General features: G+C 37.0%; 4 protein-coding genes and 3 long non-coding RNA genes across 7 annotated transcripts; all 7 read right to left on the bottom strand.

The window, feature by feature from the left end:
* Positions 1-7,132: 7,132 nt before the first annotated feature.
* On the bottom strand, positions 7,133-8,032 carry LOC141632056 (uncharacterized). Its single transcript, XR_012537749.1, has 2 exons — positions 7,787-8,032; positions 7,133-7,371 (listed from the first exon to the last, which is right to left on the bottom strand). It is a non-coding gene; the product is annotated as an uncharacterized LOC141632056 (long non-coding RNA).
* Positions 8,033-29,229: 21,197 nt separating this feature from the next.
* On the bottom strand, positions 29,230-73,173 carry LOC141641830 (uncharacterized). Its single transcript, XM_074450476.1, has 2 exons — positions 73,164-73,173; positions 29,230-29,876 (listed from the first exon to the last, which is right to left on the bottom strand). Exons 1-2 carry the CDS (start codon positions 73,171-73,173, stop codon positions 29,230-29,232), a joined length of 657 nt encoding a protein of 218 aa, XP_074306577.1.
* A 776-nt stretch (positions 73,174-73,949) lies between these two features.
* Positions 73,950-74,645, bottom strand: LOC141641829 (secreted RxLR effector protein 161-like). The gene has a single exon (XM_074450475.1). The coding sequence runs from the start codon at positions 74,643-74,645 to the stop codon at positions 73,950-73,952; it is 696 nt and encodes a 231-aa protein (XP_074306576.1).
* Positions 74,646-76,840: 2,195 nt separating this feature from the next.
* Positions 76,841-79,569, bottom strand: LOC141632051 (uncharacterized). The gene is made up of 3 exons (XM_074444640.1): positions 79,393-79,569; positions 77,254-78,068; positions 76,841-77,146 (listed from the first exon to the last, which is right to left on the bottom strand). Exons 2-3 carry the CDS (start codon positions 77,849-77,851, stop codon positions 77,112-77,114), a joined length of 633 nt encoding a protein of 210 aa, XP_074300741.1. The 5' UTR covers positions 77,852-78,068; positions 79,393-79,569; the 3' UTR covers positions 76,841-77,111.
* Positions 79,570-88,964: 9,395 nt separating this feature from the next.
* On the bottom strand, positions 88,965-89,728 carry LOC141632046 (uncharacterized). The gene is made up of 2 exons (XR_012537748.1): positions 89,595-89,728; positions 88,965-89,203 (listed from the first exon to the last, which is right to left on the bottom strand). It is a non-coding gene; the product is annotated as an uncharacterized LOC141632046 (long non-coding RNA).
* A 31,008-nt stretch (positions 89,729-120,736) lies between these two features.
* Positions 120,737-121,494, bottom strand: LOC141632041 (uncharacterized). Its single transcript, XR_012537747.1, has 2 exons — positions 121,359-121,494; positions 120,737-120,972 (listed from the first exon to the last, which is right to left on the bottom strand). It is a non-coding gene; the product is annotated as an uncharacterized LOC141632041 (long non-coding RNA).
* Positions 121,495-132,418: 10,924 nt separating this feature from the next.
* Positions 132,419-133,538, bottom strand: LOC141632037 (uncharacterized). The gene is made up of 2 exons (XM_074444629.1): positions 132,889-133,538; positions 132,419-132,744 (listed from the first exon to the last, which is right to left on the bottom strand). The coding sequence occupies exons 1-2, from the start codon at positions 133,493-133,495 to the stop codon at positions 132,590-132,592; spliced, it is 762 nt and encodes a 253-aa protein (XP_074300730.1). The 5' UTR covers positions 133,496-133,538; the 3' UTR covers positions 132,419-132,589.
* Positions 133,539-144,179: the final 10,641 nt, after the last annotated feature.

Raw genomic sequence — 144,179 nt, 5'->3', positions numbered from 1 at the left:
CTTAATTTATGACTGGCCCATTAGATCGAGAGATAGGGACAGTTGTTAGATCACCAATTAAAATGACTAAACTATGCTGAGATCGAAAGATAGGTTAAGTTTAGACCGTTAGTCACTTTTCAGGACGAAAGTTAGTATTAGTGATATTAGGGACCTATAGCGAGATCGAAAGATGCTATTTGTTAAGAGTGGACCGAGAGGACCTCTTTATTTCCCGCCTCATGTGTTTGATTTAGACCTGTTTAGTATGCTGCCGCTGAAACTATAACGAACCGACCATCCTAGTACCTCTCTTTATACTTGATTTCATCCGTTTGCTTAATTTACTTTATTTTATTGCTCATTAGTTGTAGACCAAATCCAATCAAACCCCCACCTTTTTGTTACCTTAGACCGAATTTAAACAACTAGAAATTACGTCTGCCTCTCTGTGGTTCGACCCGACTGCCGCTAGCTATAGTTGTAGTTGGAGATTATAAATTTATTTTTGACACCTCACGACGGGTATCACTTATTGACCTTGGCTAATGTTAGGGGACCTTGGGAATGTGCATGTTTTCGGGGTGACCGGGTGTTAGGCTAGGGATACCGATCTTGGAACCCAAGAGGGAGGTTGGTCGTGAGTGCTAGTGTCCTATTTCGAACCCGAGAGGGGAGTTCTAGGCGAATTAGAGCCAACTCAACCTTAAGCACCTACCCAACGACTAGCCTAGGGAATCTTGACGGAGAATTACGGATTGTTGGGGGAAAATCGAGTCCTAGGCTTTTTATTCTATTGAATTACATCTTTAGTTTCTCACTTGCTTAATTTTCATAATTAGTCTATTTGCACTTTAATTCAATTAGTGTAATTCTCTAGTTAAAAATACAACTCTTTTGTTATCGACTTAGCTAAGCCTGAGAATTAGAACGATTAGTAATCTCCCTAGCTCCTCGTGGATTCGACCCTCAATTTGTACGACGACAAACCGTGCACTTGCGATATTAAGATTTGAACCATCAAGTTTTTGGCGGTGTTGTCGGGGAGCAAAGGCTAGATATTAATCGTTTTTGTTCTTGTTTAGACTAAGTCTCTTGTGCTACTGATCCTTTTCTTAAGTGTGTAGGCTTTTGCATGAGTAGGAGAAATCGAAGAAGTCAACCTATTCATCCGATTGACCACGAGATTGAAGCTACCGCAAGAAGACTCAATTCACTCACGAAGAAGGGGTTCATAGAAACTCCAATTTTCGAAGAACCTTTAGTAGTGAAAGGTGTTCTAGAAGAACCGGGTAATCTTGAGTTCTTTGAGAATCCTTTTGGAATTCCCGAAGAAGCAACAATGGCCGCGGTTCCTATGAGGGAAAATTTGGCTCCAAAGAAGGTGGTAAACCCAAGCATTGTCAAGCCACCTATACAAGCAAATAATTTTGATATGAAGGCTACTTTATTGCAACTAGTCCAAGGAAACCGATTTGGAGGGGGAGCTACCGAAAACCCCAATGAACACCTTAATGATTTCTCTAATAGTTGTGATATGTATAAGGTAAATGGAGTGTTGTAGATACCTCATTTCTGCACCTCTCGCAAACCACCCGGTGATGATTAGGCCGCATGTTTGGTACGCGGAACGATTTGTGACAATTCGTAAGATTATCGTCAAGTGATTGCTCAAATATTAATGTCTACCTCTTAGTTGTCATCTACGTGCCGATACGGTCGTTTTGGCAGTAATTAGAGTACATTTGGAGTCCGGGCCTAAAACCGTCTCCATTTTCTGATAACCGTTAAATCCCGAGTCAGAATGTTCCGGATATTTCTATTCCATATTTCACAATTTTTATCTTTTGGTAAACAATTTCCCGTAATATTCACATAAGATATTAAGGAAAACCAAATTATTTCCGTCCTACCATAACTTAAACACGGAAATCTTTCTTCCGCAGGAGGAAACCACTTGGGAACAGACGCAGCAGGTGCTGCGCTTCTTCCACGAGACCCAGTGACTGCTGCGCCTCTTCCCAGGTCCTTTTCTGCGTATTTTTCGTATCTTTTTCATATCTTTCCGAGATTCACTTCCAAAGAGTCTCCGAAACCCTAATTCCTTCACGTGATTAGTATAAATAGGAGCCTTTGCTCCTCATATTTCTCACGCGAGTGTCCGCCCTTCTCTTCTCCCTTTGCATTCTAGACCTTTGTTCTTACTTTCTGGCGTCTACGTGCTTGAACATTCGACCACGTAAGCTCGGATCCTTCTGAGTACCAGCCTCGTTTGCATGACCGACCAATTTGACCAACTCCACAATCAATCAACTTAATTAATCTAATCGTTTTCCTCTTACGAGGGCACTTTCTTTGCATTCGCGTCGAGCATCACTAATCGATATCTTAGTCCTTCTCGTTTCGTCAACATGTAAGTCTGAGGGTGTATAATATCTCTTTTATTTTTTGTATTTTAATTATTGTATCACAATTGTAAGATTTATGTCGAAAATATCATTAAAACCGATTTCTAAAACCGTGCTTTAAAACCTCTTTTTATGGATTTCCAGAAGACTGACAGTCGAGAAAGGACGCAGCAACTGCTGCGCCTCTTCGAAGGAGCGCAGTTCCTGCTGCGCCTCTTCCTGAGGCTGCCGCAGTTCCTGCTTCCTTTCTTCTTCCTTCGTCCTCTGTAATTCGTCGTGTTTATTTGTTTTCGTTAATTCTTTGATATAATCACATACTAATCTCACATGTATATCATTTATCATTCATTCACATGTTTAATTCATCATTGTTCCGACTTGAATCCCAAGTAATTCATATTTGCGGGTTTTCGTCATTAAATTCAATCCGGGTTGTAGAAATTCGATTTGTTCATATTGAGTTTCTGGAACTCGATCTTTGATATATTTTTCATCTGTTTATTGTCGTATTCATCATCATATATTCATTAATTCATCATGTTTAGCCTAATTAGCTTGTTTAATTCGTTAATTAGTCGTTCATCCATGTAATTAATTTGTTTAATTCCGTCTCATCCATGTTTTATTGTTTTATGACCCCTTAATCACATGTAAATAACCTGTTAATCACTTTCATCCGAGTAAATATCATAATCAATCCTTAAATTAACCGACGAGTATTAACAACATGCAATTCCGGCTTCACAGCCAGAGTTCAGGTCAGGAACGGACGCAGCGTCTGCTGCGCCTATTCCAAAGGACGCAGCTCTGCTACGCCTGTTCCGGGTTGAATTCTGTCCCTGAACTCCGTTTTTGCCTTGACTTAGTTTAATTAGCTTACGTATAATTAACTATTAATCGTATTATCGCCTTCTGCTTTGTTCGTTAATTCATTCTTTTATTCGTTTTCTCAAATTATCCGTTTTAAAGGTATTTTCGACATAAATCGCCTATTCCGTTGTAATTTTTGTAATTTTCATTATTGTAATTTTCTTTCATTGTATTTATCATATTTCTTGTATCATTTGTATGTTTTCACATGTAATTGAACATTAAATTCCTACTTCGACCCAATTGTATGCTAAATTACGTGTCAACCGACTTAGTTAATTTCTCACATGTTAGGATTAAAACTTGGATGTTGCATTGCATGCATATAGCCGACGATATATCGAGTACGAATAACTTCCCTAATCATTAGTAGAGGCCGCTATCGAGGCGGGCGGGATTAGGTGTTCGATCAAAAGAGCTTCATAATACGTACCCTCACCCCTTACTCCAGATCTCCGTGAGCACCCGTGTTCATTGGCATCCACGAGAGTCATTCTAGACATAGAATGCTAAGGGTAACGATTGCTTAGTGTTCATGTCACTACTTTGTGTCTTGACATGACACGAGGTATGCGAACGGTTCCAATTTCCCATAAAAATTGGTGGCGACTCCATACAAAAATGCAAACGCTTGTTTCTCTTCTCTCCCAAGCGCCCCCGTGGGCCCCCGCTGTCCACAAGTGTCGGAGGATGCAATCCGCCTTAGACTCTTTCCTTATTCCTTGAAGGGGAGTGCTAAGGAATGGTTGAAGAGTTGTGAGCCCGATTCACTAAGAACTTGAGACGATGTCTCCAAGGCCTTCTTGAACAAGTACTTTCCACCACAAAGGACGGCACGAACCAAGAGTGAGCTTCAAGGCTTCACTCAACATGATGACGAGACCCTCTATGAGGCATGAGAAAGATTTAAAGGACTCCAAAGGTTACTCGATTGAGTAAGTTGGCGACTCGATCGAGTAAGGGGCACTCGATCGAGTAAGTCACTTACTCGATCGAGTAAGTGTGTTTTACGGGTTTGTTTAGCCGGGTTTTTTTAATAATGCGAGATTAATATAAAAGCTTCCGTCATTATTTCCTAAACACTTTTATCATTCTAAAACTTTTCAAGAGGAGATTTAAAGTTACGTTGTTCGCATCTCTCACGTTATTAGAAAATCCCAAGGCTAGGATCGTCGGTTCGTCTCGTTCTTTACGCCGTTGTGATCGTTGTGTCGAGGCTAAGCTTTTAATATAATTTTTATAATTCTTTGTTAAGTTTGGTTAAACCCTAGTTGAGTAGATTTGGGGGATTTGGGAGTATTATGATGTGTTGGTATTAATTGTATGTGTACATGATATGGGAGGAGGATTCGTAGAGGAGAAGTTCTGATTAGCTGCTAGACGGTCTCGTGTGATTGCTATTCCAGGTAGGGTTTTCCTACTCAGTATTGATTACATGGTTGTGTTGGTAATTAACTGTTGTTGTTGTGTATCGTATTGGCATTGGATTCTGATTTGGTGATTGTTGGTAATCTAATGTGATTATCGTATAACTGTTTGTGGTTTGCGAGGTGCGTCCTCGGCTGAGTGGAGTTACTTGCGGGAGTGGCTTCACGCCCTTAATTCGCCTTATGTGGAACCCGCCATAGAAGGGATGTGCACATTAAGGAACATGGGTTTATCGCTCGGATGAAATGAGCGGGGCTTAAGTGAGAACGGTTGCGGTCCCCCACTGGCGGTGTGGAATACTTGTTGCGATGAGTATTCTGGCAGGACTATACACTTTAGTGTGTAGTCAGGTGTGTGGTGATGTGACGGAGTTGGTGGATTGGGTTGACTTGTATTGTTGTTTCATTGCAGCTGTTTGTTTTGTGTAATCAGTACTGACCCCGTTTAATTGTTTTAAAAACTATGGTGATCCATTCGTGGATGATGAGCAGTTATTGAGCATGTATGAGTTGATGCGCATGGGATAGCTGGGTTGAGTCATCACGAGCTGTCTTAGAAGTCTTCTGCTATGTCGAACATTCCTTTATTTTGTTTAGTCGGTTTGACAGTTTTGAGAACATTTGTATTTCACTTTATCAGTTTCGGATTTGGTTTGTATCGCTTTAAACTTTATTATTAAAGTACATTTCTTTATGGTCTATTTGATTATCATTGCCTCAGGTAACCGAGATGGTAGCACTTTCATGCCTTAAGTGGTCTTGGAAAGGCACTTGGGTTATGAGGGTGTTACATCTTTTCCTTTCAAAATAACAAAGACTAAAGCCGCGAGGTATAGCTACGATTTCACCTAAAAAATTGAAAAATAAAATTAATGATGTGGAGTCATTGGTCCCAAACAGTTTGAAATAATAAACCTATTTTGCCAAAAAATTTCTAACATTTTGGTGCAAAACAAAAACTAGTTTTTTTATTATTTTATTTTAATAAGTTTTTTAAATGGGATGAAATTGAGATTTAGTACCGTCATGGCGTAAGGTAGGGGTGTGCAAAATCCGGTCTCGACTGAAAAAATGAACCGGTCTGGATCAGAATCTACCGCGCCGGGCCAGAATTTTTAGTTATTCCGGTCTGGTCTCCGATCCAACATTTTAAGATCCTGGTCCGGTCCAGCCCAAGTCCGGTAAATTCCGATCTTGGCCGGAATTATTAGTTAGTTACTTATTTTTTTTCTTAAAATTACATTTTAATCTAGTCCAAAGACCGGTATTTTTGGACCCAAATTTTAAAAAGTGGACTTGTAATGGAGTATTTTTGTAATCCGGTCAGTTACAAGCATTAAATGGTCCCAAAATTTAATCACAATCGCGCAAAAAAAGGAGGCTGTTCTTTTCAAGAAATGAGATGGATCATTGCTCGATTATCGTTATCTATTTATTAATGAATGGATTTTTAAATTTTTAGGAATTTGTGCATATCTTTTTTTTCTTGTTTAAAGCACCATGTACTAGCAATAGCAATAGAAGTTCTTCTTTTGCCATGTCATATTAGCAATTTTAATGTTTAAGAACTTTTGTTTATAATAGATCAAATTTATATAAAGTTCTTTAATTGAAAATAGATCATATGTAATTAGCCTTTCACAATTTCAAAGTCATATTTGCTGGTCCCCAAATTTCAATATGCAACAAACTAAGTTCTTATTTTAGAACTTGATTCTGTATTTTAAGAACAACTTTTAGTTGCAATAGAGGAACTTTATAATTTGGGGTTCTAATTTATTAGAATAGAATATCCGTAAATATTCTCTTACACATATTTGTTATGATATTAATAAGAAACAGTATTTTGCTCTAAGTACCCAATTTCCTTTTGGTAGCACAGATCGCATCTTGGAATTATCGAACGGTTCTAAATTTATGGGTAAAAATAAAGGAAAAATGGGTTGTAGTGGAAAAAATATTATTTAAACGGCTTAAGAGAGAAAATGGCCTCTCTATTTGTTAAACGATCCAAATCCCATGTACATGTGCACATGAAATTATTTATGGCGAAGTTAAGTGTCCTGCCACTCATCAATTTTCATTTCTCCAAATGTTCAGGTATCACCAAATTTGATTTTTTTTTTTTTCTAAAATGACGTTGAATACTACCCAATTTAACGAAATGGAGTAACTTTAATTTGAAACAAATTATCGTAAATAGGGTTCACAAAGGCTTGATTATTGCGATCCTATGGGGTCGATTGGCAACCCAACGATTCGGGATTAAGTCGTTGGGTATGGTATAAAAACTGGGGGTGAAAACAATTAGATTAAAATATATACAAAAATTGGTAAGTGTGTTGATCCGTCCTAATAAAATGCTTGCTATAAAATACAAACAAGGACTATATATGAGCCGAACAAAATAATTAAATGAAAAAGAGAAGACATATAAACATATACACGTAAGTTCACAAGTGCCTTTAGATTTTATTGAAGATATTGATGATGTCGAATTACATTAGACAACATAGTTCGACTTAAAAGCATAAAAAAGGAACAAACTGAAAAAGATAAGTAAAACACAGGAAACTGAAGTAACCATAGGTAGCATCAACAAACATTGGAATTATCTAAAGGCCAAAGACGACGAAAGTGTAAGCATGCTACACGGGGGCGGAAGCGTCATCAGCGTTACCCGACTCCTGCACACCAACCTTTACATTAGTATTTGATTGAGATTATAATCATCGATCACTTAAATTAAATTTCAAGTAATCTTATACTCCCTCCGGCTTGCTGTTTTCTTCTCATTTCATTATAATACTCCTCACATATAATAGAGAAACGGGAAGAAAATTAAAAGCCAGGGGGAGTATATGCTTGTCCAATGGACGTATGTTAAAATATCAATTAATAAGACTTGGAGAATTAGTGTGGAAAAACCAATATTTTTATACTTGTACCTAACAAGGTGGCCATACTCTATTGCCAACGACATATTGGGGATCACAATTATTTTTCTTACTAAATAAATATAGAACTAAAACGGGGAGAATAATTTTGGGATAAGTTAGAGCGAAAAAAGGCAATAAAAGTGAAATAAAGAAAATATTTTACCTGACAAGGAGGAATTGGCATGCCCGGTAGGTAATAGATTGGGTTGAATGAGTCGAGTGTTGAAATAACAGCCATTTTCAGAGAGAATGTATGTAATTGAACTTGTATTTTTATTATCTTTGCTGGTTTTGTGTATTGCTATGCTTCACTTCTTTCTCTCTATTTATACAAGGTTTGGCGTGTTGATTCCATCAACAATTTAAAAGTTAACGTCCACCAAAAAATGAAAAATTAATAGACTAATTATTGTAGCCTGTAGCCCCTAGCCTGTAGTGGGATTTGTTAGAGATTCTGCTTCGAGGACGGTAATTAATACCGAGTCAGATACAAAATGAAAAATTAATAGACTAATTACTCTGTACTAAAGCGACTATATTGACCATGTTACTGTTTTTTTTTTTTTAGTTTAAAATATAATTAAAATGATTGATATATTGATCACCATCTTAAATGTTTTATTTTAAATTTTAAATGTTTCTATTCATCTATTGTAAACAAATTTCTGTTTTATTCAAAAGGAAAATGCTTGTATTTTTACCCTTCAAATATTTTTATGGTCATGTTGTATATCACTTATATAAAGCGTGATTTAATCCCATCATATTCTTATTTTTATGGCTGTATCATTCAATCATCGCATTAACACTATTAATTAATGACATAAAATCAATAATTGGATGAATTAATAAGAACAATCATATTTTGAACATAAATTAAATTTAGTGTTTTAGGTAAATAAAAGAGCCTCCTAGATCATGGGTGATGTGGTGGGGCCTATTTAAATAAAATAAAATAAATTGAACTTTCAACCACAGGCTGACATGTCAGCTCTGTGGTTGTTCGTTTAATAGATAGGATTTTTGGGTACATTATTTATTTATCTATTTTTATATCTCAATATATCTATATTAGTTTTAAACCCGTGCAAAATTGTACGGGTATGTATTTGGGTCAGTATTAATGTTTTTAGATGTATATTTATTTTTGCATTTTTATTGTACTTATCTGGTTAGTCTAAATCTACGATCTACATAATTTATATTTAAATTTGTTACAAACACGTGTTGACATACACTGGTTTATAAGGAAATAACGTAATCTACTATTGTAAATAAAAATTGCATACATAAAAATTTTTACATCCGGATAAAAGAAATATAATCTAATATAATCAATTTTAACATATGTATGTAATTCATTTGCGTTTTATGTTTGATCCAGTATATAAATGTTATTCCTTTTTGAAATTATGTAATTTTATTATTATGTAATTTTGTTTTAAAAATTATGTAATTCAATTTCATTTACTCGCATTTATAATTCATTCTGCGTATATGTTATTAATTTTATTTACACGGAATGTATAAAATTATTTCATAATATTAATTCATAGAATTTTTTCATAATATTATTTCATAGAATTTGTTGTAAGACAGAATTTATCGCATGTTTGAAAAGACGGAAATCTGAAGAAAATAAATACATTGCACACTCACGGGTCCCACCATAACATAAATTTCCAAAAAAAAACCTGCATTAATGACGTGGCGCGCTGAGTATTGAGTATTGTCTTTTGTATTAATATAAATAAGATTCTCTAATAGCTTATTTCACATGCATTGGTTTTTGTGTAAAAAAATAGATAATAATTCACCGAAATGGAGAGACTATTACTTACTTATTATAAAAGTTAGGCTCGAATCCGTTTTATTATAATTATAGGGTGGTTTGCATAATTGCATGAGCGGGACTTAGTGACCACACGTAGTAATAACAAAATCAATGTAGGGGACACTAATCTATCGTAAAATAAGAATAATTAATAAACAAATTAGTTTAGATCCCACATAATTAATGCGCGTTTTATAAACTGTAGACCTGACAAAACGGGTTATCGGGTTGCGTTTGGGTTGGGCTAATTCGGGTGGGGGTAACTTCGGGTCTCTTTTGGTCTTATTTGTGGATAAAATGTTGCCATTTTTTAAGAAAATGTAACCAATTAATTCACAAAATGTTATGACTAGAGGTGTCATTTTTTACCCTGAAAATGATGTGAACAATAATGGTAACATGTTATCAAAAAATAACATTTTATTGTAAAATGATGACATGTTACCCGTCTTATTTCAGACCAAAAACAATGATTTTAAGAAAAACGGACCGAAAAAATAAAAAGAATGAATGCGACTCGGTTGGGGTGTATCTCGTGGTTTAATAATTGAATGCTTGTATAGTTGTATACTCAATTACTCATCCATAAGGAGTCACTGCCAGTTTGAACATGGCGTCAAGTTTCATGCAAATATTAAATATTTGAACTAAGACGATTTTACCCTAATACTAAAAATAAATATTACTATTCCTTCTGTTTAGTGAATTGTTATCTATTTTTATTTTTAGGGCATCATTTATTTGTTATCTATTTTTATTTTAGACAAGTATTTTTTATATTAAATATTTAGACTTAGACAATTTTACCCTAGTTTATTTCTTATGCATTCGTCTTTGTGTAAAAAAAAATAGATAATAATTCACCGAAATAGAGGAAGTATATTACTTATTATAAAAGTTAGGCTCGAATCCGTTTTATAATTATAGGGTGGTTTGCATAATTGCGTGAGTGGGTCTCACTGACCACATGTAGTAATAACAAAGTAGAGGACACTAATCTATCGTAAAATAAGAATAATTAATAAACAAACTAGTTTAGATCGAGAAAAAACGCATTTATAGAGTTATTATTAATATAAACCTAGTGCAATATATGCACGGTATTTATAGAGTTTTATTTTTTAGTGTATTATTTATATAATTTAAATTGACAATTTACTTATTTTTCATGTTTCTCCTTAATGTATTTTGATTAGAGAAATAAATAAAAATTTAAATCGTAAGAAGTAATAAACTGAGTATTTTTTTTTGTTTTTTTTTTTCGAGAAATTAATGAGGTTAATTGTATACGATGTAGATACAATTTAAAATGCTAAATACATAATGTCTCGAACACCGTCTTGGCACAATGCATTGGAAAAAGCAACATTTATCTTATATACATGTGAGATAATATTTGATCCTTCTTATAGTTAAAATAGCTAATAATACAGTCGCAAACAAGACTAACTGCTCTCTATATATCCATCTAGTCTTACCGAGTAACAAAATTTGTGCTTATCTCTAATAAATTTTATTTGAATAAGAGAGGAAAAAAAATAAAAAAATAAAAAGAATGATTGCGACTCGGTTGGGGTGTATCTCGTGGTTTAATAATTGAATGCTTGTATAGCTGTATACTCAACTATAAGGAGTCAACATGGCGTCGAGTTTCATGCAAATCAATATTAAATATTTGAACTAAGACGATTTTACCTTAATAATAAAATAAATATTACTACTCCCTTTATTCGGTGAATTGTTATCTACTTTTATTTTTGGGTACATTATTTATTTATCTATTTTTATATCTCTATATATCTATATTCTAATAGCTTATTTCACATGCATTGGTTTTTGTGTAAAAAAATAGATAATAATTCACCGAAATGGAGAGACTATTACTTATTCATTATAAAAGTTAGGCTCGAATCCGTTTTATTATAATTATAGGGTGGTTTGCATAATTGCATGAGTGGGACTTAGTGACCACACGTAGTAATAACAAAATCAATGTAGGGGACACTAATCTATCGTAAAATAAGAATAATTAATAAACAAATTAGTTTAGATTCCACACAATTAATGCACATTTTATAAACTGTAGACTTGGCAAAACGGGTTATCGGGTTACGTTTGGGTTGGGCTAATTCGGGTGGGGTCACTTCGGGTCTCTCATTGATTTCGGGTCAGGACGGGTCATTTCGAGTTTCAGGTTTGTTTCGGGTTTGTTGGTCGGACCATTTTGGGTCAAGCGAGTCGATTTGTTTCGGGTAACAAAATTATATATATTTGAACTAAGACAATTTTACCGATATATAATTGTCAATTTAAATTATATATTCATCTAGTCTTACCGAGTAACAAAATTTGTGCTTATCTCGAATAAATTTTATTTGAATTAGAGAGGAAAGAAAACAAAAAAAATAAAAAGAATGATTGAGACTCGGTTGGGGTGTATCTCGTGGTTTAATAATTGAATGCTTGTATAGTTGTATACTCAATTACTCATCCATAAGGAGTCACCTGCAGTTTGAACATGGCGTCAAGTTTCATGCAAATATTAAATATTTGAACTAAGACGATTTTACCCTAATACTAAAAATAAATATTACTATTCCTTCTGTTTAGTGAATTGTTATCTATTTTTATTTTTAGGGCATCATTTATTTGTTATCTATTTTTATTTTAGACAAGTATTTTTTATATTAAATATTTAAACTTAGACAATTTTACCCTAGCTTATTTCTTATGCATTCGTCTTTGTGTAAAAAGAATACACAATAATTCACCGAAATAGAGGGAGTATATTACTTATTATAAAAGTTAGACGCGAATCCGTTTTATAATAATAGGGTGGTTTTCATAATTGCGTGAGTGGGTCTCACTGACCACATGTAGTAATAACAAAGTAGACGACACTAATCTATCGTAAAATAAGAATAATTACTAAACAAACTAGTTTAGATCGCGTAATAAATGCGCGGTATTTATAGAGTTATTATTAATATAAACCTAGTGCACTATATGCACGGTATTTATAGAGTTTTATTTTTTAGTGTATTATTTATATAATTTAAATTGACAATTCACTTATTTTTCATGTTTCTCCTTAATGTATTTTGATTAGAGAAATAAATAAAAATTTAAATCGTAAGAAGTAATAAAATGAGTATTTTTTTTTGAATTTTTTTGTTTCTTTTCCGAGAAATTAACGAGGTTAATTTACAAATATTTACTAATAACAATATACGGAGTATTTTTTAGCTGCAAATTTTTATCATAAAAAGTTAATGAATTTTAACAAATATTTACTTATACCATATTTTTTAGTCACAACTTCTTATCATAAAAAGTTAATAAATGTTATAAATATTTAAATACAAAAGATTATATCCATTTATAACTTATCATGTCCACACCTATAGTATATGCTAAAAATACCAAGCATTATTCTAGAAAATATATTTTAGGCGGGAAAAGTTGTAGTTTCGCCTATTCATTTAGTAAATAGGAGATTCTCATTTGTGACGAGCATATCCGTCGCGACCTTGTGACAAGTATATCCGTCGCGAACTTGCGACGGGTCAAGTACTATCCATGTGGGATAGATAAGATAAAAGTAGAGTGCCTAAGGAATAGAAAACTGTTTTATCTATCCATAATACTTGATCCATCGCAAGCTTGTGACGAATATGTCCGTCAGAAGGGAGAGTTGTTGTAATTAATATTATTTATCACAATTATGTTTGAATCCCTTTTTTAAGATTTACTATAAAATTTAGGAGCTATATTTGACATATTTTAAATTTAAGACAAACAGAATCTGTCTTAAATAAGAATCCTCCTTATACTAAAAGAATAAGGATTGTGAAATGTGTTCCCTCTAAAAGCACAACCTTTATCAAATTTAATTTTGTTATTAAACTCAAATATATATATATATATATATATATATATATATATATATATATATATATAGTAATAAGATCATCTAAGTCCACCTCTTACATTTGAGTCCATAAGTCTCATTGTGAGCCTTTGGATCTTGGAAATGGAGGGCTTAGATGAGAACAAAAAAATTAAGGTTAATGCTCTAATTTGTCCATCTTCCTCTAATTTTCTCATTAACTACATTAATCCTCCTCATCTTTCATTCACCAACTCATTATCACATCTCCTCATTCTCTCTCTATATCTCACTTCTCCATATTCTCTAAAAAAAACCAAGAAAAAAAACCCAAAAAACCAAACAAATAAAAAACCCAAAAAATCCAAATAAATCATTTACTCATCTTTTCCTCATTCACCATCCACCTACCACCACCAACCGGAAACCACCACAGTCGCCAACCGCCACCGCCGCCGCCACCACCACCGCCGCCGCCGCCACCGCCCGACGTCATTTTTTTTTTTTAAACTTGATGTTTGGGTGTTCTTTTTATTTTTTTTGTTGTTTTTTTTCTCCTTATATCGTCTTGCTATATAATATTGTTTTAAATTTGTGAGTTTTTTTTTAATTTTAATCTTAGATCTACTAAAATAGATAAATTTTGATTGACCCGTTTTTTTTCTTCCATTTTTCCGTCTTGTTTTTTTTTTCAATTTTGATGTTTTGGTCTTTTTTTTTCCGGTTATTGACATTCTTACAAATTATAGTGTGATTTTAGTACTAAATCTATTAGTTATGAAATCTCATTCTTTACTTTTTTCTTGTTGATATCACTTTGTTAATATCCGTCTTGTTATATATATTTGCCAAATTTCGTAATTAAAATTTTGTCTTGGTATTGTGTGATTTAGGATCTATTAAACTTACTTGTTCGGTTAAAATTACACTTTTTTGGTTAAAATTACACTTTTGTCCGTTAAAATTACACTTTTTTCCGTTAAAATTACACTTTTTTCGGTTTAAATCACAGTTGTTTTCCTGTTAAAATTACATCTTTTAACGTTAAAATTACACTTTTTTCTGTTAAAATTACACTTTTTAATGTTAAAATTACACTTTTTTTCGTTAAAATTACACTTTTTTTCCGGTTAAAATTACACTTTTTCCCGTTAAAATTACACTTTTTTTCGTTAAAATTACACTTTTTTTCCGGTTAAAATTACACTTTTTCCCGTTAAAATTACACTTTTTTCTGTTAAAATTACACTTGTCTTCATTAAATTTACATTTATCTCAATTATTAAAGTTAAACTTATCTCTACTAAGGTTACCCTCTCAATGACTAAAGTACGCTTTTGGACTAAAGCTAGAACAATTTGGACTAAAGTTACACAAATTACACAATTTTGGACTAAAGTTAGAACAATTTGGACTAAAATTACACAATTTGGACTAAAGATACACAAATTTGGACTATAGTTATACAATTTGGATTAAAATTATACTTTTATGGACTAAAATTACACTTCCGTGGACTAAAATGACACTTTTGTAGACTAAAGTTATATATTTTTGGATTAAAGTTACACATTTGTAGACTAAAATTACACTTTTTTGGACTAAAATTACACTTTTGTGGACTAAAATTACACTCATAAAATGATAAAAGATACACACACTATCAATTTACCAAGTTACACTTTAGTGGACAATGATTGAAATTGCACAATCTCAATGACTCAAAATAAATGAATTGTGTAACTTTAGTTCAAATTGTGTAATTTTACTCTAAATTTAGTCGTAAATAGTGTATTATTAGTTCAAAATAATTCGTAAATAATGTATTTTTAGTCCAAATTTAGTCGTAAATAGTGTATTTTTAGTCCAAATTGTCCAAATAGTCCCAAATTAGTTAGTCCAAATTGTCCAAACAGTCCAAATTAGTTAGTCCAAGTTGTCCAAATTAGTCGAAATTAGTTAGTCTAAATTAATGTGACTTTAGTCCAAAAGTATAACTTTAGTCATTGTGAGGATAACCTTTAACAGGAAAAAGTGTAATTTTAACGAAAAAAAGTGTAGTTTTAACAGAAAAAAAGTGTAATTTTAACGAAAAAAAGGGTAATTTTAACGAAAAAAAGGGTAATTTTAACGAAAAAAAGCGTAATTTTAACTGGAAAAAGTGTAATTTTAACGAAAAAAAGTGTAATTTTAACAGAAAAAAGTGTAATTTTAACAGAAAAAAAGTGTAATTTTAACGAAAAAAAAAGTAATTTTAACGAAAAAAACTATAATTTTAACAAAAAAGTGTAATTTTAACGAAAAAAAGTGTAATTTCAACAGAAAAAACTGTAATTTTAGCAGGAAAAAGTGTAATTGTAACAAAAGTGTAATTTTAATAGGAAAAAGTTTAATTATAACAGCAATAAGTGTAATTTTAACCAAAAAAAATGTAATTTTAACAGAAATAAGTGTAATTGTAACAGAAATAAATGTAATTTTAACAAAAAAAGTGTAATTTTAATATACTAACAAGACGGATATTAACAATGCGTGATTTATAAAATATAAAACAAGACAATATAATAATAAGACGAGATTTTAAATAACAAATCTGAAAAAATATAGTCGGTATAACCTAGCAAAAAAATCAACAATACTAGATATAAAAAATAAAAACCAACAAATCTGAAAAAATAAAACCAAATAGACATACAAAATAAAAAATTGGTAATTCAAAGGGAAAATACACAACAAGGATATCAAAAAACCGAAATCAAAATATGAAACCGACAAAAAAAAATAGAAATTAAAAAATGCACAAAAAAAACGAATATGAAATTCCAAAAAATGCGGAAAAAATAAACCGAGATCTGAAATTCAAAAAAATGCGGACAAAAAATGCGGACAAAAAAATGCACAAAATAACGAATATGAAATTCAAAAAAATGCACAAAATCAACCGAGATCTGAAATTCAAACCCATCTGAAATTCAATAATAAAACCATCTTTTTCGTTACACAAACCCATCTTTTTTGTTACACAAACCGAAATTCAATCTGAAAAAAAAACAAAAGGAGTGGTGGTGGTGAAACCGAGATCTGGCGGACGAAAGGAGGGACGGAGGGAGGAAGGACGAAAGGAGTGGTGGTGAAGAATGGCGGACGAAAGGAGTGGTGGTGGTGAATAGCGGCAAGATGTGGTTGTTCGTTGCAGTGGCGGTGGCAGGTGAGAACGGTTGTTGCAGATCTGGAGTTTGGTCGTGGGTTGGTTGTGGTTGTGGGTCGGTTGTGTCGACAAGGGGGGTGGTTGTGTAGGAGGTTGTTGAGTGCGGTGGTGGGAGTAATGAGGGGAGATGGTGGTGGCGGCAGATCTGAAAAATGAGAACGGAGATGGGTCGTGCGCCAGGTGACGGTGGTTGTCGTAGTGTATATGGTCGGAGTGGTGTGTCGGATGGTATATTAGTGCGGTGCTGGGAAAGGTGGCGGTGGTCGGGTGCGGGGTGGTTGTTTGAGGGTACGGGAGGGAGGGAGGGAAGGAGGGAGATGAATTTGTTTTTCAAATTTTTGTTTTGGTTTTTTTGGTTTTGGGTTTTTTTTGTGGTTTGGTGATGAGAGGAAGAGAGAAAAAGGAGAGATTGTGAGATTTAGAGAGAGGGAAGGAGTTTGTGATAATGAAGGATGAATGGATTAGTGGGTAACTTAATTGCAATGAGGAGCTAATTAGACTAGATTGATTTGTGACCATCCATTGATATGTAATCTCATCCCTTCATTCCCTTCATCCAAGAGCTCTTATAAGGACTTAGGGACTCAAAAGATATGAAGGACTTAGGAGAACTTTATATATATATATATATATATATATATATATATATATATATATATATATATATATATATATATATAGAGAGAAAGGATCATGTAAGTCCACCTTTTTTGGTTGAGTCCTTGAGTCCTCATCCATGCCATTGGATCAAACAAATGAAGGGCCAAGATTAAAACAAAATGAATGGACTAGATATAAAAGGAACACAAACCCTAATCACTTCTCACTCTTTCATTCATCTCCCACCGCCACTCTCTCTCTTCATATGAACAAAAAAAAAAAAAATTGTCTCCTCGACTCCACCGTCCGTCACACCTCGCAGCCGCCACTCCCATTCCTCTTCTCCCTCCTTCACGGCACCACCAGCAGCGACCTCTTCTTTCTCCTTATCTCTCCTTCACGGCACCGCCACTCCTCTTCTCCCTCCTTCACGGACCACCACAGACGACACCCACCTTCTCTTTTCTATCACCACCGACAACAACCACAACAGTCTCGTTTTTTTTTTTTAATTTTTTTTCAGATCTGAAGAAGTTTGTTATTGGTGGTGGTTGGTGATGCGCTGGTTCCGGTGGCGGTGGGTAATGGTGTGGTCGCCGCCTATTCACTCCTTCCTGTCCTTTTTTTTTTTTTTTTTTCGATGTAGGTGGTGTCATAGTTGTGTGCTGGTGGTGTCTCTTGTGGTGTAGGTGGTTGTTGTTGGTTGTTGATGGGTGACTTTGGTGTCTTTTTGTTTGTTTTTTTTCTGTTTTTTTTTATGGTGGTGCCGTGGTGGAGAATGGGTGGGGGATGGTGTTTGTGGTGCGTGATGCGTGGTGGTGTATAGCCGTCTCCCTTTCTTCCTTTTTTTTTTTCTTTTTTTTCAGATCTGAGGGTGGTGTTGGTGGTCATGGTTGTATTAGCTTCTTGTCGGACTAAAGTTACACACTTAGCGGACCAAAGTTACACACTTGGCGAACTAAAGTTACAAGCTATCGAACTAAATTTACAGCCTTATCATACTAAAGTTACAGTTGTATCGGACTACAATTACACTCGTATCGGACTAAAGTTACACTCTACTTTTACAATAGAAAAGTATATTAATTCAAATATTTACATTAAACTACTATACGACTAAAGTTACAACTTCAACGACTAAAGTTACGACTTCAAAGACTAAAGTTACACTCGAAAAAGTACATAAATTCAAATTTATACATAAAAACCATCACATGACTAAAGTTACATTTTTCACGGCTAAAATTACACCTCAAATGACTAAAATTACACTCATAAAAGTATATAAACTCAAAGTTTTACGTACAAACCACCATATTACAAAAGTTATAACTCTGACGACTAAAATTACACTCCCAATGACTAAAGTTACATTCGTAAGACACTAAAGTTACATAGATTTTTGTTAAAATTACATAAATTTTAATTTACAAATTCAAACTTGTGTATACAAGTTGGCCTTAAAAGATAAGATACACTTACAAATCATTAAATGGCTAAAGTTACACTCATAAATCAGTAAAGTTACACTCAAAAATGATTGGCTAAGAATGGGACTTAGGGACTCAACCAAATTTGTGGACTTACACAACCTCGACTCTATATATATATATATATATATATATATATATATATATATATATATATATATATATATATATATATATAGATTTAGGATCCGGTGCATACGATCACTCGGTGCAAAAAGTGAGAACGTTCTTCAATTATAACTTTATAAAAGTATACTCCGTGAAACACAATACTAAGGCAACAATTTATTCTTTTAACCAAATACACACCTGTCATTCCCAATTATCACTCACCCTCGACTCCCTGAGTCCATGACCACCCAACCACCACTCATCATTGGCGACCACCAAATTACGCCGACAACACATGAAATCACCACCAACAACAACAACACTTCAACCCACGACCACCACCACCCCTAAGTCGACATCGGCATCAACAACCGAAGCCGCCATTTTTTATTCAGGCTATGTCGACGTCTTAATGGGAGAACTCGTTGGCGATTTGTTGGCGATTTCTGGTTGAGTTTGGGTTTTTTTGCGGTGGGTTGTGTCGCACACCATCACCAGTATTATTTGATGTTTGTAAATTGTAACCACTATTTAAATGTATGTTTCCATTGAATCATTGATATACAAAATTAGCTAGTAGGTACATTAAAAATGGTGTAAGATGCGCTGTACTCCGGCAAGGTGGCCCGTGCTCAGGCGAGATGGCCGGGTTGGGTGACAATGATGAGGTGGGAGGTTGAACCATTTGTGTCATGATTCTAACACTAAGGTAATTTTGCGAGCTTTGTTTAATTTGGAAGTTTTTTCTCCGGCATCGGCCCTGGTTGCCGGCTATGCACCCGTGGCGTCTGGTAAAACTGATCGACGACAACTAATATACACTAATTTTTGATGTACCTAACGACTAATGTTGTGTATCTAGCCATTAATTTAATGTACATTATCATAGATACAAGTTGCCGGTTACCGCCGCCGGCCCACCATGACACTGACAGTACAACATTCTGTACCTGCACATAAAATATATGGAATACTAAACAATGTGGTTCTAAAGTCTAAACTATGGAATTACTGAATACATTTAAGAGATGTTATTACCAATTATGAACAGGCAGGCTTTCCAACTTCCTGTTTTCCTTTTCAGGACAGGCTTCCCATTGACATCAACAGACCCATCTCGAGTATATAATTCACTGTCCTTAATCTTAAATCATGAACAAAATATTTATATTAGTATGTAATCAAGAGCAATGCAGATTGCAGACACTGCAAACTAGTATAAAATCTTAGTTTAGGTCATTGCAGCACTATAGTTTGTTGCAGCCTAACATTGTAAGTTGCAGCCAATATCTCCTCAAAATACGGCAAACCTTTATAAAACAGCTGTGTTTTGGTGTCGCGATTTTGATTTAATACCCTGATGCATCCCATTATCAAGACCACGAAATCCATAATTGATCTCCACCAAAGAAATGAATTCATACATGATCAAATTACAATTACAGTCCCCGGCACAATTACCTCACCTCCTCCCCTTCGTTGATTTCCAGGCTGTTTCAATGCATCTACACTAGTTTATTTTGTATCTACTCACAATTTTAATGTATCTAACATAGATACACAAAATTAATTTCTAGGTACATAAAATTTGGTTTGAGATACATTAATATAGCAATCAGACACATTAATTTCGTGTAGTGTAAATTGATTTTGTAGCCCAAAGTGATGATGGTTGGAAGGAGAAAGCAAAGGTGGTGTCGAAGACGATATGTTCGTCCAGTGGTGCGCGAGGTGATTGAAGGTGATTCGAACTCAGCGTCGGGACGTGAGAGAGTGAGAATGAACAAATATAGTTGTGCGGCGTCGCGGATGCTCGCCGGTGGTTCTGAGGCGTTGCTGGTGATTATCGTCAACGGCGCTGATAGGCGATGCGTGATGGTAGATGGGGATACAGACCGGGGGTGTGTTGAGTGGAGACTAGACGGGAAACCTAGTAAGGGAGGGGGTGTGGTAGTTGTCGTCGGCGACTTTCCGTCAGTCGTTTACCAAATTGATTAGGGTACATACGGTCAGGGATAGTCGCTGGAGTTGCGTCAAGCCGTCAACACCGGCAATTTTATCTGGTTGTTCATCGGTGTTGCTGGTCATCGTCAGCGGCGACGGTAGGTGATGATTAATGACGGATTGATGGGGGCGATTAAGGGTGGTTACGGATTATGGGGTTATGGTGAAAATGCGGTGGAGGCTGTCAGTATGGGTGTCAGTAGCGGCTGTTATGGTGGGTGTTAGTGGAGGCTACCGGAGTTGCTTTGTGATAGGTGAAGTAGCAGATGGTGATGGTGTTAGTATATGGCTGACTTACCGTTAACAATGGTGAACTAACGAAGGAAGTAGGGGGAAGGAGCTTATGGTTTGCTGGTTTTAATTGAAAATTGGATTTAATTGAAACAATCTCAGCCGCAAAATTACTCTAATCTAAGGGGTGAGGGTTGTTCTCACCGTTTGCACCGAATGTTCGTTCTCACCTGATCCCACCTCTATATATATATATATATATATATATATATATATATATATATATATATATATATATACACACATAGTGAAAAGATCATGTAAGTCCACCTCTTACATGTGAGTCCATAAGTCTCATTGTGAGCCTTTGGATCTTGGAAATGGAGGGCTAAGATGAGAACAAAAAAATTAAGGTTAATGCTCTAATTTGTCCATCTTCCTCTAATTTTCTCATTAACTACATTAATCCTCCTCATCTTTCATTCACCAATTCATTATCACATCTCCTCATTCTCTCTCTATATCTCACTTCTCCATATTCTCTAAAAAAAAACCAAGAAAAAAAAACTCAAAAAACCAAACAAATAAAAAACCCAAAAAATCCAAATAAATCATTTACTCATCTTTTCCTCATTCACCATCCACCTACCACCACCAACCGGAAATCACCACAGTCGCCAACCGCCACCGCCGCCGCCACCGCCATCGCCCCGACGTCAATTTTTTTTTTCTTTTTTGATGTTTGGGTGTTCTTTTTATTTTTTTTGTATTTTTTTTATCCTTATATCTTCTTGCTATATAATATTGTTTTAAATTTGTGAGTTTTTTTTAATTTTAATCTTAGATCTACTAAAATAGATCAACTTTCATTGACCCGTTTTTTTTTTCATTTCCGTTTTTTTTTTTTTTTTTTCAATTTTGATGTTTTGGTATTTTTTTTTTCCGGTTTTTGACATTCTTTACAAATTATAGTGTGATTTTAGTACTAAATCAATTACTTATGAAATCTCATTTTTTACTTTTTTTCTTGTTGATATCACTTTGTTAATATCCATCTTGTTATATATATTTGCCAAATTTCGTATTTAAAATTTTGTCTTCGTATTGTGTGATTTAGGATCTATTAAACTTACTTGTTCGGTTAAAATTACACTTTTTCGGTTAAAATTACACTTTTGTCCGTTAAAATTACACTTTTTTCCGTTAAAATTACACTTTTTCGGTTTAAATCACAGTTTTTTTTCCTGTTAAAATTACATTTTTTAACGTTAAAATTACACTTTTTTCTGTTAAAATTACACTTTTTAACGTTAAAATTACACATTTTTTCGTTAAAATTATACTTCTTTTCCGGTTAAAATTACACTTTTTCCCGTTAAAATTACACTTGTCTTCATTAAAGTTACATTTATCTCTATTATTAAAGTTACACTTATCTCTACTAAGGTTACCTTCTCAATGACTAAAGTACGCTTTTCGACTAAAGCTAGAACAATTTGGACTGAAGTTACACAAATTTGGACTAAAATTACACAATTTGGACTAACTAATGGAGTTATTTGTAAATTGTAACTTACACAATTTGGACTAAAGATACACAAATTTGGACTATAGTTATACATTTGTGGATTAAAGTTACACATTTTTGGACTAAAATTACACATTTTTGGACTAAAATTACACTTTTATGGACTAAAATTACACTCATAAAACGATAAAAGATATACACTATCAATGTACTAAAGTTACACTTTAGTGGACAATGATTGAAATTGCACAATCTCAATGACTCAAAACAAATGAATTGGGTAACTTTAGTCCAAATTGTGTATTTTTACTCTAAATTTAGTCGTAAATAGTGTTATATTAGTTCAAACAAATTCAAATTTATTCGTAAATAGTGTATTTTCAGTCCAAAATTGTATTTTTAGTCCCAATTTAGTCGTAAATAGTGTATTTTTAGTCCAAATTGTCCAAATAGTCCAAATTGTTTAAATTAGTTAGTCCAAGTTGTCCAAATTAGTTAGTCCAAATTGTCCAAATAGTCCAAATTAGTTAGTCCAAATTAATGTAACTTTAGTCCAAGAGTATAACTTTAGTCATTGTGAGGATAACCTTTAACAGGAAAAAGTGTAATTTTAACGAAAAAAAGTGTAATTGTAATAGGAAAAAGTGTAATTTTAACGAAAAAAAGTGTAGTTTTAACGAAAAAAAGTGTAGTTTTAACGAAAAAAAGGGTAATTTTAACTGGAAAAAGTGTAATTTTAACTGGGAAAAGTGTAATTTTAACGGAAAAAAGTGTAATTTTAACAGAAAAAGAGTGTAATTTTAACGAAAAAAAAGTGTGATTTTAACGAAAAAAACTGTAATTTTAACAAAAAAGTGTAATTTTAACGAAAAAAAGTGTAATTTTAACAAAAAAGCTGTAATTTTAGCAGGGAAAAGTGTAATTTTAACAAAAAAAGTGTAATTTTAATAGGAAAAAGTGTAATTATAACAGCAATAAGTGTAATTTTAACCAAAAAAAAGTGTAATTGTAACAGAAATAAGTGTAATTGTAACAGAAATAAGTGTAATTTTAACCAAAAAAAGTGCAACTGTAACTTTAATAGGAAAAAGTGTAATTTTAGCGGACAAAAGTATAATTGTAACATAAATAAATGTAATTTTAACAAAAAAAGTGTAATTTTAATATACTAACAAGACGGATATTAACAAGGCGTGATTTGTAAAATATAAAACAAGACAATATAATAATAAGACGAGATTTTAAATAACAAATCTGAAAAAAAATAGTCCGTATAACCTAGCAAAAAAATCAACAATACTAGATCTAAAATAATAAATTGAAAAACCGAAAAAAATAGATGAGATTATAAAAAACCGAAAAAAATACTGAAATTATTATAACATTACACGACTAATAATTATCAACAATACTCAAAACAACCAAATAAAAAATCTAAATATAACATAAAAAAAAAAGCACAAATCGATTTTTTTTGTTTTAAAACAGCAAATGGCGGAAAAGGCGTTGGTTGTATGCAATGAGATTTAGATTTAGGAAAACAAAATAAATGAAAACGAAATAGTGGGTGTGGCGGCTGTGGTTGATACAAATCTCAGATAACGAATCTCAGAAAACGAAAACGAAATCTCAGAAAAACGAAATAAATGAAAACGAAATCTCAGAAAAACGAGATCTAAACGGAAAAGGCGTTGATTGATTGTGGTTGCGGGTCATGGTGGATGAGGGCTGGGTTGTGGTTGTGTGTGGGTATGGCGGCAGTAGTGGGTGTGGCGGGTGTGGTCGTGGGTGGTTGTGGTGGAGTACGGCTGTGGTCGTCGGTGGCTGTGGCGGCAGTAGAGGAGGTCGGGTGTTGGTGGGCTCTGGTTCTCGTCGGGTTAGGCGGGTGTTGGTGGATCGTGGGGTGGTATTGGTGTCGAGTGGGGCTGGCTGTGGCGGTGGCGTGTGGGCGGTTGTCGGGAGGATTATGAGGGTTTTTTTTAATTTTTTTTTTTATTTCTCAGATTTGTTTTGATTTTGGTTTTGTTTTTTTTTTTGATTTTTTTTTTAGGTTTGTTGATGAGAGGAAGAGAGGATGAGAGATGTGGTTTTGATTTTGGAATGAATGAAAGAGAGATGAGTGAGTGGATGATAAGAATAAGATTAGAATGAGGAGGAGATTAGGAATGATTAAGGAGGAAGATTAGCTAGATGCATTTCTAGCCCTCCATTGAGATGCAATCTCCTCCCTCCATCCCCTATTCCCCTTCATCCAAAGGCCCATATGAAGACTTAGGGACTCAAAAGATATAAAGAATTTAGGAGAACTTTGATCTCTCTCTCTCTCTCTCTCTATATATATATATATATATATATATATATATATATATATATATATATATACATATATATATATATATATACACCCTTACAAGAATAAAGTTACACACTATATAATTGAAGTTACAACATTCATCAACAATCATCAATCTAAATGAATCAATCTAAATCTCACATCTTCATCGTCAATCTATACATATCAACATCTTCATCATCAATCAATATCGCCAACCGACTTATCATCATCATCATCTTCATCATCATCATCATCATCATCATCATCATCATCATCATCATCATCTCCATCTTCATAAAAAAACTACAATTAATAATTAAAAAATTTAGATATAATTCATAAAAAAAAACAATCATACAAATCACTATATTTAAAATTATCAAGCCATTTTAATACCTAAGCAACGATTTTAACAAAATCCAACAAAAATTAATAAGAAACAAACACAAACCATTATATTCCAAGCAACCGATCAATCTATAACACCAAAGACATATCAACATCTTCATCATCAATCAATATCGCCAACGACTTATCATCATCATCATCATCATCGTCATCATCATCGTCATCATCATCTCCATCTTCATAAAAAAATTGCAATTAATAACTAAAATGTAGATATAATTAATCAAAAAAATAATCATACAAATCACTATATTTAACATTATCAAACCATTTTAAATACCTAACAACGATTTCAACAAAATCCAACAAAAATTAATAAGAAACAAACACAAACCATTATATTTCGAGCACAATCGATCAATACCGAATATTTTGAAAATTCAATGGTATATAAAAATATCACCATTATGTCGGGCCCGAAAAAATAATAAATTTAGGCTTTTATTTCGCCCTAATCGGAGTCCGAATGAAGATTTACGGAGCTTTTTAAGAAGTGGCTTTCATTTTATGCGGAAATAAAATTTTTGATTTGTTTTGAAAATGAAATAAAAATGAGAGGTAAATGAAATTATAAGAGAAATAATTAATTAGTGTATGGGAAATTGGTGTAAAAGAGACAAACAATTAATTATGCATAGGTAGTGTAAATTGTTTCTCTTTTATCTTTTAATCTCAACCATCCATTTTTTAAGATTCAATGGCTTAGATGAGGACTCATGGACTCAACCTAAAATGTTGGACTTATAGGATCCTATTTCTATATATATATATATATATATATATATATATATATATATATATATATATATATATATATATATAGATTTAGGATCCTATGAGAACCCTCTTCCCATGAGAACCATGAGAACTACTATCCACCGTTAAATCAAATAATCTAACGTCCCATATCTGACGCGCGTCATTGTTTTATGTAATGGCCATATTTCTCTTTTTACTGCTTTTAGCTCTTCCCCCTTTCTTTTCTATTCATCTTCTCAGATTTCTACAAATCACTTAATTTCCATGTTTGCACTATCATTTTATGAATTACCTTTTTGGCTTCTCTCCCTTTTTATCATTAAGGTACGAATCAATCAATTTATTGTTGATTTCTTTTTTATTTGCGATTCTTTGTCTTCTCCTCAAACTTTTACTAATTTTATATGTAATTCTTATGTTTCTCATATGATTTTCTACTGGTTTTGTAAATTTACCATGTTTATATCCTTCTTTTCTTAATGTAATTAGATCTGCCATGTGATTTTATAATTTTCGTTCTCAATTTTTTTTCAAAATTTCATAGGTTTTTGTGATGTCTAATCGTCTTTATTAATTTTTTTCAATTATGATCTAGTTTTATAGTTATCATCATTTGTTGATCTATAGGCATAACTTTTTGAGTTGTTTATCTTAAAAACTTAGTTAAAGAACAAGGTGTCAGAGTATTTGTTGTTGGCAGTTTTTCAGTTTCTATGTCAATACTTGAAACCATATCACTTTTATGTACATTTTCTAGCACTTGCATGTGCATTTTGTCGCCCCTATTTGTTGATTTTCAGTATCATTGTTACTTTTACTGATTTAACATGTTATCTCTTTTTCAATTTATTGATTAATATGTAAAATACTTATTTTAGTTTTTGAATGTTGTTTTGATCTTGATTTTAAAATTTATATTCAAGTTTCAATTGTCTTATGTTGATCGGGTTGTTCACCAAAGAGAGTGATTAAACGAGACTGTTTTCTCATGAATTGAGGGTAGCGATAGTCTAACTCGAGAGGGTGAAATATTAAGGTACAACAAATGCAGATCGACCTAATACCTAATCAATTTGTCCAATATATGTTAAGGTACGTAACTTACAAACATAATTTTGTACGTAGTTTAAATATTATTTTGTCCTCATGATATGTATGTTCTGAACTTATGGTACATGTATCTTGAACCTATGTTTGCGAAGCTTAATTTTGTTGTCAATCTCATCTACCTTATTCATGTATAGGAATTTTTCACGATCTTGCCTTTATAACCAAAGCAACTCCATGACATATGTGGGCCTTAGAATCCTTGATACAATGTCGTCCAACCATCCAAAAGAAGCTCCAGGCATGAAGAAGTTCCAAATTGCACAACGCTCGGCTCAACCTACATAATTCAACTCTTAGTCTGAAATCCAAATATATGTTGCATATTGTTTGTAATACCCACATCTTCGTTTTCGATATTTGTATACATAGCCTAGTTTCGGCTTCTTGTTATTCATGTACAATAGAAAATACTCCTCAGTTTATTGGGTAGAATATCACATGTAAGTGTAGACAATGTAGGTATATATGCACTACCTTCATACTTTGATTACACCCTCGATTCAAAAGAGTACATACAATTCAGTAATAACTTATAATTTGAATCCTGTACATTTAAGTATGAAGGATAATTGAGTAAAGTTTAAAGGCAAAGAGCAAGACGTCTCTATAACATAAATCCTCTTATGAACCTATGGTACACGTGTTCTGAACTTATGACATATGAGTTCTGAACCTATGGAACATGTTTAATGAACCTATGGTACATGTTTTCTGAACCTATGGTACATATATGCAGAGCTTATAATTCGTGTTTTATGACTTATATGCTATGAACCTTTGGTATTACCGCATATAACCCTAAGTACCTATCATAAAAATATCCCTTAGCCATTAGTCAAAATTACATGAGAAAGTAAGTCATACGACATTAAACAAGCCTAGATCCGTTCAATTAGTTTTAAGGTACCATACAATATAGTTGCACGTACATTACTAATTACTTATTCAAGCAAACCTTGTCATGGGTAGTAGTCTCGTAGAGCATGAAACACCAAAACATACAATCCGTCAAAAATAATTATGAACCTATGGTAAATATTTTTTGAACCTATGATGCTTATATTATGAACCTTATAGTAAGTCTCTCTTGTGACGGGTCAAGTATCACCCACATAATAGATAAGACAAAAATTAAAGTGCCTAGGGAGTCACAAAAGATTTGTCTTTATCTTTCTATGTTGGTTTTATTTGACCCGTCACAAGCTTGTGATAGCTTGTAATGGATATCGACCGTCACAAATGAGAATTTATATGAACCTTAAGTACATATAGGAGATTATTCAGTACCAATCCTTACAACAACGCCTAATAATTTGTCACAACCACTTGAGAATATAAATCATACAAATATTAAACAGCCATATGTACATTAAATAACAAAATGAGGTAAAAGACCAAACATATCTGGTACTTTTCAAATTATTTGTCTTCACAAACCCAGAATACGAATTGTAAAATGTGAAACACCTAGACTACATTTTGAAACATGCGGCTTTAAATTAATTTGCATAATTCGATTAAAAAATTTCAATTAAATGGAAATTTCTAGATGAGTAAGGTTTGTATTTTTATTTACCTCTTGCATAATTGAATTTCTTGATTTCCTTGCAATTAATTTGATGAACTTCGTTGTGACGATTAATAATCCATCTCTACAATTTTTTCTTTTTGGAAATCGTAACTTTTTTTTCCATCTGATGAATATGATTGAAGAAAAGGGTTGGGGAAGGGATTATGTTAGAAGGGAGGGTATTTCAAGGAGGAATGACGCGCGTCAATCTGGTCCATTGATCTTCTTCATCCAACGGTAGATAAGGGTTCTCATGGTTCTCATGGGAAGGAGGTTCTCATGGGATCTCAACCCTATATATATATATATATATATATATATATATATATATATATATATATATATATATATATATATATATATATATATATATATATATATATTTTGGTGTAATGTGAGTATATTATATATCAAAAACTAAGAAAATAGTTACAAGAGGGGCGGGATCGAATCCCATTACAAGCAATCGAGATCACTCCCATAATTTGCGACCAACCACAACCTGGTTGATCAGCAACATTTCCACACTTCATTTAACTCTCATCTTTACATCTTCCTCTATTCGTGCTTTGCCACAAACTCGTGGCCTCATCAAAACATCATTAACTCTAGCATTATTCCTTTGGTACCATATAGAATATGTAACCGCATTGAACATGGCTACCCTTACCTTCCATTGAATACTATCTTTCTGGGTTGCAATCAGATCAGTCACCGTAGGGAAGCCACCACCATACCATTTTGCTAAGCAAGATTGAACTTTGACAGTATACACACATGTAGTAAACATATGCTCCACTGTTTTAGGCTGTAACTGACAGAGCATGCAAAGATCATCAGAACAGTATCCAAATCTCACTAGTTTACTCTTCACATTCATGCCCTCTTGCATTCTAAGCCATGTGGTTATAGAATGCTTAGGAATGTTCCAATTACTCCAAACAATTGCAGGCCAGTCAAGATGAATGTGATCAGGGGAGAGCCAGTCATATCCACTCCTGATAGAATACCCTTTAGGACTCACAGTCCAGCTGCCATTAGCATAACCAGTCTTGAGTTTGTCTTTTACTTTGCAAATATTCTTCCACACCCAGGTAGCATCAGTAGGAGGAGTATAGCAATGCCAGTCATGGTCCTTGATATATACATCACTAACCCATTTGATCCAAAGCCTATCTGCTTTACAATAAATCCAATCAACCAGTTTGCCTACAGTGTATATATATATATATATATATATATTCCGTAATTATTGATTGAAATAAAATAAATTTGATATAAACCCATAAATTATATTTGTAATACTACGGTTTTATGAGTGTCTGGGTACTCTATCAAGTGGGCCTTACTCTGTCGAGTAAGGGTGTGTTGCGTTTTAAAAATAGTTTCTGACCTGTTGGGTACTTGATCGAGTAACCTTGATACTCGATCGAGTAAGGGGGCACTCGATCGAGTACCTCAGCTACTCGATCGAGTAGCCGGTTTACGGGGGAATGATTTGTCGAGTTTTGTTAATAATGCGATTTAGTATATAATTACTCCCGTCACTTTCTTTAAACACTTTTACAAACCTAATTGCTTTCAAAAGAGAAAACAAACTACGTTCTTCGCATCAATCGCATTATTGGCAAATCCCGGAGCTTGGAAGGTCGGATTTCACCTTTCTTTATACTGTTGTAATCCTTGCGTCGAGGGTAAGATCTACATACTGTTTTTATAGTAATTCGTTAAAGTTAGTTAAACCCTAATTTGGGGATTTGGGGGTTTTGTTGTGTTTCTTGATTGGTAGTAATTGTATGATTGTATGTTAGGAGGAGGATTCGTAGAAGAAGCCTTTTGATATCACCGTTGAGACCGACCGTCGATCATTGTGTTGCTTTCCGGTAGGGTTTCCTACTCGGTATTAGTCCCATAATGTGTTGTTGGTGTTTTGTGGTTGTTGAATATTATCATACTCGTACTGTGACGATTGTTGGATTTGGTTGTTGATAGTAGTTGTGATTGATTGTATCTGTCTGTGTTCTTCGGGGCGCGTCCCTGGCTGAGTGGAGTCACTTGCGGGAGTGACTTCACGCCCATGTTCGCCTTCATGGAACCCGCCACAAAAGGGATGTGCACATTAAGGAATTTGGGTTTATCGCTCGACGGAGATGAGCGGGGATTTGGTGGGTACTGCTGCGGTCCCCCACTGGCGGCGTGGAGTGACCTGTTGCGATGGGCACTCTGGTAGGGCTACACACTTTAGTCTGTAGTCAGTATTGTGGAGTTGGGAATGGAGTTCGGAGAAATTTGTGATGATTGAGCTGTTTGTTTACTGTGTTGTTGGTTTATGTAAATTGTGTGATTAGTACTGACCCCGTTTATTGTTTTAAAAACTGTGGTGATCCATTCGAGGATGGTGAGCAGTTGTTGAGCAGGTATGAGTCGAGTTACATGAGATAGCTGGGATGTGCCACTGTCTGATGATAGAGTCTTCCGCTGTAGCATGATTAATTTATTAAACATTTCACTTAGCTGAGTAGACAGTTGGTTTTGAGAACATGTAACCGTATTTTGGTTTTTGGTTTTGGATTGTATTCTATTCACTAAAGCTATACTATTTAAATATTGTTTCGTTATTGTCTTATGATTATCTTTGCCTCGGGCAACCGAGATGGTAGCATCTTAATACCTGAGTGGTCCTGGTAAGGCACTTGGAGTATGGGGGTGTTACAAAATGGTATCAGAGCGACGATCCTGAAACCTGTAACCAATGAATCTAATGAATATAGGGAGTCAATTAAAATGAATCCGGGGTAAAGGTTGTAGGAGCTAATGCAAAGACTTGGGAGACGTCCTAAAGTCGCGAACTCGCCCAACAATTTTGAACCGGTCACATGGGGGGGGGGGGGGTATATGCCAAGGTCGTATGTGATGTTTGCTAATTTGTATGCAATGTGACGATACATGTTGTGAATTGTTGGATGTTGGGAGTAGAAGATTGAAATTGTGAATGAAAGGTTGGTGAAGTATATGAAAATGTTGTTTGAATAAGAAGCATGTTGGATGTTTATTATGTGGCATTTGATAACATGAAATAGTTGTTTAGTTGATCATATGAAGAGTTGTGTAGAATTGCTTGCTTAGCTACCACTAGTAGAAAAAACTCCTATCACGACGGTGTTATCGTGGCGGTTTTAATAGAAACGACGTAAAAGGTAATAAAGAAACTATTTGTGACGGTTTTAATTAAGAACCGACGTGGTACTTGAAATTTTTGTGGCGGTTTTATTTAAAAACCGCCATTGTAGAGATTTTATGGCGGTTTTGTTCGAACCGACATTATGAAAATGAACATTGGCGGTTTTTTCATGGCGGTTTTTTTCGAACCGACACTATCTCCTTTTTCATAAACCGATGCCATATCCTTTTATTATTAATTAAAAAAAAAAGTAGTAAAACCTTTCAACTCCCTTCACTTGCAGAATCTCGCCTTCACACCACGCTGAACTCTTTCGCTCCTCAGTCTCACGCTCGCTGAACTCACCACCACCACGACGCAACCACCAGTACACCGCCGTCAACACCCGTACGCCGGCGTCAACTCCTTGTCACGAGGTTAGTCAGATGTTCCTTTACTTCATCGAATTAGGGTTTTAGGGTGAATCGATTTTGCCAATTAATCACCATGTTATTTCATCCTTTTGTTTTCAGTTATCCTTTCATCCTTTTTTTTAAAAAATTTCAATGTCTATTTTACTGATCTATGTGTGGCCATAGCGAAGAACAGTTGTCTTCTCCTTTAGATACACACGAGTTTATTTCCTTTGATGCATAAGATGGTCATGGTCAATTATGTTGTTTATTTCGTTATCAATTTATGGTTTCACTTTCAGTATTTATATTTTAATTAATTGGAATATATTTAATAGGTTACAATGTTGATGGGGAATATTTCAGATTTTGGTGAAATGGTGAATTCTGGGCACCCGGTGTATTTTAGCCCAGGTGAGGGCAAAGCCCATCCCCGCCCTTCAGGAAGGTAGCAATTCTGCTTGTCCCTCCATGCCTTGTGTAGGGAAATATCCGTAAAATTCCCTTAAATTTTAAGGATTATAATGCAAATTTAACATGCGATTATTGTCATAAAACGAAATTACAATAGAAACGATAAAGAACAAAGAATCAACCTCGGGTCCTTGCAAATTCGGCCTAAGAACAGAAATCAAAGTAGATTTCCTCCTAATCGTTGCACCCAAGACCGTCTGAGACTGTGCCCCTTGTGCTAGAAAGTGCTCTCTAATTGACTTGCAATATTGAGAGAGTTTATGTGAGTTTTCTAATGAGAGAGATCTAAGATTTTCAGCGAAAATTCTTCTCCAAAACCCTAATTTTCTTGCAAAATGATGCTTCGGTCAAAAAGAGAGGGACTCCCCTTTTTGTTCCATTCGGTCGACCAAACCGTGGGTTAGGGAGGAAGTGGGCTTTCCACTTTCTCCTTATTTTAACTCGTGGTTTGACTCGATTTTCGCTAAATGTATATGACGGGATTTTATCATAAATCGTCATCGGTTATCGGTTATTAAAATATCAACTAATAACATGACTCAGTCGATATATTAATACTTGTCCGACAAAGACGATATTGTATAATAAATTAATTCAATATACATTAATTAAATATAAATCGTTTATATTCAATTTACGAATTAACCGCTTAATTCGCCTTAGCCCGTATTATTTAATCCGTATTAAATAATTATCTCAACATCGCATTTGACTAATTACTAGTCAATAACTCCGACTAACTGCTTAGTCATTCTAGGCATCAACATGACTGTATTTTCATACCGTCACATCTCTCAAACGTATCCTATAGGTGTGACTTTTAGGGACCAGTTGATCACCGCCATCTGTATGACAATAACGTCAAACTTATCTAGCAAGCCAACCGTTATTGATAAACGTGGACCAACTGATAATAATACAAAAGTATGCCCTTTGATCCTTTTAGAGATTTAAATGTTATTACACTAACTGTAGAGGACACCAGCCCCAACAAGCTCCCACTTGTCCGTACAAGTGTATGTGTAATAATGTTATCCGCACTAACTGGAGGACACAACTCCAACAAACTCCCACTTGTCTGTACAAGTGTATGTGCGATAACCGATTCTCATATTCATTTAAAATTTCTCCCACTCAATGTAAAACAATTTGCAGATCCGGATCCGCAAAGGTCGTATTTTACAATCGATCTGTATCTAGAGTGGTTTCCCGACTAGAGAGTAACTTAACTGATAAAACGAATCCGTATTCGAGCATGGCCATGCATTTCGATTCTGACTCCTCGAGTGGCCCCGAGAAATATCAAGTACCCGATAAAGGCTGAATATTTCCTTCAACTCGACTCCTTCCGATCTAAGCACAAATGAAATGACCCGAGAAAAAATCTACTTGGCCCCCTGTTACGGATGACCGTGAGAAAGAAACCAAAGTCACCCAAAATCTGCCGTAGTCTCAAGAGACAGTCGATAGTCAAAAGAATCGACTCTTAGGATCACCATGGAGGTCCTATCCACGACCTGGCACCGAATGTTATAAAACATTTAGGACTCCACGTCGATGTCACAATTGTGTCCTACGAGATATCCGTATAACGCGCCTCTGTGATTGGTCGACCAACCGGTTGACTTATGGCTCGTTGAACCCACCATCAACCAACGTCACAAAATAATTGCCGAGTTATCAGGCTTCATGTGGGCAATTAAGGACTAAAAATATAATGTTTGTTCAGTTCACTTTGTGGTGTTCAAAATTGTCGTACAATTCCACATGAAAAACAAAATATATAAATATCAAAACGATGATGTCGTATAGAGTACACAAGAAAATGAATCTAATCCATAAGAGAGTACTACAACTCAGGAACACGTTTAATTCCCATGGAATTAACATGCCCTTCATGCTTATCTTGTCGTAGTTGTTTAGTGAGAGGATCTGCTATATTATCATGTGCAGCAATCTTTTCTATCACTACTTCCTTTTGCTCCACGTAATCTCGGATTAGATGAGCTTTCCGTTGTACATGTCTAGACGCGACATGGTACTCGGACTCAGTCGTAGAATCTGCTGTAACACTTTGTTTGGAACTCTTCCAGCTGACTGTAGCGCCATTAAGAGTAAAAACGAATCCAGACTGAGATTTCGAGTCATCTCGATCCATAAGTCAATGCCCAATCTTTAATCCTCTGTAGGTACTTAAGAATGTTCTTGACAGCCATCCAATGTGATACACCTGGATGCTGTTGGAATCGACTTGTCATACTCAATGTATATACCACGTCTGGACATGTGCATATCATGGCATACATGATTGATCCTACAGCCGAGGCATAAGGAATCCGTGTCATGCGCTCTTTCTCTTCCGGTGTCTCTGGTGCCTGAGACCTACTCAAATGCACCCCTGGAGCCATAGGAAGGAACCCCTTCTTGGAGTTAGTCATGCTTAATCTCTCTAGTATCTTATCTATATAAGACTCCTGACTGAGAGATAACATCCGACGTGATCTATCTCGATAGATACGGATGCCCAAAATTCTTTGTGCCTCACCCAGATCTTTCATCTGGAAATGGTTTTTCAACCATACTTTTACCGAAGTTAAGAGAGGTATGTCATTCCCAATCAGGAGTATGTCATCGACATACAATATTAGGAAGACAATCTTGCTCCCACTAGACTTGATATATAGACATGGTTCCTCGACCGATCGAGTAAATCCATTTTCTTTTATCACTTGGTCGAAACGATGATTCCAACTCCTAGAAGCTTGCTTAAGTCCATAAATGGAGTCCACCTCGGATTTCATGGCCTCAAGCCATAGCTTTGAGTCGGAACTAGTCATGGCACCTTTATAGGTTGCGGGTTCACTACTCGTTAAGAGTAGAATGTCATCTATGTCATGTTCCTCGACCATACCAATGTATCTGTCCGGAGGAATAGAGACTCTTCCCGACCTCCTAGGTTCCTCAGGAATGTTAACCGCAGCCGGGATTGAAGGGATTGGTTCCTCCAATAGTTGCTCGGTACTTGGTTCTGGAATCTCCGACAGTTCGAAGGTTCTATCACTCTTTGCATTCTCGATAAATTCCTTCTCTAAGAATGTCGCACTAGCCGCAACAAAAACACGTTGTTCGGTTGGCGAATAAAAGTAATGACCAAGCGTTCCCTTAGGATAACCTATAAAGTATGTCTTGACCGATCGCGGGCCGAGCTTATCCTCGTGTCTCCACTTGACATAAGCCTCGCAGCCCCAAACCCGTATAAAGGACAAGTTAGGGACCGTTCCCTTCCATAGTTCATATGGAGTCTTGTCAAAAGCTTTAGACGGACTTCGGTTAAGTATTAGAGCAGCTGACAGAAGAGCATAACCCCACAATGAGTCTGGCAACACGGTGTGACTCATCATGGATCGAACCATATCGAGTAGTGTTCGATTTCTCCGTTCGGACACACCATTCAACTGAGGTGTTCTAGGTGGAGTTAGCTGTAAGGCAATCCCACAGTCTTTAAGGTGTTGATCAAACTCGTGAGAAAGATACTCGCCACCACGATCTGAACGTAGTGTTTTAATCTTTCTACCCAGTAGGTTCTGTACCCTATTCTGGTTTTCTTTGAATTTCTCAAAGGATTCACTTTTATGCTTCATTAAGTAGACATAGCCATATCTACTTAAATCGTCCGTGAAAGTGATGAAATACCTATAGCCTTCTCGTGCGGTGATTGACATAGGTCCACATACATCCGTGTGTATGAGTCCTAATAGGTCAGCAGCGCGCATTCCAACACCTTTGAAGGAAATCCGAGTCATCTTACCGATGAGACATGATTCACACGTGCCAAATGATTGAAAATCAAAGGCCGAGATAGCTCCATTCTTGATGAGCTGTTTTACGCGTTTCTCATTAATGTGTCCCATACGGCAGTGCCATAGATACGTTTGATCTTTGTCACCAACCTTTAACCTTTTATTCATTACGTGTAATATTTCGGTGGCCTGATCTAAAACATAAATTCCATTCATGGAGACTGCCTTGCCAAAAATCATATCGTGTAATGAGAAAATGCAATTATTATTCTCTATTACAAATGAAAAACCAAGTTTGTCAAGTGCAGAAACTGAAATAATGTTTTAGAAAGACTGGGTACATAATAGCATTTATATAAAAATAACTTAAATCCGCTAGGAAGCTGGATCACGTATGTTCCTCTCGAGACGGTAGCCAATCGTGCTCCATTCCCGATACGCAGGTCCACCTCACCCTTTACGAGGGGTTCGATGTTCCGGGGCCCCTGCACATGATTACACAGATGAGAACCACAACCAGTATCTAGTACCCAAGTTCCGTAACTTGCGTGGTTAATCTCAATCATATGAATAAAAGTAGAAGAAGAATAAGACATACCAACAGGTTTGACGCGACACCTTTTTATGTCCTCATGATAGACAGGACATGTACGCCTCCAATGCCCAGTCTTGTGGCAATGATGGCATTCCATGTTATCGGTCTTGCTCTTTGTCGCGCCCGATGAGTTGCTCGACTCACCAGGCCCACTCTTACCAGATCCCGACTTCTTAAACTTCGGTTTGCCTACCGCTAGGTCTGCCTGAGCTTTGCCCTTACCCTTGCCCTTGTTTGACACAACGAGAACATCCTGTTTCAAGCTCCCACTGAACTTCATGTCCTTCTCGGTCTGTACGAGAAGGGAGTGTAGTTCATGAGGACTTTTCTTCAAATCATTCATATAGTAATTCGCTCTAAAGAGCGCAAAACCATCGTGGAGTGAATGAAGCATGCGGTCAATCACGATGTTCTCGCTGATTTTATAATCAAGCGCCTCCAGTCTCTCAACATTCTCAATCATGCTGAGAATGTGTGGGCTAACCGGTTGGCCCTTCTGGAGTCTCGCATCAAAGAAGCGAGTGATATGCTCATAGGTCACGATTCTCGGTGCTTTCGAGAATTCCTTAGTGAGCGTGGTGAAAATCTTGTTTGCACCTTGGGCTATGAAGCGTTTCTGCAAATTGGGTTCCATTGCAAAAATGAGTACGTTCTTTATCGCACCCGCTTCCATACAGAAATCGTTAAACTTGGCGATCTCGTTAGCTCTAGCCGTGGGACCTGGGTTTGGCGGGATGGGCTCTATAAGATATTTGAGCTTCCCGTCAGCAGCGGCAGCATTCCGTAATGCCGCCTCCCAGTCCGCGAAGTTTGATCCATCATTCTTCAGTCGAGTAGACTGATTCATCTGATTCATGAAGATCCGAAGCCAGGACTCACGGTCCAATGTGGCACTTGGCATTGGGTCGTTAGTAGGACCAGCCATTTCGTTATTAGCAGTTTAAATGTTCGTGATCTACACTGAAAAAGAAAGAAAAACAAAAACGAAATAAGCAACTCATCGAGGTGATTTAAGTCTATTAGAAATTCATTTTAATCGTGTAGACTCATTGCACTTGCATATAATTGATCTCCCTCAAGAATAATACAAGTGATCCCAAGACTCAATTTCCGTAAATTGATAAGCCAACTGTTTAGCTAGTTCTTCCGTAAGAACTCTTGGTCGATAGATTTCCATAAATCCTATCTATAGTCCACCATAATCACAGGATCGTACGAGTGACCATAGTGTTGAGATAAAATAAGTCAATCAGTTCCAACTTACCCGACGTAGAAGGGGTCATATTATGCCTACCGACGAAGAAGGGATTCATTGGAGTTTGACCTATAAAGACTATTCTCAATTTTTGGTTATACGAGGAAGATCCCATCAACTTAGTTTTAATTCATTTTAAGTGAACGAATAACTAGCATTACGTGAATGAATTAACTTAGGTGATGGCTTAAAATTGATCGTGTGACATAAGAATGTCATAGAAAACTAACGCGTGACCTCTATATGAGTCAGTTTTCATGCAATTATTAGGTGGTTTGGTTTTTAGGCGGAATATGATGCAATCTATCGTTACGATAAAATAAATAAAAGAATGCAAAACGTAAATAAAAATTCCTAGTGTGGCCTATCTTAGTAAAAAGAACATAATACAACTTTGGAATCCACCGTTGGACCCGAGAAGCTTGTCTTGATGTTCCATCTTTGTCCATGCAAATGAGTGAGCATCCGATCTCCATCTTTGGTCTTCTCAAAAATTACAATTAAAATTTACAAAATATAAACCTATTTACATTCTAAATAAAAACTGTAATTACAAGTGAAAAATCCAAAACGGAGATGCGAGATCTCAAAATACAACCAAGACCGTGTTCCATCATTACGGTAACACGTTCTACTAAGGCCACACTAAGTTACAACTGTTTGTAAATAAAATAAATACGTAATTAAAAGCATTCAAGGCATTCAACAATAACGATAAATAAAATGCATCAACTAAAACAAATTTATTCGTGACATAATTCCGTAATTATGTTAAATTTATCCAAACCACCTTTTAACGATTAAAATTATGTGACAAAACTGCTTCTATCAGCTTAATTTTAATCCATTACAATCCGTTACTTTAAATTCGCTTTAAAATAACTATATGGTACGTGAGTGAACCGTTTCACTACCAAGCGAGTGTACAACATCCGTATGATGTACATTTTATGGCCAAAAGAGAATTTAAAACAAAAAGTATAAAATTCAATGCTGCCAAAACGAAATCCCTCGATCCAGGGACAAAAGTTCTCGATCGAGGAACAAAGGGTCGATCGAATGAAACGCCATTCGATCGAGAGGGTGCCAAACAGTAAGTACTCGATCGACAGGACTCGAGGTCGATCAAGGACTCATATTAGCAATATTGCTCGATCGAGTACGAGGATTTCTCGATCGAGCAGTGGGGTTTTAAAAGAGGTCGATCGAGTGAAGCATGTGCTCGATCGAACGAAAAACAACATCGATAGAGGTCTCGATCGAGTAGGAAATTGCTCGACCGAGAGCAAAACATTTGAAACTTTAAAAACCGTCGTGAAAACAATTGGTAAAACAAAAACCAATGCAATTTTGATCTAAAACGCATAAAATCAATTCTACAATTGACAAAACTTAACATATTGCTATAATCTCCGTATAAAATAACAATATGCAAAAGAACAAATCGAAAACAAACACAAAACAAATAGTGTAACACATGAGGCCGCACGGTTTTCGAGACAAAAACAACCGTTTCAAATCGTTTTATTGAAAATCACATTGAAAAAAATATACGTGGCCTCGCTCTGATACCACTTGTAGGGAAATATCCGTAAAATTCCCTTAAATTTTAAGGATTATAACGCAAATTTAACATGCGATTATTGTCATAAAACGAAATTACAATAGAAACGGTAAAGAACAAAGAATCAACCTCGGGTCCTTGCAAATTCGGCCTAAGAACAGAAATCAAAGTAGATTTCCTCCTAATCGTTGCACCCAAGACCGTCTGAGACTGTGCCCCTTGTGCTAGAAAGTGCTCTCTAATTGACTTGCAATATTGAGAGAGTTTATGTGAGTTTTCTGATGAGAGAGATCTAAGATTTTCAGCGAAAATTCTTCTCCAAAACCCTAATTTTCTTGCAAAATGATGCTTCGGTCAAAAAGAGAGGGACTCCCCTTTTTGTTCCATTCGGTCGACCAAACCGTGGGTTAGGGAGGAAGTGGGCTTTCCACTTTCTCCTTATTTTAACTCGTGGTTTGACTCGATTTTCGCTAAATGTATATGACGGGATTTTATCATAAATCGTCATCGGTTATCGGTTATTAAAATATCAACTAATAACATGACTCAGTCGATATATTAATACTTGTCCGACAAAGACGATATTGTATAATAAATTAATTCAATATACATTAATTAAATATAAATCGTTTATATTCAATTTACGAATTAACCGCTTAATTCGCCTTAGCCCGTATTATTTAATCCGTATTAAATAATTATCTCAACATCGCATTTGACTAATTACTAGTCAATAACTCCGACTAACTGCTTAGTCATTCTAGGCATCAACATGACTGTATTTTCATACCGTCACATCTCTCAAACGTATCCTATAGGTGTGACTTTTAGGGACCAGTTGATCACCGCCATATGACAATAACGTCAAACTTATCTAGCAAGCCAACCGTTATTGATAAACGTGGACCAACTGATAATAATACAAAAGTATGCCCTTTGATCCTTTTAGAGATTTAAATATTATTACACTAACTGTAGAGGACACCAGCCCCAACACCTTATCCATTAGAACAGGGTCATTTACAAATATACACTATGTTGATTGTTGGCCATTTATTTGAGCAAGTCTATTCTTGACGAAATATTGTGGCTTTGGTGGACCCAACATCCATCATATTTTAAACCTGGAGATGTCATGAGATCAGTAATTTACAAGTGTTTGTCACATGTACTGGTGTGGTGTTTACAAGTGACTTTCTCTTGACTTGTGCTCATTTTGGTACGAAACACAGATTATTCATGTTGTTGTATATAATAGCTAGAAACCATATTATAGTTATTCTAAGTCGAGTTGAATAATCATTGTTTATGAAAATGTATGCTTGAGCATTTATAATAGGGAGTAATGAATGTTGTTCGATCAACTACTTGTCATATGTTGATTATTTTTTATGAGTTGATTACTGTTGTGGCTAGATACGTTTTGTGTTAATAATGGTCTTTATTGAGCGTATGTATGTACATTATCTCCTGTAATTGTTGTGTGCTTGAGTTGAAGGAGTAATTATGGACGGTGTATAGCGTTGGTTTCTGAATTTTAAGGTGATGCAGTATGTGTGGGGTTACTGGATTATTGGGCTATATAACATGTGGGCGTGGTGTTGTAGTTGTAGTTTGTTATGAATGAGGCTGTTTGTTCCGATGATTATTTAGAAAATGAAGATGGAGTGTGTTCTCTTGATCAAAGAGTGTGATAAATAATGATTCATCGAGATATGACTGGTGGCTTGCTCTTCATCTAATGACTGGAAAGCTAGAAACTAACATTTACGGAGTAGTTCTTTCAAAAATGCTAGCTTCTGAAAAATGGTTGTTAATCGAATAGAATTTTAAATCCTGCCGGAGAATCTTTTGGGCTAATTTAGGTAAGCTTGTTTTGTTGATCTTTAGAGTCTGGAGCTACAAGTTCCCATCTGCATTTGTACTTACATTTGCTTTGCTTTGTGATCATAAAAGTGATGCACTCGAATGCTTGGGTTTCTAGCTCCACAATTATTTCTTGTTCAACATCATTTAAATATGCTGAAGTTGGTGGAATAAAAATATTTCGCTAGAGAAACTTTTTTTTTTTTTTTTTTGTGTGCGCGTCTGTGCGCTCTATCTTAAACTGATTCTTTTTCTAGGTATTTTGCACACTATCTTCTTTAAATACTTATCTTTCTTAAAGTTTGGATTTAAATTAACAATCCTATACGTCTCTTTTTGTCCTTGTGTGACAGTTAGAACTCGTGGAAAAGAACAAGTCATCTGAGAAGTTTAAGGTGGAGGCTGGGAAATGTTTGCTACAAAGTGAAAAGCTTAGCATTGGAAAAGATGAGTTTGAATCAAATGCCAAGGTATATTTGATGTATCATCTTTTCTTTTTGTAAATATTGATTGATGCTCATAATTGGAGAAGGGTAAAAATATCATATTGTATCAGCTTTTGGCATCCAAATTTTAGTATTACCTTATTGGGAATTCAGGCTTATGATCCTTGTAACATTGAATAAATTTTTTTATACTTCTAATAACAATACTCCATATAACAATAGGAATTAGTGTCTTTATGAAACATATGTTGAGCCCAAACTATCCCCTTTGGTTTAGTTCATATTTACGTGGTAGTGGTATACTTCTTCCTGGCACTTGTCAACATAATGTGCCTCCTGCTTATTTTTTTGGAGTGAGAATGTGGATTGTGTTTCTTCTACGCTTCAATGACAGGCATATGGAGATTAGTTGTGTCTTATAGTGAAGTTCAGAAAAAATACGCAGTACTAAGCTACACTATGCAACTGGTGCTGTTATGCTTTTTTTTTCCCGGATGATTATAACTTTGCATTAGTACATGTTCTCATTAGGAGAGAACATTAACGCCTCTCAACAATATGTGTCTTAACTCTTTTATAAATTCTCATAGCATGTAACTGCTAGGAATTTCCCAAAGTCCTGCACTCCGAAACTTAAAGTTTGTGAGGAAGTAAATGATGTTAGAGTGCTAGAAAACCTCTTACAATAGATGAATTTCTTGCAAAAATAGTTCAAAGTTCCAGTTCTATTTTTAAAACAACTAAAATGAAGTGGTTAATCTTGGGCTCCTCTTCCCTGTCATTCTAGTTTTGATGTGTACATTTGCCCTATAGATGGCAGAGTTTCCCCCTCTTGCATTATTTTTAAAACTTATTCTTGTATGATAGCTGGACTAAAGGAGCGAGTATTGGTTGGCATAGCGATGACAATAGATCCTATCTCAAGCACCATGATTTCACGGTATATATGCAATGTCTTTTCATTTATTAAGCTATGCAATAGTGCGTCAAGAATTTGTTACTGAAGTCTTGTGAATGTTAACCTCCTGACTTATATCCATTGTGCATTTGAGTTGGTGCTAATCATAAGTTGGATTGATAGTTTATTATATATAATGTATTGTGTTGATTTTAATAATGTTGAGGTTGTTTTTCTTACTATTGGTTTGCTAAATGTATTATTGCAGATTCAAAAATATTGATTTACGAGATGAAAGATGTTAAAGACGTGTGAGCTATCAAATGTTTAGAGAACATGAAATGTTGATTTGTTTATTAACTAAGACGTCTATGTGATTATTTATACACTTGGATGTATAATTTTAAACATCGTCATTATTGTTCTGTCGAATGATATGCAAGTTCATTGGTATGTATTCTTTTGTATGCATTGTTTGTTTATCTTGCTATTTGGCTTGTCAACTCTATAGGATATTGTTGCCGAAATTTTGGTAGCAAATATTTTTTTTAAAAAAAAAATAACTATCTATGATGGCGGTTCTTAAGTATGAAACGCCACTATTAGTTCACCTTTAGTGGCGGTTTTCAAACAATAACCGCCACTATAGATAAGTTATAGTGGCGGTTCTTGTCTAAGAACCGTCGTTTTATATAAGCCTATAATGGCGGTTTTTACAAAACCGCCACCGTAGTTAACCTATAGTGGCGGTTGTACAACCGCCGCAAACTGTAAACAACCCCGTGATATACGGCGCACTCAAAATTTGTAAAAACCGCCACAAAAGGGTCATTTATGACCGCCATTATAGGGGTTTTTTCTACTAGTGTATATTATAATGCTGAGTTTACAAAGTTGTATAGTATGTTGGGATATGTGAGATAACATGCGGGTAGTATATACGAGTCAGCATGACTCGATCGAGTAGGGGGCACTCGATCGAGTAGTTGAGGTAATCGGTCGAGTGGGTCTGACTCGATCGAGTGGGTAGTTGACGTTTTTATAACCAGAATCGTGTTTTTGGGCACTCGATCGAGTACATAGGGCACTCGATCTCGGTCGAGTATGTTAGAGATCAGAAGGTCTGTTTAGGGTCTGATGTCGAGGCACTCGATCGAGTATGGTGGGCACTCGATCGAGTAGCCTCTACTCGATCGAGTAGGTTTAGGCACTCGATGGAGTGTGTTCTGGGTAGTCTGCTTTCGTGTTTTGAGGTTTTGGTGCGTATGTTTATATCTACCCTTTCTTATATAGTTTCAAGATGCCACCCAAGAGAAACGCCTTGTATGTGAGAGCTGAGAGCATGAACATCGACGATGTAGTTAAGATGTTGGAGCACCAAGATGCTCTTACTGAGGCCCTAAAGAGAGTGGGAAAGGATAAGGAGTTTGACCACTCCAAGATAAGCCTTTATATAGCGAGGTTCAACCCAAAAGAGTACAAGGGGACCGGGGAGCCTAACCTTCTTGACAACTGGCATCGTGAGATGGAGAACATACTGGACCTGGTACACTTTGTCCGATGAGATGAGAGTAGAACAAGCTATGAGGGAAGCAGCTGGTGAGTGGTGGGACAAGGTGAAGGTGAGTGCTAGGGAGATGTACACAAAGCAGGGCTTACCTGCTATACCTTGGGAGGAGTTTCGGAGAGCTATGAGGAAAGAGTTCGTACCTGAGGATGTGAGGAGTAAGATGAGGGAGGAGTTTGATGGGTTTAGGATGACATCTGACATGTCCGTGGCTGAGTACTACAAACAGTTCAATGAGAAGTCTAGGTATGCTGAGGATATGGGTTTGAGTGAGGAGAACCTAGCGCTGAGGTTTGAAAGGGGGTTGACCCCCTAAGATCATGGATAAGTTACCCATGGGAGTCCCTACCGATGTTAAGGAAGCTTATGAGAGGGCTGAGAGAGCTGAGAGGTTCGTGGAGATGGCTCAGGAGAGAGCAGTTGATAAAAGAAAGGCTGAGAGTGAAGGTGGTGGCTAATCTAGTCACAAGAAAGGCAACCACAATCAGGTTAGAGCGTTTTCTTCTGGGTCAGGGTTCAGTGCTGGGGCTTCCTTTGGGCGTGACCGTGTGAGTGGTAGTGGTAATTGGGGGATGACCTGCTATGGCTGTGTAGGCCACAAGAGATATAAGTGTACGAGTTTACCTGGAGCTTTTCAGAGATCGGATCAGGGGAGCTATTCTCAGGGGTCGGCACAGAGTTATGCGAGCAATAGACCGTCTGGGTCATGGTCTTACCGGGGGAGTCAGAGCTATCAGGGTGGAGGTAACCGCAATGGCAGTAATTCTTATCAGAAACCTGCTACGAACAACAACAACAATCATGGGTCGGGTGCTAAACCAACCACATCAGCCAGTACTGTCCTGGGAGGTGGACAGAAGACCAGTGGAAAGCTGTTCATGATGGACAAGAAAGCAGCTGAGGATGATGCACATGTTATCACTGGTACTTTTCTTGTTAACGGTATTCATACCTTTATTTTGTTTGATTCGGGGGCGTCTCAGTCGTTTGTATCTTCGAGTCATGTTAAACGGTTGGGTTTGAGGGTATATGAGTCTGTAAGTGAGAAAGTTTTTATACCTTCGGGAGAGTCTGTATCTTGTGGGAGGTTATATTGGGATGTACCTATGATAGTTGGGCAAGTTGATCTACCTGTAAACTTGTTAGAGTTTCCTTTTGATGGCTTTGAGATGATAGTCGGGATGGATTGGTTGGGAAAGTATAAAGCTAAGATAGACTGTCATCAAAAGAAATTGTCTTTGAGAGGTCCTAAGGGCGTTAGTGTATCTTATCGTGGGTTTGTGGTCAAACCCAAAGTTAAATTGATTGCAGCTGTTACCTTGAAGTCTTATCTGAGGAAGGGATGCCCTTTGATCTTGTGCCATGTGAGAGATGACCGGATAGAGAATTCGACAGTTGATCAGATACCAGTGGTGGGTGAGTTTGCAGATGTTTTTCCAGAGGAGATTCAGGGGTTGCCACCGAAGAGGGAGATAGATTTCACGGTTGAGTTGAAACCGGGGACGGGGCCAATCTCTAAGGCACCGTATCGGATGGGTCCTAAGGAGATGGAGGAGATCAGGAAACAGTTAGATGATCTGATAGAGGGGATACATTAGACCTAGTGTATCGCCGTGGGGAGCACCAGTTCTTTTTGTGAAGAAGAAAGATGGCAGTTTGAGGTTGTGCATAGACTACAGGGAGCTGAACTGAGTGACGGTGAAGAATAAGTATCCTTTGCCAAGGATAGATGACCTGTTTGATCAGTTGAGTGGTGCATCAGTCTTTTCCAAGATTAATTTGAGGTCGGGGTACCATCAGGTGAAGATTAGAGAGGTGGACATACCAAAGACAGCTTTCACATCGAGGTATGGCCATTATGAGTATGTGGTGATGCCGTTTGGGTTATCTAATGCACCGGCTTTGTGTTTATGGATTTGATGAACAGAATCTTGAGGAGTTTTGGACAAGTTTGTAGTGGTGTTTATCGATGACATCTTAGTCTACTCCAAGACTAAGGAGGAGCATGAGGAGCATCTGAGGATTGTGTTGCAGAGTTTGAGGGAGCATGAGTTATATGCTAAGCTGTCCAAGTGTGAGTTCTAGTTAGAGAAAGTTGCTTTTCTGGGGCATGTGATCTCTATGGATGGGGTGGCTGTGGATCCGGCGAAGATTGAGGCAGTGACAAAGTGGGAAGCACCAAAAAACGTTGCTGAGATCAGGAGTTTCTTGGGTTTAGCTGGATACTACAGACGGTTCGTGAAAGATTTCTCCAAGATTGCTAGACCTATGACAGCGTTGATGAGGAAAGAGAACAGGTTTCGTTGGGATGAGAGTTGTGAGACGGCGTTCCAAACATTAAAGGAGCGTTTGACCACATCTCCTATCTTAGCATTGCCTGAAGGGATCGAGAACTTTGAGGTGTATACAGATGCCTCAAAGAACGGGTTGGGATGTGTGTTGATGCAGATTGGTAAGGTGATTGCCTATGCTTCTAGGCAATTGAAACCGTATGAGGAGAACTACCCTACACATGATCTGGAGTTGGGTGCAGTGGTGTTTTCTCTCAAGATATGGAGACATTACCTTTATTGGGCGACCTTTAAGGTATTTTCGAATCACAAGAGTCTCAAGTACATCTTCACTCAAAAAGAGTTGAACATGAGACAAAGGAGGTGGATGGAGCTGATTGGCGATTATGACATGGATATTATCTACCATGAAGGGAAAGCCAATGTTGTTGCAGATGCTTTGAGTAGGAAGAGTGTACATTCTTTGTGTACAACTCTGTCTTTGATGAGGTTGAGAGATGAGGTGGGGAGGTTTGGGATACATATGATGCAGAGAGGGGATGCCGTGGGAGATTTGACAGTGCAGCATGATCTTTATGATGATATTCGAGGTAAACAGGCGTTGGATCCTAAGATGGTTGAGTGGAGAGCTGGAGTAGAGAAAGGGACAGTGTCTCGATTCTCTATTCATACAGATGGTAGTTTGAGGTTTGATGGTAGGTGGTGTGTCCCTAATGATGAGGAGGTGAAAAAGACAATCATGACAGAGGCACATTGTACACCGTATTCAGTACATCCAGGTGGTGACAAGCTGTACAAGGATTTAAAGAACACGTTTTGGTGGCCTGGGATGAAGAAAGAAACAGCTGATTTTGTGGCCCGTTGTTTGACATGCCAGAGAGTTAAAGGGGAACAGCGATGACCACAAGGTAAGATTCAGTCTTTGGAGGTACCTGAGTGGAAGAAGGAATCCATTTCTATGGATTTTATCATGGGTTTGCCAAAGAGTCAACAGGGTAACAACATGATATGGGTAATAGTGGATCGACTGACCAAGTCAGCTCACTTTGTGCCAATGAAAGATACATGGACTAAAGCACAATTGGCTATGGCTTATCGGAAGAATGTGATAAAGTTACATGGAGTCCCTAAGGACATAGTATCTGACAGAGATGCGAGGTTTATCTCAAGGTTTTGGAAAGAGTTGCAGGAATCTTTGGGAACAACTTTGAAGATGAGTACAACATTTCATCCCGCGACAGACGGTTAGACTGAGAGAACGATCAAGACTCTTGAGGATATGTTGCGAGCTTGTGTGATGGACTTTGGTGGTAGCTGGGAACAGAGGTTGGATTTGATAGAGTTTTCTTACAACAACAGCTATCACACTAGTATTGGTATGGCACCGTTTGAGGCCTTATATGGGAGGAGATGTAGGAGTCCGATTTGTTGGGACGACAGTGCTGAGGCAGTGGTTCTAGGACCAGAGATGGTGCATGAGATGGTTGAATAGATTAAGATGATCAGGGAAAGGATGAGAGCGGCTCAGGATAGGCAAAAGAGCTATGCAGATCTACATCGCCGGGATATAGAGTTTCAGGTTGGGGACAAGGTTCTTCTAAAAGTGTCTCCTATGCGTGGGGTTATGAGATTTGGGAAGAAAGGCAAGCTGAGTCAGAAGTTCATAGGGCCTTATGAGATCTTAGAGAGGGTTGGAGAGGTTGCATATCGTCTGGCTTTACCAGATGCGTTAGAGAGAGTACATAATGTGTTTCATGTATCTCAGTTGCGGAAGTATGTGAGTGATCCGTCACATGTGTTAGAGGCAGAGAGCTTAGAGCTAGATGAGTCTTTGTCATATCTTGAGGTGCCTAAGCAGATCCTTGACCAGAAGGTTAGGAAGACTAGGAGTGGTGAGACAGTTTTGCTTAAGATCCTTTGGTCTAACCACGAGTCTGAGGAAGCTACATGGGAGGCAGAAGAGGCCATGAGAGAGCGTTACCCTTTCCTTTTTGATCAGGTATGTATGGTTACGGGGACGTAACCTTGTTTCTTTTAGGGGGGTAGGAGATGACCGCGAAGAGTTTTTTATACCTTTTTATGTTGTGTCGGTATGTTTGTTGTGGTTGAGTCGGGTTGAGTTTGGGTTAGTAACATGTTTTATGTTGAGTCTTATTTTGGTTGTTGAGTCGGGAGTGTAGTAGTGTGCGTCTTTGTTTTGTTGTGGCTTGAATTTCGGGGACGAAGTTCTTTTTAAGGAGGGAAGACTGTAATACTACGGTTTTATGAGTCTCTGGGTACTCTATCGAGTGGGCCTTACTCTGTCGAGTAAGGGTGTGTTGCGTTTTAAAAATAGTTTCTGACCTGTTGGGTGCTCGATCGAGTAACCTTGATACTCGATCGAGTAAGGGGGAACTCGATCGAGTACCTCAGCTACTCGATCGAGTAGCCGGTTTACGGGGGAATGATTTGTCGGGTTTTGTTAATAATGCGATTTAATATATAATTACTCCCGTCACTTTCTTTAAACACTTTTACAAACCTAATTGCTTTCAAAAGAGAAAACAAACTACGTTCTTCGCATCAATCGCATTATTGGCAAATCCCGGAGCTTAGAAGGTCGGATTTCACCTTTCTTTATACCGTTGTAATCCTTGCGTCGAGGGTAAGATCTACATACTGTTTTTATAGTAATTCGTTAAAGTTAGTTAAACCCTAATTTGGGGATTTGGGGGTTTTGTTGTGTTTCTTGATTGGTAGTAATTGTATGATTGTATGTTAGGAGGAGGATTCGTAGAAGAAGCCTTTTGATATCAGCTGTTGAGACCGTCTGACTGTGTTGCTTTCCAGGTAGGGTTTCCCTACTCAGTATTAGTCCCATAATGTGTTGTTGGTGTTTTGTGGTTGTTGAATATTATCATACTCGTACTGTGACGATTGTTGGATTTGTTTGTTGATAGTAGTTGTGATTGATTGTATCTGTCTGTGTTCTTCGGGGCGCGTCCCTGGCTGAGTGGAGTCACTTGCGGGAGTGACTTCACGCCCATTATTCGCCTTCTGTGGAACCCGCCACAGAAGGGATATGCACATTAAGGAATTTGGGTTTATCGCTCGACGGGGATGAGCGGGGATTTGGTGGGTACGACTGCGGTCCCCCACTGGCAGCGTGGAGTGACCTGTTGCGATGGGCACTCTGGCAGGGTTACACACTATGTGTAGTCAGTATTGTGGAGTTGGGATTGGAGTTCGGAGATATCTGTGATGATTGAGCTGTTTGTTTACTGTGTTGTTGGTTTATGTAAATTGTGTGATTAGTACCGACCCCGTTTATTGTTTTAAAAACTGTGGTGATCCATTCGGGGATGGTGAGCAGTTGTTGAGCAGGTATGAGTCGAGTTACATGGGATAGCTGGGATGTGCCACCGTCTGATGATAGAGTTTTCCGCTGTAGCATGATTAATTTATTAAACATTTCACTTAGCTGAGTAGACAGTTGGTTTTGAGAACATGTAACCGTATTTTGGTTTTTGGTTTTGGATTGTATTCTATTCACTAAAGCTATACTATTTAAATGTTGTTTCGTTATTGTCTTATGATTATCATTGCCTCGGGCAACCGAGATGGTAGCATCTTTATACCTGGGTGGTCCTGGTAAAGCACTTGGAGTATGGGGGTGTTACAATATTGCTAAATTTAAATTTTTTATTTGGAGCTATTAATCCTATTATTAATGATTATGAGGCATAATTACCTGCAGCAAATAAAATTATAAGCTCTTATTATTAGCTTATATGATGAATTTTTTGAGAGAATTTAAAATAGACATCATTAGTTTCGAGTTACAAAAAAAAATCATTAATATATATATATATATATATATATATATATTTTTTCTTTTTTTTTTCCAATCAAAATATTTTGGCGTGAAATATGAAAATTAATAACGTGTTGATTTAAACCTATAATTAAAATACGCTAAAAATAACAACCCTATATATATACTGCGCATGCATTACACGAGATCTAGATTAGTTTGTGGTTAATAATTGATTTGCATGATTGCATGAGTGGGTCCCGAATGACCACGCGTAGTAATAAAGGCTCGTTATATATGATGAGTCTGAATTATATGAATCAAAATCAATAATTATTATTATTAGTCATGAATGATACTCCCTCCATATCACAACAAAGGTAACATAGGGGAAAATGAAGTATTTAAAAAAAGGTGGATGTTAATAATAGAAGGGAGAGAATAACTGAATGAGGTGATTATTATTAATGAGTTGGTTACGTTATATAGTAAACCGTCTTGGAGGATAATCCAAGAATATTCCTAATATTCTATAGGATATTATTATGATACCCATAATAATATCTTTATTAATATCTTATACTAACTAATATCTCTAATACACCCCCTCAGTCAAAGCGGTAGTTAACGGACACTTTGACTGGACTAAAAAAGAATAGTCGCTGATGCCACGCAGAGGAGCCGTATGGTGAGGGCCGAAGCAAACTAATCAACCGTACAAACAAAATAAAAACAATATTGCTAAACCAAAACAAGGCACACGTCCAAAGCTGGTCAAATGAAATGGCCGACGAAGTCATACCAACCAGCCCGTTAGGCAGCGGTGGTTTCTGGGACCGTTGGGCGAACCCAAGGCGGACAGCAGCAAGACGATGAGGGAACGTGTCGGTGGTTTAGATAGGGCATCACAGCGGGATGCGATGACAGTGGCGGTTGCCGAAGCAACAAGGCAGATAGGGTTGTCGAAGCAACAAAGGACAGCAGCAAGTCGGAGAGCGGTCTAAGCATGGACGGAACAATAAGGCGACTATCGTCGGCGGCAACCGGAATGAGAAACAACGGGAGGAGGGTGGAGAAATTTATTTACTATACTCTAATATTAAAATCTTAACATAGGAGTGAGGCTAAAGGCATGGGTGGATGGCGATGGTCGGTCGGATATTGTTGGTGGCGGGAGGTGTGGGGTGTGATTTGGGTTTGTCGGGTTGGACGAAGGCAGTCGGGGCATGTGGCAAGGGCGGCAACTGTTGTGGGAGGCGGGCGTGGACAGGCAGGTGGCGGATATGGTGGACAGGATAAGAGGTGGTGGCTAGGTGGTTGGCTTAGGGTGGGGACGTGGGGTAAAGGAATAGGGTTACGGGGTTGGGGAATTTGGGAAAGAAAGGGTACTGGGTAGGGAGGTTTGTGGGTGGGGCCTAGACTTTATTATTTAATTGTAAGATAATAAAACTACAAAATAAAGGTGAACGGATCTATATTTTTAACGGGATACCCCCGAGAGATGGTATAAGACGACCATCTTCGTACCGGCGATTAACACACGAGATTGTAGCAGGTGGAAGAGTTTTTGAGTGGATTGAATTTAGGCTGATACCATGTTAATAATATAAGGGAGAGAATAACTGAATGAGGTGATTATTATTAATGAGTCGGTTACATTATATAGTAAGACGTCTTGGTGGATAATCCAAGAATATTCCTAATATTCTATAGGATATTATTATGATACCCATAATAATATCTTTACTAATATCTTATACTAACTAATATCTCTAATAGTGAAAAAATAAGGGTAAAGAGAGAAAAAAATAGGTGGATTATGTAATTGTGGGTTGGTAGGCGGGATATGTAATGACATTTTGTGTAAATATCGAAAGGGTATAAGGATAACTTGGTAATATTGTGGGCTAAATATAGGATGTTACCCTTGATGTGGTACGTCCGTTTATAGTAAGTGTTACCATTGGTATGGTATAGAGGGAGTAGAAGCAAAATTAATTAAATAGTTATACTGTTGATGAAAACAGTATGCTGGACGGTAGATTTACATTAGGTGTATGAGGCTTTTATACACCACCAATTAATCAAATAATATTTATTTATCTACTATTTATCTAAACCACTTTCTTTACGCCTAGAGATGTTAGTAAATTGGGTAATCAATTCGGTATGGATACTTGGGTTTTTAAATGAATTTTTTTTCTAAATAGTAGTTATTACATATTTACATTACACCGTCTCATACTAAAATTAGGTATTTTACCCCTGCGATTTTTTTTTGATAAATAGTAACTACTTTTCCATAAATACGAGTAGTAAACAGTTATTGTTACGGTAGAATGTATAGGACGGTGTTATGTGCATTGGAAAAATAAAAAACATAGATTGCATCGGAATTTGATAAAAAGACACTTGCTCTCGTATAGTAGACAAGTGCAATAGTGCATGCTCTTATCATTTACTTAGAGCACCCATAATAGAGATGATGATAGATTCTCTTAACACTTTCTTTCCTTTAAAAGGACATCCTCTCTATTGTGAGGCACATGTTACATATCCTCTTAGCAAAAGGAAGATGCTTACTTCCTCTAGTTTTAGACGAAAGCTTACATTGGCCCTATTACCCACAAACCAATCACTATTTGTCTTGTGCATAATAATTCTTTTATTTTTATCTTTTGTAGAATTTTGAGATTATTTAACGTAAGAGAGGTAATATGAGAGGATCCTCTCTATTGTGGGAAAAAATAATGGAAGAGGAAGGTAATGGTGAGAAATGAGATTGATGAAAGAGAAAATGAGGTGTCGAAAAAATAGAGGAAGAGTGAAAAAATAGGATGAAGATAACATCCTATCTATTGTGGATGCTCTTAGTACCCTGTCTCGGTCCTTTATTGTCCTTTTTCATATTGGGGTGTCTTAGTCGAATGTTGTCTTTTTTATTTTAAGAATGAATTTGATGAACAATTTTATCATTTACACTCAATTTATTTCACTTGTCATTCAGTAATTGACTCTCTCCCCTTTCCCAGTTCTTTATGCCAAAACCAAAGGACAACAAATGACCGGGACGGAGGGAGTAATAGTTACTCTTTGAATTAGCAACGTCTTAATGCAAGAGGTCTAAATTACAAAAATTCTTGTGTCCTCCGGGAGAACGGTACTCCTTACATCTAAGTTATTATAATATTTTATTTGGTAGAATGCCTTTTAGTGTAAGGAGTACTGATAACTCTGTTACCTACCCCATTTTTGTGCCTAAAACCCTTCTCGTTATCCTAATTTTGATCTAATTATATGCAAAATTCTCTTTATTCTATCATGTTTGCATTTGCTAGGTATTTGAAGTATTTCACGCATTTGTAGGCTATACGGAATATCGACTAAAAAGTGGAACCGATTGCAAGTGAAGAGTTGAAGCCTTGAAGCCTCTATGAAACCACTTGGGTGTATCCACTTCAGTCAAGGTGCAACTCAAGGGCGTAGGATGCATCTTTTTCACTATTGTGAGTGCATTGGAATGAGCTTAGGTGTAACCACTTCAGTCAAAGAGTAACTCAAGGTCGTAGGGTGTAGAAATATGGCTTTCATGGGTGTATCTCACAAGCCGGGCGTAAGTGCCCTCCATCCTGCGTAAAGAGGGGCGGCCGGTGTTCACTACACCGGGCGGACCCGTGAGTTGGGCCTTTATCAGTCTTTTCACTCTTGCATTTGTTCTTTTTGAGCCCTTGGTATAAATAGAACTACTCGAGATCTACATTAAGGCCATTCTCCAAGTTAGAAACTTTGCTAATTACTTTGCTAATCTTTCCCTAATTAGACTAATTCCTTCAATAATTAGTAGATTATTAGTTTTAGTAATTGGATTGTAACAAGGTTGAAGATTTCTCCATCCTTATTTTTCAATCCAAGTTTCCTTCTTTCTATTGAATTGGTACAATTTTCTTCCTTAGTTTCATTTGTTTACATTTGCTTTCTCTTAGGTTTTGTTTAATTGTTTATGCTAGAATGCTTCTCTTTTGTTGTTTGATTGTTATTTTTCTCTCTCTTGTGCATCTCTTCCTTGTGCACCATTGTTGTTCTCATCCAAAGATTGAGTCTTTGGGTTTTTATGTCAAAGTTTATGTCTTTTGCCTTAATCCTTTCTCATCTTAGCTTAATTTGTCTTTCATCTTAGTTTTGTTGAATTATTGCATGATTAATTGTAGAATCCAACTTCACATCATGTTCATGTTTAAAGAACCCATCTTTATTAATTGTTTTGTCTTAAGAACAATGATTAGTGAGTAGTCTTTTCACTAGGACTCAGTTTAACCCAACATGTATAATTTGCTTGATTGATTCCTATTAAGGCTTGTTGTTGGGAAGGTTTGATAAGGGTAGGCTAGAGGATTGTTTTGATAAATTGGCCTATTTTGGGTAGTGTTGGTTTGTGACCCTTGTCCACCAACGAAAGTTTGTTAGGTTGGGAATCGGGTACCCGAAATTTGGTCATATTGCTACCTTTGGTTGAGACCGAGAGGGAGAGCCAATGGAGGGCACCTCTAGTCTTGGGTTTGAAATCGATCTCCGAGAGGAGGAGTGGGATGACCCGGATTTTGATGAGGGCTTATTGACCTTGGCTAATGTTAGGGGACCTTGGGAATGTGCATTTTTTCGGGGTGACCGGGTGTTAGGCTAGGGATACCGATCTTGGAACCCAAGAGGAAGGTTGGTCGGGAGTGCTAGTATCCTATTTCGAACCCGAGAGGAGGGTTCTAGGTGAATTAGAGCCAACTCAATCTTAAGCACCTACCCAACGACTAGCCTAGGGAATCTTGACGGAGAATTACCGCTTTAGTTTCCCACTTGCTTAATTTTCATAATTAGTCTATTTGCACTTTAATTCAATTAGTGTAATTCTCTATTTAAAAATACAACTCTTTTGTTATGGACTTAGCTAAGCCTTAGAATTAGGACGATTAGTAATCTCCCTAGCTCCTCGTGGATTCGACCCTCAATTTGTACGACGACAAACCGTGCACTTGCGAGATTAAGATTTGAACTATCAAGTGTTTGGCGCCGTTGTCGGGTAGCAAAGACTAGATATTAATCGTTTTTGTTCTTGTTTAGACTAAGTCTCTTGTGCTACTGATCCTTTTCTTAAGTGTGTAGGCTTTTGCATGAGTAGGAGAAATCGAAAAGGTAAACCTATTCATCCGATTGACCACGAGATTGAAGCTACCGCAAGAAGACTCAATTCACTCCAAAGAAGGGGGTTGATAGAAACTCCAATTTTCGAAGAACCTTTAGTAGTGGAAGGTGTTCTAGAAGAACCGGGTAATCTTGAGTTCTTTGAGAATCCTTTTGGAATTCCCGAAGAAGCAACAATGGCGCGGTTCCTATGAGAGACAATTTGGCTCCAAAGAAGGTGGTAAACCCCAAGCATTTTCAAGCCACCTATACAAGCAAATAATTTTGATGTGAAGGCTACTTTATTGCAACTAGTCCAAGAAAACCAATTTGGAGGGGGATCTACCGAAAACCCCAATGAAGACCTTAATGATTTCTTGGATAGTTGTGATATGTATAAGGCAAATGGAGTGTCGGAGGATGCAATCCGCCTTAGCCTCTTTCCTTATTCCTTGAAGGGGAGTGCTAAGGAATGGTTGAAGAGTTGTGAGCCCTATTCACTATGAACTTGGGACGATGTCTCCAAGGCCTTTTTGAACAAGTACTTTCCACCACAAAGGACGGCACGAACCAAGAGTGAGCTTCAAGGCTTCACTCAACATGATGACGAGACCCTCTATGAGGCATGGGAAAGATTTAAAGGACTCCAAAGGTTACTCGATCGAGTAAATTGGCGACTCGATCGAGTAAGGGGCACTCGATCGAGTAAGTCACTTACTCGATCGAGTAAGTGTGTTTTACAGGTTTGTTTAGCCGGGTTTTGTTAATAATGCGAGATTAATATAAAAGCTTCCGTCATTATTTCCTAAACACTTTTATCATTATAAAACTTTTCAAGAGGAGATTTAAAGTTACGTTGTTCGCATCTCTCACGTTATTAGCAAATCCCAAGGCTAGGATCGTCGGTTCGTCTTGATCTTTACGCCGTTGTGATCGTTGTGTCGAGGGACGGTTTATGCCGTCATGCTGCCGAAATTTACATAGAAATCACGTAGAACATACATTTGTATATACCCATGGCCTAAATTAGCGCAAAAACGAATGACTCAAAAGAATGCGAAAAATTTGCCGAAAATGGAAATAACCGGATGGTAGGGAGGGTTACCCCTAAAAAAAAGAAAAAAATAGAAACCTATAAGTTAGAAATGAAATGATTAAAAAAAAAGGAATAAAAGAAATATATAAGTGAAATATAGAAGTTGTGAAATGAATTAAATTACAATGAAAATTATTTCCAAAAATGAATTACATCAAAATGAAAATTATTTCCTAAAACGAAAATATACAGGTGTGTTAGAATGACGGAAATGCTGATATTGCCTCAAAATGCGTGCCCGCGGAATTAGGAAACATAGAATATGGTAGTTTCCACGTATTTACCAAAATAATAACCCGTAGGAATAGGAAATTATTCGTCAAGGAATTTAGGAAAGATCCAACGCGGAAAATCACGAAACCTTCTTTGAGGAAGAGGCGCGATGAGTCTGCGTCCCTTTGAAGAGGCACGGTCTCTTGCGCTTTGTTCCAGTGTGTGTCTGTTTCAGCAGATTTTAGGAAACAGAGTTTACTATAAATAGAGACGTCGATAGAGTTTTTATTCACACAATTCTCCCGTCTCTTCTTCGTCTTATTACATAAAATTCTCAATACAAGCACTCATCACGAATACTTTGGAGATTCGCCTAAAAGAGTGGACTAATGAGTTTTCCAACATGAAGAAGTACGACATGGGCGCCTATAACCTTGGATCACTGTTGAGTTTGAAGCTTATCAAGGTTGTCAAACCATTCTTAGATGCTTGTCTTGATTATTGGGACCCGAACTATCATGTTTTTGCGTTCCCCGGAGGCGACATTTGCCCGTTTCCTGAAGAAATTGCTGCAATCGGTGGGTGGGACCCAGAACACTTGTCTGCCATTCCTTCTACTTCGCAAGGGTACAAGAGCAAATTTAGAGACTTGCTTGCATTGACTAGAATTGAGGTGGACCGTCTAGTGACCTCGAAAGGAGTGCGGATGTTAGACTTTATCGACCGATTCATTAACAGGGCCGACCCCACCGTTTCTTATGTTGCTAGGCGAAGGGCATTTGGATTTTGTTTGTTGCATGTGTATGTCCTCCAAGGGCATGTTGATGAAGACTTGAGAGGTGATCCCCGTCTCCTGGGCCTAGTTGAGCAAATGGAGCTGCGCAGGAGCCCAGCTTGTTTATGCTTAGGAGAGATCATTTTGGGCTTGGATAATAGGAAAGCCAATCGCGACCTACCGTACTTGGGAAGTCCCGTTATTCTGCAGGTAAAAGAACATTTTTCTCTCTTCTTTCCTTTTTTTTTCGTTTTTTTTTGTTTTTGTTTTTTTGTTTTTTTGTTTTAATACCCGCTTTTGGTAGGTTTGGCTTATGGAGCGTCTTCGATTGATCGAGCCCCCAGTTCATGTTCCTTCTTATCATGCTCGTTCGATTGCAATGAGGACCAGGCTTTACATGGTGGACTTCACTTGAGTTTGCAATTATTGGGAGAACAAATTGAACAGTGATGATGGCCCCTTGATTAGGTGGATCGTACCATGGTGGCACCTCAAATCTGTCACTGGAGTGTCTTCCTTGGATCCTACTCGATCTGTGCGCATTCCTGGCTTGGAATTCATGGTGTACATCTTCCCGGAAAGGCTGATGAGACATGTTGGAATGAAGCAGACAATCCCGAAGCTTGATACCGTCCTGCAGAATGCCGTGGCGCTTACTACTGAGAGTCGAAGGGAGTGGGCCATTAAATGGGCCCAAAGAAACGTGTGGTTCTTGAACTCTTCTGCTAATGCCTTGTGGGTGTCGGATTCTTATCTGCGATCGAGGAAAGCTACTGCTCCGGAAGAGCGCGAGAGATTGAGGAAGCGCGAGCCTATTGACTACAAGGTGCGCGAGGTGGAAAAGGATAAAGAGAAGCATTTGACTGAGGGAGAGAAGGAAGCCGGGTTTCGAGTTGTTCATCCTTCGAAGAAACCGAAGACCTCTCCTGTCGTGGACAAAGTGATTGACAAGAATGGGAAGTCCAGGCCTCGAGAAAGACCGTTGGTGATTAGGTCCGAAGTGGCGCAAGAGCGTCCGGCTCGAGGTCGTGACAAGAAGTATGACAAGAATGACAAGGGGAGAGGGAAGATGGAGGAATAGCCCAAGTCTTTATTATTATTTATTATTATTATTATTGTTGTAATAAAAAGGTGGGGTTTTAGAATCCTAGCCTATTTTTATTTTTATTATGTAACGTATTATTATTAGAAAATGAATGAAAATAAAAAAGGTTAATTGGTTATGAAACCGTTGTGATTTTCTATTTATTATTCTTGTCGAATTCCAAATGCAATGCAAATGTCCTTCTATTTACATTTTGAAATTAGTGGGTTGTATCCTGTGAAGGATTGCCTACGTATTCATTAAGAAAATGAAATCAAACCCTTGTGCGTAGTTCGAGTAAATGTAAAAGAATAATTGTTCTAAGCAAGAGCTTGTAATGAACTTTAGAAAATAAGCATGAGCTTTTACTTACTCTGAAGGTGCAGATTTAGTTTATTTGATGATATGAGGATGAAAAATTTGTCAAAATACAAGAGCAGAGTGACATTAGCTTATTTCAGCTTGGCCAGGGGCCGTTTATTTAGTGCCACAAGAGCGACACGTGAGGTTACGCGAGGCGCGTTTTTGTTCCTATTCTAGGCATAATACCGCTTTAGTTGGTCGAGGTTTGTTGGGTTGGAAAATTCATTCCCATCTAGGTCTGTGATCCTAACCGCACCCCCTGGAAGTATGGACTTGACTAGAAATAGTCCGGCCCAATTAGATTTGAATTTTCCCCGTGGATCGACAGGTAAAAGAGCTCTAACCGACTTGAGTACCAAGTCTCCTTCCTTAATGTTTCTTGGCTTAACTCTTTTGTTGAAGGCTCGTTTGATACGTGCTTGGTATATTTGGACATTATGCAAGGCGCGTAGCCTACGTTCATCCAGGAGGATGAGTTCTTCATATCTATCCCTCTTCCAATCGGCCTCTGGGATTTGAATTTCGAGTAAGATACGCAAGGATGGTATTTCTAACTCGACTGGTTGTACAGCTTCCATGCCGTAGGTCAAATAGAAAAGAGTGGCCCCAGTGGGCGTCCTTACAGATGTGCGATATCCCCACAAAGCAAAGGGTATCTTGCTTGGCCAATCTCGATAGTTGTCAATCATTTTCTTGAGAATTGTGACAACGTTCTTATTTGCTGCCTCTAATGCGCCATTAGTCTGTGGTCTATAGGGCGAAGAGTGGTGGTGCCTAATTTTGTACTTGGTTAGCAATTGCTCAGTCTCAGCTTGGAAATGTGATCCATTATCACTAATGATCTCATGTGGGTAACCGTATCGACAAATGATGTTGTTTTGTATGAACTTTGCCACGTGTTTAGCCGTGAGACTAGTGTAGGAAGCCGCTTCTACCCATTTGGTGAAATAGTCGATTGCCACTAGGATGAAACAGTGACCTCCTGTTCTAGCCGGGGTTATCTTCCCGATTATATCAATTTCCCAGGCAGAAAAGGGCCAAGGAGATGTCATCGTATAGAGCAATGAAGGAGGGACATGTTGTACATTCCCGAATATTTGGCAATTGTGGCAATGTCTTACGTATTTGATGCAATCGGATTCCATTGTGGTCCAATAATACCCCAAACATGTGATCTTCTTTGCCATCATGGGCCCACTCATGTGAGGACCGCATTCTCCATCGTGGACTTCTTCCATCACTTTCGGTGCCTGTGAATGATCAAGGCAACGAAGGATTACACCAAGAGGTGTTCTTTTGTACAACTCTCCTTGCATGAGAACGTATTGGGAAGCCAGTAGGCGTATAGCACATTGTCCCCTTTTGTCCATATCCGGTGGATAGGTACCGTTGAGCTTGAAATTTAGGATTGCTTGGAACCAGGGTTCCTGTGCGATTTCCTCTTCGTCGGTGATTTAATGGACATAAGCTGGCTCTGACCGTCGTTCGATACATAGGCATTTCCACCATGTCATCTGGCATATTAATCAAAGATGCAAGTTTTGCAAGAGCATCTGCAAATTGATTTTCTTCCCGAGGTAGGTGTAGATAGGTCACGTGATCAAAGAATTGGGTAACTTGGTCTATTCTGGCTTGATAAGGTGCTAAGCTTTCGCTTCGAATTTTCCAAGATCCCGTAAATTGATTGATGATCAGGGATGAATCCCCATGTACTCGGAGGTTTTTAATGCCTAGGCTCACTGCCGCTTGTAGTCCAATGAGACAAGCTTCGTATTCTGCAACGTTGTTTGTCACCTCGAAGTCAAGTTTGACAGAGATTGGTGTATGCTCACCTTCACGAGAAATGAGCAACACTCCTATTCCAAATCCTCTTAAGTTTGATGCCCCATCAAAGTAAAGGTCCCAGGAGTCTACATCAGTTTGGAGTATATCCTCGTCTGGAAATGACCAAGTATCTATTGTTTGTGCATCGTTGATGGGATTCTCTGCAAAGAATTCGGCAACGGCGCGCCTTTTTATAACTTTCAGGGGCACGTATTTGAGATCGAACTCTGAGAGCATCAAAGTCCATCTTGCTAGGCGTCCGTTGAGGACGGGTTTCTCGAAGAGGTATTTAACTGGATCCATTTTGGAGTATATTTTGACGGAGTAGCTAAGCATGTAATGGCGTAGCTTCTTCGTCGCCCACTCAAGAGCGAGGCATGTCTTTTCGAGTTGTGAGTATTTGCACTCGTACTCCATGAACTTCTTACTAAAGTAGTAGATAGCCCTTTCTTCTTTTCCTACGGTTTGGGCTAGCATGGCACCCATGGCTGTTTCGGTTACTATGAGATATAAACCAAGAGGTTGATCTCGTTGAGGTGGCATGAGCACTGGTGGTTTAGCCAATATCTCTTTTATTCGGTCAAATGCCTTTTGACAATCATCATCCCACATGGTGTGGTCTGTTTTCTTGAGCTTCTTGAAGATAGGCTTACAAATCATGGTGAGTTTCGATATGAATCGACTTATATATTGCACTTTTCCCAGGAATCCTCTGACTTCTTTTTCTGTTTGAGGTTGTGGCATTTAGATCAGAGCCTTAATTTTGGAAGGGTCTATTTCTATACCTCGTTGGCTAACGACGTATCCCAGGAGTTTACCCGATGTTACTCCAAATGCGCACTTCTGAGGATTGAGCCTCATGTTGTACTTTCGTAGCCTTGCGAAAAATTTGCGAAGGTTCGCAATATGCCACTCTCTATCCTTGGACTTGATAATCATGTCGTCTACGTATACCTCAACTTCTTTGTGCACCATGTCATGTAAGAGTGTAGTTGCGGTGCGTTGATATGTAGCTCCGGCGTTGATTAACCCAAATGGCATAACCGTATAGCAATAGGTTCCCCATTGAGTGACAAAGGCGGTCTTATGCATGTCTTCTATGGCCATCTTGATTTGGTTATAACCCGCATACCCATCCATGAAGGATAGTAATGCGTGGTCTGCGGTATTGTCCACCAATATGTCGATATGTGGTAGAGGAAAGTCATCTTTAGGACTTGCTTTGTTTAAGTCCCTGAAATCAACACAAACACGGATTCTCTCATCCTTTTTGGGTACATGTACTATGTTGGCTACCCAGTCATAATACTCGGAAACTTTGATGAACCCGGCTTTGAATTGCTTATCGACGTCTTCCTTAATCTTAAGAGCCCATTCTGTTCTCATTCGACGAAGCTTCTGCTTCACAGGCTTGAAACCTGGCTTAATTGGGATTCTATGTTCGGCGATATCCCTGTCGATCCCTGGCATGTCTTTGTAGGACCACGCAAAAACGTCTTTGAACTCGTGTAGGAGGTCTATGAAGTCGGCCCTTTCGGTAGAGCTCAAGGTAGTCCCTATCTTAAGTTCTTGGGGTTCTAGTTCGGTTCCTACATTGATGGGTTCGGTATTCTCTATTACTGGTCCCCCTTCCCCTTCCTGTAGTATTTCTTTGGCTACGTAGGGAGGTATTTCAATTGAGTCTGGGTCGTGGTCATCCTCAGTATCATCGTAAACAGAATTGCACTCAAGATAACACAAAGAGTAAGCAGCACCTGATTTATTCATATTAAAGTTTGAGAAAAGTTGAAACAAAGAAGTCATCTGATCTGTGGTCAGTGACGGTAAAGGGACAGTTGTTGGGACATTTCCCGAACTACTGTTACTATTTGAGGCTAAGCTAGGAGAAACGAAGGGAATGGGGATGACGACAGGAGGAGACTCCTTAGTGACTTCTCTAGACTCCGACTCTGACTCTGACTCGAATTCATCGTCTTCTGGTTCTCCTTTGAACATATCTCCTTCTCCAGTGGTGAGTTTGAAGAGTCTTCCTTGATTGTTGGTCCACTTGATTGATTTTCTCCATCCTTTCTGCTGATTCGCGTTTGCTTTTGTGATTAACGCGGTGGGGTTGAAGTGATCGTCTTGAAGTATCATGGTAATGATCTCATCCTGCGCGGCTCTAACAAATCGATCTTCTCCAAACAATAGACTAACGGCTTATTCGTCTAAGCAAGGTGCTTGACGGGTTTTGACGGTAGGAACCGTTTCTGGAGGAATGAAGTAGCAATCGTGAAAGATCTTGATTCCGGATAGCTTCCTTTCGAGATAATGCCAAGGTTCTGGAAATCCGTGAAAGAGTTCTAGACTTCCTTCCTTGACGAAGTATCCATTTAGGGTATGGAGATAGGGTCGCATTTGGACTCCTACGTACTTACGGTTTTGAACTTGAGCAAGCATCTCGAGAACTTCCTCTTTGGTGGGTTTGTACCCTAGTCCAAGTGGTATCCTTTTTGAGTTGCCTTTCTTGTAGGGTGCGAAGGTGTTTCTTCGGATAGGGTTCAAAGGCATTCTAGGGAAGTATCCCTGGGATTTGAGTATGTGGTTGACCACCAAGTTGGAGTAGGGATCGTAGTATAAGGGTGCCAATTCACTTTCTATGATGCTTATGCTCTGGAAGCCCCGAAGCTCATATACTGGATCCGCAAGGACTTGATTGTTCGACTTCTTTTCGATTATTGCATTGATGGGTGACGAAGTGATCGTCACCACTTTTCCATTTAGTGGGATCTTGATCTTTTGATGAAGGATGGATGTCACCGCTTTGGAAGCGTGAATCCAAGGTCTTCCTAGGAGTATGTTGAAGGAAGCTTCAATGTCCACTATTTGGAAGTTAACATTTCGCTCGATTGGCCCTGTGGCTATGGTTAGGTTAACGAGTCCTACTACCTTTCGTCGTGTACCATCATATGCGCGAACACCTTGATTGGTAGGGGTCCAATCCGACTCTTTCATGCCCAATTTGTATGCCATTTTGAGGGGTATGACGTTGACCGCGGAGCCATCATCTACCAAGGTCATTGGCACATTCTTCTTTAGACAAATGACGGTGATGTAAAGAGCCAAGTTGTGACTAGCGCCAAAGGGTGGCAAATCTTCGTCTGAGAAAGTAATAGGATTAATTAGCTTTGGTGATTCTTGAAAGACCAAGTTGACTACATCTTCGGGTGTGGAGTTATGTGCTACATTTAGTTTGGCCAAAGCTTGCAGTAAAGCTTGGCGATGTGGGAATGAGCTTGCTACTAGTTGCCAGACTGAAAGATCAGCCTTTGTCTTCTGTAATTGCTTGAGCAAATGATCAGTGGAGTCATCTTCGTTATCATTTGGTGTGACAACGTTGGTTGGACCGTTTTGATTAGTGTTTTGATATGGACGCCCCGAACGAGTTAGGTGGTCCACGTCTTGGTCTTCACCGTTTTGGACTATTTCCTTAACTAGGGAGTTTTCAATGAGATACTCGTCCTCGTCATCATCGGCCCATACTCTATTAATTGTAGCTAGTTCCCTCATTCTCATGATCTCCTCCTCTAGTCATGTGATTTGGTCGACTAGTTTATCAACCATGGCGACTATTTCCTGTATCGTAGCATTTTGAGAGAAGATTAGTGGCACATGCTCCTTAGGTGTTGCGTTGGGGTCATGTAGAGTTGTCACCACATTTTCTAATTCCCTGACCTGCCTATCCACACTTCTTTCCCATGTGATGAAGTCAGAAATGGTAGGGGAGATGGTGGAGTAGAACCCTTCATTCTCGATCGCGTAGATCTCATCTTCAATTGGAGAAATGAGGTGTGAACAATCTAAGGTAGCTTCTTCACTTGTGATCACTAGAATCCCAAGAGGGTTCTGAGTGTTGTTGGGTTTACCTCCCAGCGGTATTGGTAGTCGACCATCATCAATCATGTCTTGAAGCACATTTTTCAATTTGTAGCATTTTTCTGTGTCATGCCCCTTGCCTCTATGGTATTCACAGTACGAGTTCTCGTCCCAGAATTTGGATTTCTTTTCGGGTTCGGGAGTAGGTCCTATGGGTTGGAGTTTGCCTTGTTTCATTAACCTCTTAAGAGCGTTGGAGTAAGTGTCCCCAAGATTTGTGAATTTCCTTGGTGGGGTACTTTTCTTGGATGGCTCGAGAAGGTTAACCTCATCGGTCTTGCTAGTGGAGCCGTAAGAACGACTCGTCGAGCCTTGATATCCTCGACCTACCGTTTTGGATAAGAGCCCTTTACGGATGTCGTCTTCAATCCTTGTTCCCAGTACGGTTAAGTCCTTGAAAGTTTTGATATTTTGGTATCTCAAATGATTGGCATAGATGGGTTTGAGATTGTCCACGAACTTCTCCACAAGGGCAGCCTCATCCGGACGTTCAACTAGTTGGGTACTAGTCTTCCTCCACCTACTTAGGAAGTCGGTGAATCCTTCTTTGTCATTTTGGGTAAGAACCTCTAAAGTGCGCATGTTAACTTGGATCTCAGCATTATCCGCATATTGCTTAGAAAACTCGATTGCGGCATCTTCCCAAGTGGCGATCTTCTTGTGTTCTAAAGAGTAGAACCATTGCTTTGGGATGGTGTCAAGAGATGAAGGAAAGATCCTTAAGAACATCTCGGGTTTAATGCCTTTGATAGACATGTAATCCTTGAAGGCACGGATGTGGTTCAAAGGGTTTTCGTGCCCCTTGAATTTAGGGATATCCGTCATATTGAAGTTGGTTGGCAATTTGGAGTTGACGGCCTCATACTTGCGATTATTCTCCCTATAAATATCATCCCCTTAAAGATACATCAATTGCTCCTCTAAGTATTGGAGTCTTTTCTCAGCTGCAGTTATACCCATGGGAGGGATTTCTTCCCTAAAGTCATTCATGAAGTCATGAACGACTTCACTTCCTCGAGGAGGAATCCTCATTTCCACGGCGTAGATCCGGCCCTCGATGGTGTCAAGGCGATCGTATACTTGGTCTTGGGTGACTTGCATTTGAGCTAGTGCGGCCAGGATTCGATCATTACCATCTTGAAGTTGATTGAAGTTCACGTCACTTGTTCCAGGCAACTTGAAAACTGGATGAGAGATCGACGACGAATCAAAACACGATTGACCATCCTAACACACTTACTAAAAGAAGAAATGTTTTGACTTGTGAAGTGGATGTGTGCCACTTGTGTTGAGTGAGCTTTGAAGAAAAGACAAAGTTTTGAAAATGTGCATCCTAGCCAACTATAGTGTAATTGTAGGAGTGGACTCGAAGTGAGGTTTTGAAATGGGCTTGGGCCCGAACTTTGACTCGACAAACGGACAGAGTTTTGACTGGGTTTTGCGCTAATTAATGGCCTTTTCGAAATTTTCATTAAAAAATGAGTTTTGATTTTTTTTTTACAAAAATCGTCATGGTTTCGTTTAGAAATGGTGATCACGTAAGGTACAAACATTTATACAAGCATTATAACGGGATGCTGAGTGCATTTAAAAGGGTTTTGGTTTAAAGGGTGGGTTGCCATACCGAACAATCAAAGCCGAAGTCTGTGGAGAGGCTCGTACCAAACAAGAGTAAGGCCGATTCCTAGTCCATTTCCTCAAGTAGTGAAGGTCCTTGATACAAACAAGAGTAAGCATCATGATATGGATGACGTCAATCGCTATCCATTCTTAGGCCCAAATAAGAATTAGGACCGTTTAGACGGGACGATTGGTCGAATGGGTTGGGTTGGGACTTGGGCCTAGGAAGGCCGAATGAAACGATCTAGGAAGACCGAGTTATGAAAACCGACAATTGTCTTGTACAAACTATTCCCTAACCTTGTTCAAGTTTCACCCTTTTGGCTACATGTAAGTGTATTATCCCAGTGAGTCGCCAAACTAGGGACAATGGGCCCACGGGGCGCTTGGGAGGAGAACAAGCGTTTGCATTTGTGGAGTCGCCACCAATTTATTGTGGAAAATTGGAAACCGTTCGAATACCTCGTGCCATGTCAAGACACAAAGTAGTGACATGAACACCAAGCAATCGTTACCCTTAGCATTCTATGTCTAGAATGACTCTCGTGGATGCCAATGAACACGGATGTTCACAGAGATCTGGAGTAAGGGGTGAGGGTACGTATTAGGAAGCTCTTTTGACCGAACACCTAATCCCGCCCGCCTCGATAGCGGCCTCTACTAATGATTAGGGAAATCATCTATACTTGATATATCGTCGATTATATGCATGCAATGCAACATCCAAGTTTTAATCCTAACATGTGAAGATTAGACTAAGTCGGTTAACACGTAATTTATCATACAATTAATGTCGAAGTAGGATTTAGTGCTCAATTACATGTGAAGACATACAAATGGTACAAGAAATAGGACAAATACAATAAATAAAATTACAATAATGAAAATTACTATAATTACAATGGATTCATTGATTTATGTCGAAAACATTGTTGTCAGAATCCCGATCCGATCCTATGATTCTACGATTTTACAATCCAAAAATGCTTGACCGATCCCAGATCTTACGATTTTGTTATGGTTGTAGAATCTTACGATCCTATTCGTTTGAAAATTTCTAGAGGTAGGATCATAATACGATCCTACGATCTCACGATCCTACGATCTCACGATCCTACGATCCCAGTTTTATAAAATATATATTTTATTTAATGACATTGTAAAGTTCGAATCTTGCGTAATTAGTAGGAACATGTTCATATAATGACACAAAAAATATTATTAACTTATAACTTATGAATAAATATAAATAAATATGTATTTTTATCTTTAATTTTATATTTTTATCAAATAAAAAAATTATATTTAGTGAGTTTGTAGAATCTTACGATCCTACGATCCGATTCTACCGATTCGATTCTACCTACTCCATCGATCCAAAGTAGAAATCCGATCCTGACAACATTGGTCGAAAATACCTTTAAAACGGATAAATTGAGGAAAAGGAATAAAAGAAGGAATTTACGAACAGATCAGTAGGCGATAATACGATTAATAGTCAATTATACGTAAGCTAATAAACTAGGTTAAGGCAGAACGGAAGTTCAGAGGCAGAAATCAACCTGGAATAGGCACAGCACGACTGCGCCCTTTGGAAGAGGCGCAGCAGTTGCTGCGTCTGTTCCAAGGGTGAGTTCTGGCTGTGAAGCCGGAACTGCAAATCGTTAATATTAATTAGTGAATTTAAGGATTAATTAACATATTTGACTCGAATGAAAGTGATTTAATGGGTTAATTACATGTGAATGAGTCATAAACGCAATAAAACATGGATGAAACGGAATTAGGATGAATTAATACAAGGATGAACGATTGATTAACAAATTAACAAACTAAACTAATTAAATAGGTTAAATATGATAGATTAATGACGAACATGATAAATAAACAGATGCAAATATATCAAAGGTCGAATTCCAGAAACTCAATATGAACAAATCGAATTTCTACAACCCGGATTGAGTTTAATGACGAAAACCCGCAAATATGAGATTATAAGGGATTTAAGTCGGATTTAATGATTAAATTACATGCTAACGAATGATAAATAGTGTACATGTGAGATGACTATGTTATCATGTCAAAGAATTAAAGAAAACAAATGAAAACAAATAAAGAGCAAACGAATTACAGAGGACGAAGGAAGAAGAAAGGAAGCAGGAACTGCGGCAGCCTCGCGAAGAGGCGCAGCAGGCACTGCGCTCCTTCGAAGAGGCGCAGCAGTTGCTGCGTCCTTTCTCGACGTCTGTCTTCTGGAAATCCGTAAAAAGAGTTTTTACACGAGGTTTTATAAATCGGTTTTAAGAGGTGTTTTCGACATAAACCTTACATTAATGATACAAAAAGTAAATAACAATAAATAAAGGAGAGATTACACCCTCAGACTTACATGTTTGACGAAACGAGATGAACTAAGTTTACGATTAGTGATGCTCGACTCGAATTTAACGAAAGTGCCCTCGTAAGAGGAAAACGAATAAGATTAGTTAAGTTGATTGATTGTGGAGTTGGTCAAATTGGTCGGTCATGCAAACGAGGCTGGTACTCAGAAGGATCCGAGCTTACGTGGTCGAAAGTTCAAGCACGTAGGCGCCAAAAAGTAAGAACAAAGGTCTAGAATGCAAAGAGAGAAGAGAAGGGCGGACACTCGCGTGAGAAATATGAGAAGCGAAGGCTCCTATTTATACTAATCACGTGAAGGAATAGGGTTTTCGGAGAGACTTTGGAAGTGAATCTCGGAAAGATATGAAAAAGATACGAAAAATACGCAGAAAAGGACCTGGGAAGAGGCGCAGCAGTCACTGCGTCTCTTGGAAGAGGCGCAACACCTGCTGCGTCTATTCCCAAGTGATTTCCTCCTGCGGAAGAAAGATTTCCGTGTTTAAGTTATGGAATAACGGGATAATTTGGTTTTCCTTAATATCTTGTATGAATATTACGGGAAATTATTTACCAAAGATTAAAAGATTGTGAAATATTTATAAAATATGGAATAGAAATATCCGGAACATTCCAGAACATTCTGACTCGGGATTTAACGGTTTATCAGAAAATGAAGACGGTTTTAGGCTCGGACTCCAAATGTACTCTAATTACTGTCAAAACAACCGTATCGGCACGTAGATGACAACTAAGAGGTAGACATCAGTGTTTGAGCAATCACTTGACGATAAACTTACGAACTGTCACAAATCGTTCCGCGTACCACCAAACATGCGGCCCAATCATCACCGGGTGGTTTGCGAGTGGTGCAGAAATGAGGTATCTACAATTGTATGTGTACATGATATAAGAGGAGAATTCGTAGAGGAGAAGTTCTGATTAGCTACTAGACGGTCTTGTGTGATTGCTATTCCAGGTAGGGTTTTCCTACTCAGTATTAATTACATGGTTGTGTTGGTAATTAACTGTTGTTGTTGTGTATCGTATAGGCATTGGATTCTGATTTGGTGATTGTTGGTAATCTAATGTGATTATCGTATAACTGTTTGTGGTTTGCGAGGTGCGTCCTCGGCTGAGTGGAGTTACTTGCGGGAGTGGCTTCACGCCCTTAATTCGCCTTCTGTGGAACCCGCCACAGAAGGGATGTACACATTAAGGAACATGAGTTTATCGCTCGGATGAGATGAGCGGGGCTTAAGTGAGAACGGTTGCGGTCCCCCACTGGCGGTCTGGAATACTTGTTGCGATGAGTATTCTGGCAGGACTATACACTTTAGTGTGTAGTCAGGTGTGTGGTGATGTGACGGAGTTGGTGGATTGGGTTGGTTGTATTGTTGTTTCATTGCAGCTGTTTGTTTTGTGTAATCAGTACTGACCCCGTTTAATTGTTTTAAAAACTGTGGTGATCCATTCGGGGATGATGAACAGTTATTGAGCATGTATGAGTTGATGCGCATGTGATAGCTGGGTTGAGTCATCACGAGCTCTCTTAGAAGTCTTCTGCTATGTCGAACATTCTTTTATTTTGTTTAGTCGGTTTGACAGTTTTGAGAACATTTGTATTTCACTTTATCAGTTTCGGATTTGGTTTGTATCACTTTAAACTTTATTATTAAAGTACGTTTCTTTATGGTCTATTTGACTATCATTGCTTTAGGTAACCCAGATGGTAGCACTTCCATGTCTTAAGTGGTCCTGATAAAGCACTTGGGTTATGGGGGTGTTACATATTTTCCTTTCAAAATAACAAAGACTAAAGCCGCTAGGTATAGCTACGATTTCACCTAAAAAATTGAAAAATAAAATTAATGACGTGGAGTCATTGGTCCCAAACAGTTTGAAATAATAAACCAATTTTGCCAAAAAATTTCTAACATTTTGGTGCAAAACAAAAACTAGTTTTTTTTATTATTTTATTTTAATAAGTTTTTTAAATGGGATGAAATTGAGATTTAGTACCGTCATGGCGTAAGGTAGGGGTGTGCAAAATCCGGTCTCGACTGGAAAAATGAACCGGTCTGGATCAGAATCTACCGCGCCGGGGCAGAATTTGTCCGATCCAGCCCAAGTCCGGTAAATTCCGATCTTGACCGGAATTATTAGTTAGTTACTTATTTTTTTTCTTAAAATTATATTTTAATCCAGTCCAAAGACAGGTATTTTTGGACCTAAATTTTAAAAAGTGGACTTGTAATTGGAGTATTTTTGTAATCCGGTCAGTTACGAGCATTAAATGGTCCCAAAATTTAATCACGATCGCGCAAAAAAAGGAGGTTGTTCTTTTCAAGAAATGAGATGGATCATTGCTCGATTATCGTTATCTATTTATTAATGAATGGATTTTTAAAATTTTAGGAATTTGTGCATATCTTTTTTTTCTTGTTTAAAGCACCATGTACTAGCAATAGCAATAGAAGTTCTTCTTTTGCCATGTCATATTTTAGATATTTCAATGTTTAAGAACTTTTGTTTATAATAGATCACATTTATATAAAGTTCTTTAATTGAAAATAGATCATATGTAATTAGCCTTTCACAATTTCAAAGTCATATTTGTTGGTCCCCAAATTCCAATATGCAACAAACTAAGTTCTTATTTTAGAACTAATTGATTCTGTATTTTAAGAACAACTTTTAGTTGCAATAGAAGAACTTTATAATTTGGGGTTCTTATTGACAACCCCAAGAATAAGAAACAGTATTTTGCTCTAAGTACCCAATTTCCTTTTGGTAGCACAGATCGCATCTTGGGATTATCGAACGGTTCCAAATTTATGGGTAAAAATAAAGGAAAAATGGGTTGTAGTGGTAAAAATATTATTTAAACAGCTTAAGAGAGAAAATGGCCTCTCTATTTGTTAAACGATCCAAATCCCATGTACATGTGCACATGAAATTATTTATGGCGAAGTTAAGTGTCCTGCCACTCATCAATTTTCATTTCTCCAAATGTCAGGTATCATCAAATTTGATTTTTTTTTTCTAAAATGGCGTTGAATACTACCCAATTTAACGAAATGGAGTAACTTTAATTTGAAACAAATTATCGTAAATAGGGTTCACGAAGGCTTGATTATTGCGATCCTTTGGGGTCGATTGGCGACCCAACGATTCGGGATTAAGTCGTTGGGTATGGTATAAAAAATGGGGGCGAAAACAATTAGATTAAAATATATACAAAAATTGGTAAGTGTGTTGATCCGTCCTAATAAAATGCTTGCTATAAAATACAAACAAGGACTATATATGAGCCGAACAAAAAAATTAATTAAATGAAAAAGAGAAGACATATAAACACATACACGTAAGTTTACAAGTGCCTTTAGATTTTATTGAAGATGTTGATGATGTCGAATTACATTATACAACATAGTTCGACTTAAAAGCATAAAAAGGGAACAAACTGAAAAAGATAAGTAAAACACAGGAAACTGAAGTAACCATAGGTAGTATCAACAAACATTGGAATTATCTAAAGGCCAAAGACGACGAAAGTGTAAGCATGCTACACGGGGGCGGAAGCGTCATCAGCGTTACTCGACTCCTGCACACCAACCTTTACATTAGTATTTGGTTGAGATTATAATCATCGATCACTTAAATTAAATTTCAAGTAATCTTATATTCCCTCCGGCTTGCTGTTTTCTTCCCATTTCATTATAATACTCCTCACATATAATAGAGAAACGGGAAGAAAATTAAAAGCCAGAGGGAGTATATGCTTGTCCAATGTGTAAGATTAACTTTATGATTTCAATAATGAAATCAGTCCCAAGAACATATAGACTTGAATTAATTCAACCCTACTACAATTATAAAGACGGAATAAAGACTAACCTTGATCCATGTCTTACAGACGCAATCAATTCAATAAGAAATATAAGACGATTGATTCTCCTCCTTAACCCTTTCCTTTAAGTTCCTTTTATGATGGAGGAAGAAACTGTGTCTTTCACCCTTTCTTTTATTGTACGTTGTTTTTGTTTTTGTCAGATGATTGTTTCTGTAACATCCTTTCTGTACGTAGATCCTCTTATTTATATAATGGGCTACGTACCTTTTCGCACAATCAAACCCGATCGTACCTTTTCGTGAAAGACGATGTATAATAGGGTAAGGTAAGAGGGAATAATGATTCCCGAACTTTAATTACATTTAATCAGGACCGATCCATCACGATACCGTCTTTTATATTAAAGTCTCGTAATATTAATATGAACTTAACTATTATTAAAACCCGAAACACATAGGCCATACGAATATTATTAATTATTCTAACATTCTCCCACTTGGCCTTTGTGTTGACTTAATGGTTTAATAACTATAATGTGCACTTTTATGTTAAGCTCACTAACTTTCATATCCTTAATCGAAATAGAACTAATTGGATCATGGCGGTCACACGTCATTTACTAATCGACATGATTCCTTCCATGTATCACAAATCAATTCCAAATCTGGGTAAAACTTTAATTTGAGAAGAACATTAATTCTCACAGTAAGTCACATGTAATCCAATAACTGTAATGTATACATATACTATAATGATTAACATGTCTATTATAACAGAAACAATACTATAAGTGAATTCTAGATGTCATATTTATTACAAGCATATTAACTTTATAATAACAAGGCCTTTGATACAACACCCATGCGTTCTACATGGCCAATGAACGCTTTGGGTGGTAATCCCTTAGTTAATGGATCTGCTACCATCTTATCCGTTCTAATATGCTCAAATGACACTCTTTGCTTCTGTACCTCCTCTTTGACCGATAAAAACTTTAATTCCATGTGTTTAGCACCCTTGGAGTATTTATCGTTCTTAGAGAAGAAGACGGCTGCAGAATTGTCACAATAAATTCTCAGCGGCTTGGCTATACTATCGACAATCCCAAGTCCCGAGATAAAGTTTCGCAACCACAATGCATGAATGGTGGCCTCAAAGCATGCCACAAATTCGGCTTCCATAGTAGAAGTAGCAATGACAGACTGCTTCCCACTTTTCCATGATATTGCTCCTTCAGCTAAAAGGAACAAGTAGCCAAATGTTGATTTTCTACTATCAACACATCCGGCATAATCTGAATCTGAATAACCAATCACCTCAAGATGATCGGATCTCCTATAAGTAAGCATGAGCTCCTTAGTGCCTTGTAAGTACCTAAGGACCTTCTTCGCAGCTTTCCAGTGGTCCATCCCGGGATTGCTTTGGTACCGACCCAATATTCCAACAGCAAAGCTGATATCTGGTCGAGTACATGTCTGAACATAGTTCAAACTCCCAACCACAGATGCATAGGGAATTTTCTCCATTTCTTTTCGTTCCAATTCATTACGGGGACATTGCATTTTACTAAATTTGTCCCCTTTCTGTATAGGAACTATCCTGTGAGCATTCATTCATTCTATATCTCTCTAAAACTTTGTCAATGTAAGCTTTCTGAGACAACCCTAACAATCCTTGTGATCTATCACGGAAAATTTCAATTCCGATCACATAGGATGCCTCACCCATATCTTTCATTTCAAAGTTCTTAGATAGATATTTCTTTACGTCATGCAACATGCCTAGATCATTCGCAGCTAGCAAAATATCGTCAACATATAAGACTAAAATAACAAATCTGCTCCCACTGATTTTAATGTAGATACACCAATCAACAGTAATCTCTACAAATCCATATGACGTGATGGTATCATTAAACTTTAAATACCATTGTCTAGAAGCTTGTTTTAGTCCATATATCGACTTCCTCAGCCTACACACCTTATCTTCATTACCTGGGGACGCAAATCCCTCAGGTTGGTCCATATATACTTCTTCCTCAAGCTCACCGTTTAGAAAAGCGGTCTTTACATCCATTTGGTGAAGCTCTAGATCATAATGAGCTACCAAAGCCAAGACAATTCTTAAAGAATCTTTCTTTGACACCGGAGAGAAAGTTTCTTTATAGTCAATACCATCTTTCTGAGTAAAACCTTTGGCAACAAGTCGAGCCTTATACCTTTCAATGTTACCTTTAGAGTCCCTTTTGGTCTTATAGACCCATTTCGACCCAACGGCCTTAGAACCCTCAGGTAACACTACTAGGTCCCATACTTTGTTGTCATCCATAGATTTCATCTCCTCTTTCATGGCAATTAACCACTTTTCAGAATTATCACTTTCCATGGCCTTACGGAATGAGACGGGATCCTCACTAATGCTCAAGTCACATTCAACGTTATATGTCTCGTAGTCATCTGGGATGGCTGATCTTCTTTCTCTTATAGATCGCCTTAATTGTTCCTCTGGAACATTGACTACCCTTCTACGCCTTACAGGTTGCCTTGACTGTTCACGTGACATATCATTCTCCCCTTGAATTGTGACTTGATCATCATTGTTATTGTCATTTTGTGGGTCTTGCACTTCGTTTCGTTGTTGTCCCATTATGTCATTTGACTGTGACGACATGATTGGTACAACAATTTCATGTGCAACTTCAGGAGAAGAAACTTCAACCTGAATTTCTTTAATGTCCACTTTTCGTGGTTCAATGCTCCCACTAGTTTGACCGTTCTCAATGAATCTAGCATTTCCAGTCTCTACTATTCTCGTACTATGATTAGGACAGTAAAATCTATAGCCCTTTGACTTTTCAGGATAGCCAATGAAATAACCACTGACTGTCCTAGGATCTAGCTTCTTTTCATTTGGGTTATACAACCTTACTTCAGCTGGGCAACCCCAAACTCGAAGATGTCTTAAACTCGGTTTCCTTCCGTCCACGTTCATAAGGAGTCTTAGGAACTGCTTTACTAGGAACCCGATTTAAAACATAGGTTGCTGTCTTTAATGCATAAATCCATAGTGAAAGAGGTAAAGAACAATTACTTAACATGCTCCTAACCATTTCCATTAAAGTACGGTTCCGCCTTTCAGCAACACCGTTCTGCTGAGGTGTACCGGGCATTGTATACTGTGCACAAATACCCCTACTTTCAAGTAACTTTGCAAATGGACCAGGACACTGTCCATTTTCAGTAAACCTTCCATAAAACTCACCACCCCTATCCGATCTCACAATTTTCACTTTCTTTTCCAGCTGCCTTTCCACCTCATTTATGAATATCTCAAGGACATCCACGGAATGAGCCTTTTCATGCAACAAATAAGTGAAACCATACCGCGAGAAATCATCTATAAAAGTGATAAAGTACTTTTCACCACTCCAAGATGGAGTGTCAAAAGGTCCACAAATGTCGGTGTGTATAATTTCTAAAAGCTGAGAGCTTCTTGTAGCTGATTTCTTTACTGTATGTTTAGTCTGCTTACCTTTAATGCAGTCTACACACACATCTAAGTCACTAAAATCCAATTGAGGTAGAATTTCATCTTTTACCAACCTCGTTAACCTTTCTTTGGATATGTGACCTAGCCTTTGATGCCACAAGTAAGCCGATTTTTCATTCGATGCACTACGTTTAATACCTTGACACTCAACATAAAATAGGGAATCGGAAAATTTAACATCAAGATTGAACCTATAAAGTGAATCAATCAAAGTACCACTACCATAAAAGTATTCATTACGGTACATAGAAAATACACCATGTCCAAACTTGAAATTAAAACCTAAATTATCCAATTTACTTAATGATACAAGATTTCTAGCACAATCGGGTACATAGAGACAATCTGTAAGATCTATATGACAACCAGTGTCTAAGATTAATCTGTAAGTCCCAATGCCCTCAATGCGTGCTTTCATCCTATTTCCCATGGATACAAACTGTTCAGCTCCTCTTATGGGCTGGATCATACGATATCCCTGTTTAATGTGAGAAATATGAGTAGTTGCACCAGAATCTAACCACCAAGTATTACTAGGTACTTCTATAAGATTTGATTCAAAGCAAACAAAACTATAATGTTTACCTTTCTTTTCGAACCATGCCTTCCTTTTAGGACAATCCTTCTTGAAGTGTCCAGGTTTCTTGCAAAAGTGACACTTCTTTTCTTTCTGGATCGCACTTTCAGGTCCTTTAAAGAAAGACTTTCCCTTCTTACCATTCTTACCCTTCTTACTCGGTTTAGCCTTGCTACTGCTGGCACCATCATGACTTAGGAAATGAACAGCTTGATCTTTCATCTTCTTTAATCTCCCCTCCTCCTGTATGAGCATGGCTTTTAACTCTTGATAGTTCCATTTATCTTTTATGGTGTTATAGTTCACCTGAAACTGACCAAACTCATAAGGTAGAGAGTTAATGATGAATTGGACCAAGAAAGTATCACTTACGTCCATCCCTAAAGTCTTCAACTTTGCTGCCAGGTTAGACATGTGTGTCACATGATCATGAATCGGTTGAGACCAGTCAAACCTTTTAGTAGTTAGCTCACTCATTAAACTACCAACAATTGACTTATCAGCTAAATCCGACTGTGAACACTCCTTTACTTTAAGCATGAATTCCCTTGCTTTCTCTGTTTTAGGCATGGAGGGCTTAATGTTATCAGCCATTGTCATCCTCATGAGGTGTAAACCCAACCTGTTAGATTTCTCCCAAGCCTGATAATGACACTTTTCGGCCGGAGCTCTCGTGTAATTTTTGTTGGCACCTCATCCGTCCGGATGGCAATGTCCAAAGCCATTATACCCGTGTATCTTTGGATCTTTAATGCCCACTCATCATAATTAAGCCCATTAAACTTTACAAAAAGAGTCGTGAGATGCAAACATATTTGGAGATCTTTATGAACATTTATACATGTTACCAATTAGTGCTTTGAAAAACTATCATACAGATTCAAATAATATTATATAAACTTTTATACATGTATTTAAATGACCTTTGGGCAACACTTAAATACAAGTAACCATCATTGATGTTAATATGTACTTTAACAATTAATTATTAACACACATGAATCAAATAAGAATGTTATCTTTGGATATACATACTATTTGACCCAATTTATGAATAACTAATCCTTTTATATTATCAATTATATTTAATGACCCACCTTTGGGTGATCTCCCAAAATATAAATGACAAAAAATAATTGATCATTCTATCTATAATGTCATTTATACATCCCTTTTAATCATGATCAATTAAAAACTTTAATTTCAAATGTTTAAATGCAATATAACAAGGCCACTTTGGTGACTAACATGTAATATATACAAAATAAACATTTAAAGTTAATGGTAAATATATTATCATAATATGTTAATAATTCATAACATGAATTTACCAATTAAATCACTAAGCCCTCCCTTATGTGAGAATTAAATCCCACCAACAATTTGGGTTAAATTTGTTTACTGTTCACGCATGCAGTAGATTCAAAAAAGAGAGCATACAGTAGATTTAAAAAGATAGAATGAATATTAATATGACATCAAAGTGCCAAAATGAATTATTCAATGAACTACTACTGCCCACACAACTTTTCTCTGCATTCATACAATATGCCAAAAATAATGCAATTTATCACCATCAATAATAATGCCATGTATAATTAATAACACATGGCTGATAATAACAATAATGACGGATAAATTGACGATACGGCAAAACCAAGTGAATTATAATATAATCATCTAATTTATGATGACGGTAAACAGCGGAAGAAAATTTAATTTCAAACTTTTAATATTGCAAACATAGACTATGTTACAAACCCAGGAAACAAACAAAACCCCAGGAAACAAACAAAAAACCAGAAAGGAATTTGGAATTCATAGTGGATCATGCGTACACCATTATGATATATCTTTACTAATCATGATTTATCATTAGTCAATACTGTACCATTATTCAAAGTGCAATTTTAATCCCACTGTACACTTGCAATTCTTTTTAAAAAAAAAAATGAAAGGCAAGTACTTCGTGTATGCAACTTTTCGATATACAAGAACTTTTCGGGTAAATCAAACAAATCTATATTGGCTCTGATACCAAATGTAAGATTAACTTTATGATTTCAATAATGAAATCAGTCCCAAGAACATATAGACTTGAATTAATTCAACCCTACTACAATTATAAAGACGGAATAAAGACTAACCTTGATCCATGTCTTACAGACGCAATCAATTCAATAAGAAATATAAGACGATTGATTCTCCTCCTTAACCCTTTCCTTTAAGTTCCTTTTATGATGGAGGAAGAAACTGTGTCTTTCACCCTTTCTTTTATTGTACGTTGTTTTTGTTTTTGTCAGATGATTGTTTCTGTAACATCCTTTCTGTACGTAGATCCTCTTATTTATATAATGGGCTACGTACCTTTTCGCACAATCAAACCCGATCGTACCTTTTCGTGAAAGACGATGTATAATAGGGTAAGGTAAGAGGGAATAATGATTCCCGAACTTTAATTACATTTAATCAGGACCGATCCATCACGATACCGTCTTTTATATTAAAGTCTCGTAATATTAATATGAACTTAACTATTATTAAAACCCGAAACACATAGGCCATACGAATATTATTAATTATTCTAACACAATGGACGTATGTTAAAATATCAATTAATAAGACTTGGAGAATTAGTGTGGAAAAACCGATATTTTTATACTTGTACCTAACAAGGTGGCCATACTCTATTGCCAACGACATATTGGGGATCACAATTATTTTTCTTACTAAATAAATATAGAACTTAAACGGGGAGAATAATTTTGGGATAAGTTAGAGCGAAAAAAGGCAATAAAAGTGATATAGAAAATATTTTACCTGACAAGGAGGAATTGGCATGCCCGGTGGTATGTAATAGATTGGGTTGAATGAGTCGAGTGTTGAAATAACAGCCATTTTCAGAGAGAATGTATGTAATTGAACTTGTATTTTTATTATCTTTGCTGGTTTTGTGTATTGCTATGCTTCACTTCTTTCTCTCTATTTATACAAGGTTTGGCGTGTTGATTCCATCAACAATTTAAAAGTTAACGTCCACCAAAAAATGAAAAATTAATAGACTAATTATTGTAGCCTGTAGCCCCTAGCCTGTAGTGGGATTTGTTAGAGATTCTGCTTCGAGGACGGTAATTAATACCGAGTCAGATACAAAATGAAAAATTAATAGTATAATTATTGTCTTTGATAATCTGTTTCAATACAAGAAATGGGAGATCGCCCGATCTAAACCCAAGATTAAGTACTAATTTTCCTTAATAAAGTTTCTCACCGGTTCCGTTTCATGAAATATTCGGCCTCTCGTTAACCTGAAATATTCGGAATACAATTTTGGATTTGTCGATAATGATAATTGTACTTCTTATAATCATGCACCATGTGACAAGAGCAAATCGATAATGTTATACCAGGTAGATTTGTACATCAATAACAATCCAAGTTATTGATGCTTCATCGACTAACTGGAAACCGTCACAGTCTAAATCACAGCAAACCGTTTCTACGCTATTATCCGCTTGTTACGGTGCATATAAAAATGACCGTCTCAAATACATAATGTCGGCCATGCATATGTATATGATGTAGATACAATTTAAAATGCTAAATACATAATGTCTCGAACACCGTCTTGGCAGAATGCATTGGAAAAAGCAACATTTATCTTATATACATGTGAGATGATATTTGATCCTTCTTATAGTTAAAATAGCTAATAATGCAGTCGTAAACAAGTCTAGCTGCTCTCTATATATCCATCTAGTCTTACCAAGTAACAAAATTTGTGCTTATCTCTAATAAATTGTATTTGAATTAGCGAGGAAAAAAATAAAAAGAATGATTGCGACTCGGTTGGGGTGTATCTCGTGGTTTAATAATTGAATGCTAAGGAGTCAACATGGCGTCGAGTTTCATGCAAATCAATATTAAATATTTGAACTAAGACGATTTTACCTTACAATTGGTCTTCCTTGTGACGGGTTACCATTTGTGGCGGATAATTTGTGAGTAAAAATGGTAACAAAATGGGTTAGTGGAGAAAAGGGACCACATGAACAGTGTTGCAGAGAGAGAAAAAGTTGGTACTTTGTGAGATAAAATGATATCCGTCACTCCAAAGTGATATCCGTCACTCCAAAGTGACGGATATTGCATGTCACAAATGAGAATTTTTGTTTACCTTAATACTAAAATAAATATTACTACTCCCTTTATTCGGTGAATTGTTATCTACTTTTATTTTTGGGTACATTATTTATTTGTTATCTATTTTTATATCTCAATATATCTATATTCTCTAATAGCTTATTTCACATGCATTGGTTTTTGTGTAAAAAAATAGATAATAACTAGTTTTCTTGCCCGTGCGTTGCACGGATACCAAAATAATGTATGATAAATTTCACAATAAAATGGAATATAGACATATAGTACATCGTTCATGTCTAAGATGTTATGTATGCCGTATGACCAACAAATAATTCCTAATAACATAATATTGACATAAGAATAAAAGTGTTTTTTTTTTTAGGAAAATAAAACAAATATGAAGTTTATATATATGATACTTGGACTGATAGTTTTTGGATTTTGTTCATTAATACTTGTTTGTTTTTCAATTGGTCAAGGAAAACAATAATATCTACTCTGCATAATGAACTCAATGATGCAACAAATCTCCTTCTTTCGAATAACAACCATAATTTAATCATTGTTAAATCAAATTGTAATTATGTAAACAAATTTAGAAGTAGTTAGAATGTTATATCTCCCGGTCAAACTATAAAAGTACGTTTGAATGTGAACCAAATTCCGACACAATACTACATGGCTAGGGCTGCTTATGACCCACCCCCCCCCCCCCCTCTCTATAGCAATAGTCTTGGCCCCCATATTCTCATTTGAAACAAAATCTTTCACACAGATCCCTATTTTTCTTCCCTATTTATACACATGATCTAAAACAATCTCATCCCTTGAAAGATCGATCCTTGTCTCCGAAACATATCTCAAATTTATCCAACCAAGTGAAAAACTAAACCCCTACTTCTAGAAAAATCCACCATCCAATGGAAACTAACCATTGCTCTCGACAATGTTGTTTTTTAGGAAAATAAAACCAATATGAAGTTTATATATGTGATACTTGGGACTGAGAGTTTTTAAATTTTGTTCATTAATACCTGTTTGTTTTTCAATTGGTCAAGGAAAACAATAATATTTACTTTGCACAATCAACTCAATAATGGAACAAATCTCCTTCTTTAGAATAACAATCATAATTTAATCATTATTGGGTCAAATGATAGTTACGTAAAAACATTTACAGGTAGTTAAATGTCATATCTTCCGATCAAACTATAGACGTGCCTTTAAATATGAACCAAATTCCAACGCAATACTACATGGCTGAGGCTGCTTATGACACCCCCTTATAACAATAGTCTTGCCCTTCATGCATCTTCCCATTTAAAACAAAATCCTTCATCCAGACCCCTATTTTTCTTCCCTATTTACACACATTATCTAAAACAATCTCATCGCTTGAAAGATCGATCCTTATCTTCGAAACTTCTCTCAAATTTATCCAACTAAGTGAAAAACTAAACCCCTCCTTTTAAAAAAAATCCACAATCCAATGGAAACTAACCCTTACTCTTGACAGTGTTGTTAGAATTAAGATTTTACTTTAATTTGGATTGATGGGGTCAAGATTAAGTTTATCAGTATGATCTTTTGAGGTTTCTTGTTATTATTCATGTTACATATATGTTTTAATGCAAGCGATATTTTGCTGATAAATAACCTTATTTATTATCACTATCCTCGGTAAACTCATCACCCTCCATAAATGCACCATCCCTCCATCCCACTAATTTACCCGCAAAATAAAACATCAGCCACTGTGATTAGTTCTTACTACTTGAAATAACCTCTAATCCACTACCACTATCACTACCTTTCTGCCACGTTTTACATCTAAGAAGTCATAAATCACATTCACCTCCATGAAACACCAATCTTTACTCTAGATGATATGGATCCCGTCTCCCTTATCAAAGTCAATTTATTTCTCCTTCAACAAATAAAAATTTAAGAAGCAATCTTCCCTCTTATCTTTCTCTCTCTTTCCCTTCTTAGTCTTTTTCTCGTCCCCTCCCCTTCCTCCATTCCAGATACTCAAACAAAGTGTTTGGGTACTATATTTGTAAACTGAATAAGTATGAATATTATATATATGCACGAACTTTACTATTTATTTCATTTTGCATAAATAAATCTTACCACCTCCATCTCATTTTTATTGTCCTTTTTTTCTTTAAATTTTATTATCTCATAATTATTATCTCCTTTCTCGATCTAGTAAGGAAAAACTTTAGTCAACCAACTCGTCGCAATTAACCTCGTCCCACTCAAAACAACCTTTAGCCCACTACTTAATCCCTTCGGTTCACATATAAAACGGTCTAAAATGCAAAGCTTTCATCACTCTCTTGAAAAGTCCATCTAACTCAGAAAACTAATTGCTACTTTCTGAACTTCACCATTTTTACATCCCGTAAAAATTAAGTTGAACATGACAAAAAAAATGCAGAAACTTAGGTTTTATTTGATAACCAGGATTGGACATTTTTATTAGCATTTTGAGAGTTTTTACACTATTTAAATAACAAATGTGCTATTTTGAGTGTTGATCATCGACATATTGAAATAGTAGATTGTGGTGTAATTTCCTATTTTACATTATGATATTTAATTAGTATATTATAGGAAAATAAAAATTGAGTTTTTTTTTTATCTCTGAGGAAATTAAAGATCAAACTTTATCATATTTATAACTAATGTTATTCACTTAAAATATATAAATTTAAGCAAGTTCAAATAAGATAGCTAAAAGTTATAAATCACAAAACATACGAAGCAGTATAATCATTTTTTTTATTAGTATGAAAAATGTCATAAACTTCAAGAGAATATTAATGAGGTAGAGAACTATAGAAGAGTTGGCAAGTACGTGACCTCCTTTTAGGTTTAAATTTTTTCTTTTATTTTTGTATTTTTGTCTAAAGGTGGTTAAAGCATCGTATTAACTATTACACATGACGAATATGTCTCACCCTTCCCCAATTTGTATCTCTCCCTAAATTATAGTGATGATGTGCTCAATTCACACACACAAAAAAAAAAAATTATACCATCAACAATAATTATTTTGCTCCATATAATTGAATAGTACCGTTTTTTATGCATGTAAATTTGTCAGAAGAAAAGCTTGAGAGAGACGGTCTTCACTATGTTAGGGAAAAACTACTCTTACCCTTTTATGTGTTTTTCATGACTTTTTTTTTAATGTTGATTGTTGCTTGAATTGAATCTTAACCTTATACATATTTCTATAATAAGTGTATCTAATTTACCTTCAGGCCTCATTCAAATCTATTTTATTACTCGTGGTACCATTTTTACTTTAAATTGTAAAACAATCGCACAATAAAGTTTTTCAAACCATTTACTCATTTGTCATAATATGATATTTCGATTCGCAAATTAGCAGCAACTTTATTTATCTTTTAATACTCCTTGAAAAATAGATATCAAACTTTGTACTTATCAATAATTTGTGAATATCGTCTTATTTAAATTTTGATTAATATACTTTTATATAATGACAAATGAATGTGAATAATATAATAATAAATTATCAATAGAAGTTGAAGTGTATTGTGAGGGAAATAACTTTAAAATTAGTAGGAGAAATACTTATGACATTTGAAAAATAAACTTCGTATTATGTATAATTAAATATGACATTAGCAATAACAAAAGACGTAGGGGCATATTTCAGCGCTCATTTTACTCTTTACATGAGTAAATTCCATGTAGTACGTATTATTGCATGCACATTTGTCACAACCCAGTTCGGCATAGGGCCTTTTAGCCGAGAAAAAGGATTACGCATCTGAGGTAATACCTCAGACCTTGTAGTTTTTGAGCATATACACATTTTTTTTGAGCATATTACCATTTATAAATATAGTTTTTGAGCAATATTATATTTTTTTAGTGTAATGTTTTAGTAAATGTGCTCAAAAACTTTATACTAAAGCAGAACTCAAAAACTTTAAAATAAAACTCAGAAAATAAGCAATAACAGGTACTACCTCAGATATATAGTCTATGAACTACCTTTTAGCCTCATAATACCTCATTTTTTTAATTAGAAGTTGTTATAAAATTGGATATTATAAATATATCAAAGGTTTTTTTTCCTTCTAATTTAATAAAAAGTCAACAAATACTAATGAATAATTTTTTAATATTAATAAATTATAGATAATTAATTTATTTTCTATTTCTAATAATAAAATTATAAAATAATTAATTGATTCTCATTTCTAATAGGGAAATCATATTCCTAATTATAATAAAAAGTTTGAAATAATTATTATCTCCTAATTTTAATAGTATAATTAGGAAAAAAAAGCCTTAATAAATTGTTAATTTATTTCCTATTTCTAATAGGAAAATTCTAATAGGAAAATTATATTCCTAATTATAATAGAAAATTGTAAATAATTAATTATCTCCTAATTCTAATGCTGATAGTATAATTAGAAAAAAAAAGCTTCCTATTTCTAATAGGAAAATTATATTCCTAATTATAATAGAAAAGTTGTAAATAATTAATTATCTCCTAATTCTAATGCTAATAGTATAATTAGAAAAAAAAGCCTCCTTTAGTTATATATATTGATTCACCGAAATGGAGAGACTATTACTTATTTATTATAAAAGTTAGGTTTGAATCCGTTTTATAATTACAATTATTCTTGTTTGTGACGGGTTATTCCTGTCACAAGCTTGTGACCTCTCACAAAATGGGCAGAGGGGACAAGGTGGGGCACCCCCATATGCTTCCCCACTCACCTCTCATGGGTCATTTGTGAGAGGAAACGGTTATAATTATAGGGTGGTTTGCATAATTGCATGAGTGGGACTCAGTGACCACACGTAGTAATAACAAAATCAATGTAGGGGACACTAATCTATCGTAAAATAAGAATAATTAATAAACAAATTAGTTTAGATCCTACACAATTAATGCGCGTATTATAAACTGTAGGCCTGGCAAAACGGGTTATCGGGTTGGGTTTGGGTTGGGCTAATTCGGGTGGGGGTCACTTCGGGTCTCTCATTGATTTCGGGTCAGGACGGGTCATTTCGAGTTTCAGGTTTGTTTCGGGTTTGTTGGTCGGGTCCATTTTGGGTCAAGCGAGTCGGGTTGTTTCTGGTAACAAAATTATATATATTTGAACTAAGACGATTTTACCGATATATAATTGTCAATTTAAATTAAATTATATATTCATCTAGTCTTACCGAGTAACAAAATTTGTGCTTATCTCTAATAAATTTTATTTGAATTAGAGAGGAAAGAAAACAAAAAAAATAAAAAGAATGATTGCGACTCGGTTGGGGTGTATCTCGTGGTTTAATAATTGAATGCTTGTATAGTTTGAACATGGCGTCAAGTTTCATGCAAATATTAAATATTTGAACTAAGACGATTTTACCCTAATACTAAAAATAAATATTACTAGTGAATTGTTATCTATTTTTATTTTTAGGACATCATTTATTTGTTATCTATTTTTATTTTAGACAAGTATTTTTTATATTAAATATTTAAACTTAGACAATTTACCCTAGTTTATTTCTTATGCATTCGTCTTTGTGTAAAAAAAAATAGATAATAATTCACCGAAATAGAGGGAGTATATTACTTACAATGTATCACACGGAAATTGGAAAGTCTATATATATATAGATATAGGATTGTTATCGAATGTAACAAAAAGATAAGAATTTCATTGACAAAGATTGTCTTAGATATAATTTTAAATTTTTTAATAATATTAATTATATTTTAAATTATAAATCTAAACCAATTATTTATGAAATATATATTCGTATAGATCTTCTTTTTTTGCTTAGCAGAATAAATCTGAAGAGGATACGTTTAAAATGTCTTTATTGATTCAAATTGTGAACATTTGCTTTTCTATTTATGTAATTGAGAATTAGATAGGTCCTTAATATAGCACGGATAGATTGAAAGCCATTGCTAACAGGCCCGTGCATCGCACGAGCATTAAATCTAGGCTAGTCTATATCTATATATATAGATAAAAGAGAGTTTTTTCGAGCGATTCTAGAGCGTCCACATCATCAAAAATTAATTTAGAAAAGTTTCATAAATAATATTTTCCACATAAAAAATAAAGTGGAAAATCTTTTAATTATTATAATATCTATATTTCCTATTTTATATTCATGAGAAGTTTCTAATTTTTATATAAAAACTATAACATTTCATTTGGCAAAAAAATGTCGTTATAAAAATTATGAAGATAATATAATTAGATTCGTGTTACAAAATGCTTTCATTAGAGTATAGATTTCATATGATTTGCACATATTAAAGATAGTGTATTTCTTAATATGTTATGTCTCACATTGAAAAATAATATAATATAGATTTTCTGTATTATGTATTATATTCAATTGATGTTTATAATCTTTATATAAAAACTTATACATCTCTTTTCCCAAAAAAATATTATAAAAAAAATTATGAAAATTATATTATAATAAATTTTTAGTAAAAGAAATGCTAGCATATATTATATATTATATTCAATTGATGTTTATAATCTTTATATAAAAACTTATACATCTCTTTTCCCAAAAACGTATTATAAAAAAAATTATGAAAATTATCGTTAACCATTTATTAATGAATGGATTTTGAAATTTTTAGGAATTTGTGCACATCTTTTTTCCTTTTTTAAAGCACCATAGCAATAGCAATAGAAAAAGTTCTTCTTTTGTCATGTCATATTTTAGTTATTTCAATGTTTAAGAACTTTTGTTTACAATAGATCACATTTATATAAAGTTCTTAAATTGAAAATAGTTTATATGTAACAAACTAAGTTCTTATTTTAGAACTTGGTTCTTTATTTTAAGAACAACTTTTAGTTACAATAGAGGAACTTTATAATTTGGGGTTCTTATTGACAACCCCAAGAATAATAAGAAACAATATTGTTATTGCTCTGAGCCCCCAGTTTCCTTTTGGTGGCCCAGATCACATCTTGTGATTATCGAACGGTTCTAAATTTATGGGTAAAAATAAAGGAAAATAAGGATGTAGTGGAAAAAAATACTATTTAAAGGGTTTAAGAGAGAAAATGGACAAGACTCGATTATATACATACATCATATCTTCTCCGAAGGCAACTAAATAACTCAAATAAGGAAAAAACAATACAATTCCTAATATTACAATATATCCTACTTGCACTAGAAGTATTTACAATATACGATATTGAATAATATCTTTCGATATTATTCTCACAACCCAATTTAACGAAATGGAGTAACTTTAATTTGAAACAAATTATCCTAAATGGGGTTCACGAAGGCTTGATTATTGCGATCCTATGAGGTCGATTAGCGACACAACGGTTCAGGATTAAGTCGTTGGGTATGATATAAAAAATGGGGGTGAAAACAATTAGATTAAAATATATACAAAAATTGGTAGGTGTGTTGATCCGTCCTAATAAAATGCTTGCTAGAAAATACAAACAAGGACTATATATGAGCCGAACAAAAAAATTAAACGAAAAAGAGAAGACATATAAACACATACACGTAAGTTCACAAGTGCCTTTAGATTTTATTGAAGATGTTGATGATGTCGAATTACATTAGATAACATAGTTCGACTTAAAAGCATAAAAAAGAAACAAACTGAAAAAGATAAGTGAAACACAAGAAACTGAAGTAACCATAGGTAGCATCAACAAACACTGGAATTATCTAAAGGCCAAAGACGACGAAAGTGTAAGCATGCTACACGGGGGCGGAAGCGTCATCAGCGTTACCCGACTCCTGCACACCAACATTTACATTAGTATTTAGTTGAGATTATAATCATCACTTAAATTAAATTTCAAGTAATCCCATCTTATATTTACCATTAAATGATAACTAGTTTTAAGGTTTTTCTAATATATTTGTCTAATGGACGTATGTTAAAATGTCAATTAATAAGAAATTGAAATATAAATTCACAATTACTATACTTGGAGATTTTTAGATAAGTAAACAAATTAAATCAAATATATATACCATTAGATGATAATTACTATTGCCACCGACATATTGGGGATCACAATTATTTTTCTTACTAAATAAATATAGAACTAAAAATGGGAGAATAATTTTGGGATAAGTTAGAACGAAAAGAGGCAATAAAAGTGAAATAAAGAAAATATTTTACCTGATAAGGAGGAATTGGCAAGCCCGGTAGGTAATAGATTGGGTTGAATGAGTCGAGTGTTGAAATAACAGCCATTTTCAGAGAGAATGTATGTAATTGAACTTGTATTTGTATTATCTTTGCTGGTTTTGTGTATTGCTATTTGCTAATGCTATGCTTCACTTCTTTCTCGCTATTTATACAGGGTCCATCAACAATTTAATTTAATTATTTTTAATCTTAATGAACAGTGCATGCATGGTGAGATTCACTCATTACGAAATTGTGCAAATTTTATGAGAGATGCAAATCATGCAATCTACACACGTACGTACTTCATTCAAGACTCTTCATGGCAAATGGCAATGGCAATGGCAATGGCAACCATTTGTAGTATCAATGCATCAACAAGTCCACGTCATCATCATTTTAATTTTTTTTCTTCGGTTTTTGGGTGAAACTGTAAAGTACCTCATTGACTTTACTTGAGTGTAAGAAAGAGAACGAAGAAGTGCATTTTTTTTGGTAAAGTATGTATATGGTATTAATATATAGTATTGATATAAAGTGTCTCTTATTGTATGTCAGATGAACGAACGATTATCAATAATACGACGATTACTCTAATGGTGTGTTTGGGAACAAAGATTGTATTCTCAAATTCAGATTTGGACCAATTTGCATGTTTGGCAAACCTATTAGATTTGGATTTTCAAATCCCTACCATATTCAAAGAAGGCTAAAATAAACTCATTTAAAATCCACACTGTAACTTTAAAAAAAAAAAAAATAATCCACACTCTAACCCTCCCCCCTCCCTCCCCCTCCTCATTTCTAAATCTTTATTTCACAAACCCCCCTCGTCATTTCTAAATCTTTATTTCACTTTGCTAAATTTAAAATGAGTCATTTCAAATTAAATTCTTATTGCCAAACACTCTCTTATCCAATTCTTCCCACTCGATTTATAATAATGCAAATCACTGGCTTGGCTTAACTAGCGGCTTAGCTTACGGGGCCATTTAAATTAAAAAGTTGACTTTTGTCATCCTGGACGAACCCAAGATTTAAAATATGGCGACATCAATTCAACCGTATAAGTAAGACAACGTGCCATGTTCCAAGCACAGTATCACCGATATCAAGCATCTACGGAGTAATTAATTAGACCTCATGTGATATGCTCAACCTAACACACACACAAATGCAAATACATTATTTTCTAATCCTAATAATGAGCACTGGTGTGATTCGTTAGGAATTTGTGCAGATTTTATCAGTAGCCAATGAACGCAAACGGGTTGGGTGGGGTCCAAATCACCAATGTGGGTTGAAGGACTTTGCATTGTACATACATTATGCCTAGAACAAGAACTCAGAAACCATCATGGTTTACATCACACCAGTTCACATCTCAAACCTTACAAGAGCAGGATTATCCTTGCTACCATGACATCAGTACCATACCGAGTTTTAATCAGTTACAACTCCGGAAATTTACTGACACAAAAAAGCACAAGTAATGAATCACTTAATTACGAGGGAGGACTCCGTAGTAAGTTCAATACAATTTCAAATTGACTTATTAGTTCACCTCCCTAATTTACAAAACAAGGTCGTCTAAGGTAAGTTTAGTTGCAACCTTAAAAGGGGTCGATGATGACCTCCGCCTTCTGCGATGCTCTACGAAAACGAATCAATTGAATCACCGTCATTGGCTGGAATACCGTCTTGGCGTCACCGGTAGATGTAATTGATAACTTGTTCATGACCGGGGGGCGGGGAGCATGCAAGCAAGAATTCAATTAACTTGAGCTCAATCTTAGACCCACTACAAATGCTGAGGTCGACGTAACAGAGAAAGTTCAGCACAGCATTAGGGTTGTAGTGTACAGTGTTGAAGAAGATCGTGTGTCTGCTTTGAGTAACCTGAGAGAAAGAGCATTCAATGACATTAATGGTTACCCCAACAAGGCTCTAACAGCTACAACTTATATGACCCATACAAAAACTAAATTGCACTAAACCACGACATTGAGCGTGTCACCACATCATGGTATGCACCAGCAATTAGCAACCAAATGCACAATCTAATACTCCCTCCTATTCAGAATAAATGTATTGTATAAGGGTAAAAATATAGGAGAGAGGGTGTTAATTTAGATGGTTAGGGGTGGTTGGAGTCGTAAATAAAGAAAAGAGCCAAGGGTAGGAAAGTCATTAAACATGGTAAATGGGACAGTTATGTGAATAGACAAAAATGGCAAATTTGACAGTTATTCCGAATAGGAGGGAGTAACGGTTTGATATAGAACTTACACGTACACAATCTTTATTGTACAAGTACAGAGATGTAAAGCCATTTAATGGCAGGGCAGCTTTGGATAGCATTTATAATCGAATAAAACTCATCCGCATCATTCAGAACAATGGATGATAAATCAAGCTTTCTCAGTTTATCAAAAGCTGGAGGCAGCAAGGGCTCCTTAAGAAATGCCTGCAGTAACAAAAAAATCGTTTCAAGTGCAGGCCGGACTAAAATTAAAAATAAAGTTGCAATTTTAAGGCACCAAACCTCACCAACTTACCTTACAAAACTAGCCTTTGAAAACAAGCTTTTGAAGCTTATTACATGAACTTGCCAAAGACTTGATAAGAACTCGCAAACAGGTCGACTGAGAGGCTTCGTGCCAGTAATGTAAACCAAAAACTAAAACTGCTAAAATTAGATTTTCGGCATTTCTAACTTCAAGTGATATATACATGCTATCCACAATCAGATGACTAAGATTTGGAAGGTCTATCACAATACGGTCCATACCAACACAGTTTGTTATCCTTAACTTATGCAAAAGTGAGAAATTCTTCATAAGATGACTGAATGACTTCTTAGTAATTGCGGTTTTATCAAGCTCAAGACAAGCCATCTTTCTAAAACCCCCAAAATTATGAGGAGGAATAACTATGACTCCGCATACTTCAGTTTTTCAAGGTTGTCACAACAGAAGATAAAGTTCAACTTAAGAGCAACCATGAATTGATTATGATTGCTAATGTGTGAAACACCAGCTCTTGACTCGTAACATATCCACAGATCAACATCAGGGCGGGATTTAAGAGGGGGAATGTACAACTGGAACTTGAGGAAATGGCCTGAAAGATAAAAGAGAATATTGCTCACGATGCGTGAAAATTCATAGGTGTCGAGTATATTATCCTTAAGGACTAGCGAGAAAAACTGAGCATCAAATGCAAGTTTCTGTATTGACCTCCAAACACCAAGCCATTTATGTGATAGAACAATGTTTAGTGTTATTTTTATCAAGTTTGCTACCATTTATTCTCTCCCTTTTATTTATTGTCATTTAGATTATTGTTATTTTTATTACTTTAGTCACTTTAATTTAATCAAAGTTTTGATCTTTATCACTCCTACCATGTTTAGTGTTATTGTTATATTTGCTTAGTTTATTAGTTTAGTTTACCTTAAAGTTTCAATCTTTATTGTTTCATTATGTTTAATGTTGTTATTAGATTAGTTTTTAATGTGTCTTGTGTTAGATAAATATGATTAGTGAGTAATTTGTTCACTAGGGTTCGATTAGACCCCCAACATGAGTAATTTACCTAATTAGTTCCACTTAAATTAGTTGTTGAGGGGAAATTAGCGGGGTTTGCCAAAGGGGTTAGCTTGTTATTCTTCTAATTAGGAGCTTGGTTGATTGTTATCATTGTCCACCAATGAGAGTTGGTTAGGTTTATAGTCATCCAACTTTTTAGAGTACTTGTCTATTTGGGTTGAACCCGGGAAGGGGAGCTCATTGAGGACGCCTTTGAGATCCGGTTTGATCTTTACCTTAGGAAAAAGGGTTGGGAAGGCCGGGAATTTATCGTATGTTTAGTGACTCTTAGCAATTATCGACTACCTTGGGATGGCGCGCATTCTCGGGTCTTAAGAGTATTGTATAAGAGAGTCAGAGTCACGAACCCGGGAGGGAGGTGAGTCGGGGGTACTAGTGTTCTATTGCGAGCCCGGGAGAGAGTTAATAGGCGAATTAGAGACGTTTTTCCTTACTTAATTGTCCTAAAATGACTAATTGGCAGAACTAATATGGTGATTATGAATGTTGGTGATGTAATCAAATTCTAGGTCTTTTTTTATTGCTTAAACCAATTTACATTACTTGTTTACTTAATTTAGTAGTCTAAATTTAATTTATTTTTAGTTTAGCAATTAGTTTAATATTAATCATATTCTTGAATTCGCGTAGCTAATCTATAATTTGAGACAAGCTAGTACTCAATTTTTGATCTCCTTGTATTTCGATCTCGACTACCCTACTACATTAGTTAGTTAAGTTGAGTTATTTGTTTGATTGGGGGAGGGCGACAAACCCCACTATCAATAACCTTACGAAAGTCAGACTGGGAAAATGTTCAAATTAGAACACTCATATATATACATGATCCTTTAGTTCAATTGATTGGACGCGTTTGTTCAAAAACGTAGAAATAACTTGATACAAATTCTATCCGAAAGAATAAGACTCGTATGGGTGCAGCGGAAAACCAACGAACTAAACAGTCAGTTGAACTGTTCGATGTCAGATTCTGGAATAGTAACAATGATTTTAAACGGTAACAATGAAAGAACAAACAAGATCCGAACATACAAGGTACGACCTGATCTGATTTGTTAGGATATTTGACAAACTAGACCTATAATTTGTCAATGGGGTTGATTGAACTCAAGACCTATTGAGAAACAATCTAGTTGGGCTCGAAACGCGTAGAAAACTAACTGAAACTTGGTATGTAAACTACACACTCAAATTAGAGAGAAAACACAAGATAGTTTTTCATATCATTCTGAATCATTCTTAATCCTAAACAAAGAGAACAACCAGGCCTTATATAGCCTAGTATGAAACCAAATAACAAGGAAACAGAATGAGAAGAAGATAATTGTTATTCTCAATGATGTTAAACGTAATACACACCTACTTATATAGTTACAAGATGATCTATCAAATCTTTAGCCTTCCTTAATACTCTCCTATATATGAGGTAACTAAATAATACACCTTGACTAAAATATACAATAAGATAAGCATGCTGATACATATCCTAATATACGGGAATATCGAATATACGGGTACCATATCTTATTACTCCCCCTCAAGTTGGAGAACTTGGTAACCCGAGTCCCAACTTGAATTGTAAATGATCATACGATTCCCCTCCGAGCGCCTTTGTAAACAAATCTGCTATCTGCTCTTTGCTCCTGATATGAAAGGTTTTGATCGTATTGGAGACCAAATGTTGCCTTACGAAATGACAATCTATCTCTATATGCTTTGTTCGGTCATGAAAAATCGGGTTCTTAGCTATGTGTAGTGCCGCTTCATTGTCACAAAATAGACTCATTGGTCCGGTATGAAATACGCCAAGAGAGCCGAGAAAGGCTTTCAACCATATCAACTCGCTCGTTGCAGCTCCCATAGCTCTATACTCGGCTTCAGCTGTCGATTTGGCCACCGTAACTTGTTTCTTCGCTCTCCACGAAATTGGTGAATTCCCTATCAACACATAATATCCACTTAAAGACCTTCGCGTTATCGGACAACTTGCATAGTCCGAATCACAATAACCTCTTAATTGATAATCCGTATTTTTCTTCAACGTTATTCCTTTACTTGGATTTCTCTTGATGTAACGAACCACTCTCAATGCGGCTTCCCAATGCTCCTTTCTAGGTTCATTAACAAATTGTGATAATATGTGGACTGCATACACAAGGTCCGGTCTTGTGATGGTTAGGTACACCAATCTCCCAACTAGACGACGATACTTCATTACATCCTTCAAAATGTACCCCTTTGCGAGTGCTAAATTGTGCCGAGGCTGAATAGGAGTATACACGGTTTTAGCTCCCGTCATTCCACTTTCTTCAATGATATTCATTGCATATTTTCTTTGATTGAGAAATAGGCCCTTTGATCCATGAGCAACTTCGATTCCCAAGAAGTATTTAAGTCGTCCCAAATCCTTTATCCCGAATTTCTTGTCCAAGAACGATTTGAATTCCGCACATGCCACACTATTATTACTAACTACTACCATGTCATCCACGTATACAAGTACCCCGATAAAAATTCCATTACGGTTGTAAGTAAACAATGAATAATCCGCCAAGGATTGTACAAATCCATAATTTTTCATCGACACTGTCAACTTTGCAAACCAATTTCTAGATGCTTGTTTTAGCCCATAGATTGATTTCATTAACTTACATACCTTATTTTCGCCCATTCTTTCAAATCCTTGTGGAATCTTCATGTAAACTTCCTCTTCAAGATCCCCATGTAGGAAGGCGTTAATGCGTTATTCACATCCAACTGTTCAATTAGCCATCCTTTCTTCACGGCCACCGCAAGCATACACCGGACACTTGTCATTTTTGCCACCGGTGCATAAGTCTCATGGTAGTCGACCCCTTCAATTTGTGTGAATCCTTGTGCCACAAGCCTTGCCTTGTACCTTTCAATGGATCCATTTGCATGATACTTAATCTTGTATACCCATTTACACCCGATTGGCTTCTTTCCCTTCGGCAATGTAACTATCTTCCAAGTCCCATTCTTCTCTAAAGCATCAATTTCCTTCCTCATAGCCACCCGCCATTGCTCATTTCTGGCTGCTTCGTGGTAGTAGCTTGGTTCTTTTAATTCATCAATCTTAGCTAGAAAAGCTTTATGAGACTCGAAAAAACAATTAGTAATAACATAATTAACTAAAGGATAACGCGTACCTGACGACGAGGATTTCTTTTGTCCGTGATGAGCATTCAACTTGGGTGTAATTACTTTCATGGATTTACAATAATAATCCTTCTTCCATGACGGTTCTCGTTTTTCCCGAGCTCCACGACCCATTCGTTCCTCCATGTTTTCACTCGTGGTTGCGTTTTGGTTAGGATCATTATCCTGGACTGTCTCACTGTCGGGTATCTTTTGATCTAAAGAGCTGCCAATCTCAATATTCTCAATCAAGGGGGGTCCCTCATCACTGTGTATTGTCTCATTATTCATGTTAATTGTCTCGGCTGCATCTTGTTTCCCTTGGCCCACATTTTCACCCCCCCTCACAACACGCGTATTATCATGTGCTTGATCATTAGGAGTATCATCAATGAAATGGTGATCGATGTCTAAATTTTTCGGTCCCTCGTGTTGTGAATTCGAACCATTATCAGTGACCAAATAGGGAAAAACATTCTCATAAAAAATAACATCGCGAGATACAAAAACTCGTTTCTCCTTTAAATCGTACACCTTCCACCCCTTTTTGCTATGTGGATATCCTATGAATATGCACCGTTTCCCTCGTTCCCCAAATTTGTCTCGGGTTCTATCTTTATTGTGTGCATAACATAAGCTTCCAAACACTTTAATATTGTCAAAAATTGGTTTCTTATGATATAAAATTTCGAAAGGGGTTTTTCCATTCAATAAAGGTGTAGGTGTCCTATTGATTAAATATGCAGCCGTCAAAACACACTCCCCCCAAAAATGTACGGGCAATTCCCCTTAAAAACGTAATGCCCGGGCTTTTTCTAGGATATGACGATGTTTTCTTTCAACTCTACCATTTTGTTGGGGCGTATCAACATTGCTAGTTTGAAATAAAATCCCATTTTCCTCATAATATCGTCGCATTGGTCCGGATAATAATTCTGTCCCATTGTCACTTTGTATTTTCTTTACACATGTCTCAAATTGGGTTTTTACCATTTGACAAAAAAATTTCATGAAATCGCCAGCCTCACTTTTATCCTTCATAAGATATACCCATACTCCTCGATAACTGAAGGTTACGCAGGATTATTCCTATAATGCCAGTAAGCTCAAGTCTTTTGAAAGCAAAACGAGTTCAATAGTAGCATCAAACTACCACACAGGCCAGTCAATACGAAGCAAACAAAGCAAAACCAGACGCGAAGTCAGTCGATCGACCAGCTACCCCAGTCGATCGACCAACCGGCTCAGTCGACCGACTAGTTAAGCCAGTCGATCGACCATGCCCTAATACGGGGTCACCTAATTCTAATGCCATCTACGCCATAGATCCCCTACATCTTAGCACGGAGGTGTTTAGCTAGACATATTAGCGATAATAATAACAGTAAAATTAACAACTAAAGCAAATGAACTCATAATTGAATTAACTAAACAAATAATCAACATGAAATGATAAATTGGCTTTGGGAAAGCTAAACTAGCAAGAACTAAACTACGGGAGAAATAAAAGTAAACTGAAATTAAGGAATAGAGTTACCGAAGCAAAGGAATAAGCAATGAATCCGAAAGCAAGATGAGAACTTTGTTGAGAATTCTAACTACGAATAACTAATGTATTATAGGAACTGAATTAAACTAAGCTAATGAATGATGGATCCTAAAGAAACAGGAAGAGTTACATTATATAGAAGAATAACGTAACCTAAACCAAAAACCTAATTACAATATGGGCTTCCTCGTATTTTAATTTGCGTATCAGCTCGCGTGGTGGTCGATCGACCACTGAGGTCAGTCGATCGACCAAAGGTGCTGTACAGAATTGCATTCTGACGGATTCTGCAGCGCGCGCCGATCTTAAAACAGATGCCATTTCTTCGTTACTTGGTCAAATCAGGCGTTCTACGCAGCGTTGGAAAGCTAAGAGGATAAGCTTTCACCTCCAATTGGAATCACTCGATTATCTGCTTTGGAACTCGAGATATAGCCATCTGAACGAGGCTGCAATATCGTGAAATGCTTCTTTGCTTGTTAAACTCGTACGCACCCTTGCTTTTGCTATCTTTAGGCCTTGAAACGCGCAACAAGCTCATTCCTCGAGTCAATACTCCATGTCAAATGCAATACTAAGTACTTAGGGATGGATTCGGCTTATTTTCCACTGAAATCTTCATATTCCTACAAAATTACAAGAAAAGGAAGAAATACACGAAACAAGGGAAATAGTAGCATAAACTACTCAATTGAGCTCTGAAATGCGTGTAAAATAGGGTGTAAAACATCATATAAAAGACACGCATCAAAATTCCCCAAACCAAACCCTTGCTTGTCCCCAAGCAAGAACTAGACTCGTTCCTAAAACCTAATGGAACGAGTTCAATCTCAGAGCGAAATGCAAACTGTCGAACCTAAACCAATTTAATGCAATAACCAACAATTAATTAGCATATGAATCATGCAAACGAGTTATGTAGTCGTTAAAAATTGCTGAACCGTCAACTGTAGAGACTTATCAAATTGGACTCTCACGGGTCGCTCAAATCACTCAAATAAGCACAGGTGAATAATGTATAAGATAGAAAGAAGTAATTTTATAGTGACTCTCACCTAACTACGACCTATAAGAACATGCCTGCAATCTAATATGAAAATAATCTCTACAACCGTACATATGCATTCCAACCAGACAAATGACCATGACACATGCCGAGGTAGATATGGAAATGTGAGGTAATGGGTAAGAAGAGGTAAAACATTTATGGGAGTGTGGAGGTATAGATGATCAAGCTAGTACCTAAACAAAACCATGTGGCAACATCCAACTTCTTGCTCAAAATTAACAACAATAAACCCGGTGCTATTTAGAGGCACAAATCTCGCAACTTCCATAAAAGTCAACTCCCCGAAAAATATAGATGATAACATGGGAGTGGAAATCACCAAATCATAATAATTGAAACATGTGATTTTTTTTTCGAACTTTCTTTTTCTCGGGATGCAGTCGATCGACCAATATGGTCAGTCGATCGACCGGATTCTACAGCACTCGTTTCTTTTTTCTTTTCTTTCTTTTTCGAATCATTTTTCTCTTTTTTTTCAATTCTATTTTTTTTCTTTCTTTCCTTTTTCCTTCATCTTCCCAACATTATCTCAAAATGAGCATATAACCAAATCGCAATAAAACATTCCCAAAAATACAAGTACTAGCTCGGATAAGGTAGGCTAATTTTAGACTGTAGTTTATGGGACAAAAGAGGCTAAATTTGGCTATGAGGGGTTCATGGGCAAAATGAGAAAAGGGAACCTCTACCACATGTGTCAACAAACCACAAACCGAATGCATACAGGTATTAAGCAGATTAAGTTCATATTTATGCATATTGATGTAACATGTCTCATAAGGAGTAACTACTCACATTCTAAATAAACTGGTCATGAATGACACCAGTTATAGGCTCTAAAACTCAGAAATATGATGTAGGTTGCCAAAAATCTAAGTCAAGTTTAAAGTTCGGCAAATAAATTAACGAAAACTCGTAGACTATGCATATATGATTCTACTAATAACATGTCAATTAGCAAGGCTTAGGCATAAACAGCTGCAATTGCAATATCATCATTGAAAACGTACATTTTTTTGAATTTTTGAAATTTTTTCAATTTTTTTTTGAATTTTCTGTATATATATATGGGAAATGAAATAAACAATGCAAAACAAAATGAAAACGTGAATGCAAGCAAATGATATGCGACGCAAAACCCTTCCCCAAACCAAATCGCACAATGTCCCCATTGTGCAAAATCATGTAATGAAGAAAAATGGAGAACGGGAATTTGCGAGAAAATAAAGAAATAAGACATGAAGTGAAAATCGGGAACTCACAAGACTTTAAGCGCAGCAAAAGGAAACCTCCCCAAACCAGTGTGAGCTAGGAGGTTTCAGTAGCTAGCAGTGCTACCAATAATGACCTGAAAAGACAAAAATACCACGCATAAAACCAAGAAAGCAAAATTGGGACGGAAATTATGTGCAAAATTAAGAAAATGGAAGAAATTAGATATATGACGGAAAATAAAGTGGAGTAGAAAACTCCCTTAATTCCGCAAATCGACCAAACACAGCAGGGGAGTGATCTTCAACAGGTACAGCAGCGTCCTCGGTCGATTGACCATATTACTCAGTCGATCGACCAATGTGTCAGGAACAGAAGCTCCTGGAACTGTGCAGGTCAATCGATCGACCACACAGGCCAGTCGATCGACTGAACTAACTGCTGTAACTTTCTGATTTCGTCTAATTAGCTCAATAAAGAGAGCTAATATGGTCTTTATACCTGCAAAAGCACATAATAACGCGCCCAAAATTGCGCAAAACCCAAATGTAAAGTCTAAAGGTCTTAAATCCTAAGCAAACACAAATAAAAGCGAAGTCTCGCGCACACGAAAAACGATAAATAGTCTAAAAGAAATAAAATAGTCTTTAAAAGGTCTAAGAAACGAAAAGATCAGCGGAAACTACGAAAAATCTCCGACCAAGGCTTCTGTCTACATGAAGTAGCTTCCGCAGTGCTCATCTCAGAAGCTGGACTCCACTCTACTCCGACTGGGATACTCAATGGATCATCCCTAGCATCTTCCCAAGCATGGCCATCATCTCCTAGCTCCTCACACTCGAGATCCGACTCCGAAATTTTGACTGGCTCCTTCTTCTTGGGCTCCTCATCCGGCTCCTCGTCCGTTGAATAGCTCAGACATCCCAGACCGCCTCTCTGAACAATGGGCTCCTTCTCAGCTGGAGCAGCGAGCGGTTCTTCCTTCCCCAAACCGGTTCCTGCAACATCCAAAACAAGAGAATTGTCCTCCAATTTGCTCCCAATCTGGGGCGGAGGTGTCATAACAGGAGTAGGTACAAGTAAGGAAGTGGGAATGTCAGAAAGCACAAAATAAGATTTCTTTTCAGAAATCATATTACAGGTCATGGACCACATGGGGTCTTTCTTCCTAGGGGACTGGGCAAACATAATAGAATATTTCCCTACCTTAAATTTCAAAGTTCTTTCCCCTACATCAATTATTGCACCAGCAGTGTGCAAAAACGGTCTTCCCAAAATAATTGGGGTGTTGACATCTTCAGGAATATCCAAAACAACAAAGTCAACAGGAAAAAAGAACTTTTCAATTTGAACAGGCACATTCTCTAAGACCCCTACTTGAATCGCTGAACGGTCGACCATTTGCATGATCATGTCGGTAATGGCAAATCTAGTCAATCCCAACTTCTTAGCCAGACTCAAAGGCATAACACTGACACTAGCCCCTAAATCACATAATGCCTTCTCAATTGAGAAAGTACCAATATTGCGGGGACAGAGAAAAACTACCGGGTCGACGGTTTATGAGTAGCGATGTGGGTTAAGTACGAACTAGACTCTTGATTAAATGCACCGACTCCACAACATTCAAAGACCTCTTCTTAGCTAGCAATTGTCTCATAAACTTCATATATGCAGGTATTTGATTAACTAGCTCTAAGAAAGGAATTTGCACGTTAAGACTACGCACGACATCTTTAAATTTATCGAATGTTACCTCATCTTTGGTTGGCACTAGTCTTTCCGGATAAGGAGTCATCGAAGTAGCTTTGCCCTCTCCTCTAGGTCTCTCATACCGGCATCGTGGACTTAGGTGAAGATCCACTACTTTGTCTTTGTTGTAACTTGACCCTTCTTCAGACCGTCTCAGAAATGACCTATTAATCGTCGTAGGGTCATACCTTGGAACCGGAACTGACCCATTAGCATTTGGGTCTTGCCTCAATAATTTCGGAGTCGTCTCATCCCGAAACAAGAAATCCCTCAAGTTATCTGGCATTGAAGGACGAATTGGCTCATCATCAGCAGCATCATCGTTCGATCGACCAGTGTGGTCGGTCGATCGACTGATTTCTTCTTTTCCAGAATGAACAGAGAGATCAGAAGGTATCACTGAGGATCACGGAGTGGTCGATCGACTAGGTGATGCGGTCGATCGACCGGAATCGCTGCTGTCCGTCTTCTTCTCGCTCTTTTTCTTCTTTCCTTTTCCAGCAGCTTTCTTAGGTCCATCAAGAGCGGACCCGCTCCTCAGCGTCATTGCATGTACGGTCTCAATACGCTGATTCAGAGAGTGAAATTGACTCGGTATCGCAGCTGCATTCTTGTCTAATGTAGCAATTTGAGATATCAGCTTCGTGATTAAGGCATGGTTTACCGCATTACTCTTCTGTACCTCCACCATAAGCAGCTGCACTAGACTCGTCAACTCTGGATTTATCCTTCGTTTTGCTCGGCAGCTACTTGAGCCAAGAGAAGCTCAAGTCTTTTGAAAGAAGCTTCTCTCTGTTCAGCGATTTCTTGCATTTGGAGTTTAAGCATCTCTACATAGACTTCATTTCCGCACTCTCTTCAGAAGGATTAGGGTCTTGCTGAGGTGGTGCAAAGGAATATGAAGGCTCTTGGAAGCCTTGCTGATAGCACGGATGTGGCGGTGCATAATGATCTTGTTTATAATGCCAGTAAGCATAGACTTGGTCCATATCTGCTCGGCACATAACAGAAGCATGCCCCTCAGCGCCACATCTCCCACAAATCTCCACCTGCTGCTCCCAAGAATGGAACATGAGTGGACTCTCCTGAAGTACTGCAATTAAAAAACACTAATGGAGAAGATAAGAACTGCCTCAAGGTACTCAGTCTTCCCTTGAGGCGAAAAAAACAGACTAAAAAAAAGACAACCAAAAATTAGAACAATTGCCTCCCCGGCAACGGCGCCAAAATTTGATACCGTCGTTTAGTATCAAAAATAATATTTATAGCCTAAATACTACTAACAGAAGCTAGTGGCAGTCAGGGTCGATCCGCAGGGAGGTAGGGAGATAATAGTTGCTTTTAATCTCAGTCTTGGGTAACTGTTTGAGGGGGTTTTGGTTTGAGTTGATTCTAAAACTAATAACATAAACTAAATAAATAAAAGTAAATAAGGACGTAAACAATGATAAAAGAAATGCTAAGACGGTTGGTTCACTATAGCTGCGATGGCACATAATCCTAGGTAACTTCGAAATACGGTCGCGAAGGATGGGGAAAACAAGTCCTCTCGGTCCATGTTAAATAGTAGCTACCTCTCGCCCTATGCTACTAATCCCTAAGTCTCATTAATACTAACTCTCGTTATTGATTAATGATTCCTAATGCAAACTAAATCACGTTATCTCTCGATCTTAGCAATTTACTCGTTTTAATTCGTTAATTATTGTCCATTCCTATCTCTCGATCTACGGGATGGTCAAGTTTAAGCATCTATCAAGTCTCCTCTCGGTCTCATTGAAAGATAAAGCACTTAACGAAGCAAACAAAGCAAAACCAGACGCGAAGTCAGTCGATCGACCAGCTACCCCAGTCGATCGACCAACCGGCTCAGTCGACCGACTAGTTAAGCCAGTCGATCGACCAAGCCCTAATGCGAGGTCACCTATTCTAATGCCATCTACGCCATAGATCTCCTACATCTTAGCAAAGGATACCTAGCTACTCATACCAGAAATAATGAAAGTAACAAAATCAACAATTAAAGCTAACGAATTCATATTTGAATTAATAAAATGAACAATTAACATAAAACGATAAATTTGGCTTCGGGAGATCTAACCTAGCAAATCTTATACTACGAAGGAAAGCAGTAAAACTGAATAAAGGAACAGAGAATACCGTGTAAAGGAATTGAAAGGAGAAGATCAAAAACCGAATGCGAAACTAGAGACTTTATTAACGGAAATAATCTAAACTAATGTATCTGTAGAACTTGATGATAAAACTGAATTGAATATTTTGAAAACTAAGGTTATGTTTTTATAGGAATAATCCTGCGTAACCTTCATTCCTAAACCTAATCACAATGGGCTTTGGAATTCTCGATCTTTTAATTTGCGCATTAGCTCGCGTGGTGGTCGATCGACCACTGAGGCCAGTCGATCGACCAAAGGTACTGTACAGAATTGCATTCTGACGGATTCTGCAGCGCGCACCGATCTTAAAACAGCTGCCATTTCTTCGTTACTTGGTCAAATCAGGCGTTCTATGCGGCGTTGGAAAGCTAAGAGGATAGTCTTTCACCTCCAATTGGAATCACTCGATTATCAGCTCTAGAACTCGAGATATAGCCATTTGAACGAGGCTGCAATGTCGAGAAGTGCTTCTTTGCTTGTTAAACTCGTACGCACCCTTGCTTTTGCTATCTTTAGGCCTTGAAACGCGCACCAAGCTCATTCCTCGAGTCAATACTTCATGTCAAATGCAATGCTAAATTCTTAGGGACGGATTCGGCTTATTTTCTGCTGAAATCTTCATATTCCTACAAAATCAAAAAAAAAGGAAGAAATACACGAAACAAGGGAAATAGTAGCATAAACTACTCAATTGAGCTCTGAAATGCGTGTAAAATAGGGTGTAAAACATCATATAAATGACACGCATCAAACTTCCCCAAACCAAACCCTTGCTTGTCCCCAAGCAAGAACTAGACTCGATCTAAAGGAACGAGTTCAAACTCAGAGCGAAATGCAATATGTAAAGCCTAAACCAATTTAATGCAATAACCAACAATCAATTAGCATATGAATCATGCAAACGAGTTATGGAGTCGTTAAAAACTGATGAACCATCAACTGTAGAGACTTATCAATTCGGACTCTCACGGGTCGCTCAAATCACTCAAATAAGCACGGGTGAATAATGTATAAGATAGAAAGAAGTAATTTTGTAGTGACTCTCACCTAACTACGACCTATAAGAACATGCCTGCAATCTAATATGAAAATAATCTCTACAACCGTACATATGCATTCCAACCAAACAAATGACCATGACACATGCCGAGGTATATATGGATATGTGAGGTAAAGGGTAAGAAGGGGCTAAAATGAATTTGGATATGAGGACTAATAAGCCAAGCTAGTAACTTCAATCCAAACTATAAGCGAATCCCAACTTCAAACTCAATGTAAATGATACAAGACGGTGCCAATTCAAGGCACAAAACTCACAACCTCCATAAAAGTTAACTCCCCAAAGAATATAAATGATAAAATGGGAGTAGAAATCACCAACTCGTAACAAGTGAAGCATGTGATTTTTTTTTTTCGAACTTTATTTTTCTCGGGATGCAGTCGATCGTCCAATATGGTCAGTCGATCGACCGGCTTCTACAAAGACTCGTTTCTTTTTTTCTTTTCTTTCTTTTTCGAATCATTTTTCTCTTTTTTTCAATTCTATTTTTTTCTTTCTTTCCTTTTTCCTTCATCTTCCCAACATTATCTTAAAATGAGCATATAACCAAATCGCAATAAAACATTCCCAAAAATACAAGTACTAGCTCGGATAAGGTAGGCTAATTTTAGACTGTAGTTTATGGGACAAAAGAGGCTAAATTTGGCTATGAGGGGTTCATGGGCAAAATAAGAAAAGGGAAACCTCTACCACATGTGTCAGCAAAACCACAAACCGAATGCATACGGGTATTAAGCAGATTAAGTTCATATTTATGCAAATTAATGTGACATGTCTCATAAGGAGTAACTACTCACATTCCTAAATAAACTGGTCATAAATGTCACCAGTTATAAGCTCTAAATCTCAGAATATGATGTAGCTCGCCAAAAATCAAAGTCAAGTTTAAAGTTCAAAGAAGAATTTAACCAAAACTCGTAGATATGCACTTGATTCTACTAATAACATGTCAATTAAGCAAGGCTTAGGCATAAACAGCTGCAAATGTAATGTCATCATTGAAATACTACCGTTCCGACTCAACCTATATGCTAAAATAAACGTGCAATTTTTGTTTGAATTTTTGAAATTTTTCAATTTTTTTTTCGTATTTTGGTATATATGTAAAGAGATAAACAATGCAAGGCAATAATGTAAACGTGAATGCAAGCAAATGAACTGCGACGCAAAAACCCTTCCCCAAACCAAATCGCACAATGTCCCCATTGTGCAAAATCATGTAATGAAGAAAAATGGAGAACGGGAATTTGCGAGAAAATAAAGAAATAAGACATGAAGTGAAAATCGGGAACTCACAAGACTTTAAGCGCGGAAAAAGGAAACCTCCCAAACCGGCGTGAGCTAGGAGGTTCCGAGTGGCTAGCGATGCTACCAATAATGACCTGAAAAGACAAAAATACCACGCATAAAACCAAGAAAGCAAAATTGGGACGGTAATTATGTGCAAAATTAAGAAAATGGAAGAAATCAGATATATGACGGAAAATAAAGTGGAGTAGAAAACTCCCTTAATTTCGCGAATTGACCAAACACAGCAGGGGAGTGATCGTGAACAGCAGTGCAGATGAGGCGTCCTCGGTCGATCGACCATATTACTCAGTCGATCGACCAATGTGTCAGGAACAGAAGCTCCTGGAACTGTGCAGCTCAGTCGATCGACCACACAGGCCAGTCGATCGACTGAACTAACTGCCGTAACTTTCTGATTTCGTCTAATTAGCTCAATAAAGAGAGCTAATATGGTCTTTATACCTGCTAAAGCACGTAATAACGCGCCCAAAATTGCGCAAAACCCAAATGTAAAGTCTAAAGGTCTTAAATCCTAAGCAAACACAAATAAAAGCGAAGTCTCGCGCACACGAAAAACGATAAATAGTCTAAAAGCAATAAATAGTCTTTAAAAGGTCTACGAAACGAATCAACGGAAACTGCGGAAAATTTCCGACCAAGGCTTCTGTCTACATGAAGTAGCTTCCGCAGTGCTCATCTCAGAAGCTGGACTCCACTCTACTCCGACTGGGATACTCAATGGATCGTCCCTAGCATCTTCCCAAGCATGGCCATCATCTCCTAGCTCCTCACACTCGAGATCCGACTCCGAAATTTTGACTGGCTCCTTCTTCTTGGGCTCCTCATCCGGCTCCTCGTCCGTTGAATAGCTCAGACATCCCAGACCGCCTCTCTGAACAATGGGCTCCTTCTCAGCTGGAGCAGCGAGCGGTTCTTCCTTCCCCAAACCGGTTCCTGCAACATCCAAAACAAGAGAATTGCCCTCCAATTTGCTCCCAATCTGGGGCGGAGGTGTCATAACGGGGTAGGTACGGTAAGGAAGTGGGAATGTCAGAAAGCACAAAATAAGATTTCTTTTCAGAAATCATATTACAGGTCATGGGCCACATGGGGTCTTTCTTCCTAGGGGACTGGGCAAACATAATAGAATATTTCCCTACCTTAAATTTCAAAGTTCTTTCCCCTACATCAATTATTGCACCAAAGAAGCAAAAACGGTCTTCCCAAAATAATTGGGGTGTTGACATCTTCAGGAATATCCAAAACAACAAAGTCAACAGGAAAAAGAACTTTTCAATTTGAACAGGGCACATTCTCTAAGACCCCTCTTGGCCGAATCGCTGAACGGTCGACCATTTGCACTGATCATGTCGATAATGGCAAATCTAGTCAATCCCAACTTCTTAGCCAGACTCAAAGGCATAACACTGACACTAGCCCCTAAATCACATAATGCCTTCTCAATTGAGAAAGTACCAATATTGCGGGGGACGAGAGAAACTACCCGGTCGGACAGGTTTATGAGTAGCGGTGTGGGTTAAGTACGAACTAGACTCTTGATTAAATGCACCGACTCCACAACATTCAAAGACCTCTTCTTAGCTAGCAATTGTCTCATAAACTTCATATATGCAGATATTTGATTAACTAGCTCTAAGAAAGGAATTTGCACGTTAAGACTACGCACGACATCTTTAAATTTATCGAATGTTACCTCATCTTTGGTTGGCACTAGTCTTTCCGGATAAGGAGCTGTCAGAAGTAGCTTTGCCCTCTCCTCTAGGTCTCTCATACTGGCATCGGTGGACTTAGGTGAAGATCCACTACTTTGTCTTTATTGTAACTTGACCCCTCTTCGGACCGTCTCAGAAATGACCCATTAATCGTCGTAGGGTCATACCTTGGAACCGAATCCCGACCCATTAGCATTTGGGTCTTGCCTCAATAATTTTGGAGTCGTCTCATCCCGAAACAAGAAATCCCTCAAGTTATCGGCATTGAAGGACGAATTGGCTCATCATCAAGAAGATCATCATCGATCGACCGGTGTGGTCGGTCGATCGATCGATTTCTTCTTTTCCGAATGAACAGAGAGATCGAAGGTATCACCGAGGATCGCGGGTGGTCGATCGACTAGGTGATGCGGTCGATCGACCGAATCGCCGCTCTTGTCCGTCTTCTTCTCGTTCTTTTTCTTCTTTCCTTTTCCAAAGACTTTCTTAGGTCCATCAAGAGCGGACCCGCTCCTCAGCGTCATTGCATGTACGGTCTCAATACGCTGATTCATAGAGTGAAATTGACTCGGTATCGCAATTTGCATTCTTGTCTAATGTAGCAATTTGAGATATCGACTTCGTGATTAAGGCCTGGTTTGCCGCATTGCTTTTTTGTACCTCCACCATAAGAAGTGCACTAGACTCGTCAACTCGCAACTTCGTTTTTCAACTCTTGTTGTGACGGAGTGGATGGTGGTGGGGCTTCATAAGGAGGCACATATGGTTGATGCGGTGAAGCAGGAGTGTAATTATACGAATTGTCGAGCTGAAGTTGATGAAAAGCAAACATCTTCTCCTTAGGGTGCCCGCAAGCCTCAGATGTGTGTCCCACTCCGCCGCATCTCCCACAAAACAAAGACACTGCTTTTGCTCCCGAGAATGGAACATGAGTGGACTCTCTGAAAATCTGCAAATAAACAACACTAAAGAAGAAGATAAGAACTGCCTCAAGGTACTCAGTCTTCCCTTGAGGCGAAAAACAGACTAAAATGAAAAACAACTAAAACTAGCGCTGCCTCCCCGGCAACGGCGCCAAAATTTGATACCGTCGTTTAGTATCAAAAATAATATTTATAGCCTAAATACTACTAACAGAAGCTAGTGGCAGTCAGGGTCGATTCGCAGGGAGGTAGGGAGATAATAGTTGCTTTTAATCTCGGTCTTGGGTAAGCTGTTTGAGGGGTTTTTGGTTTGAGTTGATTCTAAAACTAATAACATAAACTAAATAAATAAAAGTAAATAAGGACGTAAACAATGATAAAAGAAATGCTAAGACGGTTGGTTCACTATAGCTGCGATGGCACATAATCCTAGGTAACTTCGAAATACGGTCGCGAAGGATGGGGAAAACAAGTCCTCTCGGTCCATGTTAAATAGTAGCTACCTCTCGGCCTATGCTACTAATCCCTAAGTCTCATTAATACTAACTCTCGTTATTGATTAATGATTCCTAATGCAAACTAAATCACGTTATCTCTCGATCTTAGCAATTTAGTCGTTTTAATTCGTTAATTATTGTCCATTCCTATCTCTCGATCTACGGGATGGTCAAGTTTAAGCATCTATCAAGTCTCCTCTCGGTCTCATTGAAAGATAAAGCACTTAACGAAGCAAACAAAGCAAAACCAGACGAAAGTCGATCGATCGACCAGCTACCCCAGTCGATCGACCAACCGGCTCAGTCGACCGACTAGTTAAGCCAGTCGATCGACCAAGCCCTAATGCGAGGTCACCTATTCTAATGCCATCTACGCCATAGATCCCCTACATCTTAGCAAAGGATACCTAGCTACTCATACTAGAAATAATGAAAGTAACAAAATCAACAATTAAAGCTAACGAATTCATACTTGAATTAATAAAATGAACAATTAACATAAAACGATAAATTTGGCTTCGGGAGATCTAACCTAGCAAATCTTATACTACGAAGGAAAGCAGTAAAACTGAATAAAGGAACAGAGAATACCGTGTAAAGGAATTGAAAGGAGAAGATCAAAAACCGAATGCGAAACTAGAGACTTTATTAACGGAAATAATCTAAACTAATGTATCTGTAGAACTTGATGATAAAACTGAATTGAATATTCTGAAAACTAAGGTTATGTTTTTATAGGAATAATCCTGCGTAACCTTCATTCCTAAACCAAAAATTTTCATGAAATCGCCAGCCTCACATGCCTAAAATAACTGAAATAAGCATCTAGAAGGTCTAAATAAGTGCTACACTTATTAGACATTAAACTCTCTACTAATTAGACTTAAAGCCTCTTAATTGCTTAGATTAATATGCTATTAACTACTCTAAATGCTGCTGAAAGTTTCAGCTTATTCCACACATTACAAACTTATAAAATAAAATGTAATAAAATATAAATGGGCGTGTGTTTAATCCAAACATTGGACCAAACACACATGAGGTTTTAAACTAGCAATCCCGACAACCATAGCTGCCATAGACGTGCTATCATGGCCCAAACGAAGCTTCACCAAATCCCCATCACTCGGATCACCATTCGGACTATCCAACACCTCCACCGTATAATAATAATAATAATAATAATAATAATAATAATAATAATAATAATAATAATAATAATCCACAAATGGACCCTTTCTCTCTTGCTCTTATCCAGAAGGAAAAAGCAACCTCTGCTGAATTCTGGAAACTTAAGAGGATAGAGCTAAGTATTCTAACTAATGATACAAGTTCATGATGTGAAACATAATGATACAAGTTTCAGTTTTTTCTTTTAAAAGATCAAGGAGAGGCAGCATCAACAAATTATAGGGGCAATTCAAGATGTTAATGGGCATTCTCATAAAGGTTTGGAAGAGGTGGGAAATGCTTTTGTTGATTTCTACCAAGGGCTACTTGGCTCTACTTAAAGTGTCAATAATATTGATCCTGAGATTTTTTTCAAAGGGTGCTTGCTTGTGTAGATTCAACTGACTGTTTTAATGTTTTTGGGATACCGGGTTGGTCCCTGGTAGGGAATACTGTATTCTGGTAAGTTATTTTATTGGGTCATATGGTAATATGGAGAATTCTGATTGAATAAAGGGAATGACATAAGGCCGATGGAGGGAACTCGGGCCAGCCTGTGGTTGGCTGATTCCGTTACGTTCACTCTTTTTCAGGTACAAGTCTAAGGGAAGGTTAAGTGTGAGGAATTTTCACCTAGAAGATAAAATGTATATAATGTATAATTATAGAGTTTTTAGTTCTAGTTTTATAAGTGTAATTATTTTATTGTAAAGCCTTGTATTCTCTGAAGGGGAATACGGCGGTGACGCCCTATAATTCCGCTGCTGTTTATTTGTACTATAATGAGTTTTTTTTTAGCTGCCTGCTTATTTTTCGGGCGTTACTGATTTGTATCGAGCCGCCACACAGCAACGTGGTGAGCCTTCGGCCACACGTCTAACGGGGAAAAGATTTTAGGGGCTAGTATAAAACTCGAAACATATAGTCTAACATAGAAATTGACGAATAACGAGAGTGGGTAGATATTATTGTGGGGTTGATATTATAGGACTACGTGATATTTATGTAATGTGTTGGTTGGTTGGTTGTGTAGTACTAAGTAGTAGTTAATTATATGCTTTTTGTTTACAATGTGATCTATTTTTATGAGATTTATAGAGCTAGTATGAATTTTGATATGGGCATATGTATATTATGGTACATACTCTAGATTTAATATGACATGGAGTCCGTAGGACTACTAGCAAGGAGCATATTAATTGCCATATGGTTTTTATGTGTGCTATATTTTTTTTTGGTGTGCGTAAATTATTTGGAGTTACTTATTCCGTAACATGTAGCCATGCATATTAGAGTAAGATAAGATGGGTAGTCAAGTTTCGAGATATTTTACCTTCAAGATTTCTACTTTTTACCTTCCGCTCATTAAAATTCGGGGTTGTTTCTGTGATTTCAAAGTTCTTATACTCAAACTATGTCACGTATAACAAAAATTTTAAATTAGTTCGTCTATGGTGTAGTTTAAAAATTTAATATTGTATTAAAAAAAATTACCTATAGAATTTGAAAAATGAAATTTTCAATTTTTGTTTTCTTTCGCTTTTTGCGGTTGTTGGTAGGATAAGACTTGTTATTAAAGACGTCTAATAACCGGTCCAGCGCCTACTAACGCATAATTTGAGTTCGTTTATTTTGAATTGGATTACTTGAATTCTTGTTCGCGACTGGAATTCTTACGTTCCATTATATAAGACTTACGCTTTTTACTAATTTCATAAATGTGATAAAAAGACTTTTGTTAAATTAAAATCTTGAAAATCTCCCGAGTTTCGAAAAATCGAAGTTAAATATTTGGTTAATAGAACACTTATCTTTACGGCTTTGAGTTTTGAGAAACCGAACATTTAAATTTTTTAAATTTTCTATTTTCAAGTTTCGGGACGAAACTTATTTTAAGGAGGGTAGAATGTAATATCCCGAATAAAATTAGTTTTAAGATATATATTATAATAGGACCATTTGAGATTTTATAGACTAAACTCGTATATTTTTTTGTATACACGAAGACGGCCCTATTTTAGTAATTTGTCTAATAATATATGAGTCGGGCCCGTTATGATTTTTACTACTCCGTACTATGTTAGATAATTTAAAAAAAAATAGAAAAAAAAAAGTAAAAGCATCTAATTCTACATAAGCTACACGTAGGTCTATTAGTGACTCATCAAGGCTAACATCATAACATCTTTTTTTTTTGACAGCAACAAATAGCATAGCTTACAAAAGAGCTTCTTGAGCAAGATTATGAGCTATCCTATTTACCCCCCCCCCCCCCCCCCCCCAGGATAGTAACTAAGAGAGCAACAATGAAAATGAGACGCAATAGACTTTAAATCATGGATAATGCACTTAACAGATGCATTCGCCTTCTCCGCTCCATCAACCTGCATAACCAAGACAAGACAATCCGTAACTAGTCTAACATGAAGGTATCCTTCGTCCAAGGCCCATTTGAATGCCATGATAGCTGCATTTCCTTCGGCATGCAGGGCAGACGAGGCAAACGAGCGAGCGTGAGCAGTATTCCTTAAGGTCCCATTACCATCATACAAGCACCACCCCATGCCAGAACTTCTATCGGCCCTCCAGGCAGCATCACACTTGATAGTGCAAACATTTTTGCACCCAGGTCCACCAACAATCCAATAGGGGAAGGAGTTTCTAATTCTCTTAGCTAAACCAAAGACCGGAGAGGAATCCAGCAAAGGTGCTCTAAGGAGGCTAACATCCTTACTGCTCACTACCTCATCCATACACTGAATGTCACCAAGAATAGAATTGAGAGCACTCAAAGGCCAAGGGCGACGGTTTTTGAACACCGTCTCATTCCTACGGCACCAAATTCTCCAAAGGGTAGCAATAAGGGGAAAGAGGAGGGAGTTGAGATCTGGGCCAATTAAGAAATAAGTAACCCAGTTTATGACCCAAACCCTAGCATCAATGTCCACCTCTCCCGTGATTCTAAGTCCTAAAGGACATCCAAACCATAAAGCCTTTGCAAAGCTACAATCTCTGAAGAGGTGAGAAATAGATTCCATACAAGGAGATGATTCATCACAAAGAGAAGAGGAGGAGCGCCAATCCATTTTTCGTTTGAGAATTCGAGAGCCCACTTTGGAAGGGCATTAGCCATAAATTTCCATAGAAACACCTTTAGTTTGTTTGAAATGGGCAACTTCTAGAGCTTTGATTTGCAGAAGGCCACAATTGGTGCATACATTCTAGAGCGATCAGCATTCGAGGTAGGTCCATTAGATAAGGCCTAGCGGCAACATAGTATCCCGACTTGACTGTGAAAACACCATGTTTAGAGAATTTCCAGTAGAAGGAGTCATCCGAGGGTTGACACGGGATATAAGTTGCGAGGATTTTCTTAGTAACTCCCTCACCCGGATCGAAACCAAGAGAAGAGAGATCCCATCTTCTATGATTATCATGAAGATCACCAACCAAAGATGGCGTGGAATCGGTAGGAACATCAATAAAATCCCCACAAAGATCATGAATACTATAGCCGCCTTCAATCCATTTACTCTTCCAAGCATTAAGCCGAGAAGAAGATCCCATAGTTCAAGCAATATTGTTGTAGATAAGATTAGAGCCCCAGATTTTAGAGCCCATGACGATGCTTGGGGAGCCTTCCAACGATTCTGGAATAATATATCATCTTGAACACCAAGCTAAGGACCAATAACTTTGCTAATAAGGCTTCCCGGAACACATATGATTCTCCAAGCAGACTTGGCCAGAAGAGCTTGGTTAAAACATCCAATATTGCGAAGTCCAAGACCCCCTTCTCCCACAGGCCTACTAAGGAATTCTTTACTACACCAATGAATGGACTTATTTGTTCTAGTACCACTCCACCAAAAATGCACCATCAAGGACCAAATATCATAACATCATTTCACCTCATTTGGACGAGGTAATAAGATGGTCCCTTCATTTGGGATAAGCGGCAAGCATAGAAACGCAGACAAGGGAAATTAGCTAACGGTGAAGGATGAATAATAGGGTAATATTAGTGACCTAACAAGGTCTCTTATACTTAATTAAGGTATGATTTCGGGACCTTTTGTCGATATAAGTAATTGTTTGTCTTTGAAATAAGATATTAGAAATAATCGGTATACTAGTTTCATTCTTAATTTCATGTTATGAATGTTATACTGCTCACATGTTATATTAGTTACCGTCTTATAAATATATGATTGTGATAAGGCGGTTGTTGTCATATTGCAAAATTGGCCAATTGTAGCATTTCGGATACGATTATTGGTTTGAGATGACATTATCTTGTAAATCAAAATCAGTACACGAGTAGGAGCGTTGGCTCCATATAAATTAAAGGGGCAATGTTGGGATCAGAGACGTTGGTTCCAGGAGCGTTGGCTCCATATAAACTGTAAGAGGGCGTTGGCTCCATGTTAAAAAAGAGCGTTGGCCCATGAGAAATACGTAATGTCTATTCTCTTCACTAATGATACTAGTTTTATGCCCGTGCAGAAATTGCACGGTCTACATTGATAAAATTTGTTGAATATATATTTTATTGTCAGAAAATCCACGATTAGGTATTATATTATGACATTTAAAAATTTTGATTATCTCATATTTTTAATTTAAGAGAATGTAAAAATTGGTAAACGAAATGTGTCGCAGACTATTTTTAACCCGTATCCTAACTATTATTTGACCTCTATTCACTTTTACCCGTATTTATCCTAACATGGTTAATCTGTTTAACGTATTCTAAATTAACCCGACTTGCATAATCAAAATGCAACCATAATGAATTGATTAAGCTCGTTTACAGGCGACTTGATATGAATCAATATAAAAAAATAATATCAGAAGTAACCATATAATAATACACGTGGAATCCAAATTGTTCGATCTAGCCCGAGTATCGCCGTTTTAAGGTCACTGGGTCAAGTAGTAAGAATCAGTCAAAGTAAAAGATTTAGATTTATCTTACTCCGTATAAGCTAAAATGAGATGGGTACTTACCCGTTTTAATGTTAAAGTCGGATACTTTTATTTTAAGGGAGTCTAATTGGAGACAAACCTAACACCATACATAAAATACAAATTGCATGAATATGGTTCAAATAGTAATTGTATATTACTTAGAATAGATTAAAAGTAATGTTAATTAATACATGGCTTAGCCAACATTCCTAATATGGGTTAAACCTGCATTTTATTTATCCGAAAAAATTATAAACCCAATTATTTGACCCATAACCTCCCATATTCATAAGTCATGTAACTCATAACCCTCCAATCTCCATGTACCCGCATTCTTCGTAAATTTTGTTGCCTAAAAGTGTAAAACATATAACCCTACCACTGCCAAAATCCTGCCGCCTTATATTTCACCTGCTTCTCATTACACTTCCGTCTCACTTCAACACTATCGCCTCTTCAAGATTATTGGTGCGCCAGTTGAACTTTTAATCTCGCAGTTCTGCTCTCTCTCTCTCCTTCGTAAAATTTTTTGGCCATATTTTTCAGGTTCAATAATTTTTTTATTTTTTTATCAAAATAATTCTGATTTTTTTCTTATTTAACGAATTTTAACAATTAATTTTGTTCTTTCTAACCATTAATTTGAAATCTCGAAAATTTCCGAAAACTTACTTTATTTTCAAGTTTTTATTTTTTTTTTCATTTCGATAATTTTAACGAATAAATATAATTTTCTAAACCTTTATTTCCTCATTTCTATATCATTTTATTCACATTATTTCACTAAGGTTTGAATACATATCGTATTTAATGTTATCTTATTATGTCTTACTAATTTGATTATAAAGAAAAATTAGGTTGTTTCTGAGTTGTACTCCCTCCATTCAACTTTTATCACCCCATCTATATAATAACATAAAAAGGCTTCTTGAGCCTTTATTGAAGCGACACATCAACTCATTCACTACTTGACACATGTCACTACATATTAATTATTTTTTTATCTATATTAATATTAACTAATAAGAAATAAAAGAAATAAGACGGTAATAAAGAAAACCCACAAAGCTCAATACTCCTCATCTTCCATGCTCTTCGTATACCTCGAAGAAACCGAAAACTTGAAAAAGGAACTCAAATTTACAAATATTTCGCACGTATATTACAAATTGGTTACAAATATTTCGCACATGTACATACAACGGTGGCAGAGTTGGCGGCTACACCGAAGGAGCTCAAATTGGCCGGAATATTTGGTATGAGAACTCGCCTTTTAATTTTAGAACAAGTGCTTGATTTGAATAGCTCTTTGTTGAATTAATTTTGACGGTGGTCGTTGTTCTCGCTCCATTCTCAAACAACGATTATTTTCCGCTTCAATTTTGATGCTAATTTGATTAGTTTCATCATTATATGCAAATTAATGGGATTAGTTATGTTTATACTTTGATTTTAGGTTAATTGTGTAGATACTCTGATTTTATCGTAAATGAATTGATTTGGATGGGAATGTTGTGCGGTTAACTTCACTTACGGTTCTTGCCGAGTTAAATTTAGTTTATCGATATTTATTTAGTTTCTGCTTATTAATGTCCCTACTCCGTATTTCAACACCTTTATGGCTTATCGGTTCATTTTAAGTTAATAGACAAACTTAAAGGGATGACATCTAACTTTGATTTGTTTCACAGTTTCAGCCAAAAAAACATCAAAACTCCCCCTCACTACAAAAAAAAAAAAAAAAACACCCCCAAACGTAATGCCGCCACTACAAATGCCACCAACCAAAAAAGCCCCGTGAATTTCACGGGCAACCGAACTAGTTTTAAATATAATACTCCTCCCATTTATTAGAGAAACGGAGTGATAATTGTTAAATGGAGGGAGTATTTATTAATCCAGTTAATTAATAAGTTTATCTTAATAAGATCAAGTCTGAATTATATTTTTTTTTAAAAACATTTCTTACTACTTTGTGTTCTTTAATATATTTGTATTTAAGAGACTTATATTTTTCCGATTTTTCGATTTTTTTCCTCAAAGCACGATGAACTCAGTTGTGCACTCTTGAAAAGGAGAAAAACAGAAATGCAAAATAAAATGAAGTATAGAAGAGAGAGTAATTAAATAGTTACAATGATCATGGGGGACCCTACCTAAAAAAATGTGTGCAATTCCATCAGCCAATGAGAAGCCAAGAAAAAACCTAGCTTTTATACTAGGTAGATACCGGCATTAGAGTCATATGAATATATATCCTGTTGGTATGTTAGTCATTTAATGTTTTTGGGATACCGGGTTGGTCCCTGGCAGGGAATACTGTATTCAGGTAAGTTATTGCATTGGGTCATATGGTAATAAGAAAAATTCTTTGAATAAAGGGAATGATATAAGACTGTTGAAAGGAACTCGGGACATACTCAGCCTATGGTTGGCTGATTCCGTTACGTTCACTCTTTTTCAGGTACAAGTCTGGGGGAAGGTTAAATGTGAGGAATTTTCACCTAGAAGATAAAATGTATATAATGTATAATTATAGAGTTTTTAGTTTTAGTATTATAAGTGTAAATATTTTATTGCAAAGCCTTGTATTCTCCGAAGGTGAATACGGCGGTGATGCCCTATAATTCCGCTGCTGTTTATTTGTAATATAATGAGTTATTTTTGAGCCGCTGCTTGTTTTTCGGGAGGTACATGTTTGTTACTTTCTTGTATTCATTTCCAAAAGTCAGTGAAATGGGGTAGTAAGAAGTCATCTTCTTCCTCAATATTTCTGGGTTTGGGGTAGCATCGGTTACCCTTTGTTACCCTCTAGGTTCGCCTCTGTTTGTCATATGCTAAGAAGACAAGCCTAGACCTGACAAAAGCAACTCTACACGATTGACCCGGTCTGAAAAGGCTGACTGACACCCGAAATTGATCCAAACTACATCACCCGAATGTCACCCGAAACCCAAATTGTCCCGACCCGGCCCGAACAAGACCCTACCTTTCTTGTCCCGAATCGACACGACCCAAAAATGACCGATCCAAAATCGGCCAGCTAACCCGAAAAGACTCAACAAAACGTAGCTCAAAAAACTTGAAATGACTTTTTCACTTCTATTCATTGTCCCAAAAAATGACTGACCGAAATAACTCGGCCCCCTTGACCCGTCAACTTATCGAAACAGACCTGAAACCCGAAATGATGGACCTGACCTTAATTAACCTGAAATCAATGAGAGACCCGAAATGACCCATTCCGAACTGGCCCGACCCCAATTCGAGCCGATTGACCTGTTTATTACCAGGTTTAGACAACCCGCGAGGCTGCCTCATGGCTTCACTTCTTTTCCTTTCAAAATAACAAAGACTAAAGTCACGAGGTATAGCTACAACTTCACCTAAAAAATAGAAAAATAAAATTAATGACGTGGAGCCATTGGTCCCAAATAGTTTGAAATAGTAAACCTATTTTGCCAAAAAAATTCTAACATTTTGGTGTCAAACAAAAACTACTTTTTTTATTATTTTATTTTAATAAGTTTTTTAAATGGGATGTAATTGAGATTTAGTATCGCTAGGGCGTCAGGTAGGGGTGTGCAAATTCCGGTCTCGACCGGAAAAATGAACCGGTCTGGATCGGAATCTACCGCACCGGGCCAGAATTTTTAGTTATTCCGGTCTGGTCTCCGGTCCAACATTTTAAGATCCTGGTCCGGTTCGGCCCAAGTCCGGTAAATTCCGATCCGGACCGGAATTATTAGTTAGTTACTTTTTTTTTCTTAAAATTATATTTTAATCCGGTGCAAAGACCGGTATTTTGGACCTAAATTTAAAAAAGTTGAATTGTTATATAGAATTTTTGTAATCCGGTCAGTTACAAGCATTAAATGGTCCCAAAATTTAATCCAGATCGCGCAAAAAAAGGAAGTTATTCTTTTCAAGAAATGAGATGGATCTTCGCTCGATTATCGTTATCCATTTATTAATGAATGGATTTTGAAATTTTAGGAATTTGTGCATATCTTTTTTCCTTGTTTAAAGCATCATAGCAATAACAATAGAAGAACTTTATATAAAGTTCTTCTTTTGCCATGTCATATTTTAGTAATTTCAATGTTTAAGAACTTTTGTTTAAAATAGATCACAATTATGTAAAGTTCTTAAATTGAAAATAGATTATATGTAATTGGTCTTTCACAATTTCAAAGTCATATTTATTGGTACCCAAATTCCAATATGTAACAAACTAAGTTCTTATTTTAGAACTTGGTTCTTTATTTTAAGATCAACTTTTAGTTGCAATAGAGGAACTTTATAATTTGGGGTTCTTATTGACACCCCAAGAATAAGAAACAATATTGTTATTGCTCTGTGTACCCAAGTTCCTTTTGGTGGCCCAGATCGCATCTTGGGATTATCGAACGGTTCTAAATTTATAGGTAAAAATAAAGGAAAAATAGGATGTAGTGGAAAAAATATTATTTAAAGGGTTTAAGAGAGAAAATGGACAAGACTCGATTATATACATACATCATATCTTCTCCTAAGGCAACTAAATAACTCAAATAAGGAAAAAACGATACAATTCCTAATATTACAATCTATCCTACTTGCACTACAAGTATTTACAATATACGATATTGGATAATATCTTTCGATATTATTCTCACAACCCAATTTAACGAAATGGAGTAACTTTAATTTGAAACAAATTATCCTAAATGGGGTTCACGAAGGCTTGATTATTGCGATCCTATGAGGTCGATTAGCGACACAACGATTCGGGATTAAGTCGTTGGGTATGATATAAAAAATGGGGGCGAAAACAATTAGATTAAAATATATACAAAAATTGGTAGGTGTGTTGATCCGTCCTAACAAAATGCTTGCTAGAAAATACAAACAAGGACTATATATGAGCCGAACAAAAAAATTAAACGAAAAAGAGAAGACATATAAACACACACGTAGGTTCACAAGTGCCTTTAGATTTTATTGAAGATGTTGATGATGTCGAATTACATTAGACAACATAGTTCGACTTAAAAGCATAAAAAAGAAACAAACTGGAAAAAGATAAGTGAAACACAAGAAACTGAAGTAACCATAGGTAGCATCAACAAACATTGGAATTATCTAAAGGCCAAAGACGACGAAAGTGTAAGCATGCTACACGGGGGCGGAAGCGTCATCAGCGTTACCCGACTCCTGCACACCAACATTTACATTAGTATTTAGTTGAGATTATAATCATCACTTAAATAAAATTTCAAGTAATCATATATATACCATTAGATGATAATTAGTTTTAGGGTTTTTCTAATATGCGTGTCCAATGGACGTATGTTAAAATGTCAATTAATAAGAAATTGAAATATAAATTCATAATTACTATAATTGGAGAATTAGTGTGGAAAAACCGATATTTTTATACTCGTACCTAACAAGGTGGCCATACTCTATTGCCAACGACATATTGGGGATCACAATTATTTTTCTTACTAAATAAATATAGAACTAAAACGGGGAGAATAATTTTGGGATAAGTTAGAGCGAAAAGAGGCAATAAAAGTGAAATAAAGAAAATATTTTACCTGACAAGGAGGAATTGGTATCGGCCCTACGCCCGGTAGGTAAAAGGTTGGGTGGAATGAGTCAAGTGTTGAAATAACAGCCATTTTCAGAGAGAACGTATGTAATTGAACTTGTATTTGTATTATCTTTGCTGGTTTTGTGTATTGCTATGCTATGCTATGCTTCACTTCTTTCTCCCTATTTATACAGGGTTTGGTGTGTTGATTCCATCAACAATTTATTTATTTACGAATTATTTTAACTCGCTTCTGGCATTCATTCATAAACTAACTAATCAATGAACGAACATGGAGACGTGCAAGCCATGTTCGAACCGCAAGTGTCGCTTACACTGAAGCATTTAATTAAGATTTAAGAGTTCAAAGCTTTGTGCACATACAGATGCAAACCTTGCTATCAATCAACAGTTTGTTTTAATTTTTAAATCCTAATAATGAGGTTAGTGAGATTTGTTAGAGATTCTGCTTCGAGGAGGGTAATTAATACCGAGTCAGATATAAAATGAAAAATTAATAGACTAATTAAATTATTGTCTATGAAATAATTCTGTTTCAATACAAGAAATCGGAGATCGGTCTAAACACAAGATTAAGTACTAATTTTCCTTAATAAACTTCCTCGCAGGTTCCGTTTCATGAAATATTCGGCCTCTCATTAACCTGTTAATCGTATTATCGTCAAAAGTTAACGTCCACCAACCGAGCTATAATATAATGCTAGCTCTCTGACACGCCCGATCTTTTCCGATCTCCCCTTCTTACAGACCGATAAAATAATGTACTATTCTAACGGTATAACTATTTATTAGCTAGTTACTATCTTATAATTATCTTCTCGCATTCATAAACCAACTAATTAATTCGTAATTAATCAATTTGCATTAATTGAGACGTGTCGACACTAAGCATCTATTGTACTGTACTGTATTTATTTTTAATCTTAGTGAACAGTGCATGGTAAGATTCGTTAGGAAATTGTGCAAATTTTATCAGACAGCTAGATGCAAATCATGCAATCTACACACGTACGTACTTCATTCAAGACTCTTCGTCCTTAGCAGTTGTTTACCTTAAATTAAAATACTTAAAAATATAAAAGGTAAACAGATAACCAAGGCATATCCACATTTGTGAATATCCAATCTCAAATATGGAACATTAAAAATGTTATACCAGGTAGATTTGTACATCAATAACAATCCAAGTTATTGATGCTTCATCGACTAACTGGAAACCGTCACAGTCTAAATCACAGCAAACCGTTTCTACGCTATTATCCGCCTGTTACGGTGCATATAAAAATGACCGTCTCAAATACATAATGTCGGCCATGCATATGTATACGATGTAGATACAATTTAAAATGCTAAATACATAATGTCTCGAGCACCGTCTTGGCAGAATGCATTGGAAAAAAGCAACATTTATCTTATATACATGTGAGATGATATTTGATCCTTCTTATAGTTAAAATAGCTAATAATGCAGTCGTAAACAAGTCTAGTTGCTCTCTATATATCCATCTAGTCTTACCGAGTAACAAAATTTGTGCTTATCTCTAATAAATTTTATTTGAATTAGAGAGGAAAAAAAATAAAAAAATAAAAAGAATGATTGCGACTCGGTTGGGGTGTATCTCGTAGTTTAATAATTGAATGCTAAGGAGTCAACATGGCGTCGAGTTTCATGCAAATCAATATTAATAATTTGAACTAAACGATTTTACCTTAATACTAAAATAAATATTACTACTCCCTTTATTCGGTGAATTGTTATCCTAAGAAGAGCGGGCAATGTATGGAAAAGCTTAAAGAATATTATTAAGGTTAGCAGGTATAAATACAAGGGATACAAGGTAACTATAAACCCTAATGAGAGGAATTAGGAAACTAAAAGATTACAAAAGATAGGACAAAATAATAATAAAGATTACATAAGATAATTATGCTACAAGATATTTACGATATCTGAACATGCCCCCGCAAGACGGACGTCCGTGAAGAAAGGCCGATCTTGGAGAGTAGCATTTGCAGACGAGGACGAGATAAAGGCTTGGTTAGCGCGTCGCTAATTGATCATCATTGTGCACTTTGTAGTAACACGCAAATCACCGACCGCACCTTTTCACGAATGAAATGAAAGTCAAGAGCAAGGTGCTTCATTCTCGAATGGAAGACGGGATTTGCACTCAACTGGGTAGCCCCAACATTGTCACAAAAAATTGTGGGCGAGGAAGGAAGGACAATGTGAAGCTCACGGAACAAGTTTTGAATCCAAGACAGCTCAGCCGCCGTGTTGGCAATGGAACGGTACTCGGCCTCAGTGGAGGAACGAGCAATGGTCCGTTGTTTCTTAGAGCTCCAAGAAATTGGATTGCAACCAAGATAGACAATATAGGCACCAGTGGAGATATAATTATCTTGTTCGCCAACCCAACTCGCATCAGAAAAGGCGTGAAGCAGGAGCGGAGAGGACTTACGCAGCCATAACCCCATTGTAGCAGTACCAGACAAGTAGCGAAGAAGACGCTTTAGTGCAGACCAGTGTACTGTGGTCGGGGAATGCATAAACTGAGACAAACGACTGACACCATACGCCAAGTCAGGGCGTGTCAAGGACAGATATTGCAGCCCACCTACCAATGTGCGATAGGATGTGGGGTCAGTGAGGAGCTCACCTTCATGGGGAGTCAACCGGGTGGAGGGATCAAGGGGCGTTGAAGCTGGCTTAGAGTTAGACATGGAGGCACGGTCAAGTAGGTCAGCGACATATTTTTGCTGACTTAGAAACAAACCAGAGGGATGGTGGTGTACTTCAACACCAAGGAAATAGGACAGGTTCCCGAGGTCCTTGAGGGAGAAGCGAGAGGCGAGAGCACCAATGAATTCAGCAACAGAGGAAGCATTCGGACCTGTAACAATAATATCATCTACATAAACAAGAACATATATGGGGTTAGAAGCGTGATGGATGAAGAGGGAAGTGTCCGAGACCGAGTTAGTGAACCCAATCCGGAGGAGATAGGTACGGAGCTCATTGTACCAAGCCCTCGGAGCCTGCTTAAGACCATAGATGGCCTTACGAAGACGACAAACATGAGAGGGATTGGCCGGGTCAACAAACCCAGGAGGTTGGGCCATAAAAACAGTTTCAGTGAGCGAGCCTTGGAGAAATGCATCATTCACATCAAGTTGACGAAGTACCCAACTATTCATAACGGCAAGACTTAGCAAAGTTCGGACCGTGGCCGGTTTCACGACAGGGCTAAAGGTTTCGGTGTAGTCAAGGCCAGGGCGTTGGTGGAACCCCTTGGCAACAAGGCGGGCTTTGTGTTTATCAATCGTGCCATCGGGTTTGTACTTAGTACGAAACACCCATTTGCAGCCAACAACATTCTGAGTGGGTGAGGGGGGAACTAGGTCCCAAGTGTGGTTGGATAGGAGGGCTTCAAATTGGGTCCGCATAGCAGCATGCCATACGGGCGAATGGAGTGCAGTTTTGACAGAGGTGGGTTTTGGGTGATGGAGTTCGGCAGAGAGATTCATGCGGTTGATGGGTTTAAAGATATTGTGGGAGGCTCGGGTTTCATGTTTGCGTGGTGGAGGAGGAGGAGGGGGTGGTGGAGGAGGAGAAGGGGGTGGTGGAGGAGAGGACACAGGTGGGGAATTCGGAGGGGGGGAGGATACAGGGGACTGTGGCAGAGGAGTGTTTGGGGATTGGGTTAGAGGGGAGGAAGGGTTAGACTGTGGAGAGGTGATAATGGGGATAGAGAAAGTGACCCATTAGTCCGTGGTGGGTTTGGTTGAGGGAGGAGATGAGGTGTGAAACGGGTAGACTGACTCGACAAAGCGAACATGACGGGAGGAGTAGACTCGGCTCGTCTTAGGATCAAGACACAGAAAGGAGTGTTGAGTTGGGGAGTATCCAAAAAATACACAGGGAAGTGAACGAGCATCAAGTTTATGATTGGAGTAGGGACGTAACCACGGGTAACAAAGGCACCCGAAGTTACGGAGGTTGTGATACTTGGGAGGATGACCAAAGAGAGTCTGATAAGGAGTGGAATTATTGAGCGTCGGGGTCGGAAGACGGTTAATAAGATATGCCGCAGTTGAGAAGGCATAAGTCCAATATTCAGGCGGCATAGACGAGTGGGACAAAAGAGCTAGACCTGTGTCAACAATACTTCGATGACGACGTTCGGCATAGCCATTGTGCTCGGGAGTGTGGGGTGGGGACTTGAGGTGAGAGATTCCGTGAGATGAGAGGTATGGTGCGAGTTTTTCGAATTCACCGCCATTGTCAGAGTACAAGGTTTTAATGGATTTCGAGAATTGTTTTTCTACAAGAGGGTGAAATTTAGAGAAAATAGAGTAAGAGTCAGATTTTCGTTTCATCGGGTAAAGCCAAATAAATTTAGTGAAGTGATCAATGAAGACAATGTAATATTTGAAATTATCAAACGAGTAAAGCGGAGATGTCCATACATCGCTAAAAATAATCTCAAGCGGAGATGTGGTAACTAGAGAGGAAGTAGAAAAAGGAAGTTTAGTACTTTTATTTGAAAGGCATGAATTACAATGAAAATTGTTGCTAAGCGAATAATTGAAATAACTAGCTAATTCTTTGTAAGACGAGGGTAGAGGGTGGCCGACTTTGTGATGCAGATCGATGGCTTTGTGGGAGGCAGTGAGAGCGAGAGGTGAGGGTGAAGAAGACCAGTAGTATACGCCATCTCTAGCAGGGCCCTGATGGAGGAGTGCCCCCGTCTGAGCATCCTTCACAAGAAAGAAAGACGAGGAGAAAACAATATGAGTGTTAGTTTCGAATGAATTGAGCAACGAGAGATGATGTTTTTGCAAATGGAAGGAACACAGAGAACATTAGATATGGAAAAAGAACGAGAGGAAGAGGGGAGAAGAGCGGAACCAGTATGAGTAATTGGAAGCGAGGAGCCATCACCAATTATCATTTCATCAGTTCCGTCATAGGGGCAGTGGAGCGAGAGGTGAGATAGGTCACTGGCGACATGATGTGAGGCGCCAGTATCGAGCAGCCAAGGACGTGGAGGGGCAGGAGCAGATGGGGGTGGAAGGATAGCGGTTTGGACTTGGGGATTAGGAGCAGGTCTGGGGTGACGAGGCACAGTGATGTTGGGATACAAATTCTTGAACACAGGACAGAAGGAAAGAGTGTGACCTTGGACATTGCACCAGTGACAACGCCCACGATACGGATTGTTTGGGTTTTGGTTAGGTTGTTGGTGAGTGGGAGGGAGGGTGGTAGGAGGGGGTGTATATTTGGGTTTGTAGTATGAACGGGCAGCGGAAGTTGTGGCATTAACAGTGGCAGGGAAGGTGGTGGGTGAGGCGTGATCTTGGATGCGGAGGGTAAGTTCTTTGTTGATTAGTTTTTCGTGGAGTTCGGCAAAGGAGATAGAGGTGTCACGAGCATTAACGGCATCAATGACAGGTTGGTAGCGAGGGTCATCAAGGCCTTCTATAATGCGGTCAGTAAGGTCCTCAACAGAGTAAGGGTGACCAAGCAACGCTAGTTCATCAGAGGTAGTTTTGATAGAGTTCATGTATTCGGCTATAGAAGTGGAACCTTTGGTTATATGTTTCAGTTTGAACTTGAGTTGCTTGATGTGGCCACGGGATGGAAGGGCATAGGTGTTGGATAGAGTGTCCCAGAGGGCTTTAGAGGTGGAGGTGCGGGTGAGGAGGGAGGCAACAGATTTGTCAAGAGTACCGGCCAAGGCACCGAAGAGCAGTTTATCTTGTCGATACCAAGTGGAGTACGCAGGATTCGGCTTTGATGTGTCTTTGTCTTTCTCCTTGATGGTGGCGGCAGGACATGGTAATGACCCGTCAATATAACCATAGAGGTCATAACCAATAAAAAGAGAAGTGATTTGAAGTTTCCATTGTTGATAGTTCGAGCCGTCGAATTTATCAACAGAATGGACATTAAGAGTGATGAGGGGTTTGCTCGGTTCAGCAGTGTTGGGAATAGAATGAGAAGTCGACATGGTAATGTCGAGTTTTGTTTGTGGGAGAATCAAAGGTCTCCTGATACCATGTAAGAAGAGCAGGCAATGTATGGAAAAGCTTAAAGAATATTATTAAGGTTAGCAGGTATAAATACAAGGGATACAAGGTAGCTATAAACCCTAATGAGAGGAATTAGGAAACTAAAAGATTACAAAAGATAGGACAAAATAATAATAAAGATTACATAAGATAATTATGCTACAAGATATTTACGATATCTTAACATTATCTACTTTTATTTTTGGGTACATTATTTATTTATCTATTTTTATATCTCAATATATCTATATTCTCTAATAGCTTATTTTACATGTATTGGTTTTTGTGTAAAAAAATAGATAATAATTCACCGAAATGGAGAGACTATTACTTATTTATTATAAAAGTTAGGTTCGAATCCGTTTTATAATTACAGCTAGTCTTGTCGATACCAAGTGGAGTACGCAGGATTCGGCTTTGATGTGTCTTTGTCTTTCTCCTTGATGGTGGCGGCAGGACATGGTAATGACCCGTCAATATAACCATAGAGGTCATAACCAATCAAAAGAGAAGTGATTTGAAGTTTCCATTGTTGATAGTTCGAGCCGTCGAATTTATCAACAGAATGGACATTAAGAGTGATGAGGGGTTTGCTCGGTTCAAAGCGGTGTTGGGAATAGAATGAGAAGTCGACATGGTAATGTCGAGTTTTGTTTGTGGGAGGATCAAAGGTCTCCTGATACCATGTAAGAAGAGCAGGCAATGTATGGAAAAGCTTAAAGAATATTATTAAGGTTAGCAGGTATAAATACAAGGGATACAAGGTAGCTATAAACCCTAATGAGAGGAATTAGGAAACTAAAAGATTACAAAAGATAGGACAAAATAATAATAAAGATTACATAAGATAATTATGCTACAAGATATTTACGATATCTTAACATTATCTACTTTTATTTTTGGGTACATTATTTATTTATCTATTTTTATATCTCAATATATCTATATTCTCTAATAGCTTATTTTACATGTATTGGTTTTTGTGTAAAAAAATAGATAATAATTCACCGAAATGGAGAGACTATTACTTATTTATTATAAAAGTTAAGTTCGAATCCGTTTTATAATTACAGCTAGTCTTGCTTGTGACGGACTATTCTCGTCACAAGCTTGTGACCTCTCACAAAAAGGGGAGAAGGGATAAGGTGGGCACCCCCATGTGCTTCCCCACTCACCTCTTATGGATTATTTGTGAGAGGAAACGGTATCCGTCACTTGTGACGGATATCGCCGTCACAAATGATAATTTGTGTTATAATTATAAGGTGGTTTGCATAATTGCATGAGTGGGACTCAGTGACCACACGTAGTAATAACAAAATCAATGTAGGGGACACTAATCTATCGTAAAATAAGAATAATTAATAAACAAATTAATTTAGATCTCACACAATTAATGCGCGTTTTATAAACTGTAGACCTGGCAAAACGGGTTATCGGGTTGGGTTTGGGTTGGGCTAATTTGGGTGGGGTCACTTCGGGTCTCTCATTGATTTCGGGTCATTTCGAGTTTCAGGTTTGTTTCGGGTTTGTTGGTCGGGTCCATTTTGGGTCAAGCGAGCCGGGTTGTTTCGGGTAACAAAATTATATATATTTGAACTAAGACGATTTTACCGATATATAATTGTCAATTTAAATTATATATTCATCTAGTCTTACCGAGTAACAAAATTTGTGCTTATCTCTAATAAATTTTATTTGAATTAGAGAGGAAAGAAAACAAAAAAATAAAAAGAATGATTGCGACTCGGTTGGGGTGTATCTCGTGGTTTAATAATTGAATGCTTGTATAGTTTATACTCAATTACTCATCCATAAGGAGTCACCTGCAGTTTGAACATGGCGTCAAGTTTCATGCAAATATTAAATATTTGAACTAAGACGATTTTACCCTGATACTAAGGGGTTGTTTGGTTACCCTCTTAAATCATGGGAAGTAGAAATTCCCATGAATTGCTTAAATATGATGTTGTTTGGTTGCCCATTTCATGGGAATTAGAACTTCCCAAGGAACTTCAATTCCTCGATAATGTAGGAAGTTGCTTACCTAGCCCCCCTTGGTAAGTGCAACTTCCCACATGAATTCATTTCCCACATGACAACCAAACAACATTTTTACAATTCACATGAATTACAAATTCACATGAACTTAACTTCCTAGGAATTTCATCTTCCCATAGTGAACCAAACAACCCCTAAAAATAAATATTACTATTCCTGTTATCTATTTTTATTTTTAGAGCATCATTTATTTGTAATCTATTTTTATTTTAGACAAGTATTTTTTATATTAAATATTTAAACTTAGACAATTTTACCCTAATTTATTTCTTATGCATTCGTCTTTATGTAAAAAAAATAAATAATAATTCACCGAAATAGAGGGAGTATTACTTATTATAAAAGTTAGGCTCGAATCCGTTTTATAATTATAGGGTGGTTTGCATAATTGCGTGAGTGGGTCTCACTGACCATATGTAGTAATAACAAAGTAGAGGACACTAATCTATCGTAAAATAAGAATAATTAATAAACAAACTAGTTTAGATTGCGTAATAAATGCGCGGTATTTATAGAGTTATTATTAATATAAACCTAGTGCGATATATGCACGGTATTTATAGAGTTATTTTTTAGTGTATTATTTATATAATTTAAATTGACAATTCACTTATTTTTCATGTTTCTCCTTAATATATTTTGATTAGAGAAATAAATAAAAATTTAAATCGTAAGAAGTAATAAAATGAGTATTTTTTTTTTGAATTTTTTTTGTTTTTTTTTCCGAGAAATTAATGAGGTTAATTTACAAATATTTACTAATAACAATATACTCCCTCCTATCCACTCTTTTCTTCCCCTTTGAAATTGGCACGCGGATTAAGGGTGGAGAGTATAATATTGATAAAGATATGAGTGGGGTTTGGTAATTGAAGAAAGGTATGAATAATTAGAATTAAATATTAATAAAGGAGATGGGTGGGGTTTGGTTATTGAAGAGAGGTAGGAATAACTAAAATTAAATATTAATAAAGGATATGGTGGGGTTTGATGAATGAAGAGAGGTAGGAATATAATATTAATAAAAACTTTCTTAAAAAGGAAAGGAGAAGAAAACCTGAATAATCCGTTTTAGGAAATAGGGATGAAAAGAGTGGATGGGAGGGAGTATTTTTAGTCGCAAATTTTTATCATAAAAAGTTAATGAATTTTAACAAATATTTACTTATACCATATTTTTTAGCCACAACTTATTATCATAAAAAGTTAATAAATGTTATAAATATTTAAATACAAAAGATTATATCCATTTATAACTTATCATGTCCACACCTATAGTATATGCTAAAAATACCAAGTATTATTCTAGAAAATATATTTTAGGCGGGAAAAATTGGAGTTTCGCCTATTCATTTAGTAAATAGGAGATTCTCATTTGTGACGAGTATATCCGTCGCGACCTTGTGACGAGTATATCCGTCGCGATTTGCAACGGGTCAAGTACTATCCATGTGGGATAGATAAGACAAAAGTAGAGTGCCTAAGGAATAGAAAACTGTTTTGTCTTATATATCCATAATACTTGATCCATCGCAAGCTTGTGACGAATTTGTCCGTCAGAAGGGAGAGTTGTTGTAATTAATACTCCCTCCTATTCTGGATAATAGTCCCATTGTCCATTTTCTTCTAGTCAGGTAACTGTCCCATTGTCTATTTTTGGACATGTTTTTCCTTACGTAATTACCATACTACCCTTGTTACTTTTCAATATTTACAAATCAACCTACCCATAACCCATCCTAACACTCACTAATCTAGCCCACTAATCTATTTAATCCGTAAACCAACCCAGCCCAATCCCATTAACCCTAATCTCTCGCGCCTTTTATTCCCGTCCACATCCCCTCAAAACCCTAGCTCTCTCTCTTCCGCCTCTCACTTCCTCTCTTTCTCTCTCAACCGCCATTGTTTTCCCTTCTAAACATCATCAGATTTATCATCTCCTCTTCCATTCTTCATCAAAACTTCATCGCCTCTTTTAATCTTTATCAAACATTGATTATTATTCATAATATTCGTTCATCGCCTTTGATTAATCTGATTTTTTTTCAAATTTTGATCTGGGTGGTGCCTCCGTGATGGAAAAATCTGAATCTAGTCGGTCTTATTTTGATCTTCGTGCTATGGAGAAGAAATATGAAGATTATTATTTGTGTGGTGAATCTGAGATGGATATGGAAGGGGACGAAGTTGATGATGGTAAGTCTGATGTTGTTGCATGTTGCTCAAATATTGCTCCTTTTACAATCGTGGATGAGGAGATGGATTTGAGGATGATGGTTAATTCAAAGAGAGGAGATTATGAGAGGGAGGCGAAGAGTTGGTTAGCAAGTCGTCAATCTGGTCAGACCAGATTAATGTTTATGGAAGATCTATGTAGATCATGGCCTGAATTTGGGATTTTTTTGGAGTATGAAAAGGAAGAGAGTGCAAGGGAGAAAAGAGATGATGTTGCATGTAACTCTGGTGTTGTCTGTAATTCCGATGGGGAATTAGATCCGGTGTCCATACGAAAAAATCCGGTTATTACAAAGTGGTTTCTGGGAGAGCTTTCTAAATATTGGCCTGGTTTTGGTCCTGCAGACGAAGACGAATCGTCAGGAGGTTGATTTCTTGTTCCTTTAATTTTTTACATTGAATTTTTTTTTGGACTGGTGATGATTGCTGGTGGTTATATAATGTCTGTTTCTTCTAATTTGATCTACCCGATGATCTCTAATGTTGAGGGTAGTTGATTGCCTGATAAGTTGTTGTTCATATACAATGCCACCACCATTTGTAGTGATGAGGCTGTGTATGGACAACATTGTTGTTTACTAAAGCTAATTGTATTCAATTGCTCATGTCTGAAGTTAATATCCTTAGTGGCAAAGACTGAATAGTACAAAAGAGTGGCAAAGTTCTTCAACAAAACCAAATACAGACTAAACAAAATGCTTCACTGTGGCCTTCTTGATTGTTTGCTGTCCTTGCTGCTTACTTTATCTGCGAAAATGGTGACTTTGATAAGATATCCAGTCTTTGCTAAGTTGTAACTGTCCAAAATCTTTCATACTGATGATGTTTATATAAGCTTCTTCATTCCCTTGCACATAAATCTAAGAACCAATCAGTAATGCTACCAACAGGGGGATAAATCCCCAATGTTGGTTCATTACTACCTTCACCTGCTTCAGTAATGCTGCCAACAGGCTCAGTGTCCCCTGTTGGTTCATTACTGGTGCCACTGGTACCTGCTGTATTTTCTGCATTCTCTGTTATTATGTGAAGTGAATTCACTAATTCACTTATAGTGCTTGGATCACCAACATTCTGTGCATATTGTATGCATTCTTTCACTAAATCAATGTTAGCATTCAAATATTCAGGCAATAAACCAGCTGCAACTAGTTTTGTTTTGTGCATATGTGGCACAGGGTAATCTATGCCACCTTTTCTTTTCATTATTTCAAGCATACATGCCTGCAATGTTATCCACACATAATTAAGTTTAAGAACATCTTGTTCTTCATATGCCTGGATTGTGTTATGAATAAGTTCATCCAACTTGATTGCCTTTTTTTTTTGTTGGAGAGATTGGATTGACCTAAAAAACCCCAAATCCAAGACATTTAAGTCTGGTGAATTGGGTGTTTGATAAGCCAACTCAATCTGCCAGCCATCTGATGTTGCTGCCTTTCTAAAATCTGGATCATCATTGCTAAAATGTGGGCGAGCATTATCTTGTTGAATAATTATGCGCTTACTCACATTAGAAGGCCATTTGGCCTTTATTGCTGGCAACACACAGTTTAGAATTATATCTTTGGTTACTTGTTTGTTTATAGACTCAATGCATTTTGTTTCTACTGTACCCATTGGCCTGTTTTTGGAATTTCTTTGTGCTGGTACTTGTATAACAAAGGGCCAAATACCTATCTTTCCATCAAAAATAAGATCACCATTTGACCCATACTTTGGTCTTCCTACAGCAGACATAAACATTACTTTTTCTATGAAACTTTTTGACTGCACACACCTATGAGGATCTGTTTCACTCTTAGCCAAGTAAAATCTTGTAGTAGGTTTAGTTTTAGAAAACCATTTCTCATCCATATGTATGATATTGCTTTGATCTTTGAAAACCACTCTTTTAGTTAGTTGATGATAATCTAGATGTTGTAGACTGAAAATTAATCTAGCAAGTTTGTTTTTATCAGTCAAACCTGGTTTGAGTGCATTTGTGTGTGACCTGATCTTCTTTGACATAACCCATCTTGAAACTGTTGACTGACTCACTCCTAAATTTTCAGCAAGTGAGTGTTGTGTTGTCCTGTTTAGAAGATCAATTGACTTCAGCTTTTCTTCATCTAACACCACCCTCCCTACTTTCTTGCTTCCTTTCTTCTTGCTGCTCACATTGACGGGTATAGATGCATTTCTTTGTAACCCTGCTGATTTCCATAACCTTTGTATGGTTTTCCTGTCCACTGAAAACCTTGCTGCAACTTCATTGATAATGCCGTACCTTGGTTTTCCATTAGTGCTGTTTTCCAATAATGTTTCATTAATTTTTGATCTTTCTAAGTTTGTGAGATTCTTCATGATTACTTTTTTTTATTTTTTTGTTTGAAAGATGTTTGTTTCAAAGTGGTTTTTTGGACTGAAGTAAATGAATGAACCCTAATAAATACACCTTCTATTTATAGAACAAAGAACTTTGCACTCTTTTGAGAATTTGGTTTTGGCGCCATAATAAAACCTCTTTGTATTTTTGGCAATTTGGTTTTGGCGCTGTAATGAAACCTCTTTGTATTTTTGGCTCCAAATTTGATTTTTGGTGTCAAATTGCAATATTGGTGAGTTGGATATCTAACACTTGGACTGACAATTTGGGTTATCTTGGTTTATGGAACAATCGATATGGGCTAATCAAGATTAGATGAAGAAAATCGAAAGTTAATCAAGTCCATCCTTCTGTTTTGATCTTCACTTGTGCTTGTAATTTAATCAAGTTTTTGTGTAATTTAATGTTAATTTAGAGTTTAATGTAATTTTGTTTTAAGTTAATGTAATTTAATTATGTAATTTAATTACAATTTAGAATGTGTAATAATTTAAGTTCATGTAATTTAATTTCTACGCAAAACTGACTGTATGTACGCAAAACCGTTATTTTATCAGCACTGTGTTTATGAATTTGGAGGGAAACAAATTTTGGTGTGTAAAAAAGGAGGGAGTAATTACCCTCTTAAATAATTCATTACTCATCATAATCATAATACCCTTCATCCAAACATCTTACCCCAAAGTATTACTTTTCATTATTATACTACCCTCCTTAATTCTTGTGCCATCCTCTAAATGGGACAATTATGTAGAATAGGAGGGAGTATTATTTATCAAAATTATGTTTGAATCCCTTTTTAAAGATTTACTATAAAATTTAGGAGCTATATTTGACATGTTTTAAATTTAAGACAAACAGAATCTGTCTTAAATAAGAATCCTCCTTATACTGAAAGAATAAGGATTGTAAAATGTCTTCCCTCTAAAAGCACTCCCTTTATCAAATTTAATTTTGTTATTAAACTCAAATATATATGTATTCCGTAATTATTGATTGAAATAAAATAAATTTGATATAAACCCATAAATTATATTGCTAAGTTTAAATTTTTTATTTGGAGCTATTAATCCTATTATTAATGATTATGACGCATAATTACCTACAACAAATAAAATTATAAGCTCTTATTATTAGCTTATATGATGAATTTTTTGAGAGAATTTAAAATAGACATCATTAGTTTCGAGTTACAAAAAAAAATTATTAATATATATATATATATTCTTTTTTTTCCTCCAATCAAAATATTTTGGCGTGAAATATGAAAATTAATAACGTGTTGATTTAACCTATAACTAAAATACGCTAAAAATAACAACCCTATATATATACTGCGCATGCATTGCACGAGATCTAGATTAGTTTGTGGTTAATAATTGATTTGCATGATTGCATGGGTGGGTCTGAATGACCACACGTAGTAATAAAGGCTCGTTATATATGATGAGTCTGAATTATATGAATCAAAATCAATAATTATTATTATTAGTCATGAATGATACTCCCTCCTTACCACACCAAAGGTAACATAGGGGAAAGTGAAGTATTTAAAAAAAGGTGGATGTTAATAATAGAAGGGAGAGAATAAGTGAATAAGGTGATTATTATTAATGAGTAGGTTACATTATATAGTAAACCGTCTTGAAGGATAATCCAAGAATATTCCTAATATTCTATAGGATATTATTATGATATCCATAATAATATCTTTACTAATATCTTATACTAACTAATATCTCTAATACACCCCCTCAGTCAAAGCAGTAGTTAACGGACACTTTGACTGGACTAAAAAAGAATAGTCGCTGATGCCACGCAGAGGAGCCGAGTTGATCGTTGTCGATGCTTAAACCGGATATAGTAGCTTGCGATTGTCTGGATCATGCCAATAGTAGAGCCACACATAATTAACACTAATTGAAAACTAATTGTGCACGAGCGTCGAAACTACTCGTGAGACGCAAAACTAAAACGTCAAGGTGTACGAGAGCCGAAGCAAACTCGTGAAACACCGACAATATAAAAAAAACAAATGGTGCACGAGGGCCGAAGAAAACTTGTGAAACACCGACAACATAAAAAAACAAATGGTGCACGAGGGCCGAAGCAAACTCGTGAAACACCAGTACGGTGAGGGCCGAAGCAAACTAATCAACCGTACAAACAAAATAAAAACAATATTGCTAAACCAAAACAAGGCACACGTCCAAAGCTGACCAAATGAAATGGCCGACGAAGTCATACCAACCAGCCCGTTAGGCAGCGGTGGTTTCTGGGACCGTTGGGCGAACCCGAGGCGGACAACAGTAAGACGATGAGGGAACGTGTCGGTGGTTTAGATAGGGCATCACAAATGGGATGCGATGACACAAGGCGGTTGCCAAAGCAACAAGGCAGATAGGGTTGCCAAAGCAACAAAGGACTGCAGCAAGTCGGAGAGCGGTCTAAGCATGGACGGAACAACAAGGCGACTATCGTCGGCGGCAACCGGAATGAGAAACAACGGGTGGAGGGTGGAGAAATTTAGTTAATATACTTCTTATATTAAAATATTAAGGCCCTGTTCTTTTGGACTTAAAGTCACTTAATTTAAGTTAACTTCATATCCTATAAGTTCGATTCGATTCGATTCGAGATCTTATAAGTTCGATTCGATCCTATAAGTTCGATTCGATTCGAGATCCTATAATTTCGATTCGATTCGATCCTATAAGTTCAGTTCAGATCCTATAAGTTCAGTTCAGATCCTATAAGTTCAGATCCTATAAGTTCAGTCCAGATCCTATACGTCACTTAATTTAAGTACAGTTCAGATCTTATAAGTTCAGTTCAGTTCAGATCGTATAAGTTCAGTTCAGATCTTATAAGTTCAGTTAAATTCAGATCCTATAAGTTCAGTTAAGTTCAGATCCTATAAGTTCGATTCGAGATCCTATAAGTTCGATTCGATTCGATTCGAGATCTTATAAGTTCGATTCGATTCGAGATCCTATAAGTTTCAGTCCAAAAGAACAGGGCCTAAGCGTAGGAGTGAGGCTAAAGGCATGGGTGGATGGCGATGGTCGGTCGGATATTGTTGGTGGCGGGAGGTGTGGGGTGTGATTTGGGTTTGTCGGGTTGGATGAAGGCAGTCGGGGCATGTGGCAAGGGCGGCAACTGTTGTGGGAGGCGGGCGTGGACAGGTAGGCGGCGGATATGGTGGACAGGATAAGAGGTGGTGGCTAGGTGGTTGGCTTAGGGTGGGGACGTGAGGTAAAGGAATAGGGTTACGGGGTTGGGGAATTTGGGAAACAAAGGGTACTGGGTAAAGGAGGTTTGTGGGTGGGGCCTAGACTTTATTATTTAATTGTAAGATAATAAAACTACAAAATAAAGGTGAACGGATCTATATTTTTAACGGGATACCCGCCGGAGATGGTATAAGACGACCATCTCCGGCCGGCGATTAACACACGAGATTGTAGCAGGTGGAAGAGTTTTTGAGTGGATCGAATTTAGGCTGATACCATGTTAATAATAGAAGGGAGAGAATACCTGAATGAGGTGATTATTATTAATGAGTCAGTTACATAATATAGTAAACCGTCTTGGAGGATAATCCAAGAATATTCCTAATATTCTATAGGATATTATTATGATACCCATAATAATATCTTATACTAACTAATATCTCTAATAGTGGAAAAAATAAGAGTAAGGAGAGAAAACAAAATAGGTGGGATATGTAATTGTGGGTTGGTTGGCGGGATATGTAATGACATTTTGTGTAAATATCGAAAGGGTATAAGAATAACTTGGTAATATGTGGGCTAAATATAGGATGTTACCCTTGGTGTGATACGTCCGTTTATAGTAAGTGTTACCATTGGTATGGTACAGAGGGAGTAGAAGCAAAATTAATTAAATAGTTATACTGTTGATGAAAACAGTATGCTGGACGGTAGATTTATATTAGGTGTATGAGACTTTTATACACCACCAATTAATCAAATAATATTTACTTATCTACTATTCAGCAATAATTGGAGTAGCAAAAATCCGTCTTCTAAACTACTTTCTTTATGCCTAGAGATGTTAGTAAAATGGGTAATCAGTTCGGTATGGATACTTGGGTTTTTAAATGATTTTTTTTCTAAATAGTAGTTATTACATATTTACATTACACCGTCTCATACTAAAATTAGGTATTTTACCCCTGCGATTTTTTTTGATAAATAGTAACTACTTTTCCATAAATACGAGTAGTAAACAGTTATTATTACGGTAGAATGTATAGGACGGTGTTATGTGCATTGAAAAAATCAAAAACATAGATTGCATCGGAATTTGATAAAAAGACACTTGCTCTCGTATAATAGACAAGTGCAATAGTGCATGCTCTTATCATTTACTTAGAGCACCCATAATAGAGATGAATGATGATAGATCCTCTTAACACTTTATTTCCTTTAAAAGGACATCCTCTCTATTGTGAGGCACATGTTACATATCCTCTTAGCAAAAGGAAGATGCTTACTTCCTCTAGTTTTAGAGAAAGCTTACATTGGCCCTATTGCCCACAAACCAATCACTATTTGTCGTGTGCATAATAATTCTTTTATTTTTATCTTTTGTAGAATTTTGAGATTATTTAACGTAAGAGAGGTAATATGAGAAGATCCTCTCTATTTTGGGAAAAAATAATGGAAGAGGATGGTAATGGTGAGAAATGAGATTGATGAAAAAAAAAATGAGGTGTCGAAAAAATAGAGGAAGAGTGAAAAAATAGGAGGAAGATAACATCCTATCTATTGTGGATGCTCTTAGTACCCTGTCCCGGTCCTTTATTGTCCTTTTTCATATTGGGGTGTCCTAGTCAACTGTTGTCTTTTTTATTTTAAGAATGAATTTGATGAACAATTTTATCATTTACACTCAATTTATTTCACTTGTCATTCAGTAATTGACTCTCTCTCCTTTCCCGGGTCTTTATGCCAAAATCAAAGGACAACAAATGACCGGGACGGAGGGAGTAATAGTTACTCTTTGAATTAGCAACGTCTCAATGCAAGAGGTCTAAATTACAAAAATTCTTGTGTCCTCCGGGAGAACGGTAATCCTTACATCTAAGTTATTATAATATTTTATTTGGTAGAATGCCTTTTAGTGTAAGGAGTACTAATAACTCCGTTATCTACCCCATTTTTGTGCCTAAAACCCTTCTCGTTATCCTAATTTTGATCTAATTATATGCAAAATTCTCTTTATTCTATCATGTTTGCATTTGCTAGGTATTTGAAGTATTTCACGCATTTGTAGGCTATACGGAATATCGAGTAAAGAGTGGAACCGATTGCAAGTGAAGAGTTGAAGCCTCTATGAAGCCACTTGGGTGTATCCACTTCGGTCAAGGTACAAATCAAGGGCATATGATGCATCTTTTTCACTATTGTGAGTGCATTGGAATGAGCCTAGGTGTAACCACTTCAGTCAAGGTGTAACTCAAGGTCGTAGGGTGTAGAAATATGGCTTTCATGGGTGTATCTCACAAGCCGGGCGTAAGTGCCCTCCATCCTGCGTAAAGAGGGGCGGCCGGTGTTCACTACACCGGGCGGACCCGTGAATTGGGCTTTTATCAGTCTTTTCACTCTTGCATTTGTTCTTTTTGAGCCCTTGGTATAAATAGAACTACTCGAGATCTACATTAAGGCCATTCTCCAAGTTAGAAACTTTGCTAATTACTTTGCTAATCTTTCCCTAATTAGACTAATTCCTTCAATAATTAGTAGATTATTAGTTTTAGTAATTGGATTGTAACAAGGTTGAAGATTTCTCCATCCTTTTTTTTCAATCCAAGTTTCCTTCTTTCTATTGAATTGGTACAATTTTCTTCCTTAGTTTCATTTGTTTACATTTGCTTTCTCTTAGGTTTTGTTTAATTGTTTATGCTAGAATGCTTCTCTTTTGTTATTTGATTGTTATTTTTCTCTCTCTTTTTCATCTCTTCCTTGTGCACCATTGTTGTTCTCATCCAAAGATTGAATCTTTGGGTTTTTGTGTCAAAGTTTGTGTCTTTTGCCTTAATCCTTTCTCATCTTAGCTTAATTTGTCTTTCATCTTAGTTTTGTTGAATTATTGCATGATTAATTGTAGAATCCAACTTCACATCATGTTCATGTTTAAAGAACCCATCTTTATTAATTGTTTTGTCTTAAGAACAATGATTAGTGAGTAGTCTTTTCACTAGGACTCAGTTTAACCCAACATGTATAATTTGCTTGATTGATTCCTATTAAGGCTTGTTGTTGGGAAGGTTTGATAAGGGTAGGCTAGAGGATTGTTTTGATAAATTGGCCTATTTTGGGTAGTGTTGGTTTGTGACCCTTGTTCACCAACGTAAGTTGGTTAGGTTGGGAATCGGATACCCAGAATTTAGTCATATTGCTACCTTTGGTTGAGACCGAGAGGGAGAGCCAATGGAGGGCACCTTTAGTCTTGGGTTTGAAATCGACCTCCGAGAGGAGGAGTGGGATGACCCGAATTTTGATGAGGGCTTATTGATGCGTGTCTTTTATATGATGTTTTACATCCTATTTTCCACGCATTTCAGAGCTCATTCATGTAGTTTATGCTACATTTCTCCCTATTTCCGTCTACTTCCGTATTTGTGTACATTATTGCAGAAATGTGAAGAATCCAGCGAAAATCGAGCTAAATCCGTCCCCGAGTATCTGCGTTGCATTTGACGTGAAGTGTTTGCTTAAGGAACGAGCTCGGTGCGCATTTCAAGGCCCAAAAAAAGTCCACGAGAAATATGAAGTCAAGTAGCAGCTAAAGCGGTCGATCGACCACCACCTCCAGTCGATCGACCAACTTGCGGGATCCAGAAGCTACTGTGCATTGCTGTTCAGTCGATCGACAGCCATGCTTAGTCGATCGACCAAGCTGCTATCCCAGACGAGAATTAAAAGACCGAGGAAGCGCAAGCCCATTGAGTTTAGGTTTTGATAATAATTGTTACGTATATTTGCTATATAACGTAACCTAGAACACCAGTTTGAGGGATCCGATTTTTATCTAAGTTTTACACAGTAACATTAAGTTTTATTCATTCAAAGAATTAGGGTTTGGAACATTGTTTTAGCATTGGAATTTCGTTCTTATTCTTAATCATTCCTCTGCAATTTCGGTATTCCTTCTGCCTTATTTCGATTCACTTTTATTTCGTTGTTGGTATAGAATTGCTAGTTAGATTCCAAGCCAATTTTATCGTTGCATGTTAATTATTTATCTTACCGCTTTAATTATGAATTCAGTACTTTTATGCCCTAGTTTTATTGTTGTTATCACCCTCAGCATGAGTAGCTAAATTAATTGTGCTAGGATGTAGGGGAATTATAGCGTAGGCGGCGTAATATTAATTTGGACTGAAATCGCGTGTCAGTCGATCGACTGCCATACCTGGTCGATCGACTGACCACGTGAGGTTACCTTTCATTTTAATTGATTTTAATGTTGTATTTAACGAATTGAATGCATGCGACCAGTTAGATGCTTAATTTATGACTGACCCATTAGATCGAGAGATAGGGACAGTTGTTAGATCACCAATTAAAATGACTAAACTATGCTGAGATCGAAAGATAGGTTAAGTTTAGACCGTTAGTCACTTTTCAGGACGAAAGTTAGTATTAGTGATATTAGGGACCTATAGCGAGATCGAAAGATGCTATTTGTTAAGAGTGGACCGAGAGGACCTCTTTATTTCCCGCTTCATGTGTTTGATTTAGACCTGTTTAGTATGCTGCCGCTGAAACTATAACGAACCGACCATCCTAGTACCTCTCTTTATACTTGATTTCATCCATTTGCTTAGTTTACTTTATTTTATTGCTCATTAGTTGTAGACCAAATCCAATCAAACCCCCACCTTTTCGTTACATTAGACCGAATTTAAACAACTAGAAATTACGTCTGCCTCTCTGTGGTTCGACCCGACTGCCGCTAGCTATAGTTGTAGTTGGAGATTATAAATTTATTTTTGACACCTCACGACGGGTATCAAATTTTGGCGCCGTTGCCGGGGAAGCAATAGTTCTAATTTTTAGTTGTTTTATTTTTAGTCTTTCTTAGTTTAAGGGACATCCGTTCCTTAAACTTTTCTTATATTCTTTTTGTAGTTTCTTCTTATGCGCAGGTCACAGGGTGGTGAAATAGTACCATTAAATCCTGAGATCGAGAAATCCTTGCGCGAGTTGAGACGATCACAAAGGGTATTACCGACAGAGGAAGAGCTGAGTACTCTGTCAAGTTATTACGAGAACGCTCTGTTCAAAGACGATCCACCTGCATCTCCTGCCTCTACTTCTTCAGCTGAGACAGTCACTTCTCCAGAAATCCCAGTCATGGCTGAAGAAGCAACCATTGCCAGTCACTCAGAGCCGACAGCTGCGAATCTCTACAAAGGATTCGAACTACCAGGGGAGGCAAGAAAATTCGAGCCAAAGCCTTCCTATATCAACTTGGTTGAGAGAAACCAGTTCGGGGGAGCTGCAAATGAAGATGCAGCCAAGCACGTGGAGATTTTTATTGATTATTGTTGCTCTATACCCCCGCCGACCGGTGTGACCCAAGACTAGATCAAGGAGACCATGTTCATTTTCTCTCTTCGTGATGCTGCAAGGGAGTGGTATAGAGATCTGGACCGAGCCGCTCATGGGATCACCGACTGGAATTCCTTAGCCCTGGCATTCTACAAAAAGTACTTCTCTGCCTCAAAGACGAATGCCATTAGAGCTCAGATCACGAGCTTTAAATAAAGATCTGATGAGAACTTTCACGAAGCATGTGTCCTTTTCAAGAAACTGGTGCGAACCATACCGCACCATGGGTTCGAAAAATGGAGTCTTTGCAATCAGTTCTATAATGGGATGTATGACGATCAGAGGGCTATTTTGGATGCTGCAGCCAATGGCCGATTTGCTGAGAACATGGGAGAGACTAAGGGGTGGAAGATCATCGATGATTTGGCCACTCATAAGGCTGAATATGGGAATTCGAGAGGAAACCAGAGGAGAGCTGCTGAATCTTCCTCTGTTGCTGCACTAGAAGCTCTCACTGCAAGGTTTGACAAATATGAATTGGGAGGAGCTTCTAAAGGAGGGATGTACCATGTTAACGCTGTTTCAGACGATCCTTTCGTCCGTAGAAGATGTGGAGCTGAGGGGCATGTCTCAGAGAATTGTTCTGTCCCCTTTGAGTCCTGTGCTGCCTTTCAACACTATAGGCAGACAAACACGTACTATGAGCCGAATGTCCACCCCAACTTGAGGTGGAGCAGCCAGAATGTCCTGAATCCGACTCAACCTCCACAACAGCAGCAGCAGCAAGCCTATGTGCCCCCTCACAAACAACCATATCAAAAACCTCCGTATATTCCTCAGCAGCAGCAACAATCCCAAAATTCTGAGTTCACCGAGTTGAAGAACTTATTGCTGACGGAGTCCCAAGCTAGAGAGGCCGGGATGAAGATGCTAGAGAGCCAAATTGCTCAATTGGCTAGCAAGAGTACCACTCGAGCTCCGGGACACTTACCGACTCAAACTGACCAGAAAGAGACCCTAAATGCCATAACTTTGAGGAGTGGGTCTACCCTGGAGGGGCCTGCTATGGTCGAGGATGCCACTGCGAAAGATGAGGCAAAACCGAGTCAAAACAAAGCTGGAACGAGCAAAGGAAAGAAAAAGGCGTCTACCAGGTATATCAGTCGATCGACTGACATACCCGGTCGATCGACTGAAGTGCGGGTTACAGAAGCTTCTGGTCCTGTTCATCCCAGTCGATCGACTGACATCACTGGTCGATCGACTGAGATCGCTGCTGATAACGAGATTTTTCGTCCTCCGATGCCCGACAACTTGAGGGATCATTTGTTCCAGGGCACGACAGTCCCGAAAATATTGGGGAAAGACCCGAGTGCTGATGGGTCAGTCCCGGCTCCGAAATACGACCCGATGACGATCAATGGTTCACATTTGAGACGGTCTGAAGAGGGTTCAAGCTTCAACAAGGAGAAAGTAG

Source organism: Silene latifolia, chromosome 2 (assembly GCF_048544455.1).
Source record: "Silene latifolia isolate original U9 population chromosome 2, ASM4854445v1, whole genome shotgun sequence".
In the NCBI taxonomy this organism is placed as follows: domain Eukaryota; kingdom Viridiplantae; phylum Streptophyta; class Magnoliopsida; order Caryophyllales; family Caryophyllaceae; genus Silene; species Silene latifolia.
The sequence above is the reverse complement of the archived record's forward strand: the minus strand, read 5'-3'. Positions and strand labels throughout refer to the sequence as shown.

Bases quoted from the DNA above. Each gene is read 5' to 3' on its own strand.
- LOC141641829 (XM_074450475.1), bottom strand. From the start codon at position 74,645: ATGGAGAAAATTCCCTATGCATCTGTGGTTGGGAGTTTGAACTATGTT.
- LOC141632037 (XM_074444629.1), bottom strand. From the start codon at position 133,495: ATGTTTATGTCTGCTGTAGGAAGACCAAAGTATGGGTCAAATGGTGAT. The intron at 132,745-132,888 runs GTTTATTGCCTG...AAAATACAGCAG, and splicing joins AACAAAACTAGTTGCAGCTG to GTACCAGTGGCACCAGTAAT.
- LOC141632051 (XM_074444640.1), bottom strand. From the start codon at position 77,851: ATGAGGATGACAATGGCTGATAACATTAAGCCCTCCATGCCTAAAACA. The intron at 77,147-77,253 runs GTAAACATTATA...CACATTAAACAG, and splicing joins GGCATGGTTCGAAAAGAAAG to GGATATCGTATGATCCAGCC.